Raw genomic sequence first — 144,179 nt, 5'->3', positions numbered from 1 at the left:
ACTATATTTAAGTGATTGTATTCTTAGACATTTGTTTTGTTTTTAATTTTACTATTTATACGTCTAAAAAGAGAGCATTGCATGCTATTTTCCAATGACTTATGTGGTAATGAATGATAAATGTCTATTTCCTAAATTCAAGTATTCTGAAACTCATGTACTAAAATATATTGGGTCATTTATTTCCAGATGCTGAGAACAGTGGTATCTGTAAATTGAATGTATAATTTCATAGTTCTTGACTTTCAAAAGTCTTCTTAGTAACCTTATAAACTCCATATAATCTTCATGCTTCACTTTTTCTGTTTTGTACCCACCTCACTTGCTTAGGACAGTTTCTGGAGACCGTAACACATATTTTGGTATAAAGGAGATTTACTGAGCATATGCCATTTGGTAAGCATCAAATAAATCATTAAGAACACTACTCTGTTTTCTTCATTTCTCCCTAAGCCTTTAAGTCATTAGTTCTCAAATTACTGACATCTTCTGCTATTCTATGCAAGAATGACATTTTCTTCCCTTCTGCACTCGCTTGATCAGTCCAAATGACAGTTACCATAAATATGCTTGTGCATATTGGGAAAAACAAGCATACTCTGAAGAGCTGTAGCTTTGTACATGTGTGTCAGACTACATTTTTTAAACTGAACCTTGGCACATGAAATATGTTTTATTGATTGACAGGCTAAAAGCTACTCTTAAAGCTCTAGGAAGAAATGCCCTCCTGCTCATGGCTTTGTTATTCTTGTTCTAAATATATGGAGTGAGACTACTTCACAGGTCCCATCTCAGATCAAAAACTGTAATTCAACATTTGGTTTAAAGTCTTTGCTTGTGATTTAGTGAAAAATAATATCCTTTAAAGCATTCCGTAAGCTAATCACTTAAAATCCCCTCATCTATTGGAGCTTATTTATAAATGATTAGGAAACTTTAGAAATTCAGTTAAAGAAGCTCATTGGATAAAACTTTTCTATTTGTTTTGTATAACTGCAACTTCATTCCTGAGGATATGAACCTCCAGCTGTCATATGCATGTGATTAACTGGGTCCTTTCCTGCTATTAAGGAAGCCCCACAGCGTTTCTATGTTTTCTGGTGAAAATAGAAGTTAGCTTAACATACATCTTGGCAAACAAGTTGCTGGCACAGAAAGGCAAAATATGCAAATTGGCAAGAAAAATACCTGTGTATAAAATTCCAAAAACAGCAGGTGCAAAGCCAAGTTTACCTTACCTAGTCCTGTTATAAGCATAAATTTATGTAAAAAAAAGAGAAATACTTGTCTAACAATATTATTCTGGATATTATTACTCTTGTTTTCATCTTCTGGAAGAGGAAATACTTATTTAGGATGCAATTTGAAAAAATCTTTCTGTCTCTGAATAAGAAGAATGATGGCTCTGCCTTCTGGTGAATGGAATATTGTTGTTTGTTCGTTTATTTTCTGGTAGTATATGCATATTTTTTTCATGAGTTGTAAGAATCTCATCCCATTTCCATGAAGTTGTGGCTTTTAACAACCAATTTCTCACTCTCAGTGTCCTCTGACTCCTAGGGTGTCCTTTATTCCAGCAAAAAGAATTACTGGGTTTGCTGTAGGTGCACACATGGGAGCCACTTTGGGCTATTATAATAATAACATGGGGTGTGTGGGTGTGTGCTATTTTCCATATAAATTATGATCATTTTATGGTTCATTAATATTCCCTTTAAGTGAAGTTTTTGTTATGTTCACATTTTATCTGCTTTCCTTATAGAACATGTTAAGGCATGAAGAATAATTCTATAGTTAGCTTCTTCCATACATTCTGATCTCAGTGAATATGCCGTTCATCCAGACATCAACCTCAGAATCTGACAGATGACTTTTCCTCTCTCACTAACCCTCATTCAATTGTTAAACAGGTTCCATTGATTTTCCCTTTTTAATATTGTTTATATCTTCTTCATGAGTATTAACCTCACTGAGACCTTAATAATCTCATGTAATACAAAACTTCACTTGTCTCTCAAGTACTTTTTTGGGGGGGGCCTCTACTTGCATATATTTTCAATTGATTTAACACCAATGCTAGACTATCTTTTCCCAAACAAAATCATGTGTGTACCTTATTTAAAACAGCTCTTCAACATCAACATAATTAAATTCAACCGAATATGAGATGAAAATCTCTATGACCTTACTACTGCCTACTCTTGAAGACTTACCTAATAAAATTTATACTTCCTCCTGACTCTTGTGCACATCAAAACAACTTTTAGATGGAAAAATGTGCCAAACTAGAATTCCTTGCTTAGAAAATAAGACATTTGAGACTTTTTAAAAATCGCCATTAATTTCTAGTGCATGTCTGGAAGCTTTTTGAGTCTTCTAAAGAGAAAACTCCATGGCCCTTCTACACCTTTGTGCACATGTAATTCCATCATAAAAAGTATACAGTCAAGTTATTTTAACTGTTCTTTTCACATGTAACACTCAATTTAGACTGTAAATTCCTTGACAGAATAACTTTATTTTTGTATCCCTAAAGAATATTTATACATGGGATGAATCCTGTCCTTTAATTAAGTTTACCAAGCATTTTGAATTATGAGGGTTAGTCCATCTTTTCTAACCATACCTGATCGACTCCTACCAAAAAGAAAAATAAAGTCCCTAACCCCAAAATCATTGCCAAACATCACTACACATTCTCTCACCAACATTATCCTCAAATGATTGAATTCCTGAACCACAAATCCATGAGGTATAAGAAAATAGTTATTGTGTTAGAGTACTAAGATTTAATTAGTTTGTTATATACTATTAGGTAACTAATATTCCTGTTAATCATATAAACTTCTATAGCTTCATTGGAAAATTACTTAGCACTATCTGCTGAAGTTGAATTTATGTATGCCCTACTACTTATCATTTCCACTCCTAGGTGTATACCTAAGGGAAATGTGTACATATTTATAACAGCATTAGTTTAAATATCCAAAAAATGAAAACAATTCAAATGTGCAACAACAGAGGAATGCATAAATGAAGTATGTTCTATTCACAAAACATAGTATCATATGGTAATAGAAATGGACATATCACAGCCAAACACATCAATGTGGATGAATCCTGCAGGAGGGAAAGAAGCCAGGCACACCATAATGCATACCATATAATTCCATCAAAACAAAAACAAACCAGGCAAAACTACTATATCAGACAGAATTCAGGAGAGCAACCAATTTTGTGGAAGAAGCAGAGCACAGTGATTGGGCATGGACAGAATACCACCTATAGTTTTCGATTTCTTTGGGTAGTGGTTATCTACGTGTGCTCATTAGGTGGCAATGTATTGGGCTGTGCACTTAAGATCTGTGCACTTTCTACTTGTATGTTATACTCCACAAAAAGCTTAAGAACAGGAGAGTATTTCTAATTTTATTCTCAAGAAGATTCTAGTGGATATTGTATCTGTTTCCAGAATTAAACAATCACTGTGAAGAAATACTTTGAGATGAGGAAAGTTGAAAAACATGGAAAACATGATGCCCAAATAAAATGAAATTAAAAATAAAAAAGAATACAAGGAGCAGGTAGAATATTAAAAAAAAATGCAATTGGTAAAGTAGAAGCAAGATTTTTAAAATTCACCCAGAACTAACATGTGAAGCTTAGAAGTAAATAAGAAAAAGGAGAGACATAGAGACAATGACATTAACTCCATTAATTTCATTATCAAACAGGATTCCTAGGAAAAAAGATCAGATCAGATGGAACAGAAGCAGTGAAGAGGTAGAGTGAGAGTGAACAGGGAGAGGGAAAAGGGAAGTGAAAGGAATTTATAATATTTAGAAAATTATCTAATTGGAAATTAAAAGAAGTTCTGATTATGGCAAAATTCAGTAAAAATAACATCTTCATTGAAAAGATTAAAAAAAAATAGAATAAAATCCCAAAGGAGGTAATGCTGGCTTCTTCTAAAGACTATTGCTTTGTATTTTGAACTAGCAAAAGAAAATTGAACCTGTGGGAAACAGACTGAACTCTGAATTTTATGCTCAATTTGCCACTCTTCTGCAAAGTAATCAGAAAGGTGTTATATACTTAGGGGGTCAGAAAGTTTAAACCCACAAAAGTCTTATTGAAAAAAACAATGTACTCTTAGACATTCTTTGACCAACCAAACTTTAAATCAATTTGAAGAAACAGTGACTGGAAAAACATTAAAATGGTTTGATAATGAACAATTAAGTGACTTAAATTACAATTGCCTAAATGATAATATACTTAAGAAATCATTCAAGTAAAAAATTATCATCAAAAGATCAAATAATAAATTTTATCAAACTATTTGTTCAATTATCAGTAGAAAGATAGGACAGAGAATATAAGAAGTTGAGGGTAAGAGGTAAGAAAAATAATGCTAAATTTCTCATATTAACATATATTAATATCATATTGATATATTATGTATAATAAATAAAACTTTAATAAAGAAAAGTAAGTTCAAATAAATTTTACAAAAGTTTATGACTATTCATAATAGAAAAAATAATTGTATATAACTTTAAAATCAATGGGCCAAAAATTCAAATAAGCAATATAGATATCGCACATGTTAAAATACATGGAATTAGACAAATAATATAGTAAATGTTAAAAATTAAGAATCAGAAATAAAATAGAAAACAAAACTTTCAGGGACAAAAAAGCAATAATGTAAGAGCTTTTAATTAGCACACATTATATTCTCATAACTTATCTCTCCACATATAACCCTTCATACAACTCAATTATGTAGGTGAAATTATACTCATTTTGCAAGTAAAGAGATACAGGCCCCAAGAAATTCAATATATAAAACTACTGAGTTAGAAGTACTGAGACATGATTGACACAAGGTCTACATAACCTCAAAGCCTGCACTCACAGCCACTGTACTTTGGTTCTTTATTCAATTTATTTACAATTAAAAGACAAAATGACAGTAACTGCTTAACCATAAAATATTGGGCAAATGTTGACAAGATGGACACCAAAAGCTACACACAAAGAAGGTTATAAAGTCTAAGCTACTATTAAATAAAGTTGGATTAAAATAGAAAATTTATGCAATGTTACTTTTATACTAATAAAATACAGTATTCATATTTGATATGTACAGTGATTAAACATTATTTTTCTGGAAATACTATTAATAATATAGAAAGCTAGAACTGTGGCTAAAGAGAAATTGACAAAAAGATATTTCTTGCAACCTGAAACACATTTTCAGTAAAACACTAAAGAAGCAGGCACAATAAACCGACAGAAATTTATAGTGATGAAAAATATTAAATGAAATACACACATACATATAATATTACATGTTTGTTATAGTACACCAGCATTTTTTAGGATGTTACCACTCCTCTTCTTTGCCTACAGAGTGACTATTCCTTTCAAAGATATAAATGTAAAAAATTAAATTATCACAGGATATTCCCCATTTTGTTTATATTTTGATCCTGGTGTGCCTCTCATTAGTGCCAGAAGGATCAGATTTCTTTGCAACTGTATGTTCCCTCTGTCACTTTTTTAGTTTATTTCCCGACCTGTGAAGTCCTGCTGGTAGGTAAGCACAGTATTCAAAATAATACAAATGTCGTCTTTGGGTACAGTGCTTTTTTCACTGCTTTTGGATTTTCCCTCCGTTTACTGTTAGAAAATGTGATAGGATGAGTAATAGACCATAAGTACTGTGCTTATTTATATTGTATCTCCATATCACACAATGCACTTGGAACTTCTTGAGGGTCTGACTTGTGTTCTATCACAATTTCCATACCTCAGCAGGAAGACCAATGTCTGGAATACATCAGAGCTTCAGTGATGTTTGTTGTTGAATGGATCTAAATGCAGGTGTATATACTATAAAGTGAACTTATTAAAATATAATATCAATTTGGAGATTTTCTTCTCAATTTAAACTGAAGTACAAAGAGTTTTCCACTGAGATATTGAAAGCATTAATCTTTTTAATCAACAGCATGAAAATCAAAGCAAACTGAATTTAGATAAATCCAAGCATACAATCAGCACAATTTTTGTGAAAAGAATATTCCCATATTTAATACTTTTTGTTAATGAGGATTGTTAGAAATGGATTGTAGTTAGGGCTCTTTCCGTAATAACGTTAACAGTTCAGGTTTAAAAAAAAGAAAAATCTACCATAAGCAAACAAAAACACACTTAATGGTGTCTAAAGAGGAACAAGCATAAGTTGTTGACTATAGCACTTGACCTCTGTTTCTTCTAATTCTGACATTCTGTGATTTTTAAATTCCTTTTTACTTATCATTTGTCTTTATATAATTTGAAGGCTTTTGCAGTCTCTGAAACTGTGGACTTTCTTGACCAAAACACATGTTGCTATTCACCCATTCTGCCATTTATGTGAACAGTTTGATTTTCCTTGAATGAAAGAATGACCTTATGCTAATCAGGTCACACAATTATATCCAGTTCATGTTTTGACCAGCCAAATATGCTCATGAAACAATTATGAGGCTGAACAGTACAGTATGAATCTATGGAACTCAGAGACCTCAACTGTCTTATACAGAAATACAATATTAAACTTAGCCACACTGATGTATACCCTAGTACATTTCAAATACATAAGCTGGAGGAATGATATAAAGAAATTTAAGGGAAAAAAGATGAACTTCATAAAATAATCAGTAGAATATTCAATTCATAGAATTTTAAACCCCCTTATATTATAATTTCTTCATATATTAGGATGTTCTATCTTTTTAGTGACATCTGCATAAAAGGAAATAATCCTCCTTTGCACAAGGGAACAGTAGAGAGCGACACCACACTTTGTAGTGAATGTAACATTTTTCTGGAGTCTATTCAATATGAAAGAAACTCTTCTATCTCCCTTTTGTAAAACAATGTTTAAATAGTAGTGTAAAATTTTTATCAATATTGGTAAAAATGTTGAAGATAAAAGTTCATTACTTACTCAGTATATAAGGATTTTTGTTTGTTTTGCTATTTTGCTTAATATAAAATAGTAACAATACTGAGTGCATACTCACATATTGGTTGAGTAAATCAAGTTAGATCATGTGACTAAGTATACTTTCAGCTCCACTCAACATTTGCAGGGCTCTTTAAGAACACTTCATATGCGTTTTATAATTTAACCTTCACAATCTTCTCTATATTCTTTAAATATAGGCAACAGGCAAAGATAAGTAAACTAGTCTATAAAGTGGCAAAGCTGTAATTCAAATCCAGTCAATCTAACACAGTAAGATCAGTGTGCTTGCCTTACATTTGCAATCCATTTCACAATTTACAGTTGGCTTTGACTTGCTTTGATTCTCACAGCAAGCTGGTAAAATAAGTGAAGCTGCCATCATTTTAACCTTCAAGACTTTGGCAAAATCAAGGTCACATAGCAAAATGATGGACTCAATATGAACAAAATCTTCTTATAACAAATTCAATTTTCCCTGTATCACCGAGATTATAAGCAATGCTCTCCATCTCATTCTTCCTTCATGGGTTACCTTTCCTTCCTTTCTTTGTCTTTATCCTTCTATCAATCTTTCTTTCCTTATCCCTCTGCCCCTCTGCCACCTATTTTCATGAGTTTCTGAGTGTCTAATATGCCATATTTTGCTTTTCTCTCATACAGGAAGAAAAAGGACTTTAAATTGAAAAAAAGAACAACCAACATTAAGTGAAAATAGATGAGCAGGTGTGAGAGAAAACAGTAAGAGTTAAACCTGTGCTTTCATGAAACTTGAGTAACTAGTTCCTGTTGAATTAAATGATAGAATTCTGAAAGCTGCAGTTAGATGCACAAGTGATTAAACTCAACTGTTGAATCTAACTCAAAATATTGAGTAAGAGACTTCCTTCAGTCTCGGGGAAATGCCGAACATTCTGGTCATCAATCTTTCTCTGATTTGGATAAAATTTTACAATGCTTGATAAGTATGTTTGTATTCCCTAAAGATAAAATCAATATTTTATCTACAGGTTATAGTAATACACTCACTACTGAAAGATAAATCACAGAAAAAAATAAAGTTTTACATCTAGGTAGCCAAAGATGGTATAAGAGTTCAGAATAGGGGAGGGCGGTTGGAAACTGCTTTTATTATTATACTGTACTCAAAATAGTTGCAGTTCTCACATGAATTTTCATTCATCAAATATTTATTGGCACATTTTATGTGCCAGACACTTTCCCAGGCACGGGAGATATCAAAGAAAATAGAAACAAAAATATTTGCATAATAAAATAACATTAGAATGTTAGAATACTTTTTGATTCAAGAAAGATTTGTATCAGATAATTTTCAGCTAAGAGTTTTTCAAAGGAAAGGTGCATTTTTAAAAATCAACAAATTATTTAGATAGTATGAAGAGTTAATTCTCAATGAATATAAATGCCTAGGTGAAATTAAGTACTAGTAGCTTCAGTATTAATAGAATTTTAAACAAGGCTATTTAGAGCTAAATGTTTTCTGGGAGAAATTTACTTGTTCTTTTAAACTTCATTTTTTTTGTCAATGTAGCTTTTAGTAATAAAAAATAGTATAGCTTAGTAATAAAGAAATCATGGTCTGGAATCTTCCAGATTTGGTTCAAATTCCAGCCCTGTCACACATCTTTTCAAGTGATATTGGTCTGATTAGTTAACCTCTTTAAATCTTAGTTTTTTACTTATAAAATGACCTAATTATAGGATTTATTTCATTATGTTTTTGTGAGGATTAAATGAGACATTTAAAATATGGGGACTATATTTAAAAATACCTCTTCAAAACTATCACGAGTATGGTGATCTCAGACTGAACACTGAGCTGAGCATGTCATCCAACCTAACATATAGAAGAATACAGCTTGCTATCTATAGGTGGTTAAAAGCATATTCTTACTAGATCATGTGAGAACTTTGTCTCAAGTGTATGCAGAAGAAGCTGTCAATGCAGTGACTTGGTCTAGGCAATGATATAGTTCAAAAGTTGATGGACATCCCTTAAAAAACTAAAAACAGAACTACCGTATGACCCAGCAATCCCACTACTGGGCATATACCCTCAGAAAACCATAATTCAAAAATGTACCAAAATGTTCATTGCAGCTCTATTTTTTTTTTTTTTTTTTTTTTTTTTTTATGCGTTACGCGGGCCTCTCACTGTTGTGGCCTCTCCCGTTGCGGAGGACAGGCTCCGGACGCGCAGGCTCAGCGGCCATGGCTCACGGGCCCAGCCGCTCCGCGGCATGTGGGATCTTCCCAGACCGGGGCACGAACCCGTGTCCCCTGCATCGGCAGGCGGACTCTCAACCACTGCGCCACCAGGGAAGCCCTGCAGCTCTATTTTTAATAGCCAGGACATGGAAGCAACCTAAGTATCCATCAACAGATGAAAGGATAAAGAAGATGTGGCACATATATACAATGGAATATTAGCCATAAAAAGAAATGAAATTGAGCTATTTGTAGTGAGGTGGATGGACCTAGAGACTGTCATACAGAGTGAAGTAAGTCAGAAAGAGAAAAATACCATATGCTAACACGTATATATGGAATCTAAAAAAAATGGTCATGAAGAACCTAGGGGCAAGACAGGAATAAAGACACAGACCTACTAGAGAATGGACCTGAGGATACGGGGAGAGGGAAGGGTAAGCTGGTACAAAGTGAGAGTGGCATGGACATATATACACTACCAAACGTAAAATAGATAGCTAGTGGGAAGCAGCCGCATAGCACAGGGAGATCAGCTTGGTGCTTTGTGACCACCTCGAGGGGTGAGATAGGGAGGGTGGGAGGGAGACGCAAGAGGGAAGAGATATGGGGACATATGTATATAGGGGGGAGGGAGACGCAAGAGGGAAGAGATATGGGCACATATGTAACTGATTCACTTTGTTATAAGCAGAAACTAACACACCATTGTAAAGCAGTTATACTCCAATAAACATGTTAAAAAAAAAAAAAGGTTGATGGAGTAAAACATGCAAAAACTGCAGTGTCTTTCCAGACATCATAAGATACTAATGCTCTGGAAGAGATATTCCTTAATCATATTGACTTCTCTGATACTATTTTAGATGTTTCAAATTTCAAACCTCAAGTGTGTTGCCCCAAATGCTTAGCATAATGTCAAGAACTCAAATGATAAAGGCCACAGTGCATCTTACCTGGGCTAAAGTTTATTCCTGGTAGTGGATAAGCCTGTGTAGATTATGAATGGATATAGGAGATCATTCCAGAGAGGTATGAAGAAGAGACCGATAGAACATACAGATTCATAATGTACAAAGAAGAATGTCTTGATGTCTGTAAACTTATTTCTGAAAATTATATTTTTTAATTGTGGAATAAGGGAGTTTAGCAGAAATGGAAAAGAAAAGAGGAAAAAGTACAATCAGCCATTTCTACAGAAATATAAATTAGAAAATAAAGTTTAATTTCAGGTATTTGCTGGTTAAATTACTCTTTATAAGATACCCGCAAACCAAATAATCTTTTAAGATATTGTTGCTATTGATAAAGAAATTTCAAGTTTACTAAATGTCTTAGAAATTGTGATACAGAGTCCTTTTGCAAGTTGGGGCTGCCTACATACTGCAGTGATTATAAAATAGCAATGAGTCCAGCTTGCTCACGTAGTAAAAAGCTGTCTTTTATGTTCTTTTAATTAGTGTAGATGTTTCTCCCTTGATACTTAAAATTATAGATTATACTGGTACTTGGAAAGCCATAATGAATTTCTGATGACAGTTAAGAATGTGGGACCTTGGGAGTAGTTGCCCTCAGCAAGAAAGCCAAAATTGTGTGTCAGTAAATAGATTAACATAAATTTATGTGTTCTTCATGGTATTATTACTAACTGGTAATAAAACCTTATTAGGGATTTACTGTGTATGAAAATTTTAAAAGATTTTATGATTCTATATGCACAGTCACATTTATGGTTTGTTTACCTTTTGTGCAAGTATTTGCCAAGTACTCTTCATTTATGTTTTCTAAGTATCGGTTAAATATTATTTTGCCCTCAAAGAAATGACTAGGAGTTAGGTAGTGCTGTAAAAAAGATGTTTTATCTTAATTCTCAGAAGAATATAATTTCTTCATTACTTGATTTTCTCCAGAATTAGACACCAGACTATAAATGTATGGAATTACTTTAGGTCAGAAGGAGAAAGCAGTCAACATGCAAATCATGTTGTAGAATATAATTTCATCCTCTCCTCAAGGAAGATAATCTCAAGACCTATTCGGTCATGCTATTTGTCCTAAAGATCAGCATCTCTAGGTGATGAGAGTGATGTGTAACTTGCTTTTCTCACTCAACACTTTTAGAGATCTGTTTACACTTTTAAATTTTGATATAATTTATTCATTTTACTTCCTACACTGTATTTTCCATACATATAAACAATGTCTTCATTCATTTTCCTACTAGAGACATTTATGTTGTGTCTAATTTTTTTCCTAATAGAGACCATACCTATGTGGGCATCCTTATATAAATTTCTGGTATAAACACGTAAAAGTTAATCTGGACAGAGAATATATTTAGAAACAGAAGTGCAGGGTCTTAGCTTATTCTTTAAGGTGTTGCAATATCTTGACACGTGACCTGCAGTTAATTTCCAACTTATTTATATTTTGACAAAACGTGATATTGTCAAACTTTCTGACTGTCCCCAATAAAATTCAGGTAATGATATTACATTGTTGGTTCAATTACCTTTTCCCTTACTACTAGTGACATAAGAGGACTTTTTTTTACATCCTTAATGGAAGTTTACTTTTCCTCTTGTGGAAATTGCATGCTTGAAATACTAATCCAATTACTACATTCTTTGTCATTTTCGTGGTGATTCGCTGGAATTCTGTATGCATTGTAAAGCAATTTTGTGCATAGAATACTTTTCTTCCCTGTGTATAGCATGTTCTTTAACTTCATTTACATCATCTTTTGATCTTATATCTTTGTCCTCCCATATGAGTCAGTATGTCTAGTTATAAAAGGGACTGTATCTCAAGGAATGTGATAGAGAAAAACAGTGAAGTGATCACCATCACTCACTTCCCATAAATCATAGAGATAATTTGGTATCATTCACAATGAAGGTTACAAGACTATTAAATTATGTTAAAATAAAAGGAAAGAGGCCAGATAGTAAACACTTTAGGCTTTCCATGCCACATACATCTCTACTGCTGGTAAATTAATGATTTTTAAAAAATAAAGGCATGAGAGCTGCATATATGTTAACTATGTAAAAAGCCACTTAAAAATTTTTTTCATAATTATACTGTGGAAAAATCTCTGAATAGGCAGCAAACTAAATTAAATTACAGTTGAAGTGCTTTCTATTTCCATGTAAACACATTTTCTGGTGGAATTCTTTTAACAATTTAACAATAAACAATTACTTAGAAACTACCAGAAAGTGTGAAGTCCCAAAGTTCATTAACCAAGAAATATTCATAAGTGAAATGTAACCAGCTTGTTTATACCTTGTATAGTCCGAGCACAGTTTACTGTTTTTTCTTTATTCTAATGTAACAAATACAATCATTATTAGACTGATGTCACACATGGAAACTCTTAAAGCTAGAGAGGGGAAACAATGCAGTGAAATAGGTTTTTGGAAAAGAAGGTGGTTTGCATCAGTCACGTGCAATTAAACCAGTCCTATAATCAAAGTACAACAAACCCCAGGAGTCCAGCCCTGATTATCTGTGAGTTACCGATGTATGAGATGGAATATTCAAGGTGGTAATGTGAAGTATAACCGTTTGATAAAAGCCAAGAGCACTCACAAGGAGCCTCTAGTGATTTAACGGAAAGTAAAATCTCACTATGGGATTCTAGTGCAGTGAGGGCCAATATTTAGTGATTTTACTATGTATTGTCAATGATATTGATAGTGGAGTTGTTTATTCATGGGTCAAATTTAGATATTACCCTTTGTGTACATAGTTTCAATCTACTTTTAAAGTAAAACCTGGAAACATTATGTTAGATATTATTTTGCTCAGAAACCCTGAGTATTGTCATACAGATGCTGTTCAAGGCAGCCCACCTGAGGAAGGGTATGAGTTCTAAAATTCAGCCTCTTTGCCAAGCCATGCACCTTGGCACAAGGCTGCATACACTAAAAAGAGGTGCCTTTTTTATAATTATCACAAAAATGCCATATGAGCTAAGTCTGACCTCATTTAGTTTTCTCCATTATCAACATAATCTCAAAGTCTCTTTGTTGCTAATCAGTATTGAGTCAGTAGTTTAGAGAAAGATGTTTGTGATAAGGCTAGGGAAGCAAAACTGTGTCATTGTAAGTTAATTAGCATACTCAGGAACAATACTGTCATCTGAAAAATGTCATTTCTCCCAAACTTCTAGGCCACATTTCAAAATACTTGCTTTATAGTTTCATCCCAATATTTCACCAATGCCTCAATTCAGTACAAATTTATTACCTATCCACTCCAAGCTGCTCCTCCTCTATTTCTCTATTTAAATAATCCCATTTTATATCAAATAGCTTAAAACTCCACCAGCATTACTTACCCTTTGCTCTCACAACCATTTGTCACTTTCCCAGAACACAATCTTTCTTAGTACCTCCTCACTCTAATTTATCATGTATTGATACTTACTGCTACTTACATGTATCAGAGATACAGCTCTAGTTTTATCATTTCCCAGGTCAAATATCTTTAATGGCTCTTCATTCCCTGAACAATTACTTTTAAACTACTTGCCCTGATATTCAAAGTCATCCATAAACTGCCCCATCCTGCCATTTTCCATTTTACTTTCCAGGATTTATACCAGAGAAGCTATTTTCCCATAGATGAGCCATGTAGAAGAAAAATGCCTTACTCAAAATGTTAATACCAACACATTCTTCTGAATTCCCAGTATCTTTCATGAACTTATTTTTAAATAATAGCTTATTGAGATAAAATTCACAATTAATTCACCCATTTAAAGTGTACAATTCATTGGTTTTTAGTATATGCACAGAGCTGTGAAACCATCGGCACAATCAATTTTCATCACACTAAAAGTTAACACTATATCCGTTAGTAGTCACTCCTCAATTCCTCCTAATTCCCCAGTCCTAGGCAACTACAATATATCCTCTGGACACTTCATATAAATAGAATAATTCAATATGCAGTATTTTGTGACTGACTTCTTACACTGAGTATAATATTTTTAAGGTTTATCCATGCTGTAGCATGTGTCAGTACTTCATTTATCTTTATTGCTAAAAAATATTGCATTATAAGGATATACCAAACTGACAGTTTTCCAAAGTGGCTGTACCATTTACATTCCCTTTAGCAGTGTATGAGAGTTCCAATTCTTCCATAATCTCATTGATACGTGTTATTATCTGACTTTTTGATTATAACCATCCTAGTGGGTGTGAAGTAGTATGTCACTGTGGTTTTGATTTTTATTTCCCTGGTAGCTAATGATGTTGAGGATCTTTTCATGTGCTTATTTTCAATCTACATATTTTTTCTGGAGAACTATCTATTGTGATCCTTTGCTAATTGTTTAATTGGGTTACTTTCTTTTACTGAGTTTTAAGAATTCTTATTCTACATTCAAGGCTGTTACAAGGTAAATTATTTTCTCCCATTTTTGTGGGTTGTTTTACCCTTTGTGATAATATTCGATTTATTATTTTTCTTTTGTTGCTTGGGCTTGGTGTCATATCCAAAAGGCTTTGCCTAATTCAAGGTTATAAAGAATTACGCATAATTTTCTTCTAAGAGCTTTACAGTTTAGTTCCTACATTTAGGTCTATGATTTCTTTTGAATTCATTTTGTGAATAATGTGAAGAAGAGATCCCATCTCATTCATTTGCTCATGAATATCCATTTGGCCCAGAACCATATGTTGAAAATATTTATCTTTCCTTAATACATTTTCTTGAAACCCTTGACAAAATAAATTCGTCATAAATGTGAGGGTTTAATTCTGGATTCTTAATTATATTCAATTTATCTATATGTTTAACCTTAGGTCTGCACTGCATGGTCTTGATCATTGCTTTGTAGTACAGTAAGTTTTGAAACTGGGATATGTGAGTCCTCCAACTTTGCTCTTCCTTTCAATATTGTTTTGGCTCTTCTTGGTTGCTTGCATTTACAGTTTGAGGTTCAGGCTTGATTTCTGCAATGAAGTCACATAAGCTTTTGATAGGAGGTGTGTTGAATCTGTAGATCAATTTGAGGAGTATTGTCATCTTAACAATATTAAGTCTTCTGATCCATGAACATGGAGTGTCTTTCGGTTTAGTTCTTCTTTAACTGCTTCCAACACAGTTTTATAGTTTTCAGAGTACAGGCATACCTTAGAGATACCGTGGGTTCAGTTCCAGACCAATGCAATAAAGCGAATATTGCAACAAAACAAATCACACAAATTTTTTAACTTTCAAGGCATATGAAAGCTATGTTTATACTATACTGTAGTCTATTAAGTGTGTACTCGCATTATGTCTAAAAAATGTACATACCTTAATTTAAAAAAAACTTTGCTAGAAACTGCTAATCATCATTTGAGCCTTCCGTGTGTCATAATCTTTTTCCAACAGTAACATCAAAGATCACCAATCACAGATCATTATAACAAATAAAAGTTTGAAATATTGCAAGAATTACTAAAATGTAATACAAAGTCACAAAGTGAGCAAATGCCATTGGAAAAATTGCATTGATAGACTTGCTTGATACAGCATTGCCACAAACCTTCAATTTTTAAAACACACAGTATCTGCTGCGAAGCACAGATACAAAACCTGTATAAGTTTTGTCTTTATTTTGTTAAAATTTATTCCTAGGTATTTTATTCTTTTTGATGATATTGAAACAGAATTGTTTCCTTACTTTTAAATTTGAATTTTTCATTGCTACTCTATAGAAATAAAACTGATTTTATTAGAACTCATTTATTTGTTCTAATACATTTTTTTAAAGTGGATTCTTTAAGAATTTCTATATACAAGATTAGGTCATCTATGGATACACATAGTTGAACTTTGTCCTCTCCAATCTGAATGCTTTTTGTTTTGCTTCTTAAATTTCTCGGCTAAAACCTCCAGTTGAAGAGAAGTGATGAGAGTGGCATTCTTTCTTGTTCCTGATTTAGGAGAAAACATTTCATTCTTTCAATATTAGATATTACATTAGCTGTGGGTTTTTCATACATGCCTGTTATCAGGTTGAGGAAGACCCCTTTTATTCATAGTTGGTTGAGTGTTTCATTATCAAGTGATATGGGATTTTTATCAATTCTTTCTGAATCTATTGAGATGATTATGTGGTTTTAAAAAAAATTGTTTAGTCCATTGTTATACTGATAATGGCATACTGCATCATTTGATTTTCAGATGTCAAACCAACCTTGTATTCCTGGATAAATTCTACTTAGTTACAATGTATAACTTTAAAATTATTTTGCTGGATTTGGCTTTCTATAATTTTGTTCAAGATTTTGCATTTATATTCATGAGATACTGGTCTGTAGTTTTCTTTTTTGTGCTCTGTCTGGTTTTGACAAAGAATGAATTGAGTTCACTCTCTTCTATTTTTTGAACTGTTTGTAAAGAAGTTATATTATCTTTCATACGTTTGGTAGAAATCACCAATGAAGCCTGAGCTTTTACTGTATGGGTAGTTTTTGATTACTAATTCCATATCTTGTTATAGGTTCATTCAGATTGTATATTCCTTCCAGTCAGTTTTAGTAGTTTGTATCTTTCTATGAATTTGTCCATTTCAACTAAATTGACTAACTTGTTAGAATACAATCATAGTATATTCCCTTATAATAATATTTAATATAGTATAATTTTTTTCTGTAAAGACAGTAGTAATATTACTTCTTTCATTTTTGATTCTGATAATTTGAATGTTCATTTTTTTTCTTGGCCAATATAGCTAATGGTTTGTCAAATTTATTGAAATTTTCAAAGAACCGGCTTTTGTTATTTTTATTTTCCCTATCATTTTTTATTGTCTTAATAATTAATTTCCATTCTACGTTTTTTTTTTGGCGTTACGCAGGCCTCTCAACGTTGTGGCCTCTCCCGTTGCGGAGCACAGGCTCTAGACGCGCAGGGTCAGCGGCCATGGCTCACAGGCCCAGCCGCTCCGCGGCATGTGGGATCTTCCCAGACTGGGGCACGAACCCGTGTCCCCTGCATCAGCAGGCGGACTCTCAACCACTGCGTGCCACCACTGTTTCTTTCTGCTTGCTTCAGATTTAGTTTGTTACTCGAATTTCATCACGTACTAGCCAGCAGGTAGGATGGGGGAGTAAGGAGGCATGGAGTACACACACATTTGTTTAGGGGTCACAATGGATAACTGGAGCTTATCATTTTTACTCACTTATATTGTCTAGCAATAATTATACAAGCTTTAAAGGGGACTGGGAAATGTAATCTCTACCTGAGGAGTCATGCACCCAGGTAAAACTTGATATTACATTATTACAAATTAGAATATAAAGATCAGTGGATAATATTAGGTAAGACCTAGAAAATATTAGAAATTATTAGGATGATTTGAGCAAATGAATGTTCGGAAGAATATTTTCTTTCTGATATGGAAGAAAAAGTATTAGAATACTTCGCAAAGGAGGAAATATAACTACATACAAAAATATAATAATATGAGGGAATATGCTAATTTTGTTGTGAGAATATTATATAAAAAAATAAGATGGATAAAATATTTAAAAATACAGTGTAGAGTCGGCGGGAAGATGGCGGAAGAGTAAGACGTGGAGATCGCCTTCCTCCTCACGGATACACCAGAAATACATCTACACGTGGAACAACTCCTACAGAACACCTACTGAAGGCTGGCAGAAGACCTCAGAGCTCCCAAAAGGCAAGAAACTCCCCACGTACCTGGGTAGGGCAAAAGAAAAAAGAAAAAACAGAGACAAAAGAATAAGGACGGCACCTGCACCAGTGGGAGGGAGCTGTGCAGGAGGAAAAGTTTCCACACACTAGGAAGCCCCTCCGCGGGCGGAGACTGCGGGAGGCGGAGGGGGGAGCTTCGGGACCGCGCGGAGTGGTGCACAGCGACGGGTGTGGAGGGCAAAGCGGGGAGATTCCTGCACAGACGATCGGTGCCGACCGGCACTCACCAACCCGAGAGGCTTATCTGCTCACCCGCCGGGGCGGGCGGGGCTGCGAGCTGAGGCTCGGGTTTCGGTTCTGGACAGAGCGCAGGGAGAGGACTGGGGTAGGCGGCTTGAGCATAGCCTGAAGGGGTTGGTGCGCCACGACTAGCCGGGAGGGAGTTCGGGGAAAAGCCGGCACCGGCCGAAGAGGCAAGAGACTTTTTCTTCCCTCTTTGTTTCCTGGTGCGCGAGGAGAGGGGTTTAAGAGCACTGCTTAAAGGAACTCCAGAGACGGGCGCGAGCCGCGGCTAAAAGCGCGAACCCCAGAGACGGGCGCGAGCCGCGGCTGAGGGCGCGAGCCCCCGAGTCGGGCGCGAGCCGCGGCGGGAAGCGCGAGCCCCAGAGACGGGCGCGAGCCGCGGCTGAAACCGCGGACCCCAGAGACGGGCGGGAGACGCTGGGGCTGCTGCTGCCGCCACCAGGGGGGCTGTGTGCGAGCACAGGTCACTCTCCGCGCCCCTCTTCCGCGGAGCCTGTGCAGGCCGCCACTGCCAGGTTCCCGGGATCCAGGGACAACTTCCCCGGGAGTACGCACGGCGGGTCTCAGGCTGGTGCGGCGTCACGCCGGCCTCTGCCGCAGCGTCACGCCGCCTCTGCCGCCGCAGGCCCGCCCCGCACGCAGTGCCCCTCCTTCCCCCATCCCCCAACCCCCGGCCTGAGTGAGCCGGAGCTCCCGAATCAGCGGCTCCTTTAACCCCGTCCTGTCTGAGAAAAAAAACAGACGCCCTCCAGCGATCTGCGCGCAGGGGCAGGGCCGGTTACAAAGCTGAGCTCCTGTGAGCTGTGAGAGCAGGGAGGAGAGGGGGAGGTCTCTCCCGGCAGCCGCGGAGGCGGCGGATTGAAGCTCCACGATCAACTTGATGTGCCCTGCATTGTGGAATACCTGAATAGACAGGGAGTGATCCCAAATTGAAGAGGGGGAATTTAGGAGCGAGATCTGTGATTTTTTTCCCTTTTCCTCTTTTTGTGAATGTGTGCGTGTATGCTACTGTGTGAGATCTTGTCTGTATACTCTTGCTTCCACCATTTGTCCTAGGGCTCTATCCGTCCATGGTTTTTTTTAAAAAAAAAAAAATTTTTTTTTTTAATAATTAATTTTAATTGTAATAACTTTATTGAACTTTACCTTCGTTCTTTCTTTCTTTCTTTCCTTCCCTCCTTCCCTCCTTTAGACAGCGAATCACCCCAGGTTGAGGGGGTGGTCTCTGGGAGCAGGATTTATGATTTTTCCCCCTTTGCCTCTCTTTGTGAACGTGTACGTGTATGCTTCTGTGTAAGATTTTCTCTGTATAGCTTTGCTCCCAACAGTTGTCCTAGGGCTCTATCCGTCCATGGTTTTTTTTAAAAAAAATTTTTTTTTTCTTAATAATTAATTTTAATTGTAATAACTTTATTGTACTTTACCTTCGTTCTTTCTTTCTTTCCTTCCTTCCTTCCCTCCTTTAGACAGCGAATCACCCCAGGTTGAGGAGGTGGTCTCTGGGAGGAGGATTTATGATTTTTCCCCCTTTGCCTCTCTTTGTGAACACGTATGTGTATGCTTCTGTGTAAGATTTTCTCTGTATAGCTTTGTTTCCAACATTTGTCCTAGGGTTCTATCTGTTCTTTTTTTTTTTTTCTTTCTTTCTAAATATTTTTTAGTACAATAACTATATTATACTTTATTTTATTTTTACTGTATCTTCTTTCTTTCTGTCTTTTTTCCTTCTTTCCCTCCTTCCTTCCTCCCTCCCTCCCTCCCTCCTTTCTTTCCTTCTTTGCTTCTTTCTTCCTTCCTTCCTTTCCTCCTTTCCTTCTTTCTTTCCTCAAACTTCTAATTCTCTCTACATTTTCTCCTTCTTTCCCTCCTTCCTTCCTTCCTTCTCCCCTCCCTCCCTTTCTTTCCTTCTTTGCTTCTTTCTTCCTTCCTTCCTTTCCTCCTTTCCTTCTTTCTTTCCTCATACTTCTACTAATTCTCTCTACATTTTCTCCTTCTTTCCCTCCTACCTTCCTTCCTTCCTCCCTCCCTCCCTCCTTTCTTTCCTTCTTTGCTTCTTTCTTCCTTCCTTCCTTTCCTCCTTTCCTTCTCTCTTTCCTCAAACTTCTACTAATTCTCTCTACATTTTCTCCTTCTTTCCCTCCTTCTTTCCTTCCTTCCTCCCTCCCTCCCTCCTTTCTTTCCTTCTTTGCTTCTTTCTTCCTTCCTTCCTTTCCTCCTTTCCCTCTTTCTTTCCTCATACTTCTACTAATTCTCTCTACATTTTCTCCTTCTTTCCCTCCTTCCTTCCTTCCTTCCTCCCTCCCTCCTTTCTTTCCTTCTTTGCTTCTTTCTTCCTTCCTTCCTTTCCTCCTTTCCTTCTTTCTTTCCTCATACTTATAATAATTCTCTCTACTTTTCCTCCCTTTTATTCTGAGCCGTGTGGATGAAAGGCTCTTGGTGCTCCAGCCCAGGAGGCAGGGCTCTGCCTCTGAGGTAGGAGAGCCAACTTAGGGACACTGATCAACAAGAGACCTCCCAGCTCCACATAATATTAAACGGTGGAAATCTCCCAGAGACCTCCATCTTAACACCAGCACCCAGCTTCACTCAACGACCAGCAAGCCACAGTGCTGGACAACCTATGCCAAACAACTAGCAAAACAGGAACACAACCCCACCCATTAGCAGAGAGGCTGCCTAAAATCATAACAAGGCCACAGACACCCCAAAACACACCACCAGACGTGAACCTGCCCACTAGAGAGACAAGATCCAGCCTCATCCAGCACAACACAGGCACTAGTCCCCTCCACCAGGAAGCCTACACAACCCGCTGAAACAACCTTAGCCACTGGAGACAGACATCAAAAACAACGGGAACTACGAACGTGCAGCCTGAAAAAGGAGACCCCAAACACAGTAAGATAAGCAAAATGAGAAGACAGAAAAACACACAGCAGATGAAGGAGCAAGATAAAAACCCACCAGACCTAACAAATGAAGAGGAAATAGGCAATCTACCTGAAAAAGAATTCAGAATAATGATAGTAAGGATGATCCGAAATCTTGGAAGTAGAATGGACAAAATGCAAGAAACAGTTAACAAGGACCTACAAGAACTAAAGATGAAACAAGCAACGATGAACAACGCAATAAATGAAATTAAAAGTACTCTAGATAGGATCAATAGCAGAATAACTGAGGCAGAAGAACGGATAAGTGACCTGGAAGATAAAGTAGTGGAAATAACTACTGCAGAGCAGAATAAAGAAAAAAGAATGAAAAGAACTGAGGACAGTCTCAGAGAGCTCTGGGACAACATTAAACGCACCAACATTCGAATTATAGGGGTTCCAGAAGAAGAAGAAAAAAAGAAAGGGACTGAGAAAATATTTGAAGAGATTATAGTTGAAAACTTCCCTAATATGGGAAAGGAAATAGTTAATCAAGTCCAGGAAGCACAGAGAGTCCCATACAGGATAAATACAAGGAGAAATACGCCAAGACACATATTAATCAAACTATCAAAAATTAAATACAAAGAAAGCATATTAAAAGCAGCAAGGGAAAAACAACAAATAACACACAAGGGAATCCCCATAAGGTTAACAGCTGATCTCTCAGCAGAAACCCTACAAGCCAGAAGGGAGTGGCAGGACATACTGAAAGTGATGAAGGAGAAAAACCTGCAACCAAGACTACTCTACCCAGCAAGGATCTCATTCAGATTTGATGGAGAAATTAAAATCTTTACAGACAAGCAAAAGCTGAGAGAGTTCAGCACCACCAAACCAGCTTTACAACAAATGCTAAAGGAACTTCTCTAGATAAGAAATGCAAAAGAAGGAAACGACCTATAATAACGAACCCAAAATAATATAGAAAATGGGAATAGGAACATACATATCGATAATTACCTTAAATGTAAATGGACTAAATGCTCCCACCAAAAGACACAGATTGGCTGAATGGATACAAAAACAAGACCCTTATATATGCTGTCTACAAGAGACCCACCTCAGACCTAGAGACACATACAGACTGAAAGTAAGGGGATGGAAAAAGATATTCCATGCAAATGGAAACCAAAAGAAAGCTGGAGTAGCAATTCTCATATCAGACAAAATAGACTTTAAAATAAGGACTATTAAAAGGGATAAAGAAGGACACTACATAATGATCAAGGGATCGATCCAAGAAGAAGATATAACAATTGTAAATATTTATGCACCCAACATAGGAGCACCTCAATACGTAAGGCAAATACTAACAGCCATAAAAGGGGAAATTGACAGTAACACATTCATAGTAGGGGACTTTAACACCCCACTTTCACCCATGGACAGATCATCCAAAATGAAAATAAATAAGGAAACACAAGCTTTAAATGATACATTAAACAAGATGGACTTAATTGATATTTATAGGACACTCCATCCAAAAACAACAGAATACACATTTTTCTCAAGTGCTCATGGAACATTCTCCAGGATAGATCATATCTTGGGTCACAAATCAAGCCTTGGTAAATTTAAGAAAATTGAAATTGTATCAAGTATCTTTTCTGACCACAACGCCATGAGACTAGATATCAATTACAGGAAAAGATCTGTAAAATATACAAACACATGGAGGCTAAACAATACACTACTTAATAATGAAGTGATCACTGAAGAAATCAAAGAGGAAATCAAAAAATACCTAGAAACAAATGACAATGGAGACACAACGACCCAAAACCTATGGGATGCAGCAAAAGCAGTTCTAAGGGGGAAGTTTATAGCAATACAAGCCCACCTTAAGAAGCAGGAAACATCTCGAATAAACAACCTAACCTTGCACCTCAAGCAATTAGAGAAAGAAGAACAAAAAAGCCCCAAAGCTAGCAGAAGGAAAGAAATCATAAAAATCAGATCAGAAATAAATGAAAAAGAAATGAAGGAAACGATAGCAAAGATCAATAAAACTAAAAGCTGGTTCTTTGAGAAGATAAACAAAATAGATAAACCACTAGCCAGACTCATCAAGAAAAAAAGGGAGAAGACTCAAATCAATAGAATTAGAAATGAGAAAGGAGAACTAACAACTGACACTGCAGAAATAAAAAAAATCATGAGAGATTACTACAAGCAACTCTATGCCAATAAAATGGACAATCTGGAAGAAATGGACAAATTCTTAGAAATGCACAACCTGCCAAGACTGAATCAGGAAGAAATAGAAAATATGAACAGACCAATCACAAGCACTGAAATTGAAACTGTGATTAAAAATCTTCCAACAAACAAAAGCCCAGGACCAGATGGCTTCACAGGTGAATTCTATCAAACGTTTAGAGAAGAGCTAACACCTATCCTTCTCGAACTCTTCCAAAATATAGCAGAGGGAGGAACACTCCCAAATTCCTTCTACGAGGCCACCATCACCTTGATACCAAAACCAGACAAGGATGTCACAAAGAAAGAAAACTACAGGCCAATATCACTGATGAACATAGATGCAAAAATCCTCAACAAAATACTAGCAAACAGAATCCAACAGCACATTAAAAGGATCATACACCATGATCAAGTGGGGTTTATTCCAGGAATGCAAGGATTCTTCAATATACGCAAATCTATCAATGTGATAAACCATATTAACAAATTGAAGGAGAAAAACCATATGATCATCTCAATAGATGCAGAGAAAGCTTTTGACAAAATTCAACACCCATTTATGATAAAAACCCTCCAGAAAGTAGGCATAGAGGGAACTTTCCTCAACATAATAAAGGCCATATATGACAAGCCCACAGCAAACATCATCCTCAATGGTGAAAAACTGAAAGCATTTCCACTAAGATCAGGAACAAGACAAGGTTGCCCACTCTCACCACTCTTATTCAACATAGTTTTGGAAGTTTTAGCCACAGCAATCAGAGAAGAAAAGGAAATAAAAGGAATCCACATCGGAAAAGAAGAAGTAAAGCTGTCACTGTTTGCAGATGACATGATACTATACATAGAGAATCCTAAAGATGCTACCAGAAAACTACTAGAGCTAATCAATGAATTTGGTAAAGTAGCAGGATACAAAATTAATGCACAGAAATCTCTGGCATTCCTATATACTAATGATGAAAAATCTGAAAGTGAAATCAAGAACACACTCCCGGGGGCTTCCCTGGTGGCGCAGTGGTTGAGAGTCCGCCTGCCGATGCAGGGGACACGGGTTCGTGCCCCGGTCTGGGAGGATCCCACATGCCGCGGAGCGGCTGGGCCCGTGAGCCATGGCCGCTGAGCCTGCGCGTCCGGAGCCTGTCCTCCGCAACGGGAGAGGCCACAACAGTGAGAGGCCCGCGTAACGCATAAAAAAAAAAAAAAAAAAAAAAAAAAAAAAAAAGAACACACTCCCATTTACCATTGCAACAAAAAGAATAAAATATCTAGGAATAAACCTACCTAAGGATACGAAAGACCTGTATGCAGAAAATTATAAGACACTGATGAAAGAAATTAAAGAAGATACAAATAGATGGAGAGATATACCATGTTCTTGGATGGGAAGAATCAACATTGTGAAAATGACTCTACTACCCAAAGCAATCTACAGATTCAATGCAATCCCTATCAAACTACCACTGGCATTTTTCACAGAACTAGAACAAAAAATTTCGCAATTTGTATGGAAACACAAAAGACCCCGAATAGCCAAAGCAATCTTGAGAACGAAAAAAGGAGCTGGAGGAATCAGGCTCCCTGACTTCAGACTATACTACAAAGCAACAGTAATCAAGACAGTATGGTACTGGCACAAAAACAGAAAGATAGATCAGTGGAACAGGATAGAAAGCCCAGAGATAAATCCACGCACATATGGACACCTTATCTTTGATAAAGGAGGCAGGAATGTACAGTGGAGAAAGGACAGCCTCTTCAATAAATGGTGCTGGGAAAACTGGACAGGTACATGTAAAAGTATGAGATTAGATCACTCCCTAACACCATACACAAAAATAAGCTCAAAATGGATTAAAGACCTAAATGTAAGGCCAGAAACTATCAAACTCTTAGATGAAAACATAGGAAGAACACTCTATGACATAAATCACAGCAAGATCCTTTCTGACCCACCTCCTAGAGTAATGGAAATAAAAACAAAAATAAACAAATGGGACCTAATGAAACTTCAAAGCTTTTGCACAGCAAAGGAAACCATAATCAAGACCAAAAGACAACCCTCAGAATGGGAGAAAACATTTGCAAATGAAGCAACTGACAAAGGATTAATCTCCAAAATTTACAAGCAGCTCATGCAGCTCAATAACAAAAAAACAAACAACCCCATCCAAAAATGGGCAGAAGACCTAAACAGACATTTCTCCAAAGAAGATATACAGAATGCCAACAAACACATGAAAGAATGCTCAACATCATTAATCATTAGAGAAATGCAAATCAAAACTACAATGAGATATCATCTCACACCAGTCAGAATGGCCATCATCAAAAAATCTAGAAACAATAAATGCTGGAGAGGGTGTGGAGAAAAGGGGACACTCTTGCACTGCTGGTGGGAATGTGAATTGGTTCAGCCACTATGGAGAACAGTATGGAGGTTCCTTAAAAAACTACAAATAGAATTACCATATGACCCAGCAATCCCACTACTGGGCATATACCCTGAGAAAACCAAAATTCAAAAAGAGTCATGTACCAAAATGTTCATTGCAGCTCTATTTACAATAGCCCGGAGATGGAAAGAACCTAAGCGCCCATCATCGGACGAATGGATAAAGAAGATGTGGCACATATACACAATGGAATATTACTCAGCCTTAAAAAGAAATGAAATTGAGATATTTGTAATGAGATGGATAGACCTAGAGTCTGTCATACAGAGTGAAGTAAGTCAGAAAGACAAAGACAAATACCGTATGCTAACACATATATATGGAATTTAAGGGGAAAAAATGTCATGAAGAACCTAGGGATAAGACAGGAATAGAGGCACAGACCTACTGGAGAACGGACTTGAGGATATGGGGAGGGGGAAGGGTGAGTTTTGACAGGGCGAGAGGGAGTCATGGACATATACACACTAACAAACGTAGTAGGGTAGATAGCTAGGGGGAAGCAGCCGCAAGGCACAGGGATATAAGCTCGGGGCTTTGGGACAGCCTGGAGGGGTGGGAGGGGGAGAGTGGGAGGGAGGGAGACGCAAGAGGGAAGACACATGGGAGCACATGTATATGTATAGCTGATTCACTTTGTTATAAATCAGAAACTAACACACCATTGTAAAGCAATTATACCCCAATAGAGATGTTAAAAAAATTAAAAAAAAAAAAAAATACAGTGTATTGGACTTGTGACTATTACTGTAATTTACCAATTAGATAAATTATATTAAATGAACTAGAGTGAGCAAATCTACAGCTATACAACTAAGGATAATGTACATAGTTGAAAGAACCATTATATGACTAAAATTTTTTGAAATATTGATTGAAATATTAAATAGTATGGATTCAATCTTAATAAATATTTGTTACTCTAAGTGTGCTTTTGCCAAGTAAAACTGCCAATACCCTGCAATTCTCACATGAAAAGAAATGATTATTAGGGAGTTTCTCTCATTTCAAATCAGAAATCATCTCTGTAGAAATGATTGCATTCTCTCTATTTACAAAAGCAGCAACCCATTTATTTGTATTCCCCAAATGAATTCTAGGTACTGCATTTTGTTATACTATAGCTCTTTTTAAAAGACCTATGAGTCAAAATATAATAATAAATACAATTGTCTCTACTTATATTTATTATTTTCTTTCACTTTAAGATGCTCTTCTTAGTCAACTGCAGCTCTTTTTTTGTTAAGTATCTTTAAAGTCCTTCTTTTCACGTGGTTTTCCACTGGCATTGTAATTGATTTTAAGGTTTTTATATATTAATTACCATCACTATATATATATTTAGCAAAACACAACACAGGATCTTAGAATAAAAGAATGGGCTAGTGTGCATTACTGCATTATTTACAACATAAATAAAATTCAAAAAGTCTAGTTTAGAGAAAAGGGAACCCTTGAACGTTGTTGGTGGGAATGTAAATTGGTACAGCCACTATGGAAAACAGTATGGAGATTTCTCAAAAACTAAAAATAGAACTACCATATGACCCAGCAATTCCACTCCTGGGTATATATCCAAAGAAACCCTCAAAACACTAAACAAAAAGATATATCCACCCAATGTGCATAGCAGCATTATTTACAATTGCCAAGACATGGAAACAACCTAAGTGTCCATCAGTGAATGAATGGATAAAGAAAATGTGGTATTTATATATTTACACACACACACACACACACACACACACACACACACACTGGAATACTACTTAGCCATAAAAAATGAAATTTTGCCATTTGCAGCAACCTCAATGGTCTTGGAGGGCATTATGCTAGGTGAAATAAGTCAGACAGAGAAAGATAAATACTGTATAATATCACTTATATATGTGATCTAAAAAATACAACAAACTAGTTAATTCAACATAAAAGAAGCAGACTCACAGATATAGAGAACAAATTAGTGGTTACCAGTTGGGGGTGGGGCAATATAGGGGTGGGAAAGTGGGAAGTCCAAACTATTGGGTGTAAGATAGGCTCAAGGATGTATTGTACAACACAGGGAATATATCCAATATTTTGTAATAAATGTAAATGAAAAAATTGTATGAAAATATTTTTTTTTAAAAAAGGGAAGGGAGAGGGGATTGTTATAGAATAAGAGACTTAAGGGACATAACAACCAAATGTAACATGTAGATCTTGTTAGGATCTTGATTTAAAAAAGGAGCAACTCTAAGGCATTTTTACAGATAACCAGAGAAATTTAATTATAGACTACATATAATAAAATATCACGGAATTATTGTTATAATGTGATAAAGGCAAGACATTATTATAAATATTTATCTGTTAGAGATGCATATGGAAGTGTTCACAGATTTTAAAAATACCATATCTAGTTATGCTTTAAAATATCCCAAGAATAGCATGGGTGAAGAATACATGGAATGAAATTGGCAAAACAGTGATATGTATTCAAGCTACATAGTAAGACATGAGGATCATTATAGGTTTCTCTCTCCTTATATGTTTGAAATTGTTCATAATAAAAAGTCTTAAGGGATGAAAACAATTGTAAGTAAAAGAGTACCTAGTCCATTTGATCACCCCTTATCATTGAGCTTTGAAAGGTTGGTATATTTGTGCTAGAAATTTTTTTTAGTTTTCTACACATATTTTTCATTAGCAATCCGATTTCTATTACTGTAAGATAGAATGCCTTCCATACCTCATATGGAAAGGAAGTTTACAATTGACCACATTCTCAATCTATATAACCAAGGTTAAAATAAATTATCATAAATAAAATATTACTTCTAATGCTCAATAAAAAAAGCTGTTTATATATGTAATAAACATCTAGTTTAGAAATGTACTGATTTTTAAAGTGATAAACCATACAATGGACAAAGTGTACGGCCAGGCAATTCACAAACGAGGTGTTTAAAATAACCAATAAAAGCATGGAAAGAAAGTCAGTGTCAACAGTAAACATAAAATTGCACATTTAAACAAAAAAACGTATTTCCAAACTTCAAATGGAAGAAAATGAAAAGAAAAAAATTCTTACTTCAGTGAGAAAGAGAAAATGTAACTCTCTTACCTTGACGGTGGACGCTAATCTCAACAGTCCTGTTAGACAGCGATATGACAGCATCTAGTAAAACTGATAATGCAGAAAAATACTCATTTCCACTTCAAGGTACATGCAACTGAACATTTTGTTTTAATTTCAAAACCAGTTATGTAAAAGAATGTTTACTGCAGTATTGTTATAAATGATGAAACTCTGAAGTAAACTAAATGCGTATCAGTACAGGAAATAATACTATGTAATAGTTAAAAATGAATGAATAGGGCTTCCCTGGTGGCACAGTGGTTGAGAGTCCGCCTGCCGATGCAGGGGACACGGGTTCGTGCCCCAGTCTGGGAAGATCCCACATGCCCGGAGCCTATGCTCCACAACGGGAGAGGCCACAACAGTGAGGCCCGCGTACCGCAAAAAAAAAAAAAAGAATGAATAAATTACACTTCCTTGTATATATAAAACATGGATATATAGTTAAAAATAATTTTAAGAGGAAAATGCAAGCTTTATCAATGGCATATTGTCTCAACTACAACATAAGCACAAAATAACTATGTTTTAAGCATGCATATATATACATCTAATAAAATTGACTGTAGAGATACACATCAAGCTCATGACATTGTGAATTGTGGATTTTTGCAGGAATAAAAGAGGTAGGGAAGAATAATAGGGTGTGGTGAGTTTCTAAAATAAAAGGCAATGGCTACTACATGACATAAGAAATTCACTAAATGAATACAAAATATCTTCATCTAAATTTACACATGAGCATATTAATGGTATCATTATTTTAAAATGTGAAATAGTGGAAACAACATAATATAAAATGAATGGAAATTAGGAAAATAAATTATGGTATATCTATATTATGAAATAATATACAGCCATGAAGATTTTGTTACATGAACATTTAGTGTTTTAGGAATTGCTCACAGTATTGTGCTACATTAAAGAGCATGTGATAAATTTTAATGTCATTATCCTAGATATGAAAAAATTAGCATCAAAATATAATACATTTACAAACACAGTGCACAATCCCACAAGGAAATCAATCACATAATGTTGGAAAGGACAGAAGATGTTTCTGAGAGCCTTTTTTTCAAACAAGAATTATTTCTCAAAGCCTAGAGGAGTAAGTTTCTAGGTCCTGATTGTGATCTTAGTGAAACATATTAGAAGCTCACATTATGGAATGTGATATGATGGGCTTGGCATCAGAAGGATAGTTTTAGACTCAATGCCAATATTACTACTGTATTTTAAACTTTTTATCTTGAGGCAATTTCAGCATGTTGAAAAAGGATTTTTTTTTCCCTAAGAACTGAAATTTAGGAATGCTTATATCTGAACAACTCTTCACTGTACTGCACTACACTAGCCATACTCTTTGCCTAAGCTAAACTTAGTGCACTAAATAAAAGTGTGAATGAAAGTATAAAATGTTTCCTAAAGCCTTTTCAGACAACCACTGCTATGTAATTCAAGCCTGACAAATGTAATAATCCTTTACATTTTAAAGCACAGTTAATTGAGGAGAAGCCAGAGGTCTGGGAAATAGAGCATATTATTAAAAATAAAAACATTCAGTAAATATATGAATCAATGTTTCAATGATTAGTAACGGGATGTACTAAAATTTTCTATATACTTTTGAAATGAGTGTGTATACCCCTTAATTGAAAATGTTGTATATAATATCTTGTAAATTACAAAATAATATATAATCCACTAAAAGCTTAAATAGTATTATAAGAGGTCATCATATCACTTTTATGTCACGAAAGCTTTGGACTAAATAGTTTTTAAATCTCTTATAATCTTACATGTATCTTGAATGCAAACTGTCTCCTCAAAGAATACTGAGTAAAATGGGGAAAGACTTGACATAAAGATTCAAGATTCTAAACGTTCTATAGTAGAAATATTTAGGCATCTTCTCAGCCCTCAAAACATTACTTTTATTTAAATTAAACTGATTGAATGCCTAATTGATTGAAAGAGCATCTCCCTATCCATTCCAGAGCATTGGATCCTCACAGCCAATGTTGTGCCCATGTACAACTTCACATGACTAATTAGACTAGTAATAAACACCTTAAACAAGCCATGGGTTATTTCCCATAGGATGATGGAATTGGACACAGGAGACAGTCAGGTCCTCCTGGTGGTCAAATTTGTATCCTATGAATTCAAGGTCCTCAGTGAAATATATTCTGCCACGAAAGCAAGGAACAGAAAAGCTTGGCTTCGACATGGAAGAATGCAGTGCAGAAGGTAAACGATAGGAGAGACTGAGTCAATTATGAAGTTCTACTAATTTCTGGCCCCTGTCAATTTCTGAGGAAACCATCACTACATTTCAGCTATAAGGGTTCATGAAACAACCATGTGTCCTTATCGCAAATTCTGCTTTTGAACAAAAGGTTGCTCAAGCTAGTTTTAGTTAGTTCTAACTGTAGTCTAATGGATTCAACTTCTGTATATAAGCAATTGTCAAATCAATAATTTTATGGAAACTGTTCCCTAAATGCTCCTTAAATGCCATCCTCAAAAGACACAGTGAGGGCTTCCCTGGTGGCGCAGTGGTTAGGAGTCTGCCTGCCGATGCAGGGCACACGGGTTCGTGCCCTGGTCTGGGAGGATCCCACATGCCGCGGAGCGGCTGGGTCCGTGAGCCATGGCCGCTGAGTCTGCGCGTCCGGAGCCTGTGCTCTGTGGTGGGAAAGGCCACAACAGTGAGAGGCCCGCATACCCCAAAAAAAAAAAAAAAAAAAAAAGACACAGTGAAACAAGATAACAAGGTATGCAGTCTTCTCTCAAACAAATCAAAGAAAACACCACTGGTTAGGATTCTAACACAAACTTGTTAAAGCACAGAATATTCCATTTCCTTTATTTCATCTCTCTGCTAAGCCATTCCTGGATCTTCAGTTTTTAATAGGATTATTATAATTAGACTAAGATAAGAACCTTCCCTTTCAGAGTCCTACTCTTTTTTCTTTCTTGCTTTCTTTATATCTTTCCTTGATTCTCAGTGATTAATAAGTGTTACTAAGTCCTGCAGATGCAGACCGGCAACCTTAACCAGAGGATTCCTGTGAAACAGTCTGAACCAGCATGTGTAATAAATCATGCCAATTGCTTAGGCCAGAGTAAAAATTCTCTGCTTACAACAGAGAGGTTCTTTTGTAGAGAGAAAGTGAAACTCAAAGGAAGTTTGAATTACACCGTTAGAAGTGATTGAGATTTTTGTCTTGTTATTAATGGATACATCCCCTTTTAAATACAACTTTCTCAATTATTGTCAGATAAGTAAATTGTTGTTAGTTTTAAGCAAGATACTTAAAAGTACAGAATTATAGACTATTATAACTGGAAATAATTTAGGTATAATTTAATCCATCACTTCTTTTAACAAATTTATACACAGAAAATTACTCCCCCAAGGTCACACAGAAAATTAATCATATAGCTGAGCTTAAATCTGGTTCTGATAATTCTTTGTATAGCTGTTTCATTTAAAAAATATCTTATATAACCTTTCAATTATAAATAATACCCAATTGCTAAATGAATAATTTATTAACTTAATATTCTTCTTAGTTCACCATTTTTAAAGGCCACTATGATACAGATTCAATGATTTTTTTCTGAAGTTACTATAAAGAATAAATATGGTCACAGTCCTCAAGAACACACGGATGGATAGAGAGATTAGAGCTACAAATGCAAATATCTATTATATAGAGCAATATGTAGTGTAATAGAAAGATCAATAATGTAATTGATAAATATAAAGTATGTCCTGGAAATACAGAAAAAAAAACTTTATCGAAGAGATAACACTTGACTGAATTGTGAAGTATATGTTTGGGTTTGCAAAGTAGAGAAAGAAAAAATTCTTATTAATTGGTAACAGTATGGTAGCATCCCTTGTGAACCTGAAATTATTTCAAGTATTTTATGCACTATCTATCTATGGATCTATCTATCATCTATCTATCTACCTACCTACCCATCTCTTAACAATAAAATCATATGTGGAAGTTATTTGAGCATTAAAAAAATGAAATGGAGGGGGAAAGACCCAGGAAATTAACATTTGTAGCAATTGTACAGTTAGTAAATGGAAGAACCATGATTCAAATCTATGGCTGCCTGACTCAAACTCACTCTTTTGGAAACACTGCACATGTAAACACACATATGTGCACACATACAATTACACAATTTAAGAAAACACAAAAAAGCAAAGAACATAAAAGAATAATTTTGCAAATTGATTCTTTTTTGCTGAGTTGATAGCCAAATTATGAAAAATTATTGTTTTATTAAAGTTTTCCCCAAATGTTCTTGTTTTCTCAGATTCATGCTCCATATAACAAGTCAAACAATACAAAAGTATATAGACTTTTTTAAAAAGTTAACAGTGAAAGGTAATTGTCTAGCTGCTTTACTTGCATACAGATGGTACTGTGTGTGAGATGGAATGATAATAGATCCAGGAATGAGTGTGAGGGGTAACAATCTATTTGTATCTAAGGATCTAGCCATAATATTTGGCACTGATATCTGCAAAAGCTTGTATGTGTTTTTGGCCCCTGAAAAGCATATTGCTCTCAGATGATGTCAGTATTTAGTATAAAAAGTTTATGTATTCAACTACTTTTCAGATTTCTCTTATAAAAAAAGGTTTTACTTTACATTTAATATTTTAACAATACAAAAATTGATAAGTTCAGTTTCTCTTCTAATAAAACAGATCTTCTCCCTCACCACTCTCAAATTCCTATCTCAGTATCCATTTTTAATATTTGATGCACAGATTTAATCTAGACACTTAAACAGTCCAGTTACAAACATGTAAATGTTTCATTATGATTGGCTTCCTTATAAAAGATAAATTGCTTCTAATGCTTAAAACAAATTTAATTATGGTGTGGGATTTTGGGGTGAAAAATAAGAAAAGTGAAATGGATGTTGTGCTACATATTTTTTACACATTTAATTGTGAACATTCATTAGAATTAAAAACTATACTTTAATTTTATGACCCTAAATTTCTAGGAGTTAAAGCTTTCAGCATCCTCTGGACTGGCTGGATAGAAGAACACTAACAGAACACAAAAACAACTGTTAAGAGACTTGGACAGAGGTATTAACTGACATCAGCTATCCATTCAGGCAAGAGATACTAAGTGAATAATCCATTTATTAGCTTAACCAAATATTGATACAAAGCCCCATAGATACCTAAGGAAATATGTGTAGTTCAGTATAGGTACAAATAAAGAACAACAGAAAGGTGACAGCACTAGTCATTTTTATAGATTATACAATCTTTGAGGTAATACAGTATCATTTATATTACAAGTGAGATATCTTGGATTATCCTTAAGAGCACCTTAATTCTCATTGCACATTATTTTTGTCTTCTGAGAGGGCATTATGTGCCCTATTAAGACTAGTTAATTCCCCTTATTTTGGAGAGAAAGGTTATATGATTTGTTTGATTTTTTTTTTTTTGTCTTTTTTCCCCATAAGAAGAAACTATCTGGGATTAGGACAAACATCATTTTATTACATTTCAATCTTTTTATCCTTATATTCAATAAATATGATCTCCTATTTTTCTTTACATTGTATTAGTATAAGCCTTATATTTTTGAATAACTTTTTAAAATATACTTTATCTTAGTCAATGGATAGCATATTAATTTTTTTTGCACCAAACTTACTTTCCAACCTGTAACACTTCATTGAAATTTCAAGTAACCCAGAACTTTTCCCTAGGAGTCACTTTAATTTTCATTGATTTTTATCTAATGGACTTATTGTAAGGATTAAAGAAAAAAATAAAGGGGAGGGGAAATTTATTGATAGTTATTAAATGACATAATATGTTCATATACTGTAAGAGCTAATCTGTGCACTAAACTAATAAAATTAAAAGTATTAATCTCATTAAAAATGAGAAAATTCTGGGCTTCCCTGGTGGCGCGGTGGTTGAGAGTCCGCCTGCCGATGCAGGGGACACGGGTTCGTGCCCCGGTCCGGGAGGATCCCACATGCCGCGGAGCGGCTGGGCCCGTGAGCCATGGCCGCTGGGCCTGCGCGTCCGGAGCCTGTGCTCCGCAGCCGGAGAGGCCACAACAGTGAGAGGCCCGCGTACCCAAAAAAAAAAAAAAAAAAAAGAGAAAATTCTGACTCATTTATATGCTGCCATACTAATGTATTAATTAATCATTCAAATTATCATTTTATCATACTGGGAATTCAAATTCTATGGGATTAAATGAAACAGTAATATACACTTTTTTATTCAACTTCCTCATATTTCCTGCTGATCATTCTCGCTCCCTTTCTCTATCATTCTGTATATACACGTAAATCTATCACCTAAAGAAACTGTCTACTTGATTGAAATGGACAGGAGACAGCACAACTCAGTTATATCGCCTTGGATTCAGAAATAGCTATTGCTCTTGCACGCTGCAGGGTAAGCCTTATATGTTGTCATTTTTTTCCCCCTTGATGACTGTCTACCTTCCATATTATTGGTTTCTTTTATCTGCTGACAGAAGTTTTTATTAACCTGCCAGAATCATACAACTATGAAGTACCTCATTCCTTGCTCTGTCACATGTATTTAAAGAGTCGCTTGATGATGGGCATTTAAGCTGTTTATAGTTTATCAATTTTACAAATAATAGAGCAATATTCACCATTGCACATCTACTAAGTGGTAGTATCTGTGAAGGATACATTCTAAAATTTAAATTGTTGTGACTAAAGATATAGTCTTTATATTAATTTATTTAGATGTCAACAATCTTTGCACTAAAAAAAATGAGCTTTAATTCATACCAATAACATGTATTAAGGCAGATGTGTCTTTTCCAACTGTAGGTTTTCTTTCTTTTTTGTAATAACAGCTTGCTGTTAATTTGCAGGGAGAAAAAGTCCAGGGGCATTTACAGTGTACATTTCTTATAACAGTCCATACCAACACAGAAGGGTTTGGCAAACTGAATATGCGATTTGGGGTACACTTTCTCCTTAGCTAAACATGTATGAATACTTGCCCTAATTTAAAATAAAACGACCATTCTTTCAGTTTTTCTTGCTTTGCATGGAAATTTAGTTTAACCCTACTTTTGCTGACAACGGAGGAAGTTTATCAGCTGGTATACTCTGCTGAGGAAGAAAAAATCACATATTTCATCTCAAATGTATTTGGATGCAAAGGATGTTAGAATACTGATTGTGGAAGCACATCACCTGATTTTGAATCCTAGTTCCACCATATACTGTGTGGCCCTTGGAAGGTTAGTTATCCTCTCTGTGTCACATTTCCTCATCTTTAAAGGGAATAATGATAGCACCTATATCATAGGGCTTTTTGTAAGGATTAAAGGAGTACATAGAGTTCTTGGAACACTGTCTGGTATGAGTATTATTAATTTTATTCTTATATAGTGCATCAAAATAATTCTAAATGTTTTGCATTATTTCATAACTATATTAACCAATAGACAATATTTACTGCCACAATAAGCCTAACATTTTGTAACAAAACACGAGTCACAGGAAATAAGGCAATATATATTTAAAATTACAAATATAATTTCCTGCTTTTGAGGACCTTATGGTCCATCAGAGACAAGTCAAGTATACACGAATACGTGTCTAACAACAATATGCAGCACGTTAGTATCAGATCTGAGACCCAGAAAACTCAGTGGTAGTGGAAACAGCATATCCTCATGAGATGTGAAACTGGACTGTGCTATGAGGTTTGTGAATAAACTTTTGAAAGAAAATTCATAGCTGTAGATCTAAATCCTATTATCTGTTAAATGAAAATACAGGACTACAAATTATCCAAGAGGCCTTCCAACCCTAAAATTCCATTTGTTTTAAATCTATGAACAAGTGCTGCAGGTTCAGAATAGTGAGAATTAGAATGAACAGCAGTAATGAGAATGGTTGGTACACTGGAGAAGGGAGTTAAATTGAGTATTCATAGATTCAAGTGGGAATTATTTTCTAGAAAATTGTGCTACGTAACTATTTATTTTTACTGTGCTTGTTATTATTTTCATGTATTTGTCACTAAGGATGTGGTAGGTTTTACATTAAATGGTTTAATGTTATCTAATAGCTTTCTTGAACCATGCAATCACAATTTTTAATAGCTAATTTTAATACAGTATGCCATCAGTATAACCTCTTATGAACCATCAAGTGGCTTCTTTGCTTGCTTGTTTTCAAAGAAATTCAATATAGTTTAACAGTCTATAAATGGGTAAACTGAAATATTATAAGGACTAACATATGCAAGAAGGATGGATTTTTGTGGCAAGGAGAACTAGGACAATCTTACTTCTAATAAATAGGAGCCAGAATGTGACCTTAACTATACCAAGCAGATGAAATCCCCCAAATCTGTGGTAGACAGAAAGCAACCCAAGGAAGGAGGACAAGACACAAACTCCATATCCTGGTAAAGGTTCTGGAGTAGAGCAAACATTTGGCTTTAGAGATATGAATGGAAGAGTTACTAGTGGTGGGGTCACAAGCACCTCATCTGTATTGCCAGCTGTGGTATAATGACAAGAAGCAGTGCCGTCCATGCTGCAAAGAGGCTGCTATGAAATGGAGTTTCCTCCTGGCTGCAAACACTCGAACTTGATTTCGGTTTTCCTAGATATATTTCCATTTAATATCTTAAAATTAAGTCATTTTTAAAGAAATAATTTACAAGCCCAGATCATGTGATTATGTAAAATTTGTTGTAATGAATACTTCAAAAAAATGTTTAGAGGTGTGACTGCCTCCAGCAGAGGTGTATACATCAACACTCAGAAATCAGTGGGACTAACCAAAGATATATATAAAATTACACAAACAAAAAACATGTAGTATTTATTGGAAAGTAGAGAAACGTGCCATCCATATTTCATTATTTCAAGATATTCATGTTATATGGTGTGCAATTGGGAAAGACATTGCTGTCCAAGTCATAAACCCAATAATACATTGATATTATAGTTGATAATTAGTATAACCATCTTGGAGGCTGGAAAACAGAAGGAATCAGAATATTTTAAGTAAATGTTATACTGGGAATTTTACGTTTCAATTTTATAATTTAACATAAAAAAGACCTTATTTAACCCATAAATGGTTGGAAATAGCAATGATGTTTATTTATGTGTAAGAATTTACTATTTTTTAAAAAAATTAAGGTGTTCAAATAGCCCCTTGGAAACCTCTTGTCTATGGTTTATAGAGAGAAATCAGCTTAAGCCTTGATGAAGGCTAAACTTCTGTCTGATTATATGATTCACGGCTTTTCACTGTGAGCACAAAGCAAATCTGCGACACAAGTTCCTCAGCACCAATTTCAAAAATTAATCCTTTAAATATAGGAACATAAGAGGAAGCTATTTCTAAGAGAAATATTCCCATTTTCATTTAAAATGTTATTAAATAAATGGTAAATTTTAGTTCTAGTGTAGTTTCAAATTCACTAGTCTTCTTTAAAAAAACAAAAAGCATGACACACCACTCATAAATCAGGATCAGAGACTGAAGATACTCTGAAAATACGTGAAACCAAAATGCTACAAATCACAGATAAAAATCCATACATTTTCCTGTTGTAAATTCCAAGTATAAAGATCTTCACCAGGAGTAGATTCTATGTAAAAAAAAAAAAAAATCACTTTCCCTGCTCATCCACAAGAAGCAACTCCTCAGCCTTTAAAGTTTTATCATGAGATTGCAGCAATTCTATCACATCTTCAGGCTCCGCTTCTAATTTCTAGTCTCTTCTATTTCCCACACATATGCAGTTACTTCCTCTACCGAAGTCTTAAACCCCTCAAAGTCATCCATGAGGATTGGAATCAACTTCTTTCAAACTTCTGTAAATGTCAATATCTTGACCTCTTGTTATGAATTATGAATGGTCTTAACTGCTTCTAGAATGGTGAATCCTTTCCATAAGTTTTCAATTTACCTTACCCAGATCCATCAGAGGAATCATTATCTAAGGTGGCTATAGCCTTACAAAATGTATTTCTTAGATAATAATACTTGAAAGTCAAAATTACTCCTTGATCCATAGGCTGCAGAATGTACCTCGTGCTAGCAGGCATGAAAACAATACTAATCTCATTGTACATCTCCATCAGAACTCTTGGGTAATTAGGTACATTGTCAGTAAGCAGTAATATTTTGAAAGGAGTCTTTTTCTGAGCAGTATATCTCAATAGTGAGCTTCAAATATTCAGTAAATCATGGTGAAAACAGATAACCTGTCATCCAGGCTTTGTTGTTCCATTTCTAGAGCACTTGCCAAGTAGATTTAGCATAATTTTTAAAGGCCCTAGGATTTTGAGAATAATAAATGAGCACTGGCTTGAACTTAAAGTCACCAGCTGCCATTAACCCCTAATTAGAGAGTCAGCCTGTACTCTGAAGCTTTGAAGCGAGGCATTGACTTCTCCTGTCTAGCTGTGAAAGTCCTAGGCGGCATCGTATTCCAATAGAAGTCTGTTTCATCTACATTGCAAATCTGTTGTTTACCGTAGCCACTTTCATTAATTATCTTAACTAGACCTTTGGATAACTTGCTGAAGCGTCTTCATCAGCACTTGTTGCTTCACCTTGCACTGTTTTGTAATGAAGATGGTTTCTTTGCTTAAACCTTGTGAACCAGCCTCTGCTAGTTTCAGACTTCTTATTCTGCTGCCTCCTTTACTCTCTTAGCCTTCAGAGAACTAAAGAGAGTTAGGGCCTTGCTCTAGAGTAGGTTTTGTCTTAAGGGAATGATGTGGTTGATTTGGTCTTCTATCCAGACCACTAAAATTTCCTCCATATCAGCAAAAAGGCTGTTTCACTTTCTTATCACTCATATGTTCTCTGGAGTAGCACTTTTCATTTCCTTTAAGAAATTTTCCATTGCATTCACACCTTGGCTAACTAGAGCAAGAGGCTGAGATTTTGGCCTATGCCAGCTTTTGACATTCCTTCTTCACTAAGCTTTTGATATGAAATGAAAGATGTGTGACTCTTCCTTCTACTTGAACACTAAGGGCCCACTGCAGGTTTATTAATTGGCCTAGTTTCAATACTGTTGGGTCTCAGGGAATAGTGATACCCAAGGAGAGGGAGAGAGACAGGGAAATGGCTGATTGGTGGAGCAGTTAGAATACAGACAACATTTATCCATTAAGTTCGCTGTCTTATATCTGTGTAGTTTGTGATGCCCTAGAACAATTACAATAGTAACATCAAAGATCACTAATCACAGGTCAGTATAACAAACATGATAACAATGAAAAAGTTTGAAATACTGTGAAAATTTCCAACGTGACAGAGAGGCACAAAGTGAGCCAAATGCTGTTGGAAAAATGTTGCCAATAGACTTGCTGTACCTGAAGTTGCCACAAACCTACAGTTGTAAAAGAAATGCAATGCCTGTGAAGCTCGATAAAGTGAAGCATAATAAAACAAGGTATGCCTGTATATAAATGATGTGTGGATAGATGACATATACTCATTTACTTCATTGGTTAGTTTATTTCTTTATTTCCTTTTTCTCCTAAATGAATACTGATTATTTATTTAAAAAATAGAAACGAAAGAAAAAAAGGATGAAGAGAAAGAAGGGAGAAAGGGAGGAAGATTAAAGGTCTGGCACATATTTCATGATTCTCTCTTAAAATTAACAAAATGACTAAGAGAATGTAAATATCTGGGGAAATGCAATAGCATTAGAAGAAATGTAGTCAAGAAATCCACTTTCCTGAAGGCATTTTTATTCTGTAAATAGTCTTCAGAAGTTGGTTTATTTGGTTTTAGCAATTTATTGTTCATATCAGGTAATTATTTTTTTAGGTTCTGCTCGTAAAACACACAAAATCATTCTAGTCTCTTTCATCAAGTGGTTTACATGAATTTAGATAAATAGATGGATAGGTAGACAGATAACAGATAAACAAACTTGAGTGTAACTGAACTTTGTTTTCATAGGATATTATAATTATCCCTTAAAGACATGGCCTCTTGATAGACTAACACTGACATGTTAATCAGTATTTTGCATTTATATTCGCTAATTCTGCCATTCCATTTGTCATCATGCTATTTCCTTCACTCTTTAGAATACAGAGTCACAGATTCTATTCTCAGGGTCTGGTGGAAATTGATTCAAACACTGACATTTAAGCCCTTTCAATCAAAGTGCAACAGTCATGAAAATGTAAAAGATTAAAGAACAGATTGTGCAAACATATACTCCTCAAAAGCAAGTGCATTAATATTTTAAATAAATTCCTACCAGTACTGTTAATTATGAGAGAAACATGTGTTCAATATCTTTGAAAAATAATTTTAATTTAGGTAAACCCATAAAAATATTATAATCAACAAAGTTGTCATCAAATTGGAAGAGCATTTTAAATTATATATCTTTCTTACTCAGAATTATAGACAATTTGTATTTCAAAAATGTTTCTCTAATCCATCCCACTTTTCTCTTCTTGTAACAACTTCCTTAATTTATGTTTTATCATTTCTCACTTGGGTTAATAATTATTCCACCTGGTTACATTGCCCTTATTATCTTCCTTTAAATCTACCTTTCATAGTTTTACTAGAATTATCTTACTAAAGATATATGAATGTTGCAATCTCCTGGTTAAAATAATTTTTCATGGCCATCAACTTAAAAAGTAATTATTTTGTATGACTCTTCTATGGTAAGTCTGTTTTATGTACTTATGTGTAGGGTAGTCTTACATCAGCTAGGTATAAACAGCCACAGCCTTATAGCCCAACACAGTGATGGCTTTGAATTAAAGTGAAAAAGTAAATTCCTATCAAAAGGTAGAACTCCAAGTAGTATAATCAATCTCATGATTCATTTTATCTGTAAGGAAAGATAAATGCTGAGAAACACTCCAGTTTTCGTGCAGTGATTAAGGGAATGGCAGTATGGTCAGGGAAATGAATAGGAAGTTAGAGGACTGATTTTAAGTATGTTTGGTGAAGCTTCATATTAGATATTTCAGACTAAACCTAGAGGGACAGAGAACTTGTCTCCTTGCAAATTCATATCAAAAGTCTCTACTGTGTCAGCAGCTCTAAATAGCCAGGTAGACAAGATGATCTACTTAGGAATGACATTCATCCTTCTTTTCTTGACTCTTTGTTCTAATTTAATTAGATAATGATCAAATTGGCCATGGTAGTAGGAATAGAGATTATACATGAGCTTATCCACATGGAATTAGCATCACTTATACTGATCTTTCTACTACCACTGCTTGGTATTCAAAGACCTGTAGTTGTGACTAAGAAAAATGGCTCACATAACCCTGGAGGACCAGTTAGCTACTTACTGCAGATTAATTATATTCACATTCTATACTTTATGATCATGAAATGATCTGTCTTTATTGAAACAGAAAAAAATGCTGTTAGTAGTAAACTTCACAATTTATAAGTTGCAGAATATCAGTACTGAGTTATAAGAGAACTTCATGAGTAGATGGACATCTTTCAAACTATAATAAGATATTAGAGTGATGATTTTTGGCAATGGACACTCATATTCTCAGTCATAACAGAAAGAGTTACTCTATATTAGATGAACACATTTTAGAAGTATATACTATGTACAGATGCTTAATGTTTTTGAACAGAGAAAAGGACTAAACCAGACATATATGATTATTTTCACTCTGTTTGGACTATGTTCCACTAAAAGCCCTCCCTAGGAAGTTGGTTCCTTTAGTGTGCAATTATTACTTGCTATTCAGTTTAAGCCTTGTGTACTTTGGGACTAAGGAAGCAGTGTAGTCTCCTGGTTGTGCCTCCCTTTCAGCTAATTCCCCGGACTATTGCCCCAGGGATCACCTGTTACTTTGGATTTCACTTACTCTGAGATTGTAGTTTGCTAATTCTAGGTATTATTGCCATAAGCCTCTTTGTCATAGACATCTTTGTTGCAAGCATTTCACTACAAACATTTTGGTAACAAAACTGATTGTCCATAAGGCAATTTTGCCATAAAAGATTAAATAACAAAAAATAAAAGAAATAAAATTTTTAATAAAATTAAAAACATAAATGAGAAATGAATGATAAAATTTAAAAAGGTTTCTCGTGAAATACAAAATATTTTAATACATTTAAAATGTGTGTAGATAGATTGCAATACTGTGCTAATAACTGATTTTATGTTGTGGGTTGTATCCAGGCAATTGTCTTTGAAGTTTTTCTTTCATAGTATACTTTTTTGGGGGCTTGTTGGTTTGTCTTCTTGTTCAGCATTGCACTTTTTCTTTTTCACTAAAATTTCTTCCTCTATTAAGAGAGGTATCAGATTCTAAATAGTAGGATAAGTATTGTAATCCTTGCAGGACATTTGGTCCCATACAAAATGTTCATTGAGACATTTGGTTCATGCCAAAAGGCCCTTGAAATTTGATCCTGTCCAAAATGTTCATAGAGACATTTGGCCAATGATATACTAAATATCAAAAATAACTTTGCTGAAAGATCCCTGAATTTTGGTCCTGTGCAAAACGTGTGTTGAGATATTTGGTCCATGATGTGTTAAATAATATAAACATTTGATTTTGTTAAAATTTTATTTATGTTATTCTTATGTAATTTGTGCTGACCTTGGGATTTCACACTGATTCTTGTTCTTTTCATGAAGCTTGGTAGGGTTACTCTTAAGTCAAAGAGTAATTGTTCTCAAGTATATATAGACCTTAGCTTTATATTTATAAGTATTTATAATTTAATATATTTATATTTATAAATATATTTATATTGGCTTTATATTTGTTATATCTGTTAACAGTTTCAGTTATACTAATTTGATTTTATCAGTATCATCTGGAAGTTGGTGGCCCTATTTGAGAGTGAACACCAGGAACCTGGGTCATAACTTGTTCATTGCTTTGCCATTTGTCTTTTAACACTTCAGTAAGCCTCCAAATTGAAGGATAATGCACTACTATCAGCTTTTGAAATTTGCCTACGCCGGCCTTCCACTGCATTGTTCATCCTGTGATTGACATTCAGTACTGATGTATAAATATTCCAATTTTCTGGTGGAAATCTTGGATCTTTTGGTCTTTGTCTGCCTCTGCCATGCCTTCAACAAACATACCCGTTCTCAACATGATCCATTAGGTCATCTACCTTTTCTTCTGAATTATACACAATGTATTCATTTATATCTTCCAAAGGAACAAATGGAAGTCCAAACAACATGGATGTACACTTATAGGTGTTACTTTCCATTGTCACACACTCAAGTATTAGAGCTAAAGAATTTACTTTTTACCACAGTGATTGTGAAAAGTGAAACAAGCATTCTTTTTCTTGTGCCTTTAGTAGGAGTAATCAAATCACATTCATATTTGCAATCTTGAAATCTGTCATGCATAATCAAGGGTTAACGTTGAGATCTCTTTCCCATGCAAACACAAATACTCGGGCAATATTTAGTTGTAGGGCATTAATTAGATGCCTGGTATCTCCCTCATGATCACTATTACACCCAACCTCTATGTGGTAGGAGAGCCATATCCATTCTCACTCCTTCCAAGTAAACAAGATTCTGTATAAAGTGTTTATGTCAATGCACTCACCTCTCATTTTACATAGCAGCTTGACCAAGCCCCTCCTTTCAAACTCTGTCCTTACTGAATGACCCAGCCACATGCAACCAAATGCTCAGTGATATATTAACACACCATCCACTTCTAGATGCCACTCTCAATTAGTCCTCCTCTGTGCATTTCTCTAACTGTAGAACTCTTCCTCAGTACCCTTAGTTTATATAAATGCTGTTCTTGTGCAAGATTCAAACCCTGACCCATCTGCCTAACCCCATGTGCCATTACCAGCTAGGCTACCAAGCCAAGAAGGGTTATTACCAACAATATAGCCATGAAAAATTATTGGATCAATAAAACATGATTTTATGTATTTTTTATGTATTAATCCTGTAAACCAAAAGTATAAATTCAAGGACTATTTTGCATGAACCAATTATGCTCATGAACCAAATATGTTTTTGACAGGACCAAATTTCAAGGGCCTCTTGGTGTGGACCAAATATCTCAATGGATGTTTTGGACAGGATCAAATGTCCACTAATCTTTGTAACTGAGTTTCGTATCATGTTGTGAAAGTCTTCCACACTAACGTTTGTGTTCCTGTCATATTGTCACGTTTGTTGATAACTATTCCAAAGGTCTATGGAAATGTGGGTTCAACACTCACCTCAGAGACCCTCAGCTTCTTTCTCCTCCAGTGGAGTGTGTTTCATACTAAGAAACCAACTCTTGGGGTAAATCATTGTCATCTGTTAGCTCAATAAATCTAACACATTTCAACCAGATGAAACCAAACTCTCAAACCCAAAACGGGCAAACAGTTATTTTTATCTTTAACAGCAAATGGCCTTAGGGCAAATTAGTTATGTGCAAAAATATTTGAGGCAAAAATGCTTGTAGCAAAGATGTCTAAAGCAAAGAGGCTTCCAGCAAAAATACCAGACACAAGTTTTGTCATCTCTGCCATTGTAATTTATCCAAGCACAAGCTGAACTTTGCTTTTCCACTATGTTTGCTAATCTGATCCCCTTTGCTTTCAAACTTTTAGACTAGATTCTAATTTCTAGTCTGCTGATACTATATTTTCTCACTGTTGAGCTATTACGAATTTGTTTTTAAATACATTTCCAGTTACTTTTGAGTGATTTGGGGTATGAGAAGAGGCAGGCATGTGTGTTCAGTCTGACTTTAGTTCTAAATATATTAAACCATGTTCACAGATAATATCCTCTAAAATATAATTTTTTGCACACACTTTTACAGTCTATCTCTTTTTGGACTAAATATTTTCTGCTTGTTTTAGACTTCAGTTTATCTGTGCTTATTCTAGAAAGACTTAGGAGTCCCTGATTCTGGGTTAGGGGCTCAATCCTTGTTCTTACAGAATTTCCTATATCTAGTCTTATTATAACATCTACCATAAGCTATTCTTATTGCCTTTTTACCATTTTTCCCTCTACCATCATATTTTAAGCTTGAGAGAAAGGAATAGTATTCATCACAGTGTCTTGAAGGCTTGACATTTGATATGTACTGAATGAACTGGAGAAATAAATTATCACATTGATCAATTGACAAATTTTAAACTTTTTGTTCAAAAAGTTTTAAATTCTTATGGAAACACAAAAGATCCCAAATAGCCAAAGCATCTTTAGAAAGAAAAACAGAACTGGAAGAATCAGGCTCCCTAACTTCAGACAATACTACAAATATACAGCAATCAAAACAGTATGGTACTGGCACAAAAACAGAAATATAGCTCAATGCAACAGGATAGAATGCCCAGAGATAAATCCATGCACACAGGGTCACTTAATCTACAACAAAGAATGCAGGAATATATAATGGTGAAAACACAGTATCTTCAATAAATGGTGCTGGGAAAACTCGACAGCTACATGTAAAAGAATGAAATTAGAACATTCTCTAACACCATACACAAAAATAAACTCAAAATGGAGTAAAGACCTAAATGTAAAACTGGATACTATAAAACATCTAGAGGAAAACATAGGCAACACTGTTTGACATAAATTGCAGTAATGTCTTTTTAGATCCGTCTCCTAGAGTAATGGAAATAAAAATAAAAATAAACAAATGGGACCTAATTAAACTTATAAGCTTTTTCACAGCAAAGGAAACCATAAACAAAACGAAAAGACAACCTACAGAATGGAAGAAACTATTTGCAAAGGAAGATACACACAAGAGATTAATCTCCAAAATATACAAACAGATCATATGGCTCAATAAAAAAAATCAAACAACCCAATCAAAAAAACAGGCAGAAGATCTAAATAGACATTTCTCCAAAGAAAACATACAGGTGGCCAAAAAGCACATAAAAATTTACACACCATCATTAATTATTAGAGAAATGCAAATCAAAACTGTCAATAAAACGAGGTATCACCTCACACCGGTCAGAATGGCCATCATCAAAAAGTTTACAAATAATACATGCTGGACAGTGTGTGGAGGAAAAAGAACCCTCCTACACTGTTGGTGGGAATGTAAATTGGTATAGCCACTATGGAGAACAGTTTGGAGGTTCCTTAAAAAAAAAAAAAAGTAAGAAAAGAACTAGCATACAGTTCTGCAATCTCACTCCTGGGCATATATGTGGAGAAAGCCCATAATTTGAAAAGATACACGCACCCCAATGTTCACAACAGCACTATTTACAATAGCCAAGACATGGAAGAAACCTAAGTGTCCATCAGCAGACGAATGGATAAAGAACATGTGGTATATATACAGAATGGAATATTAACTCAGCCATTAAAAAAAAAAGAATGAAATAATGCCATTTGCGGCAACATGGATGGACCTAGAGATCATCATACTAAGTGAAGTAAGCCTGATAGAGAAAGACAAATATCATATGATATCACTTCTATATGGAATCTTAAAAAATGATACAAATGAACTTATTTACAAAACAGAAATAGACTCACAGACATAAAAAAAACAAACTTATGGTTACCAAAGGGGAAAGGCAGGAGAGAGGGATAAATTAGGAGTTTGGGATTAAAATATACACACTGCTGTATATAAAACAGATAATCAACAAGGACCTACTGTACAGCACAGGGAACTATACTCAACATGTTGTAATAACCTATAATGGAAAAGAATCTACAAAAACTGAATCACTTTTCTGTACACCTGAAACTAACACAACATTGTAAATCAACTATATTTCAATAAAAATATATATATTAAAAATTTAAAAATACTACCCACATAAAAAAAGAAAATATATTTCAAACAAGAAAAAATAAAGTTTTTGTTCAAATAAAATTATCCAGCTGTGGCAGTGATGGAAATGCAGCACTTGTATCTCCCTGCAAGAGAGAAGTTACTGATTAAATGAGAGGAGTATAATTGGCTGACCAAGCTCACTTTCAGCATCTTTGGGATAAGTTTCATTTTATGGGACTAAAACAACTCTTCATGGGCAGCCATAAGCCAATGACTGAACATGGTGTGCACATTATGGCAATACAAGATTCCATTAATGGACCATATTTGATTCAGAACTTCCCATTGGGTTATCTGAGACACTTTCAGACTTGTATCATAGTCTGAAGCCCTGCCCAGTCCTTCTCCATGTCTCTTTCCTTTCACAGGTGTCAAAGTAGGTGGAAGGTATATTCTGCCCAGTTCAGCTCCCTCCTCCTTTTATCTTTCACTGGAGTTATTCCTCAATAAATTTTTATACTACTAACTCCTATTCAGCATCTGCTTCCTGAAGGACCAACTGAAACATTACTGATGTAAAACAAAATTTTAAAATATGAAATCACATAAGAATATGAAATATTTTGAAGTTCAAAATGAATTCAGATATCTGCTCAGTTTTGAATTGATAACCATATTCCACTTGGTACTCCTTAGTCAGCCTTTTGCTTAAACCTCCGTATGTTTAGAGTTTGATCTTATTTTCTTCAGTATACTTTGTTGTTATGGCTCTAAATTAATCTTACAGTTTTTTCTCTGAAATATGTGTAGTGTCACATTAATGCTTATATACTAATTTCTCAGCAACATTAAGCGATTGCTTTATTATTATAGCTTTAATTCTTATGTTCATGTTCCACAGAGGATTTCACTACACAGGTCAAAACTTAGTCTCAAATGGCAGTCTCTATAATTGAATCCATTATTATTGCAAATTGAAAAAATGAGAGTTTTAAAGCAGAATTCACTTAACCCTGTAAGAAACAGTGATTCTGGAAATGAAACCAAAGCAAGTCAAATATGGTATTACCAAGATATTGTTCACTGTACTGTTGTCGTTCGTAATTTTAAGACATCTGTTTCTCTCCTCTTTCCCTTCTTTCTCCCTTCTCCTTATTTTCCTTCTCTACTTGAAATGTTTAGTCCAATAACTGTTAAGTTAGGCTTGGACATGGTGGAGAGTCAGGGGAGCCATGGTGACAGGGAATGGAAAGTCAGAGCCTAAGCAAGATGAAGAAGATATCCATGTGGTAGGAATTGGAAGGTGATGCTAACCTGATGCAGGATGTCAAAACCTGATCCTGGAGAGAGGGCATCCATGTGAGAGGAAGCCCAGAAAGAGGACAAAGAACAAAGAAGCCAGCTTAAAGCAGATCACACTGGCCAACTTAAGTATCAAAATAAATAATGATAATAAAATTTTATATTCTTTGAATAAAATAGGCGTCCATGAGTCCATACTGATTTAAAAGAATACATGAATCATTTGAAAGTTTGATGAAGAATGGAATATTTATGTACTTTAAAAGTACTTTTCTACAAAATAATCATTAATTACTAAATAAAACCAAAGTACCTTTACAATAGAGAATCCTGTGAGATACTACTCAAGAGGGCTATGTAATGGACAAATCAAAATCACACAATATCAGATAGGAGGTGATGAGAAGAATACACATTACATCTCTGATACTCCTGCCTAAGAGGCAAAACTCAAATTAAATAACATTTTACAAACCATATTGCCTGAATTCTCAAAAGCTTCATAGTTATGAAAGTCAAATAGAGACGGACAAATTCTTCCAGATCAAAGGAGTCTGAAAGGATCTTAAGGTTATACTAAGGAGGATCTTAGGGTTATACTAAGTATAACCCTAGATTCTGGAGTGTCTATATTGTTATAAGGACATTATGGGGACTATTGGTGATACCTTATGAAGAGATAGTAATACATTATTGTTAATTTCCTGATTTGGTGGTTACAGTGATTATATAGGAGAATGTCTTTGTTTGTAGGAACCACACACACAAATATGAGACTGTAATGGGGCATGATATCAGCAACCATGTCCCAAATGAAATTTAATTTCCTAAAAATTAAAGGTTAGGATACAGTAATTGAAACTTTTCTGTAAATTAAAATTGTAAAAAAGAGAAAAGGAAAAGAATTCTGTTTCAAGACACATGAACACAGCTTCTCATAAAAGTATAGAGAAGTGACAGAAGACAGTGACAGAAACAAATGAAGGTAGTTATCCTGTGATTGATTTAAAATTATTTTAATATTAAATTAAAATACATAATTCCTGATTCCTAGGAAATTTAACAGAAATAATAACATTATTAAAAGCTAAAATTCTGATATTTATTTCCAAACCATATAAACACTCATGTCAATAGACACTTTCAGTAATCCATTGGGGAAGAATTTTATGAGAAGTAATTTTCCTAGGAGACTGCATGGTTATACGGAGCTAGAAAGATAGTTGTACAAGTCAGAGCTAGAGAAGAAGAACTAGTCTGCTCCAACAATGGTCTTATTATAAAGAAGTTTTCTTTTTACATTTAAGAATGAACTAGTGGAGAAATAAGAAGTACAGAAAATTGCACAGAGAGAAGGCAGATGGAGTCTGGCCAATATGCATGACCATCAATCTGAGTTAAAATATGTAAATAGTTTACAGGACTTTACACTTTAATTAAGAAAATGAATCAAGTTATAATACTGATAAACCCAGGTAAACTGTTTCCATGTGTAAGAGAAACTACTATCTGCAATAGGACTGCTAATAAAAAAGAAATGTCGGGCTTCCCTGGTGGCGCAGTGGTTGGGAGTCTGCCTGCCGATGCAGGGGACACGGGTTCGTGCCCCGGTCTGGGAAGATCCCACATGCCGCGGAGCGGCTGGGCCCGTGAGCCATGGCCGCTGAGCCTGCGCGTCCGGAGCCTGTCCTCCGCAACGGGAGAGGCCACAACAGTGAGAGGCCCGCGTAACGCATAAAAAAAAAAAAAAAAAGAAATGTCAAGAAGAAATGCACAAAAAAGGAGAGACAGTTGACTTATAAAACTGGGAAACTATGCTCAGACTTACTACATTTATCTGTGGGTTTTTTAGTTTAAAGCAACTGAAATGTAATATGGAGTTAATTTAAACAAAAACAGTACTTACTAAAAGAATATTATATAGCTCCTAGAAATTATGGAATGAGGCAAGGAACTAAACAGCAATGAACCATGACAAAAAGGAACCGCAGAACTGATTGCATGAAAACACTGCTGCTTCATCTGCTGAATATAAATACCACGTTTGCAACACTGACATCAGTGACACTTGACAGTAGAGATGCTGCTGCTCCATCAGAAATGATTTGGTGAGGTTGTTGTTTATTTGTGTCTCCAGATATCTGGGGAGTGTGTATCTAAATGGTAGTCATTGCATGTTTCCTGCATTCAAGGGAAGTTGGTTGTAAGATAATAGCCAATCCATGTAGACTGCACACAATGTGGAAGGGGGTTATTAAAAGGAAATATGGAGCTGTTTCAAGAATGCTACACAGCCAGAAAAGGCAGATGTCCACTAGAAGTGATTTCATTATTTTTGATTCTTTAGCTCTAGAGGTTTATAAATACACATGCATACATAAACACATGCACGTAATTGAGAAACAATATAAATTGTTATTAGTATATGTATATATATGCATATGTGTGTGTGTTCTGTGTGTGTATGTTAAAAGAACAGTCAATCACAATGGTAATTGAATTAAATAAAACGACAACACTGAACATGGGGTCCCTCTTCCTACACACCCCTCCATCCTGCTCCCCAAAAAACACTTCCACACTCTGTCTCTATCAGTGTAAAGAAAAAATGAATTATACTCCTCAGTCATTTTCTACTTAAGAAAAAATATAGGCAGAAGTTTGAACTTGCACAATAATTTTGATAGAACATTTATCTATATATATCAAAATTCTTGAACAATTAAAAATTCTAGGAATTTATTTTCAGTAAATAATTGTGTGTAAAATTATTTAGATAAAAACATGTTCATCTACACCAGAATTGGCTTTGATAGGAGATGATTAAAATAGGAAAATAAATAAATATTTTAGGTATATTGATATAAGAATAACTGTTAATACAATGTTACATATGTTCACAGACTTGTCCAAAATGTTCACAGTAGCTTCATTCATATTAGCCAAAAATTGGAAACAACTGAAGTGATTTCCAAATTGTGATATATAGTGAAATACCACTCTAGTAAAAACTGAACTACCAATACATGCAGCAACATGAATGAAAGTCTTAAACATTATGCTGAGTGAAAAAAGCTGGATACCAAATAATAGACAATTTATGATTTAATTTTCATGAACTTCTAGAATAGACAAAGGTAATCTCTAGTGATAGAAATTAGATCAGTGGTTGCCAGACACAAGGGGAGCAGATGGGACGGTTGGCAGTAGTGATTGCTAAGAGGCAGAAGGCAACTCTCTCTGTTGAGACAAAATGATTTTTTATCTTTATTGGGGTGTTAGTTACATGAGTATATATGCCAATATTGGGGAGTGTCAAAGGGATTGGCAAATATATATTCATACATATATATGTTAAAAGTCATTGAGAATTATACTGTCTGTAAATTATACCTCAATAAAAAATATTAATGGTTTAGAGGTGAATTCATGACATGGGAAATACCCAAGAAATATTATTAAGTCAATAAAGAAGGTTTCAAAAATCTATACAATGTATATCTAAAGTGTGTGTGTGTGTGTGTGTGTGTGTGTGTGTGTGGTGGGTGGGTGTGTGTGTGTATGTAAAGAAAAAAATGCTAGAAGCACACAGACTACAATGTTTGTATTTATTTACATTAAAATTTTCAAATGTTATGCATTCACTTGTTTTCCACAGCTAATAGTATTAAAATAAAAGCATAAGTATTATACAAGAAATTATTTGGAAACAGAAATCAGAACACATGGAATTTTAAACAATGTATTTTGGAAGAAAAATTAAATATATTCGAAGTAGTCCCAAAAACTTCCACAGAAGATTCAATCAATTTCTTTCTCCACTTTACTCAACTGAAAACCCGTGCATTCCTCCTTTTACTTTTGGGGGCAAGGCTCTGTAATAGCAATTCATCATTCCTGTTTCAAACATTTGTCAATAATCACTTATCCGTATTTCTTTGTTCTCAGGTTCCAAACATAACCCAATTACTGCTATTGCAAAATCAAACCTCTTTTCCTAAACTCAAAGAAATGGCTCAATTAACTGCTTAATAAAATTTATCTCTTGCTAGAACTGACAAATGAACGTTAAAAAAGAAAAACTCTCTCAATGCTAGTTAGTGTTAAAGGAATGGACAGATGGAAATGTTGATTATAATTGATTTTTATTTACACTTGCTTCATCTGATCTTTTCACAGATGTGTGATGAAATTTGTCTCCTATAGAAAATATTTTCTTTTGGAAGAGGGCTAAATATTTAGTTCTAATCAGCCTTATAATCAAGTGTGTATTTAGGGAAAAATAAGGAGTCCAGCTGACTTGTTTTCAATTCCAAGGCAGCGGCCGTCTCTAAATTCGGACAATACAGCTAGAATAAAAGCTTCAATAAGGAAGAGGTTTTGGCTATCCTGGGTATTACTTAAATATCAATATGCAGCACACTTTATCTAGGGACTTGTAAGCTATCAGTTAATATTATTGGATGGTCGATGGGTGGATAAATGGCTACATTAGAAGCAATGGATGTAGGTGCTGTGTACTTAGATGTAGAAAATTTCCACTGCAACCACTGACATAGTTTTCCAAAATTCTAATCTCTGTATTTGTCTTTAACCCCACCCCAACCTGATATTTTATCATTTATTCCATCACATTTTCATTTCCTAAACATTTATTATTATTACACTTTCTGATTTTTCTTTCTGTTATTATAAATTATTCCTGCATGTAAGGGAAGAACAAAAATTTTGTTCATTTTTATATCCTGGTGACTAGCAGAAAGTAAGAATTAAATTGCTAATTAAACAGATGAATAGATTCCCTAGGTGCAGAAAATACATTATGTCTGTGATGGCCATATCTAGAAATAAATTTTTCTTGTAGGCCTGGTCACAATGGAACAAAGATGGCTAGGACAAAAATAAGTGTCTTTAGAGATTATTTTGACCCCCCTGATCTTTATCAAAATTCTGATTTGACAACAGGTCAAAGAATTTGTAAATTATATTTCTTTTATAGCACTTTTCAATCATTAGTTTAGCACAGGTCATTTTATATCTAAACTTTCTCAGTTTTCATCACCACTCCTATTTGCTGCCATTCTATAAGAACTATGCTATGTGTTTCATATAGGTTGTTACATATATGGGCAGTCTTAACATATAGTGTAGCTGTGATACAAATGATTTAATTTATATAAAGAGTATTATACAAATATTATTCCCTTTTTATTACCCAGAATTATGTGTGCATTCTTACAGGCCTTGGGAGACTTTCTCTAGGATATATACCTTGAAGTAGAATTGCTGAACCACAGAGCAAACACATACACTTAATTTCAATAAATAATGCCAAACTGTTTTCCAAGATGACTGTATTTATCCTCCTGAGAGTAGCATCTGAGGTTTCTCTTTCCTCACATCCTTTACAACCCTTGGTGTTATACTCCAATGTAGTATTTTATTATTCTAATATATCTCGTGCTACTCTCTTGCAACAGGGGTGAAAAATACACCTTTGTTATTTTAAGTCATTGAGTTTTGGATTTTTGTTGCCAAAGCATAACCTGTTATGACTGATTCAACGACTGTTCAAGTTTTCACTCTGCTGAATGTTTAGAGCCATATCAGTTGGGTGTCCCTGAGGTTGTTAAGCGCAAGGCTGTACTTTGGCAATTTGGATATTGAAGGTACATTCGCTTGTTACCACGTTACCAACTATTTATGGTGGAAAGTGAAAAGAATTCTGGAGGCAACACCAGCCAACCAACTGTGAGCATATAAAATGCCCATTATTCAATGTAACCTGTACAATTATTTATAACAGATGATTATTTTGCAGTTGCTCAACTGCAAAGCCTGCTAATACATGGCATGCTTCTAATTCTCTATTGAAGTGGTTATATACAAATACAGCCAAAGTGTTTTGCAGAAAATGTTCAGTTCTTGAGTAGGTAATACCTGATTCAGGTAGATGAAAAGCTTGATTAAAGCAATAGCAATCAAAGTACTGGTCAAGGCAGTAAAATTAAACACTATCCTTATGTAGTTCCGGAAATAGTTGCAATTTAGTGTACTCTACAATTAGAATTAAATCAGAGTAGTGATAAGCTGTCACAATTTCAATTAATCATGACCTTTAATTAAACATAGCAATGGAAGAACTACTCTCTTAAAATAATTAGGGTTTACACTAGTAAGTGGGTTAGAAACAGCAGAAAGTAAGCATTTTGCTGGCCTGAAAGCAGAGAAACAAGACAGATCTGAAAATATCTTTTTCTGAACTTCTGCTTTTTTTGCTCTATATTTTCTTCTTTACCACAAGCATATGACTCAAAGTAAAATTTCATAGTTTTTTACTCTTTGACTGACAGTGAGGTAGTCATTGACATTTCTTCTTTCTTGACTTTACCAATTGGATAATGGGAATAATGAATGGTAGGTAATTGTAAAAGGATAAATTAGTTGTATAAAGATAAGGTCCAGGGCTTTCGTTTGATTGTAGGACAAAGAAAACTAATCTGAACCAGTTTAGGCAATACAAAGAAAAATAGTATTTGAAGATGAGCTTCAGTGATGGCTAAAATCAGGGGACAATGCAATCAAGACTAAATTTGTTTCCCATTTTTCCTATTTCTCTATGCCAATTTAATTCTCTTATCAGAGATGTCTTCATGAGGCTGTAACCATGGTCGTTATATATTTCTAGTTTTGCCACAGGGAATTAAAAATGTAGTTTCCCTTAGTTTCAATTCTAAAATTCCTTGACCAGGACTCTAAATAGCCTGCTATAGATTACATAATCATTACTATGGCAAAGGGCTGGGCAGGATACTTGATTCACAACTCTGATTAAAATACATAATTGTGGTTAAGGAAAAAGCAATACCTGCAAATAAGTGTGAAGGGGAGGTAGAGACAGAGTAGACTAATACGTGTGATTTTTCTAAATTTAAAAGTTGAATGTTGATAACTGATTAAAACTTTCCTATAGATATGTGCAAGTCAACAACAATAGTAAACAAAAACAATGAAATAACCATTGAGCCCTTATATGCACCCCACCCCAGGAAAGGATAACAACAACAAAAAAGGTTAAATACAAAATATCCATTTAAGTTACCCACAGTTGTTGAAAGACTCTCAAGATATCTGCCAATTCCACAAATAATACAGAAAAATTTGGGAAAGGACATAGACAATACTACTTCTTAGGTGGAGGAAAATTTTGCAAATTTTACCGTATAAAGAGCAGCTAAAAACTGTATATGGGTTCTACCTCTTATATTGATGGAACAGCTTTTACTAAACAAACACAGCTGCCAATAAAAATCATGACTATTGGATAAGCTAAGTATTTTTTAAATGCTTACACATGTGGTAAGCAGCCTAATATATGAACAAATAAATGGCTTCTGATCCTTGAAATGAAGACGGCAAACTAGGAGAGCTCCACGTTCTAATGATTTTCTCCCTCAGGATATTTCCCAGTTTACTGAGGCCCAAGAGGGAATGAATTTCAAGCAGTAAGCCGAGAAGTCTTACTAGGATAAAACAACTGTGCTTGTAGTTCGAGACTGTAAGAGTGACCAGACACTGAGGGGACATTTTCCTAGAAAAAAGGAAACCACAGTGGGGGAGTTCCAAATTAATATACAAGTATACATCACATGCTTGGTTCACTCTGAAACTCATCATTTGCTACTCTAAGGAAACCCGTGAAAAAAAACAGTAAGTGGGAGGCTAAAAATTAGAGCGTCTACAAGAATAAAGCAATGTGGAAGTAATTTAACTGTCTTGCAAAATTAAAAAGAATGAGTGAATAGATTTTAATAGAGGATTAAAGACTCTATGAAAAAAGTAAATGGAAGTTATTTACAATTCAAATATAAAACATGTAAAATGAAAACAAAAACATACTAGATGTGCTGGACACAGCAAAATATAGAACCTCTGAACTCAAAATCAGATTTAACAGACATTTTTCAAAGTGAACTATATCAAGAAAAAAAGTGATAAAAGTGAAAGAACATGCCCAAGTATTTGCGAACTGTGGTATTATGTCAACAGGCATTAACCTCATATAACTACAGTTTCAGAAAAAAGAGATAGAAAATTAGGCATAAGTTTAAGGAGATAATGGCTACTTTTTTCCTCCATATAGTTAAAAGATATCTAACAATGAAGCCAAAAAATTCAGCAAATCTTAATAAATACAAAGAAGACCACACCTGGGTACAATACAGACAAGCTGCTGAAAAATAAGGGGAAAAATCTTAGAAGCAACATCAGAAAAAAAAATACAGAGTAACAAAAATTAAAATGATAGCAAACTTCTCGTCAGAAACTAAGCAAACTAGGAGACAATAAAGTGACATCTTTAAAATACTGGGAGGGATTGAGGAGTGGCAAGACATGGAGTAGGAAGACCCTGAGCTCACTTCCTCCCACAGGCACATCAAAATTACAACTATTTACAGAGCAACTATCAATGAATGACCCGAAGACTAGCATAAAATATGTTCTACAACTAAAGATATAAAGAAAGAACCCCAGTGAGATGGGTTGGAGGGGGCAAGATGTGCTATTGTCAAGACCCACACGTCTGGGTAGGTGACTCCAAAACAGGAGAATAATCACAGCTGCACAGGTGCTCCTCAAGGAGCAAGAAGTCCAAGCCTCACATCAGGCTGCTCAGTCTGGGGATCCTACACCAGGAGACAAGCCCCCAGAGCATCTGGCTTTGAAAGCCAACAGGGCTTGCATTTGACAGAGCCAGAAGGCCATAGGAAACATAGACTCAGTTGCAAAGGGGGCATACAAAATCTCATTTGATGACCCAGGAAGTAGCAGTAATTTGAAACAAGCCAAGATCATACCCTTTTACTGAACTTGGAGAGCCTCCCAGAGATGAAGGAGGCAACTGGGACTCACTCTGGGGACATAGATGCTGGCAGCAGCCATTTTTGAGAGCTCATTCTACCACAGAGACATTGGTGCTGGTAAGCACCATTTTGGAGCCCTCCCCCTTTGGTGTAGCCCTGCAGACCATCTGGTTGGCCCCTGTCCTAGGAAAATCCCAGGCCAAGCAGCCAGCATCATGGGGACATAGTCCTTCCATCAACAGGCTCACAGCAGCTGTAGACCCCCCTGAGCACTGCAATTGCTCTAGGCCCTGGCCCTACCCTCTGGTACTGACAGCCTCAGCATTAGGCAGGGCCTGGCAACCACCTGGGCCAGAGGCCAGCCACACTTACCAGTGCACCCATGGTAGTCAGCCCTGCCACAACAGAAGGGCCCACATAGCCTACATAGGGGGCACCCCGAAAGCATACAGCTCTGGGGAACAGAGAGGATCAGGCAAAATGAGGTGACAGAGGAATATTTTCAAAACAAACAAAATGAAACACCAGAAGAGCTAAATAAGATGGAGGTAAGCAAACCACCAAAATAATGACCATAAAGACACTCAATGAACTCAGCAGAAGAATGGAAAACATGGTGAGAAGATTAACAAGAAGTCAGAAAACATAAAGAAGAATGAAACAGTTGAAGAATATAATAACTGAAATTTTTAAAAACACTAGAAAAAATCAACAGTACCATAGATGATACTGAGAAACAGATCAGTGAACTGGAAGACAGAGTAGCTGAAATCACTGAAGTTGAACAGAAAAAATAATTTTTAAAAATAAGAACAGTTTAAGAGGCTTCTGGAACATAAGGAGTATGAACATTCACATGGGGGTTCCAGAAGAAGAAGAGAAAGAAAGGAGCAGAGAACATATTGGAAGATATAATAACTGAAAACTTTCCTAACCTGGGAAAGAGACATTGAGGTCTAGAAAGCACGCAAAGTCCTAAACAAAAATCAACCCAAAGAGGTCCATACCAAGACACATCATAATTAAAATGTCAAAAATTAAAGATAAAGAGAGAATATTAAAGCACCAAGGGAAAAACAGGAAGTTCCATATAATAGAAACCCATAAAACTCAGCTGACATTTCAGCAGAACCTCTGCAGGCCAGAAGACAGTGGCTGAATACATTTAAAGTGATGAAAGGAAAAACCCACAACCAAGAAAATTCTACCTGGCAAGACTATTTAGATTTAAAGGAGAGATAAAGAGTTTTACACACAAGCAAAGACTAAAAGAGTTTAGCACCATTAAACTGGCTTTACAAGAAATGTTAAATGAACTTCTTTAAGCAGAAAGGAAAATGTCACAACTATAAATGTGAAAATTACAAAAGGAAAAATCTCATTGGTAAAAGCAAATATACAGTAAAGATAGTAGACCAGCCACTTGTAAAGCTCGTAGGAATGTTAAAAAACAAAAGTATTAAAATCATCTATTTCCACAATAAGTAGTTAAGGGGTATGCAAAACAGACAGAAGTAAAATATGATGTCAAAAACATTAAACATGGGGTGGGGGGGTTAAAAACGCAGGGTTGTTAAGATGTGTTTGTACTTAAGAGATTATCAGTTTAATATCATGGTAACCACAAGACAAAAGTCTATAATAAATACACATACAAAAGAGAGAAAAGAGTCCAAACATAACGCAAAAGATAGTCAGCAAGTCACAGGGGAAGAAAGCAAAAGAAGAAAGGAAAAAAGCACCACCAAAAAAAACAAATTAACAAAATGGCAATAAGCACATACTTATCATTTATTACTTTAAATGTAAGTGGAGTAAATGCTCCAATCAAAAAACACAGTGGCTGAATGGATATAAAAACAAGATGCGTATGTATGCTGCCTACAAGAGACTCACTTCAGACCTAAAGACACACAGAGAATGAAAGTGAGGGGGTGGAAAAAAGTATTCCATGCAAATGGAAACAAAAAGAAAAGTAGAGTAGCAATACTTATATCTGACAATAGAGATTTTAAAACACAAGGTTTGTAACAAGAGACAAAGTTAGAATTACAGAATGATCTAGGGATCAATCAAACAAGAAGATATAAAAACTGTAAATATATATGCACCCAACATAGTAGCACCTAAATACATAAAGCAAATGTTAACAGACATAAAGGGAGAATCTGACTGTAACACAAAAAGAGTAGGAGACTTTAACACCCCACTTAAAACAATGGACAGATCAATGAAACAAAAAATCAGTTAAGATACACTGTCCTTAAATGACACATTAGACCAGATAGAATTTATATTTTTATATACATATATATAATATATACACATGTGTATATATAATATATATGTATATAAAAAACATTCCATCAAAAATAAACACAATACAGATTCTTTTCAAATACACATGGAAGATTCTCTAAGACAGATCATATGCTAGGCCACAAAACAAGTCGGTAAATTTAAGATCAAAATCATATCAAGCATCTTTTCTGACCACAATGCTATGAGACTAGAAATCAATTACAAGGAAAAAAATGCAAAAAACACAAAACATGGAGGCTAAACAATATACTACTAAACAACCAATGGGCTACTGAATGGATCAAAGAGTAAATCAAAAAATACTTGGAGACAAATGAAATGAAAACACAGTGACTTAAAATCTATGGGATGCAGCAAAAGCAGTTCTAAGAAGGAAATTTATACTGAAACAACCCTACTTAAGGAAAAAAATCTCTAATAAGCAACATAACCATACACTAAAGTAACTAGATAAAGAACAACAACAACAAAACCCCAAAGTTAGTAAAAGAAAAGAAATCCTAAAGATCAGAGCAGAAATAAGTGAAATAGAGACTAAAGAACAATGCAAAAGATCAATGAAACTAAGAGCTGGTTCTCTGAAAGGATAAACAAAATTGATAAACCTTTAGCCAAACATGTCACACAAAAAAGAAAGAACGCTCAAGTAAATAAAATCAGAATTGAAAAAGGAGAAGTTACAACCAACACCATATAAATACAAAAGATCATAAGAGATTATTACAAACAAGTATATGCCAATAAAATGAGCAATCTAGAAGAAATGAACAAATTCCTAGTAATATACAATCTTCCAAGTATGAATCAGGAAGAAACAGAAAATAACAGACCAATTATCAGTAATAAAATTGAATCAGTAATGAAAAAACACCCCCAGCAAACCAAAGTCCAGGAGCAGACAGCTTCACAGGTGAACTTTACCAAACATTTAAAGAACAGTTAATACCTATCCGTCTCAAAATATTCCAGAAAATTACAGAGGAAGGAAAGCTTCTGAATTCATTCTATGAGGCCAAAGACACCAAAAAAAGAAAATTTCAGGCCAACATCACTGATGAACATAGATGCAAGATCCTCAACAAAATATTAGCAACTGGATTCAATCACTCATTAAAAGGATAATATATCATTGTGATGTGGGATTTCTCCCAGGAACGCAAGGATGGTTCAATATCTGCAAATCAATCAATGCGATATACCACATTAACAAACTGAAGAATAAAAATCATATAATCATCTCAAAAGATGCAGAACAAAGTTTTTGACAAAATTAAACATCCATCTATGATATAATCTCTCAAAAAAGTGGGTATAGAGGGAACACACCTCAACATAATAAAGGCCATATATGACAATGCCACAGGTAACATCATACTCAATGGTGAAAAGCTGAAAGCATTTTCTCTTAGTATCAGAAACAAAACAAGGATGCCCCCATCATCATTTTTATTCAATGCAATATTGGAAGTCCTAGCCACAACAATCAGAGAAGAAAAAGAATTAAAAGGAATTCAAGTTGGAAAGGAAGAATTAAAAGTCACTGATCTCAGGCTATAGGACTCTGGATGCTCAGAGCCTGAGGCTGATGCCATCAGGTCCACGAGGGGGTGGTGGGGAGGGGCTCTGCTCCTGTCTTTCAATAAAGCTGTTGGTATAATTAAAAAGAAAAACAGTCACTGTTTGCAGATGACATAATTCTATATAGAGAAAGTCCTAAATACACCAAAAATCTACTAGAACTCATCAATGAATTCAGTGAAGTTGCAGGACAGAAAATTAATATACAGAAATCTGTTACATTTCTATACACTAACAATAAACTATAAGAAAGAGAAATTAGGAAACAACCCATTTACAATTGCATCAAAAAGAACAAAATACCTAGGAATAACTCTAACTAAGGGGGTAATAGACCTGTACCCAGAAAAATATAAGACACTGATGAAAGAAACTGAGATATTTTGTATATCAAAGATATACTTTGATCATGGATTGGAAGAATTAATATGTTAAAATGGCCATACTAGCCAAGGCAATCTACAGATTCAGTGCAATCCCTATGACAATACCAATGTTATTTTTCACAAAAATAGAATAAATAATTCTAAAATTTGTATGGTAACACAGAAGATCCCAAATAACCAAAACAATCTTTAAAAAGAAGAACAAAGCTTGAGATATCACACTCCCTGATTTCAAACTATACTACAAAGCTACAGTAATCAAAACAATATGGTCCTGGCTCAAAAACAGACACATAGATCAATGGAACAGAACAGATGGCTCAGAAATGAATCCATACTTATATGGTCAATTAATCTACAACAAACGATACAAGAATATACAGTGGGGAATAGACAGCCTCTTCAATATATGCTGCTGGGAAAACTGGATAGCTACATGCAAAAGAACAAAGTTGGACTACTTGCTAACACCATATACAGCAATAAACTCAAAAGAGTTAAAGAATTAAATATAAGACCTGAAACTATAAAAGTCCTGGAAGAAAACATGGACAGTATGCTTTTTGACACTGGTCTTAGCAATTTTTTCTGGATCTGTCTCCTCCCGCAAGGGAAACAAAAGCAAAAGTAAAGAAATGGACTACAACAAACTAAAAAGCTTTGCACGTTGAAGGAAACTATCTACAAAATGAAAAGGCAGCATACTAAATGGGAGAAGATCTTTTCAAATATATATCTGTTAAGGGAGTAATATCAAGATATACAAAGAAATCATATAACATCATATAACTCAACAGGAAAAAGCAAATAACCTAATTAACGATAGGGCAGAGGACCAGGAATGGACATTTTTTCAAAGAAGACATACTGATGGTCAGCAGGCACATGAAAAGATGCTCAGCATCTCTAATCATCACAGAGATTCAAGTCAATCCAAAATGGGATATCACCTCACACCTGTCAGAATGGCTATTATCAAAAAGAAAACAAATAACAAGTGTTGGCGAGGATGTGGACAAAAGGGAGCCCTCCTGCACTGCTGGTGGGAATGTAAATTGGGACAGTTACTATGCAAAGCAATATGCAGATTCCACAAACAAAAATATAACTACCATTTGATCCAGCAATTCCACTCCTAGGTATTTATCCAAAGAAAAGAAAAACACAATTTCCAAAAGGATATATATACCTGTATTTTCATTGTAGCATTATTTACAATAGCCAAGATATAAAAAAGTAACCTAAGTGCCCATCAATAGATGAATGGATAAAGTAGATACGGTATATATATATGTGTGTGTGTGTGTGTGTATGTGTGTGTGTGTGTGTATGTGTGTGTGTGTGTGTGTATATATATATATAATGGAATATTACTCAGCCAAAAAAACAAAACTAAACCTTTCCAATTGTGACAACATGGATGGACCTAGAGAGTATTAACTCTAAGCGAAAGAAGTGAGACAGAGAAAGACAAATACCATATGATCTCACTTAAATGTGGAATATAAAACACAGAACAAACAAATAAACATAAAACAGAAACACAGTCATAGATAAAGAGAACATGAGAACAAACAGGTGGTTGCTAGAGGGGAGTGGTCGGCCAGAAAAGAGACATAGGTGAGGGAGATTAAGAAATACAAATTTCCAGTTAGAAAATACATGAGTCAAGGGTATGAAATATACAGTATGGGGAATATAGTCAATAACAATGTAATATCTTTGTATGGTGCCAGATGGTAACTAGATTTATGGTAGTGATCATTTTGTAATGTATAGAAACATTGAATCACTATGTTGTGTACCAGGAAACCAACATAGTGTTGTAGGCCAATTATACTTCAAAAACAAACAAACTCATAGAAAAAGAGATCATATTTGTGGTTACTAGAGGTGGGGGAAGGGGGAGAAGAATTGGATGAAGGTGGTCAAAATGTAGTTCCAGTTATAAAATAAAGAAGCACTAGAGATGTAATGCACAACATGATTAATATAATTAACACTGCTGTATGTTACACATAAGAATTGTTAAGGGAGCAAATCCTAAGAAGTCTGATCATCAGGAAAAGAGATTTTTTTCTTTTATTTTGTATCTATATGAGACAATGTATATTAACTAAACTTATTGTGGCATTCATTTCATGATGTATGTAAGTCAAATCATTATGCTGTATACCTTAAACTGATTCAGTGCTGTATTCCAATTAGATCTCAATAAAACTGGAGGAAAAATAACAAAATAAACTATGCAAAGGGGAGAAAAAATCTATAAACCTAGAACTCCATACCCAATTAAAAATAACTTTTATAAATAAAGGCAAATAAAGACTTTTCAAACACAAGAAGCTAGAATTTATTGCCATAAGACTTCTCTACAAGAAATATATTTTTAAAGTTCTTCAGACAGAAGAAAACTAATAATTGATTAAAATTTGCATGTACACAAAGGAATAAAGATTATCAGAAATGATAATAGTTTTTAGTTACTATTAGGTATGATTTTTCTTATTACTTTTTAAAAAGATGATGACAATATGTTGTGGAGTTTATAATATATATAAAGATAAAATATTGCGGCATATATAGGTCAATGGAACAGAATAGCCTAGAAATTAACTCACATATACAACATATACAGTCAATCGATTTCTCACAAGTGTTTCAACACAATTCAATGAGGAATAGAAACTCTTCAACAAAAGGTGGTAGAATAAAATAACTTTGACCCCTACTCTATATCATAAATGAAAACTGAATCATAGATATAAATATAAATGCTCAAACTATAAAGCTTCTGGAGTATTTTCATGATCATGAGATAGGTGAAGATTTCCTACATAGAATTTAAAAATTCCTAATTGTTAAAGAAAAAATAATAAATTAGACTTCCTGGAAAGTATAACTTCTGGTCAGTGAAAAACACTGCATAAGAAAATGAAAATGCAAGTTTTACAGATGTTAAAATAATTACTATTTATAGAAAGCTTTATCTAGAATATCTAGTAATCTTCCATAAGTGAGTAATAAAAAGTTAACCCAATTAAATATGGGCTAAGACTTAGACCTTTCATGAAAGAGAGGAAACTATCCTTTATTTAATGATAAGTCCTATGGTAAAGCCATGGAAAATGTCTTTGGAGTTAAACATTGGCTTGTTATTTTTATTTCTCTACCTTTATTTTTAGTATGACATTTTATTTTTCAAGTAATAGTCTATGACCACTAAACACCACCCACCTCCACACACACACAGAAACATGAACAACTGGAAGCCTAGAGTTCAAATAAGCTATTTTGAACATCTTGCCTTGTATTGTATATGTGTGTGTGTACATTTGTGTACTTTTTAATTTCACTCCCTCCTGATCAGAGGTTTTAAAGTAATTGTCAGTCATATATTTATTTAACAATTATTTATTAAGCAAACTTTATATGTAAAGGTATAGGGAGATTCATAACTTCTCATTATTATAGGAGTGAACACATTAACTGAAGAAGATAGACATATTGACTGTAAAAAATGCATGTTACTAAGTTTTTTTATTGGGCAAAAAAGTAGGATATATATCAACTTTCTATTAGCTATTTGACTGTGAAACTCCAGTTTTTCTTCCCTCCTTTCTCCTTCTCCTCCTCCTATTTGTTTTTCTTATTCAAAATAGAAGCAAAAATATCACTACTATTTAGGGTTTATAAACAAGTATATGGTAGCACATTTTTTCTTCATTGATCAAGAAAACTATATAATGGTCAGTGAAACTCAGATATATGAATTTTTTGATTTATCAAACTAATTTCCCCAAATATAGTAGAGAAATTAAACCAGTTCAGAGAAACTAGACTTTCCTCTCTGGATCTTCGGAGAAACTTTATCAAACAAATATGATGTTCTAATGCTAGATAAGAAGAAAGAGGATAAAAGAGGATGAGAAGGAGGGGGAAAAGGAGAAGAAAATACTTCGGGAAAACAACAAGTAATGGACATGAGCTGGAAGTATAAACTTTGTGAGACCTAGTCACAGACTGGAGCTGTGGGAGTTGGCACTGAATCATGTCAGTAAGACATCCCAAGACTCAAACTTTCTCTTAGTTCTCTTTCAGAGTAGGGAAAGACAGATTACATGTTTTACTATTAGATAAGAAATACTGTTTCCATCCTCTTTCCTTCCCTGTCTCCCTCCATTCCCCCTTCTCCCTCTCTCTCTGTCTCTTGTGATAATGAATGATTCATTCTATTAGGTAAATGAGAACAGGCTGACTACTGAAAAAATGCCTCCTGCCCAGAGGGCATTATGCAACAGTAATACATAACACAATCCAAAAAGAAAGTAGGACACTACGAAATCACAGACACAAAAATAACTGGGTGAAATAGGACTTGAGATATTTTCCATATTCCATAGTCCAAAGTAGTTAATAAAATTCTAGACAGAGGGGCTTCCCTGGTGGCGCAGTGACTGAGCGTCCGCCTGCCGATGCAGGGGACACGGGTTCGTGCCCCGGTCCAGGAAGATCCCACATGCTTGTGTACCGCAAAAAAAAAAAAAAAAAAAAAAAAATTCTAGACAGAAAGAATGATGTATATGGCTATCTAGGGATGTAAAAGCACATAAATGAGTATACAGTATGACACAATTCTTAATATGTTACATTTAAATGTATACACTTGTATATTTATATATTCATACATGCATCTAAATGTCATTTCAACTGACAATCTGAAGTTATTGAAATTTTGTGTATTTAGCATTTAATATTCATGTGTTTATTAAATTGTAATAATTTATTAAGATTAATGTACGTATTTACTGTTGGACTGATACAAATTATTAAAGTGAAAATTTTGTGAATTTTTAAATACTGAGATACATGCATAGAGATTTTTATGTCCCAACCTAATGTAACTTGACAGATTTCAAGTGATATTATTTGATACTAGTGATTTTTTGACAGGGTGTTGTTACCAACATGGAGGTATTTATAACTTTCTCCCAAGATTTACTGTCAACTTAGCAGTTTACAAGATATATTCGAAATTACCATATACTAGGTGATTTTTCTTTTTAGTTATTCCATGAAGTAATTGACTTCTGTTCCATGTTTTACCACTTACAACACTTTAGTCTTAAAGTGTTTAGTCTAAGAGTCTTTGGTCTTAAAACTACTTATGTCTATATTTTTTGAATCAAAAATAATAACTGTGTTTTCAATGACAAGGGAAGAGCTTATGTGGGAAAATGTACTTAAGTCCCATGACACGGTGCTCTCAATTTAAATTAAAAATAGTCACATTCTCTAATTAAATAATATCATTTCATTATAAGAAGATTCTGGCTTCTGAAGTAAGAAGTTTATGTTATATTTTCCTTAGTTAATGAATTGTTTCTATGATAGTTTAATTCTGCATTACTTGTTATTAAAATCTTTAGTTCACATTTTTATGAGGTTCCCTCAGGGACCTGATTGTTTTGTGTACCTTTGAAGGAAAACAAGTTACTTCCTAATGAGGACATGCAGTGTGGAGACAAAAACACGTTTAATGTTATAGTTCTTAAGAGCATGAGCTTTGAGGCTAGGCATACCTGTACAAATTCCCTTCTTCACTTTCACTGGTTATTTCTATTGCACAAGTCCTTTTTCCCCACGGGCACACATAAATCATAAAAACCTCTCTTTCCTAAATAGTCATTGCTTATTTGAAGCTCATGTCATCCAACAACACAGTGAATCTTCTCTCAGGCTGACTACTGTTATCTACCAACACTATACCACAGCTCTTTCCTCTTGGAAGATCTCAGTTTCTGGCTTATTAACTTCCTCCCTACCCCAACTCTAGTCGAGAAATTTAAATATTCACATGTATAAAATATGCTAATCCAGATATCTCATTTATTTTATCTCTTTATTGGCAATATTTTCAATTCCACCTCAATCAATTCTTACCATAGTCATAATCTGAATTAGCCATCACTTCCTCTCAAATATTCCAGTCTGTGAGACACTAAATTTTTCCAGATAACTTGTCCAAGCACCTCAATGCCAAAAGTCTTTGAACCCATCAAGAGCTACCTTCCGGGCTTCCCTGGTGGCGAAGTGGTTGAGAGTCCGCCTGCCGATGTAGGGGACACGGGTTCGTGCCCCGGTCTGGGAAGATCCCACGTGCCGCGGAGAGGCTAGGCCCGCGAGCCATGGCCGCTGAGCCTGCGCGTCTGGAGCCTGTGCTCCGCAACGGGAGAGGCCACAACAGTGAAAGGCCCGCATACCGCAAAAAAAAAAAAAAAAAAGAGCTACCTTCCATGACCATTCCCACCCTTGTCACCAGCTACTAGCCCTAATGGGCTTTCTCCTTTCCTAGATGTGTTTCTATGACTTATCTTTATGATCACTTCTCTTTAAATGCACTCAATTAATTGTCTCAGTTTCCTTTTAGTTTATACTCTTGAAGAACGACCAATTATATATGCTATCTTCTATACGCCTATTTTATTTTTCTACTGGAGAATATGAAAACTGTTGTAGAAGAAATTGCACAACTAATTTCACTGATTTAAATGACTGATTTCTACCTTTAAATTTACACCAAGACTGCGCAGCTATTCCACTATTATATTTCTCTAATAGACTTATTTCCCGTCTTTAACAACAGGGTTCAGCAAACAACAGCAAGCAGGCCCAATTATACCATTGCCAGTTTTCGTAAATAGAGTTTTTTAGAACACAGATACACCAATTCATTTTATTGTCTATGATCACTTTTGCCCTAAAATGACAAAGTTGAGAAGTTGTAACAAAGATTGCATGGTCCACAAAGCTAAAACTATTTACCATCTGGTTTTTAACAGAAAAAGTTTGACCATCACTGCTAATCGCAATTTCATACCTTTTCTTTGCTCCTGAAGCCTCCCAGGTACCCTCCAGCACATTCTCTACTTTCACTGGGAAAATCTAACACATTAGTTTCTTCATCTCACCATCACAAACTTAATTCCATTTTCCTCTATTTTCCTTTGCTTCATTCTAGATTAAAAGCAGGAAGTACACTTCTTTCAACAAAAGGCTTACCATACTTTTTTTTTTTTTTTTTTGCGGTACGCGAGCCTCTCACTGTTGTGGCCTCTCCTGAATAAAGTTAAAAGGATAAAGAGAAGATTTTTGTTTGTTTCCTAGGCAGAGGACTAATCTTAGGAAAAAATTACCAGGTTCTATACCTGTGCTTTTCCTTATAAGCTTCCGAGTTCCCACTGATTTTACTGTATCATAAACCTAAAGCAGATGGATTGATACATGACACTAGAGTAATCCATGATCTAGTTATTCTTCTACTTTAATAGTTCAGTTTCTCAGTGAAATTGATCTCAGGTAGACTCAAAAGAAAGAAGGCTGATTGAATTAGTTCTTATGACTATGGAAGGCCAACAATCTTCCAATTCAGAACATTTTATTTGAAAAGGAATGCTTGTTATTCAAAGGAACTTCTAGCCGTGGAATTTTTGGACTAGAACAAGAGAAATAACATTTTAGGCAATCTAAAATCAGATTTTTTTTTTTTTTTTACTTTTTTTTGTTACAGGAGGGGTATCACAGAGGGCTTTACAAAAACATCTGATTATAAACACTATTTCACAACAAAGTGTGTTTTTTTAAACTATTACAACAACAACAAAAGGAGTAGCATCAATGACTAACATTTACTGTTTGTTGGGCACTGTGTGAGTGCTTTATCAATAGCCCAGGAGATAGGCATTCTCAATAAGCCCATTTTACCCATAAAGAAAACAAGGGTCAGAAAGGCGACTCATCCAAGATCACTCAGTAGCTAGTAGTACAAATCAAGGCAGGCTGGCACTTGGTTCCCTATATTTATCTCTGCACTATATTGACTCCTACATTTCTTGTGAACCCACCCAAACCTCAAAACAACAATGCCACCTAGAAGGTGATTTCAGGACATCATCAGTACCCAACTACAGACAGAGGAGCCAAAGGACTGTGGAGGAAATACACTAGAGTTATAATAGTAATAGCTAACACTAACTGATCCCTTTACATAAATGTATTCATCTAACATTCACAACAAACTCTATGAGGTACTTGGCTGTATCACTTTCTCAAGAGCCACATTTTACTGGTTGACTCATACTCTTAGAAACTTAAGGTAATGAATATTGAAACTGAAATCTACTGATTCTATCAATCAATCAATCTATCTATCTATTTATTTATCTATCTACCTACATACCTACCTACCTACCTATCTATCTTTGACCTTCAATGGACTATACTGCATCTATTTTGCAACACTCTTTTCTCTACAGCCACATAAAATAGGCCACCCAAGGCAGGGAATAACAAGTAATGTGACGGGAAAGGGGCATCTGAGAAAATGTGCTGATCTGAGTGACCTGAGGGCTGTTACAGAGAATTACAAGATGCCACTCTGGAGGGCTCTGAAGAGTAGAAGGCATGGTTAAATTCGTTACCTTCTTTATTCCACGTGACAACTCCCAGGAATGTACTATTATTGTCATTTGGGGAGATTAAATGACTCATTAAACTAACAGTCCATAGTGGTAAAAAATTTAACACACTCTATCTAACTCCAAATCCTGATAGTTTAATATCTGAAGTGATTTCAAAAAAGGAGAAAGTGGGTAAAAACATCTTACTATGTACCAGACACGAGGAGATTTTTATTTCAAGAGGGACAAAACAGACACACCTGGTCTCACAATGATAATCTGTTTTGTTGGTAAAAGTAGGTTTGAAGTTGAATGTCTGTGTCCTTTTATACTCATACATTAAATGATAGTGGTTACATCTTACGGAAAAATCCGAACGAAATTTTTGGCCAACTCAATATATGGAGAGAAATCACTGGGGCAAGGTTTGGCTTGGCTGAGCACTCCCTCACTTCCCCTGGATATTCTCCCAAGAAGTGGAGTGACAGTAGAATCTTTACTGAGAAGAGGCTGATTACGGTCTTGGTAATGATCTTTTTGAGTCTGAAAGGAAAAGGAGGACAGCCAGCCGGGCCGTTCCCCTGCTAGCAATACTTACTTCCGGCAGTCTGTATTTGGAAGCCTTTTATATGCTCTCTCTCTCACACATGAACTCACCTATTATGTGTCTGTTTAGTTAGTTTACAGGTCAGTTATTTTTGTGTGTGTGATTGGACTTTGAGATTTGTCCAGCATTCATTGAACATACATGTACTGCATATTTACTTCTTGACAGGCATTATATTAGACTCTGGGAAGCAAAACAGATAATGTATGTGCTCCCCAGGGGCTTCGAGTCTGGTGAGGGTGAGAGAAAATTTTTTAAATAAAATGAATATGTAATATGTGAGGTAGCTATATGATCATTAAGACAAAGGAAGATAAGGGGATAGAGTATTATGGGACAGAGTTTGGTCATATAGACCGATCAGGGGAACCTCTCATTTAAAGGACAGGTATAAAATTATGGAAAGTTTGGGCTGAGGCTGGCTTTTAATAATATGCACAAAATTATGTACAATAATATTCTTAAAGTAAATAAACTATAGGAGTAAAAAGAATGAAACCAACACTCAGAGAAATGCAAGAGATAAGAAACAAAGCTTCACTGAGAAGAATAATATAATAAACTGAGTTCTTCACATGCAAATTCCTGGTTTCAATCCCTCATGGGGCTTAGTTGTGTTTCCTGACCATGCATTATTCCACTGTTAAACCCTTTGTGATTAAGCTGGCTGTTGACTACTTGCAGCCAAATGTTACATGAATATACAACTGCATTCACAGAGTGAAATAGAGTTTTCAATTTCACTTCATGGAAAGCTCACACTTTCAGGCTACTTCATGGAGACATACGGGTAAAGGAACGAGTGAAAGACCTTTTCCGTAATTCTGATCTTCTCCTCTCTTCTAGTCCTTCTTCAGTAAACTTGGACTGTACCTAAGACTTGGATTCTTCCTTCCCTGAGGATGTTCTCTCCACCAACCACCCCCCCACAACACACACACATGCACACACGGAAGGTTTTCTGGGCTCTCATTCAAGTGGACATCTTGTGGGACTGAAGCACCCGTCTCTCAGACATTTTTAGGAACTTCTCAATCACAAGATGACCATGATTTTTTTTAAATGAAATGAAGACATTTTTAATAAAAGGTTAAACTTAAAATTCCTACTTTTATTATATCCTGAGAGAACTTGGGTGCAATTAAATAGAGTTAGGAAAGAGCTCCAGTGCAATGAAATGAAATAGTGTGTCTCCGCCTGAAGACCAAAAAAAAAGAGAAGAAACAAGGATTGCGTTGCCATCTTTCTCTAGACTTGGTTTCTTGAGTTTTGGTCCCTCAACTAAACATCAGCAGGAAAATAAATTTGGGAAACTAATTAAACACCATCATTTAACATATGAGTCTAAAACAACACAGGCATTCAACTTCAAACCTACTTTTACCAGCAAAACAGAGTATAATTGTGAGACCAAGTATGTGTTTTTTCCCTCTTGAAATACAACATTTCCTCGTGTCTGGTACATAGTAAGACTTCTGTCATCGTTATCATTCCTATCATCGTCATCTTCATCAACCTCATCATCATCTTCAGTATGTATTAGCTGAGGATAAGACTTTAAGACCGAGTAATAAATGACCAGAGAAAAAAATTTTCAGGAAGTATATGAGTTAAGTAAACGGATGGAATTCCAACAGAATGCAATTTTCCAATGAATCTCTGAAAGTGAAATACCAGAAATTTACTGTGCTTATTAACACCATGGAAGAGGCACAAGAAGCTGCAGTAATTTAAGCTTTATGTAACTCCAGTTTAAGTTGTATTTTCATTTTACTCACTTGATAATGGTTTTATAATATGCTTTTGGTGGGGATGAGGTAGATAGTCCATGACAACCTTTCCTGAATAAGTAAATATTTTAAGATAAATAATAGATTTAGAAGATTCAAGTACTGGTTCAGAAACATATTAGTTTTTTATTTTGTATCCTCTTAAAGCTCTTGAGCCTCATCAGCAATAGTGGAATGATTATGATAAAATCTGCATTTGGGGCCGCTGTGAATCTTAAATGAGATGAGGTGTGTGGAATAGAGGGTGCCTAGTATGTAGTGATTGTTCAATAGACATAAGATGCTTTCCCTTCAGCCTTAGTCAGATTTCAGTCATCATAACTAGGCTCCAGGTAAAACTTGAGGATAAATTTAATGAGATCAGATTCTTATAAATGATAAGTAAAATTGTAAAGTCCTATGAAGTGTAAAGCAGTATTCTTATCCTGATCATAGCAAACCTTGTTAAATTCAATAAGGTGTTAATCATAGTGTGAATATGCAGTGTGTTTCTGATGCTTTACTTTCAGAGACTGTTCAATAGGGAATCACAATCATTTGGAATACTTTCCTTTTAATTAACTCATATGTCGCTTGAAAACATTTCTCTTTAGACATTACTGTTAATTCCTGACACTGCTGTCTAAGCTAATACCATTTTTTACAAGTTCTCAGAGCAATCCCTCTTCTCTCTCCTTCTTTTCCTGGTTATCCTTTTATGCTTTTATCTCTATTTTAGATTATGACAGGAATGTTCCCAGAACAGTACTAGGCATTTATAAGTTCTTATAAATTTACATGAGGTTCAAAAATCTTCTGACAGGTATACTGAGAAATACACTAGTTAGAAGCACAGAATACTGGATCTAGAATAAAATTTAGATATACATTAAGTCTACTTTACCTATTTACCATTAATTAAAATGATTCTTAATAGCTTTATGTTGGAAACAGTCTGGCATAATGGACGTATCTGCATATCAAACTCCAGCTCTACTATCTCTGCTGTGTAAACCTGGGCCGGTTACTTAACCACTTTTAAGCTTCATTGTCCTCAGTATCAAAATACTAATAAAAATATAATCACCATAGTGTTGGTGTAAGGATTAAATGAGGTCATATATAAAGGTAGCTGACATATCAAACGAAGCAAAATTCATTTATGACAGTATATATTATTTAGCTAGTATTACAAAGCACTTTCACATATATCATCCCACATATGATAATCTCGCTATCTGATAGAAAGGATAGCATAAATCTCATTTTATAGGTAAAATCTCATTAGTAAGTAATGAGGCCAGGGCAGGAACTAGAATCTACGTTGCCTACCTTCTAATTCTTTTTGTACTTTAAGTATTCAGTCAAATGTCTTTTGACTCATTTGCCTGACACAGCAGCATATTCTGCAGATATTGAGGCAGCTCATCTAGCACAAGTTTTTCCCTTATTTTTTAAGCCAAATGCTCGTGACTATTCCTTTATTTGGCCTTTCAATGCCTCCAAAAGAGTTTCTCTTAACCCAGAGGCTGGCACAAAGGCAAGAGTTAAGGTTGACTAAGTAAGTCCTTTCATATGTCCCTATTACTTATTTAAACCAAGATATTGGAGTAGCTTTCAAAATATTTTGAAAAAAATATCATTTGAAGCTAATTATTAATAAAACAAGATGGAATTAATCTAGCAACAAACATTTAATAAGGATATATATGAATATTTTTCTAAACAGTACATGCATTAGGAAAACACGTTTAATTTGTTGAAGGCATCATAAAATCAATATAACAATTTCTCTGACCAAACCTTTATGGATGGTATAATCTTAGACTCTATTTATTATAAATACTCTTGTAAAAAACTTCCAGCCAAATTTCCAATTACATTTCAAAACAGGACTCTATCCATAGTTAATGCAATTTTGGCTATGCCATGTTTTCAGGTAACTCTAAAACAGGAAAGCACAAGACATTTTTCAGCAGAGTTTGTTTTCATGAGACTGCATAACATCTTTGCTGACCAAACAGGTTCCAATAATTTGTGCCTGCAAGGTTTTTTTAACGTCTTCCCCGTACTGTATCACTATGTAGCTGAGAAAATGCTTTTCTGTATGCAAAGTGGTACAAATCCTACTCTCAGTTATATATACACTGAATACCCAGTACATAAGCACATACTACATTCCATGTTTAAGTTAATAAGAAATCAAATATTGATAATCTCCAGGGAAACTCAAGACACTATTCATACCGGACACTCAACTGTAGTTACAGTAGATAGTCATCCATTTGTAAACATCAAAGAGTTCACATCTAAAAGCAGCATACATTTATTGTTACATAAAGAGTAAGTTAAGACTTGATACATGGTGGGTAAACTAAAAGGCAGTGCCAAAATTCATATTGTTAAAAAGAAACTTGAGGGGAATTCCCTGGCAGTCCAGTGGTTAGGGCTCTGTACTTTCGCTACCAAGGGCCTGGGTTCAATCCCTGGTCTTGGTCTCCTGGTTGGGGAACTAAGATCCCACAAGCCACGCGGCACAGCCAAAAAAAAGAAAAGAGAGAAAAGAAACTAACTATGAATAGAAAGATACTTGAGCATAGCTAATTTCCCTAATCTCCCTTAAATATAATTGATATTCCAATACTATTATTAAAAGTATTTATGCATATCATAAAATTTGTGTTATCACTAGAAATATGCAAAAGTGGTCTCTCAAAATTAACGTCACTGTGATTGACATAGGTAAGATTGTAGCGGAGGCCAAGATAATGCTGTGTGTGTGTGTGTGTGTGTGTGTGTGTGTGTGTGTAGTTTAATATAAATTGTTTCATATATTGTTATACAAAAATAAATATGTATTTATTATAAATGCATGTATTTTGTTTATCAATGATATATGCTTATCTATTAATTTATGTACGAATATACATCAAATAATGTGAAGATGCAACATGAATGATACATGTTATGTGAGTGATGCATGAATAACATGCTCAATTGAAAAGTATAAACTACCCATGTATACACAAAGTTGTATAATAAAATAACGAATGGTAAACACTGGAGGTGATTCAAATAGAACTGTCCAATCTAACTTGAAAGACAAACTATATAACAGGAAAATAAACAAATGATAGAGAGATAGAGAGAGAGAGAGAGGGAGGAAGAAAGAAAGATAGGTAAAGCTCCTAGAAGGATACCAACCAAACTTGAAGAGAAAGATATTTGGGAAAAACTAAAACGGAATAAGGGCCAGATGTGAATTAAATTACAATAATTACAGAATTTTGCTAAGGAATACTAAGCAAAAAGATGCCATATCCTGTAGCTTGAAGGATTAATTCCACTGAACGTGTAAGAAAGAAAATTTAATATAAAACCTTCAAGCTTATAGAGGATAATGTAAAATTTTCCAAGAATGTTTTATGAAGCCAGAATTAACCTGACAAACATTTTAGAGTTAAAAAACAAAAGTGACCTTCTAATTTTATTTGTGAATTCATATTTTTTAAAGCCAACATATAATTATTAGCAAAATATGCCTACTACATAGCACTATCTGTATGGCAAACTGTGATTTGAATTATGAAAAAGATAATAGTAGGAAATAGAGGTCACAGAAATGAAAGTAAACAGTCTAAGGAGACATATAATCATCAAAAAATTGACTATGGCAGATCGTTTCAGAAAATAAAGAAAATTCTGATTGTGAATTTGAAATCTTTTAGAGAGTGTAATGCACAACAACTTTTGTTGGCAATGTTTTGAGTAAATGAAAATAAAATCTGTATTTCTTGCTCGAACTCTCATAGGAAGAAGAGAAAAGAGCAGCCACAGAAGTTAAGAATACTGCTTAGGAGCCAGAAAACAATGAAATATGCTAGAGTATGGACCAACTTCTGAGTGGAAATAAACACGGACTTTTTTTACTCAAATACTCATGATAAAGGTGGTAAATCTTGAAAAAGTGAGGGAGGCTATAATGTCTATTACGTGAAGAGGAGCCATATAAAAAAAGATATCAAAGGATGGTTCAGCAATATGAAGAATTCTCTTAATGTAACATTCCATGTTAATGAGGTAAATTCAAAAATACACGATCTGAAAAGTCTTAATTTATTTCAGAGTAATTATTTAAAATCAAAACCTCTCAGTGAAACACAGCATTCCATTTAAATATGTTCACTATCATCACTGCAATTCATAACTATGGATTTTATATACAATATAATAAATCATGAAGAGGAAATAAGACCTATAATTTAAAAAAAAAATGGCAAAAACATTTATGATTTGAAGATGACATGACTATCTACTTGAAACCTGGGGAGAATCCACTGAAAACAATTATGCTATCTAACATGAAAGTAAAATGGGTAGTTATAAAACAAATATATGAAAAGTATAGTTTCCCTAGATATCTAAATTATCCTGAAAAAAATGCAATACAAAGTAAGACCTAATTCATAAAAACAATTGTAATGAACAATATCATAAAAACAAACAAGTAGTTAGAATCACCAATATAAAGGAAGCTACACAAATTTTTTTAGAGACACAAAATAGGACCTGACTGACTCCCTAACAGGAAACCCAAAATTAGTAAGATGTTAATTCTATGCAAATTAATATAATATATAAATAAATACAATTCTAATATAAGTACTTATTTAATGAAACTTTAAAATAGTTTTATATTCAGCAGGAAGAATAAAACTTTGAATAGAATAATTTTTTACAAAAAAGTGAAATCAAAAGAAACTTGTTCCCCCACGTACTAAAATATGACAAAGATATAGTAATTACAATGTTATAGTTCTGGCATAGAGACTAGTAGGGCAAGCAATGGAAAAGAATTGTGAGCCAGAATGTTATAGACATATATATGAAATTTTTCTTGATATTTAGATTTCAAATCAGCAGGGAGAGAAAAGGATTTTTTAGTAAATCATATTGTGATAACATAATCATTTGGGAAAATAAAATGAACAGCACACTTTCTGTTCTAGAATGGCTTCAGACTATGTTCATTTCATTGAAATACCAGCTTTTAACATTTATAATCTAGATTAGACTGATTAGGATCATATGACCCCTACAGAGGTCAAAATTCTGACAGTTGTCAAATGTGCAATACATTAGTCTCTACTAGGTTACTTATGCTATTTTACAACTGAAAATATTAAGGGGAAGAAATCTGATACTTTCTTTTTTAACTTTTTGAGGAAAAGTGACACTTTCCATTGAATATATCTCATTATCAGTTTACAAAGGGTTTAGTTCCATTCATTCATTTCTTTAATTAAATATTTTGCTGAATGCCTAACATGTATGAGTCACTATTTTCATTTCTATGATTTTATTTTGACTTGTTTTGTTCTCTTGACACATACATTATTACTTGAGAAATTAGAAAATATATCAGCAAACAAGGACCTCTGGTATGTGAAGAAAGTGGTGAACTTCAAGCGAACCTGGGCTATCAAACTTCAGAGACCCCTCTGCAATATATCCTCTCATAAACAATATCACAATCAAGACATATTACAGCAGGATCACGCACTGCAAACACTGCAAAATTCTTACTCCTTAAAGAAACAAACATCCATTCTGGATGTTCACAAAGAAATAGAAATGTTTGAGTGCAGTTGAGACACTGGATTTCAGGTACCTACGTCAATGCGAATCCCCAAAGCAGATGGCAAATAGTTAATTATAAGAGAATAAGAAGCACAGAAGAGAGAATGGGGAAAAAAAATGGACATTTGGGAGTACTTACTGAGTAGAAGATAACAGAAACATTAGGAATAGCTACTTCCTTGTTTATTTCTACTTCTGCCACACATTCTTTTAAATCAGTGGGTCAGCACTTTCAAAATTTCTTTTCCTTCTTTATTCAACTTACTGATATCATATTGCAAAAATTCTAAATATCAACGCTAATTCTTAGGAATTCTTTTTTCTTTAATTCATAATACAAGTATTAAATCAAGTATCAATATTTATATATACATATTTCAATATTTGTATTTTTTTAACTTTTTTTTTTTAGTGGTTTGAGAGATGGCAATTTAAAAAAAATATTTATTTATTTTTGGCTGCATTGGATCATTGCTGTATGCAGGCTTTCTCTAGTTGCAGCGAGCAGGTGCTACTCTTTGTTGCGGGGCACAGGCTCCTCATTGCGGTGGTTTATCTTGTTGCGGAGCACGGGCTGTAGGCACGCGGGCTCAGTAGTTGTGGCTCATGGGCTCTAGAGTGCAGGCTCAGTAGTTATGGTGCATGGGCTTAGTTGCTCCACGGCATGTGGGATCTTCCTGGACCAGGGATTGAACCTGTGTTCCCTGCATTGGCAGGAAGATTCTTAACCACTGCACCACCAGGGAAGTCCATCGATATTTATATTTTAATCCCAATTTATTTCATTTTTGTCCTAAACATTTCAAAGTAATACAATCACGTATGTTAACCTATTTAATTCTCATTTATAACGAATACATATGTAGTATTAGGAAATTCCTTCAAGGAATATTTATATAACTAAAAAAAATTCCAAAAAAGTGTTTGTCTACATATAATGAGACAGCAATTTAAAAACAACGACAATAAAAGAGTATTTTTTATGGCTCCTATTACCTAAAGACCATATACCTAAGCTGTCTTAATGCTCTTGACAAGGCATCTGTATATCCCCAAGAGCTATGGAAATCTCTCAAGGCCCCAGTCTTTGGTTCTTTATCTTATTATGCTTTCCTATTTCTGTGTTTCCCCTCTTGGTTTGGATACTGCAATAATCTAATCCCATTTTATGAGAATCTATGCTAAAATTTCTATCTAGCTTTTGAGATCAAGAGAAGTAATATCCATTGTAGTTCAGCAACTCTGAGGATAGTTCCACTATACCCTCAAAGCAATCCCTGATCTCTAGGGACCCAGTGTGACCCTATGCTTTTGTTGTATTTCACAATGATATTGCAATACTTAGGCTCCCAGTGCCTGAGCCCTGTTCACTAGCTGTGCCTTATTTGATTACAGGCTGTATAGATGGCAGGATATTCCCAGAAATGCAAACCCCTGGATTCTTCTGCACCACCTTCCAGATTCCTGTTCTCCTGAATTCCTTCCGTTCAACCAGCAGTAAAGATGAATTTAGAGTACTCTTGTACTAAACCTCCAGAAGCCTTTCCAACTTCTGCTTGCCATTTTTTGATGTTTAAATGAAGTATTTAACTGAGAAATTAAAGACACCCTCAGCTGAGAACATACACATTACTCTGCTCAGAACACTCCTTTTCACACAAATATGAGCCCCTCCCCCTACACATACTCACAAGGATTCCTGCACATACTGACTATGCAATAAAATCTAGGAGTTCTTTAAATCTTCCCCTCCCCCTTCAAACAAACAAACAGACAAAAAAAGATCAACAAAATGTAACTAAGCAGGACCCTGTGGGCCTTTCCTCCCCCCATGTCCTCTGCCTGCCTTTTGTTTGTGGAAACCTGTAGTCTCCCAGGCCTCCCCTGAGTCACACAGCCTGGCTCAAGAATTAATGATTGAAAGCATGTGAACACCGTAGTGACAAAAGTAGCAGTCGGCCCAGGAGAACTGGTAACAACCTAAACAGTAAATCAGCCATATAGTGGTCACAGAATCTTTAGTTCCTCTCTGCAGTACTTAGATAACAGTACCTGATACACATTTCCTGAGTTGTTTTACAGATGCTAAAACCCCCACCAAATGGAAGAAGTTAACGACTTGAGGACCATGAGCACATAGCCCCCAGGCCTACTGGAGCTTGAGGATTGATAATGTTAACCCTAGCTATGACACTCACCATCAAACAATCAGAGAATTGTGCACCAGCTGATTACATACCCTGCAACTCCCCTCACTCACGTTGCCTTTAAAAATGCTTTCCTGAAAACCACTGGGAAGTTTGTGTTTTTTGAGCATTAGCTGCCCTGACCTTACCTGGCCCCTTACAGTAAACACTGCTCTTTCCTTCATCACAACCTGGTGTCAGCAGACTGGCTTTACTGCCAGTGGACAAGCAGACCTAAGTTTGGTTCAGTAACAAAACACTCTATGAAAGAAATTCATAAAATATGCTAGAAATCCCTGTATGCCGGGGGAGTGTTCCTGCCTTATTTGCTTCAACTTTCATAATATTGCCATCTTTATATGAGGTCCAGTGAGATTCATTCCTAGTGAACCCCCCCTAGTTAATCAGTACAGAAATATTATATGGAAAAGTGTTGGCCTCAGTGAGAAGATACATTTTCTAAAACCCTGTGATTACACAGCATTATCTTAGTGTCTCCTGCCATGTATCCTGGGAAATATATTGCTGTACAATTAACAGGAGCATAGTCTTAGTACGTTGATCAAGCTACAATTGCTTCTTTAACAGCTCCCTTCCCACACAGAGCTTAATTTAAATTCCCCAATAAAAATTACATATGACTACTCAGTAAAGACTTGGGGAGTTGCTTCAAGCTCTACTATTTTCAAATCCTGAACCCCTTTGCTCTGGTGGTTGCCCTATGTTCAGCCTCTTCCCTAATGTTGTTCCATTTAAATGAAGTCCAAACATTTTGATTTTGTGATTGCCTTTAGCTCTATACTTTGCAATTTGGGAATTATCTGTGTCCTACTTCCTGGCTTTAAACCCAGGCCTTTGGAACTTTTTCCATAGACTTTCACTTGTCTTTATAAAAACAGATCTCTAACCTGATTTTTACAGCTACATATTGATTTGGAAGTCAACTAGAAGGTAATCTCCATAAGAGCAGGAATATTTATACTAATGTATCCCAACATCTGGAGTAATGCATAAGCCTTTAGTTTATATTTGTTGAATAAATAAATGGATGAGGAATCTGTGTCACAAACAGATAATTTTTTGAAAGTTTCACAGTTCATTACTAATGGAAGAAGAAGAAGCGGAACCCAGGTTGCCACCCAGGCACTTTCTAATAGATTTCATTGCCTATAGTTTTCTTTTTTCTTCTGGTGACAAACCAAATATATTCATTAAATATTTTTAGTAAACAGTAATTAGGAGGGATTTACTGTACTTTGAGTTTGAGTTTAAAGTGTGAAATTGTAATAACCAGCCTCCAAGATGGCTCCCAATGATACCATGTCCTGGTGTGCACGACCTTGACTGTGGGCTGAAATTACTGACTCCCTCTTGAACAAGGTAAAGGCTACCTCCTGAGAGATCCTGAGACAGAATCATCTGACTTGACTCAGTTATACCATATCAGGCTTCTGACCCCCCAGAAACTATGTGGGATAATATGTTTTTGCTTTTAAGTTCTAAGTTGTGGGGTAATTTGTTAAGCAACAACAAATAACTAATAAAATCATTTTTAAAATAAATGTACCACCATTTACAACCAAAATTATAAAGTAAAAAATATTTTATATATATATATATATATATATATACACCACATACACATATCTGTGTGTAATATTTATACATTATATATTTTGTTGAAGCTGTCTCTATATGTATTACATATGTTATGTATCTGTGGAGTCCCTTAGGTTAATAAGAGCATTCAACACAGAGGGGTATTTCTGAAAATTGCTGAAATAAATTCTGAAGTCATCTAGAATGAAGGCTGCGATCCCCTGTGCTTTGGGGTTTGCCTCACTGTGCTCCTAGATGCCACACAATAGCTGCAGTATTGGCTGGGGTTTTTACAGCAGACATGATACATAGCCCACAGTGACCAGAGTAGTACTGAAACTGAGCAGGACCCTGTGGGGCTCCTGGGCATGGAAGCCTTTCTGTATTCCCCATTTCTTGGGACTAGGCTTCAGAGACAAGGGAGGAGCAGTCAAGAAACAACAGCGCAGCCTTGGGGCAGGATCCTGGTTCTGACTCGAGTACACATAAAAATATCTTTGAGCTCTTCTGCAGAACTCAAACTCCCAACAACTGGGAGATGTTACTACTTGATGAAGCATTCTTCATTCCGGAGAGAAGGTCACAGTTTGATAACCTTGAGAACCATAGAAGCTCATCAGGGGACCACCTGTGGCCAGATTAAAGCAATGCAGGCTCTACACATACCCTGATCCTTATCAGCAACCCCGCCCTTGAACCATTGCTATAAACCTCCTCACCAAATCCCCCCTGGTTGGGACACAGTTTCTAGGGCATGAGCCAACTGTGTCCCCCTTTGCCCGGCAAAGCAATAAAACTATTCTTTTCCATTTCACACAAAAATCTGTCTCTGAGATTCAATTTGGCACTGGTGCACAGAAGCTGAGTTTTCAGCATCAGTACCAAGAAGTATCTGTAGGTCACAAATGCTGTCATATTACACATTGAACTTGGCCATTTCTGGATGTTTCCATGCAGATCCTGGAAAAGAGCACTCCTATGAAGATCATGGAATATTCAAGGCTGTTAATCAGATATCAGATGGTATATGAGGCCTGCAGCAAAACAACTGACTTCCACTTCTTTGCTGTGAAGCAAACTGCTGATATGCTTCACTACATCTTCAGTCACTAGCTTGGAAGAGAGTTCTCTGACTTCAGCTATGTTGTTCTCCAAGCCTTGAATGAAGAGTGCCAGTCCTCAGTTTTCAATAAATTGCTTGCAGGCAGCTAGAGATTCATCTTCAAGATTCCAAAGTGCTTTCAAAGTAAACAAGAGAGCAACATCATGTGAATTCTCAGTATTCTTTTGTTTTCCTACTGCTAGAAGATCCTTGATTGCCATGAAGATCTTTCCTTTAGGTTGTGAAGTTTGCTGAGACAAGCGTTGCACGGCTAGAAAAGAGTTGGAAGCTCACTGCCACTATTTGCATGCCTTCAGAGCCATCTCATAACAAAACTTGGCAGCATCATACCAGTCTAATGGAACACTGACATGGATCCTTGTCAAGGCATCACACCAAGGAATTAATTAGTTACTCCCTGAGGGAAACTCCATAGCTTCGAAAGACTTTGTATTCCACCACATCTTTCAGAACACAATTTCTCCAAGGTAACAATCAGATTTTTCAGGCAGACATTAGCCAAAGTAAAGAGATGCCTCCTCTTGCACCATGTAGCAGCCCAGGGCATCCTTTTGAAAGTAGAGAGGGACAATGGTCTTGTTCCAGAAGCTGTGGTGCAAGAAGTGAACCAGTAAACCATGATGCCCAAGAAGGGAGAAGGTGTCAAGCTGGGCCTGGATTCCTGTGAGATGTAATATGGGCCTACTCTATGAATAGGGCACACTGCACTCCTATTGGGAATGTTTTAATATCTACCAAATTGAAATGACAGGATACAATTTTCTTGATCTAAAGTAAATGTCAAAACTTCCTATGGAAATAATTAATGAATTAAAAAAATAAGAAACTACAACAAAGACATATTCCAATGAAATTTTAGATATTAAAGTATATCAGATAAATCCTAAAATTATCACCACTGGGGAAGGGGGCAGGATATTTAAAATATGGTAAGGCAATGGATTAACAACCACAGAGTTTAAAGAGAAGAGATTTTGATCAAATAATTAATGGCTCCAAGGCAATGCTTCAAATCAAGAAGATAATCAAAATAAAAGGAATATCATAAAACAAGTAGAGATGATAAAGAATAATATAATTTTCTCAATAATAATCCTTAACATGGCTATAAAAGCATTCAGATGTTACTTCAAAAAACTGAAAGAAAACACATTAATATGTAAGAATAATAATTTGGATGAAAAAAATCTCTGATTATATCAGCAAAAATTCTAGGTAGTATATTTATGTTCAGAGGGGTAGTATTTTTCTTTTTCACTGGGATGATTTTTATTTTTGGTACAAATTAATGCACAGTATCAAAGACAGTGCATCTGTGTTTTTATATATAGGTAACATGTTACCCCCCCAAAAATTATCCCATTACTTAGTACCTTAAAAAAATTCATTTATTATGTCACACAATTTTTTGAGGGATCAGAATTGAAATGAGAATATGTAATTTCAAAATCATTGGAGAAGAATAAAAATGGCAAAAAATACTTTTCAAAAATGTTTATAAAACAAGAACTAGAGAAGGAAATATCAAGGAAGCATATAATACAGAAATGTATAATAACTTTATTACAGCAAGATGGAGATAATAAGCTTTGATTGGATCCAAAAGCAAAATCTAACATTATGCTGTTATAAAGGAAAATGTGAGAAATAAATGTTATAATTAAGTGGAATTAAGGAATTGTCTGTTCTCATTCTTAGCCCTCAGAGCCACTCACCAGCAGCAAAAATAGATCACTTAATTGAACTAATTAACTGAAGTCTTTCAGAGTCCCTAAGAAGGCAGATGTTAAAAATTGTTGTAATACTTTCCATTCCACTAAATGAATAGAAGAGAAACTAAATGTGCCCTAAGGCACAATACGAGGGACCTATTGATTAGAAGTATGGGAGAGGGTTTTTATCTAAAAGGAAGAAAAATATATCACTTTAGAAAATTATATCATTTCATGTAGGATCAATCAAACCAAAAACCATCTACCAGTAAGAATAGTATTTTAAAGACCACAATTGAGATCTTAGGTTATTGCTTTGAATTGGGTTAGAGTATTTCATTCCTCACTTAATTATGCTTACAAGCCTGGGAAATGGCAAACATTGATGATCATCCAGCAGAAACCTAGGGCATTCCTAAAGCTAGTAGACTAACTATTGAGGGCATTTTCTGTTGAAAGGATCAAGGGATCAAGCTCTCTTCTCGTGAGCAGGGACATAGTTTTCTGAGAAGTGAAGGGTATCATCTGGTGTGAAGAGATAGCAGTCATTCAACAAATAGTTATTGTTTTACCTTATGTTTCACACAAAATACGAGGATAGAGTAGTGAACAAGGACTACAATGTTCCTCTTCTTCGTGGTATTAAGTTCTAGTAAGGTAACTTAGAAAGTGAACATAAAAGGAATCAATTAATTGGGGATTATACATTCAGAGAGTGAATGGGAAATTCACCTAAAAAGAGTGGTCAGGGAAGCCCTCTCTGAGGATGGACTGTTTTATCAAACCATAATGAGATACAGCTAGGTACATAACATTCCGGGGTTGTGTGGGGAAGAATTCCAGACACAGGGAAAAAATGTGTAAAAGCCCAATGGCAGAAATAAGCCATGCTTTGTACAGAACAAAAAGCCAGACAGAGTGGCTGTAGCACAGTATTAAGGAGGACAGTGAAGAATAAAGTTTTAAGATATAGATATTAGCTATATTATATAGACCACAACAACATGTTTGGATATTATTCAAGGAACAATGAAAAGCAACTGGATACATTTAAGCATATAGAATGAGGATGGTAACTGGCAGAGGGTGGAAAATGTAGGGCTGCTAATTTTTTTTTTAAGGCTACTCTGTTTGCTATGCTGAGAATTAATGGGAGGGGAACCAATTAGAAAGCTACAGTTTTAAACATAGTGAATATTAGTATAGTTTTAACCAGGGAGGAAACAGGAGATATGGAGAGAAATAGACTCAGTATATATTTATATTTGAGATAGAATCAATAAGACTTCTTAATGAATTAAATGAATTAATGAATTAATAAGGTACTAGGTGATGTGGCCTGACAAACTAGGTGAAAAGTCTTAGCATTCATGTATACAAGAAAAACTGGAGAAAGAAGTAGTCTTGAAGAAATGGAGAGTGTGATTTATAATTTTGTTTTGTACACTTGTAAATCTGATATTAGATGCACAAGCGATGATGACCTTTAGATGTACAAATGAAGAAAGTTGAATATAACATGATATATATGTACATACATATACTTTATGAGCACATATATATGGATTATGCATTAAATTATATGTACTAAAATTACCTTAACACAGGATGATTTCTGTTTTGCCAGCTTCATTGAGGCATAACTGACAAATAAAATTTATATACATATATTTAAAATATACAGCTTGATGTTTTGATACATGTAAATATTGTGAAATAATTACCACAATTAAGCTAATAAATATATCTATTATCTTGCATAGTTACCACTTTCGTTTCTTTTTTTGTCATGAGAATGCTTAAGATCTATCATCTTAGCAAATTTTGAATTTCAAGTGTATAGTACAGTACTGTTAATTATAGTCACCATACATACTGCATATGTGTATATATATATGCATTATGCATATATATTACATTATATTATACTATATACTATATATACTATATATACTATATAAATACAATGTACCATATATACTATGTAATATGTATATAATGTACTATGCATATATGTTGATGGGGTTCAGGGCAGGGTGTCTCAGAATGTGTCATTTTGGCATGTGAATTATGGATTATTTCAAATTGAAGACAACCAAGGCTCAACAGACTCAAGAAGAGCTTTTTAGCTACCCCTTAACTGCCTAAAAGAATTTAGATAAGGCACCTGTACCAGGAAGAGAGATATTACCAAAGATAACATTATTTTTGCATCAGAAAGACTTAACCACATAGCACAGCAAACAGACACGTTTACCAAACATATGCTCTTCCCATCTTCCTGTGAATTGTCTTAATCCCCTTTGAAGTTCCAGACCCCTTTCCCATTCTCCTTGGCTCAGGATGGCATATAAATCTTAACACTCTGACGGTCAGAGAGCTTGATATCTTTGGGATTCCCATGTGTTTGAAATTAAATTAAATGCTTTTCTCCTGTTACTCTCTCTTTTGTTACAGGGGTGTCTTAGCCAAGAACCTAGAAGGATAGATGGGAAATTATTTTTCCTCCCCTACAGCATACTACATTAGATCTCCAGAACTTACTCATCTTGTATAACTAAAACTTTGTATCCTTAGACCAACATTCCCCCATTTCCCCATGGCCCTAGCCCTTGGCAACACCCATGCTACTCTCTGTGTCTATGACTTTGACTACTGTAGATCCCACATGTAAAATGTTTCTATATACAATGCATACAGAGTGTAGGTTAAGTTTCAACGTACTGTCTCCACAAGTATTTAAAATTAGGTTAATTATTTTCTGATGAAATTTGTTAAATCTAGAACTTAAGAACAAATGGGATAGATCTCTCCCTGCCCAGGTTAAAATTCTAGGAAACTGTGAAACAATCTCAATCATTATCAAGGAAGAAAAGATAGTAAAAGTTGAACTCTCAAGTATTCAGAAATAAATGGCAATGAGAATGCATAATATTAAAACTTATGGAATTCAGGAAATATTTCACCAATGGAAGATATACTTCCTTTAATTTATTATGGGAGTAAATAAAAATAAAGTCCTACTCAAGATGCTTGAAAATAAAACAAATAAACCCACAGGAAATATGAGACTAATTTACAACAAAGTCATTAATGAATTAGAAAACAATGGACTTGCAGAATGGCCATCATTAAAAAGTCTACAAATAACCAATGCTGGAGAGGGTGTGGAGAAAGGGGAACCCTCCTACACTGCTGGTGGGAATAGAAATTGGTGCAGCCACTGTGGAAAACAGTACGGAGGGTCCTCAGAAAACTAAAAATAGAGCTACCATATGATCCAGCAATCCCACTCTTGGGCATACACCCAGACAAAACAATAATTCAAAAAGATACATGCACCCCTGTGTTTATGGCAGCACTATTCACAATAGCCAAGACATGGAAACAACCTAAATGTTCATCAACAGATGAAGGGACAAAGAAGATGTGGTACATATATACAATGGAATACTACTCAGTCATAAAAAGGAATGAAATAATGCCATTTGCAGCAACGTGGAAGCAAATAGGGATTATCATACTAAGTCAGTCAGAAAGAGAAAGTCAAATATCATATGCTATCACTTAAATGTAGAATCTAAAATATGACACAAATGAACCTATCTATGAAATAGAAATAGAATCAGGGACAGAGCGAAGAGACTGGTGGTTGCTAAGAGGGAGGAGTTGGGGGAAGCATGGGGACTGGGAGTGTGGGATTAGCAGATTCAAATTGGTATATATAGAATGGATAAACAGCAAGGTCCTACTGTATACAACAGGGAACTCTACTCAATATCCTGTGACAAACCATAATGGAAAAGAATGTGAAAAAGAATGTATATATGTGTATAACTGAGTCACTTTGCTGTACAACAGTAATTAACACAACATTGTAATTCAACTATAGTTAAGAATAAATTAAAAAAAGAAAACAATGGACTTGGTAAATATATGCAAGCTCATTTCCTTAAAATAGTGAGTACATAAGGTATAAAACAAAATGTAAACACTTTATGAAGGCTAATTAAGAAACACATAACTTAAATAGACACTTCTCCAAAGAAGATATACAGATTGCCAACAAACACATGAAAGAACGTTCAACATCATTAATCATCAGAGAAATGCAAATCAAAACTACAATGAGATATCAGCTCACACCAGTCAGAATGGCCATCATCAAAAAATCTAGAAATAATAAATGCTGGAGAGGGTGTGGAGAAAAGGGAACACTCTTGCACTGTTGGTAGGAATGTAAATGGATACAGCCACTATGAAGAACAGTATGGACGTTCCTTAAAAAACTAAAAATAGAACTACCATATGACCCAGCATTCCCACTACTGGGCATATACCCTGAGAAAACCATAATTCAAAGAGTCATGTACCAAAATGTTCATTGCAGCTCTATTTACAATAGCCAGGACATGGAAGCAACCTAAATGTCCATCAACAGATGAATGGATAAAGAAGATGTGGCACATATATACAATGGAATATTACTCAGCCATAAAAAGAAACGAAATTGAGTTATTTGTAGTGAGGTGGATGGACCTAGAGTCTGTCATACAGAGTGAAGTAAGTCAGAAAGAGAAAAACAAATACCATATGCTAACACATATATATGGAATCTAAGAGAAAAAAAAAGGTCATGAAGAATTTAGGGGCAAGATGGGAATAAAGACACAGACCTACTACAGAATGGACTTGAGGATATGGGGAGGGGGGAGGGTAAACTGTGACAAAGTGAGAGAGTGGCATGGACATATATACACTACCAAACATAAAATAGATAGCTAGTGGGAAGTAGCCACATAGCACAGGGAGATAAGCTCGGTGCTTTGTGACCACCTAGAGGGGTGGGATAGGGAGGGTTGGAGGGAGGGAGACGCAAGAGGGAAGAGATATGGGAACATATGTATATGTATAACTGATTCACTTTGTTATACAGCAGAAACTAACACAACATTGTATAGCAATTATACTCCGATAAAGATGTTAAAAAAAAACACATAACACTTAATATATTCATTTTAAGAATGAAATTGTGTGCTATAACTATACATACAGTATGTGTGTATACAAACACACACACATGCATACATACATATCCATATTTTCACTATTTAGAAAACAGAAACTAAACACTTGATTAATCATTCTAGAAAATTATAAGAAGAGTCTCTATACATCTGTAATCTGGGAAGTTTGGAAAGTGTTAGGTTTTGGATTCTTAATGAGAGAATATTATATAGTAAATTTAATCTTAGAACTATTAGTAAAACTGAATAAACTAGAATGAAAATAAGAGTGTTTCAGCAATTCACTTTCAAATGTGATATTGGTCTAAAATGATTTTTAGGACAAGAGCTTTTACATTTATATTTAATACATTTAACCTTATTTTAGCTCATAGAATAAAATTCAGATTTATTGACAATAATCCATTGTGAATACAAAAGAAGCTCTCAATGCAGGCAGAGAACCAACCATATGTAATTATGAAAACTGTTTACACGATCACTGTTTATTCACATTCTCATCTTCAACAGTGTATTGTTTTAGAGAGAGTTAAAATATCACAAATTTGAAGCTTTTCCCCTCTGGTATTATAAGTTTTTTCCAACTCTTATTCTTATACATTATTATAAACGTAAATAATTATTTTTCATATTGGTAAAAAGATAACATCTCAATTTCAAAGAGAATGAGATGGCCAGGACAGAGACTGTATATGTGATTCCAACACAGATTGAATCCACAAGTGAGAAAGTCAAGGCCTTTTAAAAAAGAGAGAGGTCATTGGAATGATTAGGAGAGAAAAACAGGCAGAAAAATAGAAGCAAGCTTGGCTTGAAAAAGAAAGCAAGTTCAAACGTATAATTGTGTATCTCCCATATCTAGGGCCAGCTTTCTCACTCATAAATTCATGCTCTGCTTTCTGTCTCTGTCTCTCTCTCTCTCTCTCTGGAAACTTTGAAGATTAATTATAAATATTTGTGCACACCATAAGTATATTTAGTAAAGATAAATAGATTTGCCACCCGAAGAGGAATAATGTATAATAAGATTTAAATAAAATTTTTAAAAAGTTTTCATATGGTGTGGAGAGGAATGAGAGCATTCAAGAAATTTTCATTGATTTGTATAATAATTATAAAACGGGTCTCAATCTATGTGGAAATGGGAAAAAAACATTTTGGTTTGTCCAGAGCTTCATAGCCTTCTGAGAAATATGAAGGTTTATGAGTGCATTACTTTTATGTCTCCTTACCCAAAGAAAAATAAGAACCCAGCAATCCCACTATTGGGCGTATACACTGAGAAAACCATAATTCAAAAAGAGTCATGTACCACAATGTTCATTGCAGCTCTATTTACAACAGGCAGGACATGGAAGCAACCTAACTGTCCACCGACAGATGAATGGATAAAGAAGATGTGGCACATATATACAATGGAATATTACTCAGCCATAAAAAGAAACGAAATTGAGTTATTTGTAGTGAGGTGGATGGACCTAGAGTCTGTCATACAGAGTGAAGTCAGAAAGAGAAAAACAAATACTGTATGCTAACACATATATATGGAATCTAAAAAAAAAAAGGTTATTAAGAACCTGGGGCAGGATGGGAATAAAGACGCAGACTTACTAGAGAATGGACTTGAGGATATGGAGAGGGGGAAGGGTAAGCTGTGACAAAGTGAGAGAGTGGCATGGACATATATACACTACCAAATGTAAAACAGATAGCTAGTGGGAAGCAGCCGCATAGCCAGGGAGATGAGCTCGGTGCTTTGTGACCACCTAGAGGGGTGGGATAGGGAGGGTGGGAGGGAGATGCAAGAGGGAAGAGATATGGGGACATATGTATACGTATAGCTGATTCACTTTGTTATACAGCAGCAACTAACACACCATTGTAAAGCAATTATACTCCAATAAAGATGTTAAAAGAAAGAAAAAGGAAAAGAAGGATGTCCCGGGAAACAAAAAGTAAGTCAAGAAGTAAGGATGAGTCCAAATGCTGACAAACTATTGAAAAACATAAAGCCACTCCCCAAATTAATCCACAATATGACTGGTCTAGCACTGTAAAAGGATAGTATATGATGAGATAGAAATCAATCTATAAATTATTCTAGAGTTCCTTAGTTTGTTAAGATTACAGATACTATGGTATAGCCCAGCTGAGGTACATGGAATGGTTCTTTGTTCCTGACCTCAGTAAATGGACTAATAACAATAAAAAGAAAATATTTCTGAAGTTACAATGGAGTTATAAGCTTAGGGAAACCGTGAGGCCTCTGTACAGGCAATACCTTCTAAGCCATAACAATATATGTGTTAAAAAAGAAGACAGCAGGCCCAAAAAGGAGTCACTTGTACTAAACCCCAGGTCAGAAGACCAAGAGTTAATACTTAACCTAATTGCAATTTCAACACCCACCCCCACAAGGAATATGACCTTTAACCATCCAACCCGGAATTTCCTGGTCAGCATGGAGGAAATCTGCTGATAGACCCTTTTCATTCCCCTTAGGAAGGTGACCTTGCCTAAAACAATGCATTCCTTGCTAATAATTTCCTTTTTTTCCCTCTCCTTCTCTGCCTTTGAAAACTTTCCTTTTCTGTAGCTTGACAGAGCTGAGTTCCTTTCTATTGTTACATGGGATTTTGCCCAATTCATAAATTGTTTAATAAAGCCAATTTTATCTCTAAAATTTGCTCAGTTGAATTTTTGTTATTTAAATGTATGGCTCTAGTTATGTTAATCAAAGTAAGATTTCTGTGAATTAACACCTCTTGTTACATCTATGCAAATGAAATTGGTCAAATAAAGCATAAAATCAATGATACTGGCTTATAAAATCACAAAACAAACTTATGGAATGGACATGTTCTAGGGATAACCACTTGATAAGTATGAACTATGGGAACAAAACTAACACATTTCCCTGCCAACATTAGCCAAGTGTGAATAGCAAGTCCTTTGGTGGGAAGTGAGCGGTGAGCACTGTGCACCCTGAGATAAACCAAAAATAACAGGGTTTTTGCTTTTGTCCCCAGACTAATTCCTTAGATTTTCCTACAAATTATTGATTCTCTAAGGAAAACGATTTTATCATTGACTTTTTCAAAGCTGATACCTTTATAAATATGATAATCATGAGAAAAAAATTTTTTTCAAATCTGAATAGACTAACTGGTAATATTGTGTTTTTCCCTTTAAATGTCTTTTGCATTTTCTATTTAATTATTCAGTCCTTCTAAGTCTGACACCCTTGCATTTCTGGTAAACAGAGTTCTCTTTCCTAAATTCTTTTGTCTCTGAGTCATTCCTTCACACCAAGGTAGTTCAAATCAAAGTTCTTCTCTGGGATATTTTGCTGGAATGATGAGAAGAGAGATTCTCATGGGATTCAGGACAGGCCGCCCCAAAATGTGCCACTTTGGCATATGGCTTATATAGAACTGACAATCAAGGCCCAACAGACTCAAGAAGAGCTTTTTGCCTCCCCCTCAACTGCCTAAAAGATTTTAGATAGGGAGCCTGTATCAGGAGGAGAGTTATTACAAAAGATGACTTATTTTTTTTTTTACATCAGAAAGACTTATCTGCAGAGCACGACAAACATTTCCTTTCTTTTTTAAAAAATAAATTTATTTATTTATTTTGGGGTGTGTTGGGTCTTCGTTTCTGTGTGAGGGCTTTCTCTAGTTGCGGCGAGCGAGGGCTACTCTTCATCGCGGTGCGCGGGCCTCTTACTGTCGCGGCCTCTCTTGTTGCGGAGCACAGGCTCCAGACGCGCAGGCTCAGTAGTTGTGGCTCACGGGCCTAGTTGCTCTGTGGCATGTGGGATCTTCCCAGACCAGGGCTCGAACCCGTGTCCCCTGCACTGGCAGGCAGATTCTCAACCACTGCGCCACCAGGAAAGCCCACGGCAAACATTTGTTTAGCAAACATTTGCTCTTCCCATATTCCTGTGAATTATTTTCTTCCCCTTTGAAGTCGCAGACCCCTACTCCCTTCTCCTTAGCTCAGGATGACATACAAGCTTCAATTTCCTGACTGCCAGAGAGCCTCACAACTTTGACATTCCCATATGTACACAATGAAAGTTTTTATTTTCTGTTGTTAGTCTGTATTGTGTCAATTTAATAATTAGGCCAGGCAAAGAATCTAGAAGAGAAGGAGAAGTTTTCCTCCCTTACAGCTCTTTCACACTGGAGATGAGGTTGAGAATGTGGGAGCGCAGAAATACACACTGGAACCCCAAATTTCTAGCCTCACAGTTGAAAAAAACAAAACAGATGCAAGAAGGAAGTGGACTTGTAGAAAGAAGCCAACACTACAGGAAACAGACCAGTCCCAACAGGATTAAAACAATTATATCCAATTATCCCAGACTCCTTACTTCAACCCTGACCATCCTTCAATATGCTCTTATTTCCTTTTTGGCCTAAGCTAGTTCAAGCTTGTTTTTAATCCCTTATAATGAAGGGAACCCTAACTAATCAAACAATATGGTATACTCAGAAGTATATGAAATGTTCAGGATGAGAGAAGCAGCTGTTGGGGTGGTGAAGTCTAAAGAAGTTAGTTGGAACTTGTGTCGCCAGATGGAACAAAAAGCCTGCTTAAATCAGTTTTGCCAAGGGTGAAGACTGTCACTAAAGATTCACATGTGAATATTATCCAAATAGTGGTTTTATACCTGACATGATCAACTTTCATTTCCATTTACAAGTTCAGTTTGGCAACTGACAATCAGTCATATTATGAGGCCTAATGGGAGAAAACTTAAGTTTGAAGGCAAATGACTGATTTTTTTTTTTTATGGAAGAATTTTATTTTATGGTAATTCTGGTTGAAGTTTTCAACCAAAATTCAAGTTTTTGCCTGTGGAGGTTATGTGTCAACTGATGGTAGGCCAGAATTATTTTGAAAGTTGAGGTTTATCTCAGTTTCCATGCATTCAGATCCAGTTTTCAATCTTCTCTTGACAACTTTTTCACATAGAACTTAGAAATCTCCACTGATGTCCCCAGCATGTGTGCTAATTTCAACACTGTCTTTCCAAGTTTTACTCAATTCTATGCTGACTTACTTTAAGGTTCATTAAACTCCTCTGCACACTGACTTGGTCCTAAATTAGCTATTGGAAGCCTGGTGATTGACTGAACTTTTGTCACTATGGATTTGCCTTTCTTATTTTTACTAGCTTGATATTCACTACTCTTTAATTTGGCTAAGTGTTTTCCTTTCCATTAAATTGATTCTCCTAGTTGATGACTATAGTGAAGCATGTGGGGAACATTATTCTAATATACCTTCTTTATCTTAAGCCCATTTCAGTCAGATTTTACCTGGGAAGGATTGCAAGCCATTGTGCACTGCTTTTAAAAATAGAGCTATTCAGCAGGTCCTTGTCGGTTATCTATTTTATATATAGTAGAGTGTATATTTTAATCCCAAAGGGAACTATACTCAATATCTTGAAATAACCTATAATGGAAAAGAATGTAAAAAAAGAATATATACATATACATATGTATAACTGAATCACTTTTAAATCAACTATATTTCAATAAAAATTTTAGAAAACAGAGCTATTTTTCTAATAGTTAAGGTGAACAGTGATTTGGGAAAATATCAATGATTGACATGAGTGAAAAGAGAATTCATAATACTTTTAAATTAATATAGTCTTGATTATTGTCTTCATATTAGTGAAAATAAAATAACTTCAGAGTAGAAGTACCAGTGCATTTTCTTTTGTCATTTACATCCTTATAGAGTATTTCTCAACTTCCCAAATTTAGTTATACTTTAAATGTTTATTGTTGAATTTTCCTGCTAACATTTTACCCTTAGCAATAAGATAGAAGAATAATAAGCCAGTTAATTGGATAAGGTGTTAGCTTTTGGGTGTCTATGACACCCCAGTGTTTTGTAATTTTTTTCCCCTTAAAGAAAGGACAATAGTTGACACAAAATTGCAGAACAAAGGAAAAGTGTTAAAACTGGGAAGTCTCTGATTGTGGGAATGAATTGTTAAGTGAGTTTTCCCAAGTTTACAATTAAGCTAGAATTCATAACTATGTGCTCTTTGATCCAAATACCCCAAAGGTGTGGAATCATTACACATATCATTACACATAAAAGCACAACAGGAAGTTTGATGCTTCTTTGACATAAGAATCCAGTTACACTGCAAAAGATTTTCTACTGGAAAGGCTGGATAAATGCTTAATGGTTTCTATTTTACTTATTTTATCAAATTAAGGAGTTCTTTTAATAAGCACCTTAAATAGTGACATAACATTTTTCTTGTTTTTTTTAAGTATCGTATAGAGTCACTAATTTTAACTGAATATTCTATGTGTGTTGATCCATTAGAACTATTTCTATTTTTAATCTCTCATTTTTCCAAATGTTCTTCAACGATGGTGAGGGCTTCATTGAGGGACTGCTGTATCCATTTGAACCAACTCGTTAGTTTTTGAAAATTTGTTTCCTCATCTGAGAATATATCCCAGACTTGACCATTTCTGTTCCCAGACCTAGAATCAACTAGTGCCTCAAGGAACCTGAGTTTCTTTCAGTGATGAATGGTTTTAGAGTATATCTTCTGTAGTTTTTATGTCTTGTAGTTTCTGCCTTGTCAATTCACTGCTGGTATTTGCTTTATATTTGTTAATAATTATAACTTCATGATTAATTAGGGACCTCATTAATATAAAATGTCCTTTTTGAACTTTTAAAAATGCTTATTGTGGGTCCAATTCTACCTTCCATAATATCAATATAATACCCTCTCTTTCAATTCACATTCGCCTCATATACCCTTTCTCATACTTTATTGCATATTATTTTGTTTCAGATGTGTCCCATATTCAGCATACAGTTAAATTTTACTTTGTAAGTTAATGCAAAAATTATTTTGTTTTGTTTGATGTGTTAAACGAACTTATATCACATGACATGACTTATAAGTTTTTCTAAATTCTGCCATGTATTTTTCTATTTTCTATACATACATGTGTATAAAAAGCAAACTTAAAATAATATATGTAAATTAAACAGCTGAATTTTGTGGTCTCTTCTTTACTCTGTACTTCTAAATTTAGTACCACTTATATCTTTGCTCTCATGGTTACTTATATAAACATATTAAATATATTTTTAGATCTCCACATATTAATTTTTGACAGTATGCCTAGGCTTCCTATTATGATTATTAATAAAGTTGCCTTTTTACATCTGCTCCTCTCTCCCTCCTTCTTGTTTCTTTTGTTCATCATTAAATTTAGCAAATAGTTTGTTGCTTGCTAGTCTTTTAAATTTGCTTAAGCATTTACTGGTTAATCTGTTAGCTTAAAATGTTATATTTATTCCTTGATTTTACATAACAGTTAATGAACTTACTTTATTTTTCTTATTTTCCTCTCCATTCTCTTTCCTATTTTTGAATCCCCTATATTCCTCCCCTGCTTTGCCTTATGAAATGTGCACTTATTTTAATCGTTTAACTGTAGATTATTTTAGATTCCTATGCAAACAATCATGTTTTGTGACAATAGTGACATGTATATTTCTTTATAATCCTTATGCTTTTTATTTCTTCTGCCTAAAGAACTCATTATAATTTTGAAAGAAAAAGGTGGGAGGAAATTGCAGATATCATCTAATTCCTGATCTCAAGGGGAAAACTTTTAATAAATTTCTTGTAAATCTAAATTTGGTCATTCAACTTTTCAGTTCTAGAAATTTTACTTGATCCTCTTTTTTTTAATAACAGCTTTTTTTGAGCTATAAGTAACATACCATAAATGTACTCTTTTAAAATGTACAATTCATTGTATATAATCTCTAAAGGTTAATTCATGTTGTAACATATACCAGCAATTCATGTCTATATTGAATAATACTTTACTGTTTAGATATACCATATTATGTTTATTCATTTATCAGTTGATGGACATTTGGTATATTTCCATTTTTGGCTATTATAAACAATGCTGTTATAAATATTCATGTACAAGTTTTTTAATAGGCATATATTTTCAATATTCCTGGCTGTATAGCTAGGAGTGTGATTACTAGGTAGTATGGTAACTCTATTTTTAACATTTTGAAGAACTGCCAAACTTTTCCAAAGTGGTTGCACCATTTTATAATCCCATCAGCAATGTATAATTGTTTAAAATCCACATATCCTCTCCAAACTTGCTATTGTCTATATTTTTAGATGCCTGACCTTGGGAATATTAGCAGAAGGAATTAGTGTCACAAATCTAAGTGCCCATATAAGCAAGAAGGCAGGTGAGGGTATGGGCTCTGGATTGATTATTTTGCATAAATAAATGAAGGAGGTTCCCAAGACACTCCCTTGCTAACCCTAGGAATCCATTAACCCTGGGAAGAGCAGGTCCCCTCTGGTCAAGGCAGTCCCCTGATGTCAAAATATCAGATAGAGAAACTAAAAAACATGGCTAATACATATGTACCTACCATTATAATATCATATAGAAGAGTTTCACTGCCCTAAAATCCCCTGTGCTCCACCTATTCCCAGACAACCCATAGCAACCACTGCTCTTAATGAGCTCTATAATTTGCCTTTTATGGAGTGCAGTATACCTAGAATACAGTGTGTGGCCTTTTCAGACTGGCTTCTTTCACATAGCAATATGCACTTAAGCTTCCTCCATGTATTTTCATGGCTTGATATCTTATTTCTTTTATCTTTCAATAATATTCCATTGTATGGATGTACCACAATTCGTTTATCCATTCACCTACCAAAGGATGTCTTGGTTGCTTCTAATTTCTGAGTATTAAACTGCTATAAACCTTTGGGTGCAGGTGTTTGTGTGTATGTTTTCAATTCATTTGGGTAAACAGTGAGCACAGTTGGTGTATGGTAAGAGTGAGTTTAGTTTTGTAAGAAACTGCTAAACTGCCTTCCAGAATGACTGTACCATTTTTCCTTCCCACCAGCAATGAATTAGAATTCTTGTTGCTTTAATCTTCCCCAGCATTTGATGCTATCAGTGCTATGGGTTTCAGACACTCTAATGGGTGTGTAGTTATCTCCTTGTTTTTTAAATTTGCAATTCCCTAATGACGTGTGGATGCTTTGCATCTTTTAATGTTTGTGTTTTCAAATCTTTTGTCCATTTTTAATTGGGTTAAGTGTCACACTTTTCCTGAGCATACACACAGTCCAGCAAATGTGTGCTTCGTTCTACATTCTCAGGAATATATGGGAGCTTTACAAAGCTTGCTATGGGCATTTTATGCCACAGCTTTTCCTTTTAAGTGTTTTAGTAAGCCTCTACTGTTATTGCTGACTCAGGCAGATTCAACATTAAACAATAATCATTGATTGTTTTCTGCAAACAACAGGTTGTTTGCATAGAGCGGAGTCAGATCGAATAAAGACAATCCCTGTGAATGGAGCTTTCCAGAGACCTGCCCCACAGGTCAAGAGTAACCATTATGCGGGTGTGTGGGGGGGACTGTTGTGAACATATACTGCCTGCCCCTCCAGTGGGTAGGCTGTTCTTTTTCACAATAACTATGGTTGTGAAGTAATTTTTAATGCTACAGCAGGACTGGGGTGGTAATAGGACAAGTTAAAACACCACAAAGCTGACTGTTCTTACCCGGATTCAGCAATTTTTAAAAAATAAATGCTACCATTGTTGCAAACCTTAATTTCAAGAGATCTGAAAATGTCAATTCTCATTTTTCTTTTTTTTTTTACCAGTATTCTCGTTGCCTTTATGGAGGAGACAATTTTAAGAGATCCTTACTCTGCTATTCCTTAAGTGCTTCTCCTTGATCTCTTTCTACAGAATCAAGTTTTGTTAAAACTTTCCATATTATTATCTATGTCCTCCATTATTGCATATTTTGAATATATGCATCATGGTTGTTTAAGAATCTTGTCTACTAACTCAAATATATAGATCACCTATAAGTTTGTCTTTTCTTTTTAATTTTCTTCCACTTTTCATTCATATGGTATTGTTTCTTTGTAATACCTAGCATTTATTTGAATTAAGTATCATTGTATACATAATGTTATGGAGTATCTGGATGTTATACTCTTTTCCCAGAAATGATTCATTATTTCCTGTTCCAGATTGATAAAGTGGCACTGAACCACCTTAATTAGACCAAAGTTAGCTTAAGTCTGGGTTTCAATTTTGGAAAGGTTCTATTCACCTCAGGGTCACCTCTGTTCCAGAGACATAGCCCTTGGCAATCTTTGAAGACTCTGTTCACTATGAACCTTCCCTACTTCCTTGAACTGTAAATATTTGTCAGGAAGAGCTTAACTTTTCATTCCAGACATCATTTTGTTTGCCTCTGTCCAAAATTGAAAAATGTCCCCACAAGTAAAGCAGCTGCACAATTTCAGCTCAGTTCTTTGATGTTCTCACTTCTCCAAAACCTTTGCCGATTTCTCATTTAAGCAGCTTTCTAATGTTTTAAATAGACCTTTTTTGTTTTATATTTTATAAATCAAAAATTCTTGTTTTTAGCAGGATTGTTTTCGCCATCTTATGTGAAAGACCAAGTATGAATACAGCAGGCTTTCCATTCATGCCGACATGGACAATTATATTCCCTTATTTCCTGAGATATAATCTATTTCATTTATATTCTATATTGATTGTGAGACATACAATAGATAATTCACTTTTATAAATAACTAACAAGCAAAGTAAGGAATATTCAAGTCTCAGTTATATCAAACCTGTAAATTACAACAACTTGGCTGACTTTGTATGTGATATCATAGGTTTAGGTTTCCTTAATTTGTTTCTTTTTTGGCCCCAAACTGACAAATTTAATATTCATCACTTTTCTCTGATTCAAATATTTTTTCCTTCAAAGGCTAATGGAATGTTAGTGAATTACAGCAGTGAATTTTTATAGTTAGGACAAAATTATCCTACAAAATATATGATAGACAATTCTACCTGCAATATTCATCTTCATTAAACTTTTCTTTTGGAATCATGATGACATATTCCATAGAATTTTAGATTATGTTGCTCAATTTTATCTGATTCTCATTTTTGTTTTCTTTTGTTTCTTTTTCTTATGAAAACCATTAATTGAAGCAAAGTATAAAATAATGCTAGCAGCATCTTCAATAAATTGATTAGAAATGAACTCCAGTAAACTAATATGTGCTTAAAATATTTAGAAACCTAAGTTATCATTTACTATCATTATCATTTACTAATTCTGTTTGGAATTACACAAACAGGTAGAAATCAAATAAAATGTGCAAGAAAGTTACAAAATAAATTAAGCTTTTCAGATAGTCATATCACTATTTTTCTCTACAGTTATATTGATTTCAAATTAAATTTTAAAATAATGTTACTAGTTTTGGGATCAAAAGATAATGTGTTCTGACATATAGCATACTAATTTCTGGCAGTATGCTCTCTTCTCCAGCAAGTTACTTAAATATTTGATCCTTGTTTAATTGTAAAATAACAATGTAAAACATTTCCTATTTCTATACATGTGCTTAGAGAGATTGCTGTATCAATTTGCATAGAACTCTAGAAAGTAAGACACTGATATCTTCATTATACAGATAAGAATCAGGTACCAAGAATAAATCAGTATGTGTGAGTGCATGTATGTGTGTGTATGATCATTTATGTGATATAATTTTAGACTTAGAGGAAAGTTGGAAAAACAGTACACAAGTTCATATATCCTTTGCTCAGACTCATCAATTAAAATGTTCTGCATTTGTTTTATCATGATCATTTTCTCCCTCTAACTCTATGTCTCTCTCTCTGTTTTTCTCTCCCCTTTTCTGTCTCTTTCTTTGTCTCCCTCCCAATACATGATTGTGAATTTTATATATATATTTTTTCTTTTTTTCCTAAACAATTTGAGTATGTCAGGTACATGGTGCTCTCTTTTTCCTTAGTACTTCAGTATGTATTTCCTAAGAATGAGAACTCTATTACACCACCACAATATCATTATCAAAATCAAGATATTTAACATTGATACGATGCCATCATCTAACTGCTTTTCTAACAAAGTCTGTACACAAATGTCTTCAATTGTCTCAACATTGTTCTTTAAAGTTATTTTGTTTTTCTTATCTAGGAGGTAATCCAGAGTCACTAAGTGCATTTGTCTGTTTTCTTAGTCATCCACTACATGAAAAACTTTCTCAAACTTTTTTTCTTTCTTTTTAAAACTTAACATAGTAGAAAAAAAATAAACAATGACCTCTGACCTTGGAAAAGCTAAAAATTTTAATGGAACTCACTTTCCTATTGGTAAGATGGGTTGTTGTAATAATTAAAGGAGGTACAACATATATTAAGCATTCAGCAAAACAGTGGAACAAAGATACTATATACAGGACACAAAAACTGTCTTGATAATTTTGATTAATGCCCTGATCAACTTAATTTTTATCTTACATTATATTAAGTAATATCTAATCATGGTAAAATAATAACAATAGGCAAAATTTACTTAGTACCTACCATCTGTCAAGTACTATGGTAAGTTCAATACACATATTATCTTACTTATGCTTAAACAATTTTCATTTTAATATGGGGAGTTTTATTATCATAATTTTATAAAACAGGAATATGAATTGCATATATAGATTATATTACCTGCCAAAGTAAATTGCTAATTAATCATAAAGGAGTTAAAGCCAGATAAACTGATTCTATAAACCATCCTTTTCTTTCCATGGTAGATCTTCTAAAATTTGTCCTATCAATTGGTGTTCTGAACAAAACTATTTAATCATCAAAAACTCTTTTACATCATAATGTAAGAATATTTTTCAGCAGTCAACACAAATCAAATAGAATTAAATATAAGGAAATTAATTATCACACATAACTAGGAAGTCCAAAGAAAAGACAAGTTTCAGGATTGAATTAATTCTAAATAATTTATTTTGGTTCACTTCACTATGGTTCACTTCTCTCCCCCTAACCTCCTCTAATTCTCAGCTTCATTCTCAGGCCAGTAGTCAAAGAAATGTCTCACATATCTGAACAACAATGTTCAAAAATGAACACAATATAGTGTCTCTTCCTAGAGATCTGTCAGAATGAAAAAAAAAATCACAAAAGACATCAGAAAACTTACTGTTATATTTTGGTGAATCACAGGCCCATTGGTAAATGTAGTCCTATCCGAAGGAAATGCCATACACTCCTTAACTTAGTTCTTTGATCCTGAAACAAGAAAGAGAAGATGGTCATGATCAACTTAGACCAGCCAGAGCACACTGCACCCTGAATCTAATTTATAACATAAAGGGATAAGATAGAATTTTGTGGAGACAAGAAATATATTCTCTAAAACTCTTTTTGATATTTATCACACACACATTAATACAATAAATATTCTGAGAACTCCTAAACTAAACAAACCCATTTAACTTCAAATATCCCAATATTTTCTCAAAACATATGACAGTGGCTCGGTGTTTCATAGGATAGCTATTAGCATATCAAGACACCTTATGTCCACTGCAAAATTTGAGGTATATTCTATCTTAATAATTTTCCAAATAAATGATAGGAAATAGTAATTGCCTCCTACAAGACAGAGAGACAGACACACACACACACACACACCACTACTCCACAAATATTGGCAGAACTCTGTAAGATCTGTAGTTAAAAGGTCTAGAAAAAGTTATTTACCATTTGGTTATGATGCATCATCATATCTGTATAGTGACAAATATATCTGAACAATGTTATAATAGATGAAATTACAAAGATTTAATAATGGCCAATTAGGAACTTGAAAACTAATGCTATAAAACTAGTTTTTAAACTCTCTATTATTAAATCTCTTCAGTTGCACCACCTCAAATATTTTCTTTCATATATGTGTTTGCCATTGTATTGGAAACTGTTAATCAGAAATTATAGGAAAAAAATTCCACCCACTATGCCTTCTATTCCTCATCTAAAATCTGTCAAGAAAATCTGGGAATGACCTTGTGATGAATGCATACAATGTATCAGATTCACACAGTGCTTTAAATACATTATCTGGTTTGATACTAACAGTAACCCTATAAAATAGATATTATTGTCATCATTTTACAGTTAAGGGATATTAAGCCATTTTACCTCCATGTTCAAAATTTATATTTACAATATAAATTGTTATGAAAATGAAGCTAATGAAATCCTATAAAAAAGCAAGAGATCTGTCAGACAGTAAGCTCTAGATCTTGGTCTGATTTGATTCTCTGAACATTAAAATAACTTTTTTTTTTTTTTTTTTTTTGGGGTATGTGGGCCTCTCACTGCTGTGGTCTCTCCCGTTGCGGAGCACAGGCTCCAGACGTGCAGGCTCAGCAGCCATGGATCTCGGGCCCAGCCACTCCGCGACATGTGGGATCTTCCCAGACCAGGGCACGAACCCGTGTCCCCTGCATTGGCAGGCGGACTCTCAACCACTGCGCCACCAGGGAAGCCCGTAAACTGACATTTTTAATACATGACCACAATTGACCAACAATCTGTACAATTAGTATAAACTTCTTCTGAACCTCAGCACATTAGCATACCTTTCACATGGTATGCTGAAAGGAACATTCCTATATAACAATAATAATGATTGAAATAAAACATACCATGACAGTGACTAACTACAGATCACTACAGATCATATGATATGCTAGATGCTTTATGCACATTATACATTCTTCTCAATCACTTTGAGAGCTGGTATCATTATAAATCCAATGATAACTGAGGCACAGAGAATTTAGTAATTTAACTAAGTCCTTAGGGTTAAAAGTGAAGATGTAGAAAAATTTACACTTGCAGGAAAAATCCTTGCTCTAGAATAGTAGCCTATCTATACATTATCAAATAATCTTTTAAATTAAATTTTTTTTTTTGCGGTACGCGGGCCTCTCACTGCTGTGTCCTCTCCCGTTGCGGAGCACAAGCTCCGGACGCGCAGGCCCAGCGGCCATGGCTCATGGGCCGATCCGCTCCGCGGCACGTGGGATCTTCCCAGACCGGGGCACGAACCCATGTCCCCTGCATCGGCAGGCGGACTCTCAACCACTGCGCCACCAGGGAAGCCCTAAATTAAATTTTGATTAACTTATCACTTAATACCCATTTTAAAAGAATTAATTGGAACCTTTTTTTCTGAGGTAGTTTGGACATAGATACGGAAACTAGGGTTTCTTAACCTCAGCACTACTAACATTTTGTACCAGGTAATTTACCTTTTTGGAAGGAAAGGGGCTATCCTGTGCATTTCAGTATGTTTAACAGCATCCTGAACCACTACTAACTAGAACCAGCAGCAAATCCCCTCCCCAAGTTGTGACAAACAATAATATTTCAAGATATTGCCAGATGTCACCTGTGTGCTGAAATAATCTCTTTGGTAAACACTGGGTAATACCTAGTGTAGAAAGGAGAAGAGAATTACTCAGTGTATGTTAACAAAAAGGTGAGAGGGAAGGGGAATGGGAGATAAAAATTACAAAAGAAAAGACATGCTATTTCAAGGAAAATTGAGATATATCAAAAGTAAGGAGAAATAAAATTCAAATGAAACCTGATAGATTAGTTGTCATGAATGTAAGTGGAGTCCGCTGACCCTCTGTGCCAATAAAAGTCAAAGGTTTGGATGAAAGGCTCTGAGGTTTTGGTTTGCATTCTTATCACAGGAATACTTGACATAGAGTCAAATTCCAAAAAGTCGCTGCCAGAATTTCTAATTAAATCTACCTTTCTGACAACACCAGTAGCCCCTCAGATGATTCAAGGGATAGAAAGAAACGTTATAAAAGGGGTCCACTTGAGTATTTGAGTTTTAGATATCAGGATTCTCTCCAGTTGGTGGTATGTTGTAAACAGAAACAATTGCTGAGAGATCCAGTTACAAACTTAGACTATTAGCTACGGGTGGGTGGGTGGGGGGCAACTTAGGCATACTGGGTAAAAACCTCATTTAACAGTGGAAAGAACGAAAGTGAATCATAAAGTGGGTGCTGTGACTTTTCTTTACTGATAAGAGACCACCTGAAGGAAAGTTAAAATATTCTTCATAACTTTCCCCCCAAACATAGCCTGACTCACAGATGCAGATTATTCTCACTGAAATTGTATATAGTCATCCTTCTCTTGAGATTCTACAGCTTTTCTTAAGTGGGCAGTAAGTAAATACAAAGACATAATGGTCTATTTGCAATTACAACTTCAGAATTTCATTGTATGAGGAATTAGGAAAGGTGTGTGATCGGACAAGAGGGCTAGGGAACTTGACCGGAATCCACTTTTTTTCTTTTTTATGGGGAGAATATTGTTTTTATTTCTACTGTTAATTTATTGGAATTGTTTGAAAGAGTGATGAAGATTGTTGGGAAGATAAAGACCCTCTCTAAGGTACTGATACTCCGTATCAGTTTGATTCCTCCAAAAAGCAGACACAATGATGGAAATAGATGTGCAAGTGATTTATTGCGGAAATATCTGTGAATGGCAAATGGGAGGTAAAAGGATAGCAAGAAGAGCCTTTAGACTGATGCAGGTCTAGAAGCTGTGACAAGAAAGGGGAAGGAAGGATGATTGGGCAGGAAGATTCTCAGACTGAAATGGAGTTACAAAAATGTTTCATCTAAGCCTGTGGAGTATCCTCAAATCCAAGTTTCAGTTAGAGCAGTCATGCATCCTACAAGAATGGTCCAATCATTTTCTGGGAATAGCCCAAGGAGAGCATAGCCTCAGTGCACCAATGTGGTGGTGAATCCAGAGCGCTAGAAGCAGGGACTATTAGTATGCACCTTGTAGTAGGCTCTCTTGAAGGAGATCAGAGAAGCACTTTTCCATGGTGGCCACATACCCACTCCTGCAGGTACACTTTCTCTTACTGGCAAGAAACACTGTGGCATTCTAGTAACTTTTAATCAATGGTAAGTGAGGTTATTTTTAATTTTGCTTGACATTTTAAATTATGTGTACTTTTGATATTCTTTAAATGAGCAACTATTAATTTTATGAAAAATAATTATATTTTCTAAAATGGTATTTTTGCACTCAAAATTATTTATAGCTCTCCAGGTATTCTACAAGTTTAAATTATTCCTTTCCTTCCTAAAGTTTTATGTAGGAAACCATTTGCTTAATATTCCAGGGAAAAGTATATATGTAAATATGTAATGTATGCCTGATATAAAATAGGCATTGCTTTCCATTTTCAGTATGGCTGTTTATAGAGCAATAACAATAATTTTAAAAGCTGATATACATGCAGAGTCATATACTGCTTTTGTATTTTATGTATACTTTTAGGTTATCTACTCGATAAAATGTTTCTTGGGATTATGAATTCTTCTATTATACACTAATTATGGTTTACTGTGCAAACTAATTATACAACCATAAGTATATATTTTACATTTAGAATATATTTTGGAGATTGTTATTTTTAGAATATATAATGAAAATAATACCATATCTGAGTTGAAGAAGTTATACTTTTTTAGAGCACTTTTTCATATTGATATATAATATTTTTGAAGCTTTCGTTTATAAATATGTCCTAATAGTCCATAAACACAGAATTGATATTTTATTTGCTGTAAATTTACCTAGCAAAAAAATGCTAATGAACACTTATTATTTTGTTTTTCTACTCAGCAAGCAAAACTTTGTATTACTGTTAGATAATTTCCCATTGTATATTTTCTTACAAACTTCAGTGGAGGCAGACATGTCTATTTTCAGTATAGCAGCTAAAAGAGGGCAGGATTTCTAGACCTGTTACTACTCATTCAGAGTTCAAAAATGTGAACCACCATGGTCAATCAAATGCTCTTAACTGTATCCTTGAATGTGGAATAAGTGAAGGGGTAACTAGAATTTACTCATGATGTAGCAACAATGATGTCCACAGGTGCTGACAGGGTCCTGCAGCTTCTGAAGCATCATAACTAGACTCACTGATAAAACATAATCATTGCATCTTTATTTTCTGTTTACTCATTGACTAAGACTGATATTCTATATCTAAGTATTCAATAGCCTTTCAAATACATTTCTCCTTTTTTTCTTAATGATTCCATCATCACTTTTCTGTTGCATACCAAGGATTCAGATCAAAACCAAAGATGCATAAAGACACCAAATCATCCAGAAAGAACGACAATCCATATTTAGTTGTCAAACTCAGTGGAGAAATAAGGATGTAAATGTTGCATTCAAAGTCTTTGATGGAAATCTGGCAGTTCACGTAAAATAATGCTGAAATGGCTAATTAAATGAGTATCTATGATAACCTAGTATCAAATGTCCATAGAAGTCAAAGCTTTAGGAAAATATATTTATGTTGTAATCATTTAGGATAAAGAATATGAATAATTCAAGGATCATAGGGAAGTATGGGTATCTCTGAATTGAAAATAAAATTACTAACCAGATCGAATATCTAGGGTGAAATTAAAGGGTTTTCTATAAACATACTTAAATTCCCTGATCTCTTTTACCTGCAAAGCTAAAATAGCTAAGAACAAACCTTTAAATTTGATCAGAGGAATTGCCAAATTGTAATTTCAGAAGAATGTAAAACCTTACCTGTTGCTATAAGGAAAAGTCAGCTAAAGTTATGTAAGGAGAATTGAAATGAGGACGTCTGATGACATCAGGACAACCTGAGTTCCCTAATGCCCTATCCAACACTGAGCCTTGCTTGTCCACTGAAGTCTCTTCTCTTTTGTGCATTGAGACTTTCATCCCTGCTTTACAATTTTGCTATTTTCTTGCCTCAGGTCATTTTGTTGCAGAAACAATACAGTTCCACTTGTGCTTCCCTACACTGTCTTCAGAACCATAAATAGTCAGGTCCAAGTGTGTCCTAAGGAGTAAAAAGATAACAAAACAGGTTCTCTAGGAGCATGTGAGATATGAGAGTTCTCTATTAATGCTGGAGAAATATAACTGTAGTCGCACTCATCAAGTTTTCAAAGTTCTATGGATAATGGATTGTTTCATTCTAATAGTTTGTACATAAACAGAGGGTTGTCTCAAAGGTGACCCACACTAAAAACTGTGAGATCCTCAAATGTCCTTGCAATAGTGTAGAAAGAAAAATCAAAATATTTGGGGAGTTAAAAATACTGAGTGAATATAGCTTGTGTTCAGCTTATGCAACCTCTATTTAAAATACACAAGGGGAAAGAAATCAATCACTCAGGGCTTGAGTGGACAACCAGCAACTTTGAAAATTACTTTAGTTATAATGTGAAATCCTATAGTTTAAATGATTGAGTGCTTTAATTTCAATGGGATGGTAATAGATACAGGGTGGAAAAAAACAATCACTGAAATTTTGTTGTCAGAGGCTGTGTGACTCTAGTTACCACACGGGAATAGGGATGATGTAAAAATCATGACCTGACTTAGAGGGAATTTGGATGGTGGATACTTAATCATATATTTCTGTGTTATATTCAATCATGTACCTCATTCCCATATCTGCACATTTTATTCTTTTCTTGATTTGCACTCTTTCTGTAGTCATGAAACCATGTTTGCCTCTTCTACTGCTGTAGTTACAGATTGAAACATTTATGACAAACAATCCTGGTCTCTCATATTACGTGCAGGTACAAGCTTAACAATCCTGGCTTCTTAGCTGGCTGTTCTGAGCCCCCCAACTCCTTCCCCAGGGCTTTTTCTCCTTTGATACAGGACACCACATAGCCCTGTTTGAAATCAGCCTGGTACAACCAAAAATGGGGAGTAGATAAAACTTCATGGGGAAATATTTGATCAATTAGAGACTGAAGTCAGTGGATAAATTCTTTCCCCCGCCTACTCTAATGGCCTACCCTGTGATGGAGTTTATATGGTTTCTTGAAAGACATGATGGAATTAGTCAGCTGGACATCTCAGCAGTCAACTGTAATGTAACCTTGCATAGGCTTTCCTGCCTTTCTCATTTTTCTTTTTTGTCCCTTACACCTACTCATTGAATTATACTCCCTAATAAACTAATAATATACAAACCTCCTGATTCATACTTTGTTTTTTGAGATTATATTAAGAGAGCTGCACAAAAATCAAGATGGGATTCTGGAGCTCCAAATTGGTCTGATGGCACTAAGGATCCCACTGCTGGTAGAAAGTATGAGGCAATAACAATCAACAGCAGTTGTGACAATGGCAGTGATATCAAATTACTAAAGTCGTCCTTTTTGGTTTATTAGAATGAAGTAGATGGAACATAAGAAACAGAAGTATGATGGCTATAACATTAAATGGTACTTGGCAAATTACAGTAATTTTTAGATTGGGGTCATCTTATTTCTTTTAAATCCACTGATAACCTTGAAAACTATAATGATATGGTCAGGGAAGCCAACAACGAATGCAATGCACAGAGACACTGGCAGACACAGGGAAGCCTAGATTCAAAATTATGACTAAGTTCTCATTTTAATGATGCCATATCTGCAAATAAGAGCAATGTTAGAAAACTGTAGGGTCCTGAGAAACAGATGGGGACATCTGGATAGACGAACCTAAGAATACTGTGCCTCCAGACTGCCCTGTGAAAAGAAACCTCCAGGATAACCGTGCAATGAACACACCTGAAGAAAACACCTCATCATAGAAAGTTGATTCTCCTTAAGATCTGCTCTCATTACACTCATGGCCTCTAGGCTGATTATCAAGAACAGGTCTCTTCTCAGCCTATGTGCCAAAGGAATTGTAAAAACCAGGGGTAACACGTATGAAAGTGGATCTTGAGAGTTTTGGTCTGTGAGGACAGAATATAAGATTGGATATGGGCACTCAACTCTCTCAACAAAGGGGAGTCTATTATAATAGTTTGTAGCAATAGATCTTTCTAAAGATTACAATATATAAATATAAAATATTTCCCTGGTTCTTTTCCAAAGGGGCCTGAGGTCATTTTCTATATATATCGTAGGGAAAGGGAGATACTCAGACTTTCTGAGGACCGTTTTATGATATCTGACACTTGAGTCAATTAATGTGAAATATCTTCATCATAATGATAACTACATTTATTGTAAGTCATTTACTTGCTAGACGGAAATAAATAGTACCTTTAATTTTTCAACAAAACTTGTATTTAGGCATCATTGTCTCTACCCTGAGGATCAAGAAATTGAGTCTCAGAGAAACTAAATAACTTTACTAAAAAAATGATACCACTCTAAGCCTCGGAGCCAGATTCAGTGTCCTTAAATCCAAATTGTGTACTCTTTCACTATCATTATGTAATCATATCATGTTAAAATATTATTTTAATATTTTTCGTTATTAAAGAAATACATTCTCCTGATTGAAAATACAAAGAATAAAGAATAGCAAAAGAACACAAAAATCCACTCTTGACTGCATAACTTAACAAGTTATCTATAAGACCACTAGCACTGGGACTTTCCTGGTGGCACAATGGTTAGGAGTCTGCCTGCCAATGCAGGGGTCATGGGTTTGAGCCCTGGTCTGGGAGCATACCACATGCCACGGAGCGACTGGGCCCATGTGCCACCACTACTGAGCCTGCACTCTAGAGACCGTGAGCCGCAACTACTGAGCCCAGTGCCACAACCACATGCCTGGAGCCTGTGCTCCGCAACAAGAGAAGCCACCGCAATGAGAAGCCTGTGCACCACAACAACGAGCAGTCCCAGCTCGCCCCAACTAGAGAAAGCCTGCACACAGCAACGAAGACCCAAAGCAGCCAAAAATAAATTAAAATATTAAAAAAAAAGACCACTAGCATTATGAAATCAAAAAATCTCACAAAAAGCAGCAACAATATCAACAATAACAGTAACAAACGCATCAAGAAGTCTGAGTGTACAATCATAGATACACAAAAAGATGTCTTAATTTCTCATGGGTCGTAAGATGTTTCATTGCCCAAAGCTCACTACTCAATATGCTCTCAAATGTCAGGGAAAATATTATCAATAGGAAGGCAAGTGCCAAAGATTTGGTACCATTTTTTTTATTATCTCAATGTCATAATAAAAGCTGATCACAGTTGTTTCTCATCAAGTTGCATACTATCATACTATCAACTGCAATGAAGAGACTCCCATCTGCAGGATGACCTCCAACCTTCTGGAAAAATTGTTGAATTATATCTACCTGACAAAAATCAAGCCTTAGTTTCCCAATCAAAGATAATTAGATACAGTATCACAATGTGAGAATTTGGGTGGTTGGTAATAGATCTGCTCTGTTTATCCATTTATGTCAAACCAATTGCTTAGTGAATAAGTCAGCATATTGTTGACATCTTCCATACTTTCTAATCATAAAGTATCTTCCTATGTATTTGAGATTATTCTGGCTTAATTTAAATATTAATTTACGTATTTATTTAGAAATTCTGCACAAAGTAACTAAATTCCATTTTGGTGGCCAACATAAAAAAAATGAAAACGAGAAATAAAATGAATATAAATTATTCTAAACTGAAGCTATCATGAATAAACTTAGAAAACTCAGGTTTTTTCTATGCTAAAAATAAAATTCCATGATAGATCATAAGGAAAAAAAGTGATATACAAGGGCTGAAAATGATATATTAAAGCTTATAAAAGCTACTTCTAATGCATTTGTGAGATTGAAACGTCAAATATAAAACTCTTAGAAAAAGAAAAAAAACAGGTGAATCAAGTAACATCCTTCTGGGCTATTTAACAACAATTATTCTACAGCACTATCAGTTATCATCATTATTTTAGCTGAACTGCTTCCTATATTATTTTCCTTCCTTCCTTCCTTCCTTCCTTCCTCCCTCCCTCCCTCCGTCCCTCCCTTCCTACCTTTCTCTCTCTCCCTTTCTTTCTCTCTGCTTCTCTTTCTCTCTCCCCCTCTCCCTTCCTTCCTCCATTTCTCCCTTCCTTCCTGGGACTGTGGAGAAACTTTCTGGACTTTTTAAATTATTATTATTATTTTAACATCTTTATTAGAGTATAATTACTTTACAATGGCATCTTGGTTTTTGCTTTATAACAAAGTGAATCAGCTATACATATACATATATCCCTATATCCCCTCCCTCTTGCATCTCCCTCCGATCCTCCCTATCTCACCCCTCTAGGTGGTCACAAAGCACCAAGCTGATCTCCCTGTGCTATGCGGTTGCTTTCCACTAGCTATCTATTTTACATGTGGTAGTGTACATATGTCCATGCCACTCTCTCACTTCGTCCCAGCTTAACCTTCCCCCTCCCCATGTCCTCAAGTCCATTCTCTACATCTGAGACTTTATTCTTGTCCTGCCCCTGGGTTCTTCAGAATTTTGTTTTTTTTTTTAGATTCCATATATATGTGTTAGCATACGGTATTTGTCTTTCTCTTTCTGACTTACTTCACTCTGTATGACAGACTCTAGGTCCATCCACCTCACTACAAATAACTCAATTTCATTTCTTTTTATGGCTGAGTAATATTCCATTGTATATATGTGCCACATCTTCTTTATCCATTCATCTGTTCATGGACACTTAGGTTGCTTCCATGTCGTGGTTACTGTAAATAGAGCTGCAATGAACATTGTGGTACATGACTCTTTTTGAATTATGGTTTTCTCAGGGTATATGCCCAATAGTGGGATTCCTGGGTCATATGGTAGTTCTATTTTTAGTTTTTTAAGGAACCTCCATACTGTTCTCCATAGTGGCTGTATCAATTTACATTCCCAGCAACAGTGCAAGAGGGTTCTCTTTTCTCCACACTCTCTCCAGCATTTATTGTTTGTAGATTTTTTGGTGATGGCCATTCTGACTAGTGTGAGGTGATACCTCATTGTAGTTTTGATTTGCATTTCTCTAATGATTAGTGATGTTGAACATCCTTTCATGTGTTTGTTGGCAATCTGTATATCTTCTTTGGAGAAATGTCTATTTAGATCTTCTGCCCATTTTTGGATTGGGTTGTTTGTTTTTTTGATATTGAGCTGCATGAGCTACTTATAAATTTTGGAGATTAATCCCTTGTCAGTTGCTTCACTTGCAAATATTTTCTCCCATTCTGAGGGTTGTCTTTTCATCTTGTTTATGGTTTCCTGTGCTGTGTAAAAGCTTTTAAGTTTCATTAGGTCCCATTTGTTTATTTTTGTTTTGATTTCCATTTCTCTAGGAGGTGGGTCAAAAAGGATCCTGCTGTGATTTATGTCACAGAGTGTTCTGCCTATGTTTTCCTCTAAGAGTTTTACAGTGTCTGGCCTTACATTTAGGTCTTTAATCCACTTTGAGTTTATTTTTGTGTATGGTGTTAGGGAGTGTTCTAGTTTCATTCTTTTACATGTAGCTTTCTGGCCTTTTAAATTCAGTTGCTAACTAATCAATCTTTATGAAACATTTCAACACATTAGCTTAAGTTTCCCCCCCCCCTTTTTTTTTCAAGTTAGTATAGTTGCTTTGTCCTATGTTGGGTGTCCCTGTTTACTCTTTGAAAATTTACAGACAATGAAGAAATATTTTTGAAAAGATTTAAACACTGCACCTAAGTATAGAGAGAAAAATAAAAGAGCATCTATTTCCAAGCTTTTCACACCCTGATTTGTTTCCCCAGAATTTAGTAGGCTTTTAAAAATAATTTTTTCTTGTCTTTTAAATTAATATTATTGGAAAGTATAGAAGATATATGCTCCCTGGAGCCAGATTGTATGGACTCGTGTACCAGACTCTTTACTGAATTGTTGTGTCATACTGAGCAAATTTCCTTCATTTTTGTGTCTCCTTCATATATAAAATGTTGATAATAATAGTACCTATATGTTAGGATTGCTGTGAGGATTAAATAACTGAATACATTTAAAACATTCAGGACAGTGACAGGCAATTAGTAAAGGTTCAGTATCATTACCGTTATCATTATATACCTAAGCATATATACTTTTTTTGGTTTTTAATGTCTAAATGAAGGAATAATATTAAACATTTAGCTTTGTTTTTTTATTTTTCAAATATATAATTGCTTGAGGATCTTTCCATGACAGTATGTACATGGGTTTACTGCCTTCTCTTAAATGGTTCCTTGATATTCATAGTATTCATGTATTCCGATTGATTTAATTCAGGGTTTCTCATTGTTGGCACTACTGGCATACTGGGCTGGATAATATTTTGCTGTGGGGGCTGTGCTCTGCATTATAGGATGCCCAGTAGCATCACTGACCTCTCCCCATGAAATGCCAGTAGCTGTCCCCAATGCACATGTGACAATCAAAAATGTTTCCAAAAATTGCCAAATGTTTTTTGAGACACAAAATTATCACTGGATGGAAACCACTGATTTAGCCAATCATCAATTAAGGGAAATTTAGATGGTTTCTAAGTTTTTGCTATTTTCAACAATATTTTGAGCTTCCTTGTAAAGATGTACATTTTTTTTACACATTACTTGGTTTCCTTCTTCCCTTTGTTCCTGGGATTCTGAGAGTTTTAGTGACAGCTCCTCTCGAACACTCTGAATCTCCAGTCAAAAGAAATTTCTATTTGTTTCTAGAAATACTTCTTTTATTTTTCTCTTTTTAAAATTATAACTGTTTTCTCTTCCCTTTTCAACTTTTAAAAATCCAATCAATTTTTCATTCCAGAACTCCAAGAAATATTCTTTGGGCTTGTCCCATTAAATGGAACAAGAATGAGTCCTGAATAATCTTGCTATGTTGGTGAGATGGAAAACCTGGCGAGTATCAGAAAGTTAACGTAGCATAAAAGACCAAGGTTGTTGGATGAGACAGAAGATTATGATCACAGAGCTTTCAAGATGCAAAAAAAAAAAGCATCCCAGGGGTTTCAAATTGTCAGGCAGTGATATCTGGTCTCTGTTTCTTATGTCCATTATGCCAAAGTCCTATCAAGTGTTTTGAGAAGGTCTTCCTTAACAGGGCATCAGTTTTTAAAAAACTGACGGTGAAATAAAGAAATATTTAGCAGTCACAGAGGAAAAAATCAGACGAATATAGGTACATAATCTGGATTTTACTTTTATTAGAGGTATGACCATTACTTTTTTAAATCCTATGAGCCTCAATTCCCTTATGTAATAAAAGAAAATAATACAATCTCAAAGTCCTTGTACAAATTAAATAATACAGTTAAAGTACTTAGCAGAGGATCTGGAGCATACTAAGTATGCAATAAATGTCTCTGTTTCCAGATTCAAAGGCAATCTTTCTAGATGTTCCTGTGACAGGATTTGTCTCTAAAAATCTCTCTAAAATTTACTCAGCAGTGATGTCCAGAGATGCTGACAAGGTCCTGCAGCTTCTGTAGCATCCTAGCTAGACTCTTACTGGTAAAGCATAATTAAACTTTTAAAAAATTTTTCACTCAGCTTATTTACTGATTGATATTCTAACCTAAACTAAGTATTCAACATTTTTTCAAATAAATCTCTTCTTTTTTTATTAATGTTTTCAGCATCACTTTCTGTTGAATACAACCAAAGACCCAAACCAATACTGGTGATGCAACTGATGATGCAATTAACTGCAGTGTGTACACTGCAATTCCTGGTATGTATCATTTTTTTATTCATAAGTGAACATTGGTGCTGAATAAAATCTATGTCCCATGTGAATCTGTTTGGCAACCACATATACAATGTATGTGTGAAATATTCCCCAGTTATCAGATACAACATCTTAAAAACTATGATATGAAATATGTATGTAAATCAAATCCTGAATATGTCAGTCATGTACGAAATAGCTACAGAAAAATATGTGCTCGAGTGAACTAGCAAAACATTAATTACATATATGTATATATGTAAATACATATTAAACTCATTGGGTGTGTAACTAGAAAGATGAATAAAGCTGAAAAGAAAGTAAATGACATGAGAGATAGAAATAAAGATATTATACAAAATTGTTAACAAAATACAAAATGATTAGGAATATAAAATATTATAAGATACTTGGAGGATAGGATGAGAATATTTTACATATTATCTTATGAGACTCTAGGTAGAAAGGAACAGAGCAAATGGAAGACAGAAGATATTCAATATTATTGAATTGAAATAATATTGAAAGAGTGGACTTCTAAAGAGTACTTTTTGGAAGAATTAAAACAATCTCAGACCAAACATCTGTGCTACAAGGTGGAAGGGTACACAGTGAAACTGGTGAAACTGACAGGAAGAGTTGAAACATGGTCTGTGTGAAATCATAAATTATATAATAAGAATTTGTGTGATTAAAAATAGCGAAACTACAGAACAAAAATGACATGTCACATGAGGAGAGAAGTAATAGGAGACCATGTATTTTAAAGCCCTTGTATTTTTCAGGAGACAAGGTACCAATTTACTTTAGACTTCATTAAGAATTGGAAAATAACATTAAGAGTAACTATTGTAAAAAAAAAAAAAACTGGATTAGAATATTTATTATAACTCACACCTATATAAAGAAACAAGTAGAGTGAGAAAACAAATAAAAATGGAATTTAAAAAAGATAAAAAGGATCTAGCACCATAAACAAAAATAATCCAATACCATACACAAAAACTCAAAATGGATCAAAGACCTAAATGTAAGGCTGGACACTACAAAACTCTTAAAGGAAAATATAGGAGTAGAACACCTCTGACATAAATCTCAGTGATATCTTTTTGGATCCACCTTCTAGAGTAATGAAAATAAAAACAAAAATAAATAAATGAGACCTAAGTAAATTTAAAAGCTTCTGCACAGCAAAGGAAACCATAAACAAAAGGAAAAGATTATCCACAGAATGGGAGAAGATATTTGCAAATGAAGCAACCAACAAGGGATTAATCTCCAAAATATAAAAACAGCTCATGCAACTCTATGTCAAAAAAACAAACAATGCAATCAAAAAATCGGCAGAAGATCTAAATAGACATTTCTCCAAACAAGACATACAGATGGCCAAAAAGCACATGAATAGATGCTCAACATCAGTAATTATCAGAGAAATGCAACTCAAAACTACAAGGAGGTATCACCTCACACCAGTCAGAATGGCCATCATCAAAAAGTCTACAAACAATAAATGCTGGAGAAGGTGTGGAGAAAAGGGAACCCTCCTACATTGTTGGTGGAAATGTAATTGGTACAACCACTATGGAGCACAGTATGGAGGTTACTTAAAAAAAATTAAAAATAGTTACCATATGATCCAGTAACCACATTCCTGGGCATATATCCAGCAAAAACCATAATCCAAAAGGATATATGCACCCCAATTTTCATTGCATTACTATTTACAGCAGTCAAGAGAGGAAGCAACCTAAATGTTCATTGACAGAGGAATGGATATATATATACATTGGAATATTACTCAGCCATAAAAAAGAATGAAATAATGCTGTTTGCAGCAATATGGATGGACCTAGAGAATATCACACTAAGTGAAGTCAGATAAAGACAAATATCATATGATATCACTCATATGTGAAAACTAATTTTTTTAAAAAAGAAAACAAATGGACTTACAAAACAGAAATAAACTTACAGATATCAAAAACAAACACGTTATCAAAGGGGAAATGTGGCAGGGAGGGATAAATCAGAAGCTTGGGATGAACACACACACACACACACTACTATATATAAGATAAATAACCAACAAGGACCTACTGTATAGCACAGGAAATCTACTCAGTGTTCTGTGATAACCTATATGAGAAAAGAATCTAAAAAAGAATGAATGTATGTACATGTATAACTGATTCATTCTGTTGTACACCTGAAACTAACACAACATTGTAAATCAACTATACTCCAATAAAAAAAAGGAGATAAAAAATATATTGGACAATTGAAAAAGTAACTCTAAATATATCATAGTATTTCAAACTGAATGATAATAAAAATACTAAACTTTAAACTCACAGGAGACATCTAAAGCAACACTTAAAGTATACCATTAAATGCTTAGATCACAAGGTAGGGAATACTGAAAAGCATACACATTTAGCTTAAAAGTTGTTAAAATTATACTTATCCAATCAATATAAAAGGAAAATATTAAGAAAAACTAGACTATTCACTAAGATACAAATATAGTATAAGGTTAATACCTGGAGACAAAAAGTAGTCCTATAAAACAGACAAATAAATAATTCTCTGATGAGAATAAGAAGGAAATCTACAAACTAATTACATTAGAAATTAAACTTATAAAACAGAACTGTAAAAATTTTACCAAGTCGTGAAAATTTAGGTGAAATGAAAACATTCCTAGAAAATACAACTTACCAAAACTGTCTCAAAAAAAATAGAAAGTATGAATAATACTATAATTATAAATTGATTTTTTAGATACAAATCTTCTATCAAAAGAAAACCTACACTCTGTTTTACAAGCTCCACCAAACTTTCATGAAGTAGATAACACCAAACATACACACTTTTTCAACAAATACACAAAAGAAGAAATGTTCCAAAAACGATTTGAGGCTAATAAAACATGAGTGTACCTGTGTGCATACACACCTGTGTGTGTAAAATGCCAACAATCTAGGAGAGACATAAATTACAGCTCAATTTCACATATTAACTGAAATATCAGTGTCCCAAGTGAAATAATAAACTAATGAAATAATAAACTATTATAGATTATTTACAAAATGGAAAATAAATGTGAATAATAATGATGAAAATGGCTAATCATGAGCTTAAATAATGCTCTGCTCAAACGCTATTCTTAATTATTTGCATATATTAACTAACAATTCTTACAATGACATTATAATGTAGGTCCTTTAATTACCATAATTTCACTTATTTTCAGGAAATCAGATCAGGTTTAAACATACATTCATATTCAAACCCAAAGAAAAAAAAAAGTTTAAAAATATGTGCTAAAACTATATATGAATTCATCCTTTGTATATATAATAAAAATTCTAAATAAATATTTTGATTGAAGGGGTTGATCTGAGAGGAATTCACAGATGTTTTAAAAATATTAGCATGACCATGAGATTTTGCTTTATTTTACCACACAGCCATGTCATACATACATGCACGCATACACACATATGTAGTATATATGCATGCATCCATACACATATGTGCATATACGTGTGTAGATATATACATGTTGTGCATGTGTGTGTCTGTGTCTGTGTGTTTATATATATATATATATGAGGGGTATGCTTATGCACATTTATAACTGTACCAATATCCATCTATGTATCTATCTATCCATCTACCCAGCTATTTATGTAATATTAGGAAAAAAGTTAAAAATTTGACCCTCTATTTTTAAGTTATTTGACAAGTGAGAAGGTGTTTTTAGAGCTTTGACATCTTGAATTAGAGGTATACAGTGTGACTTCCACAAAACCACACACACAAAAAAGCTATGAAAACAGAAAACAAGACACTTTAAAAATTACATCCCACTAGCATATATTAGCACGTTTTGTAGCCAAGGAGTGAAGTCTCTTTAATGATATGGAATGATAATGAATAATAATTTAAAGGTGAAAAAGCAGATGCAAAGTAATTTATAACAGAAGATGTGATAATAAATAATTGCAAACAGTTAAAATCATCACATTTTAAATTTAAATTCATGTTTGGCAATTGTGAAGAAAGGATTAACATACTTGATGTGTTTTCTCAGAAATCAAAGGAACAGTAAATTTTATAATTATGATAGATACAAGGGAAAGAAAATGAGTATCTGTTTAGTTTGACTCACACTGTTGCAACTGACAGATAATCTGTCTCAAACAAATTAATGCAAACAGGTATATCTATTTTTTCACATAACTGAAAAGTATAAGATCATCCAACAGACCTCTACATTATACATTATATTACTGAAGAAACATTAAAAGCAATCCTATTAAAATCAAGTACAAACTATGGATTTTGACATTGATTTTTACATTTCTACTTTGCCCCTAGCAAATGAAATAGAACAAGATATTTTTAAAAGATTAAAATATTGAGAAGAAAAATAGTCATTTTTTACAGATAAAATTATTTCTTAAAATACCCAATGGAAGCAATTAAGAAGTTTATGATAGTAAGAAATTTAGGTAGGAAAACAGACAAAAGAAAAAGTAGTTTGTAAAAACCACTACTTTGTCTACAGGCCGGCATTAAATGATGTATGTTTAAGTACAACTTTGGTGAATCAGCACTGTTGTGGTTATATTTCAAATTAAACTTTTTCTCTTTTCAAAAGATTGAGTGTGATGGTTGATCAATACCATCAATATCAGTGTCAATACCATCTTATCTCTCCAGCTTGGAAAATATATCCATAAATTATTTGGCAAAACTTTCAGTCTTTCAGATACAAAATGACCTGCAAATGTTTTTAAAGTAAGCTATATGTAAGCATACATGTATATATGAATGTTTGTGACATTATTAGAAATCATGTTGTTGTTTAACTTGTCTTTTTTGTTATTGTTATCAAAATGAGTATTTTTTATGTATAAATTCTGTTTGTGTTCTTTCAGATTATTCAAATATCAAAAGAAACATTCGTCCACTAAATTGCCTGTGTAATATGAGAATGTATTAGTACAAAGTAATAAAATATATACTGCATTAAAAAAAAATATATATATATATAAAATAGATATACCTCTAATAACAATCATATTAGATACAAAGATATCTGCTCATTTATAGACACCACACATGCACAGTCACAGGTGCAGATATACATATTTGCATTTGTGTACATATATACACACATGGGTACATATATATGCATTCAGATATGCACATATATGTTCGCATGTCTCTATGTGTGTATATAATATACATATGCACACTTTTATTGTATATATAATTATACATACACAAAGATATCAGGAGACACATTCATCTACATATACATGCATACATGTGTACATATACAAATATGTATAGAAACAAGTATATGTATACTTGTCTGTGTATGTATGCATATGAATGTACATATATACACTGAGATATACACACAATTCATGCATATGTATATATTTCCATATATATGCACATACACATACTATGCATATACATACCATGAAATGAAATTACACATATAGTTTCATAACAGCTATCTTGTTGGAAAATACATATATGACTATGTATATTTTGAACTCTTTCCAGGGCCATGAATATGTCTCCTTGATATCATTTAAATGGCTACTTGTATTATATACTTGTCTAATAATTTATATAATTAAATTTCTATTTTTTAGAATCTATGTTTCTTCTAGTTTTCTACTACAGTATGTGATTTCTTTAAAAGGCTGGGCCCTGCAGTCACATTACATGGAACATCAGTGTTAGTGTTAGTGGTTGTTGTTCTTATAATAACAATGCCCTCAGGATTTAATGAGTAGAATAAGCAAAACCCACAGTGGCTTGTATTTAGTAAACACACAGTAATTTTATGTATTATAACTACTTTTGTTATACAAGAATATGTATATATATTACTATGTATAAATATATAGCATATTAATATAAATATATACATTTGCCCTTGTTATTTATCATTACCCTACAATATATTTTTTTAAAATATATTCTTTTTAAATTAATTAATTTTTGTTTATTTATTTATTTTTGGCTGCATTGGGTCTTCATTGCTGCGCGTGGGCTTTCTCTCTAGTTGTGGTGAGCAGAAGCTACCCTTTGTTGCAGTGCACGGGCTTCTCATTGCGGTGGCTTCTTTGTTGCAGAGCATGGGCTCTAGGCACGCGGGCTTCTGTAGTTGTAGCACACAGGCTTAATAGTTGTGGCTCGCAGGCTCTAGAGCACAGGCTCAGTAGTTGTGGCACACGGGCATACTTGTCCCGTGGCATGCGGGATCTTCCTGGACCAGGGCTCGAACCCATGTCCCCTGCTTTGGCAGGCAGATTCTTAATCACTGCCACCAGGGAAGTCCCTACAATATATTTCTAAAAGTAAAGTTTGAAGAGCTAAGATAATTTAACACTTTGATAGATATCGCCAAATTTTCTTCCAGAAAAATTGTACTAATTTATAATTCTATTCAAGAATAACTGCCCATTCATTTATGTGCATCCTTATTTTTCTTTATTTTTTCCTTAATTCTTTTTCTTTAGCATAAATTGAAAGACATATCATCTTTCTCTTTAGAAAGACTTAAGAGTAGAAAAACTTTAACTTTACCCAAATGCAAAATGATTCCAAGCAAAATGCCAGGAAGCCAATAGGCAAGATTAAATCTTAAATGGTAACTGTGTAAGACCTTGTACTCTGTATGTGGTATTCTTTGTTTACTTGGCTTACTTTTCCTCTGTATCATTTCCTTAAAGTAATGGGACTAAATATCATATTTCTGAACTTCTATGAACCCACCAGAATACTGTTTTTTTTTTTCCTAATTCATCCTAATTTCAGCATCCTCAATTTAAAATCCCAATGCAAGAAGCACCAATCTGCTAAACATGGTTGTTTTCCTGCTGATTCTGTTCTGTTTCCTTTACCTCCTAAGAAGAATGACAATGAGGTTTCCTTATGCTGCATTAGGGTATCCGTATATAAGAAATTAAGTCTCTATGAGAAATCTGTACATTATCACCATGGCATGCTATAGAAGAGAAAGAAGACAAGAAGCTGTCCATCCTCAGCTAAGTAAACAGTAAGAATACAGTTAAAGGGGAATAATCATGAGTGTTTTCACAAAATTAAGTAGAAGTATTTGAATTACATAGTAGCAGTGGATTTTAATAACTCTTCTGTGCTAGCAATGTGATTAAGTTTCAGAGAATGAAAAACAAAGAACACTGAAAAAGAACAGCCAGACTTTGGTTAAGATTTCAGGAAGGACAGGAGTTGATAAACCCAGGACCCTGGGAAATGTTTGTCTTCTGTCATGAAAAATCAAATGGTGATTTATTACCTCAAAACAAAGGATCTTATATATTGATTACAGGTAAAAACTGAGCAAAGCATGTATGAATGCAGCTTCCTGGAGTCAAAATTAAGATGTATAAATGAAAATAATTTTATAGAAAATGGTGATTTATTTTAATTTACTAATTATTTTAATAAGATCAAGTTTCTCATCTAAGAGACTTAGAATAGCTAACCTTGAGAGATTAAAATGGTTAAATGAAATAAACTATGTAAAGGGTCTAGCACAGAACAAATGATGTTTTCTTTTTAAATGTTTTCTCTTACTCAATTTTCCAAATAAACAAGTAAAATCTTGACAGTGTATAATTACTTTACTGTGGGCAAATGAAGAATTGAAAATTTTGATGGATACATCATGGGCCTATTCAGTGAATCATTTTTGAAAAAATGTTTTCTAACAAATGGCATCAATTCATATAACTCAAGTATTGCCTTTAGGCTTAAACTGATTAGGACTGAGGCAATGCTATGAATAATGACTTAGTAACTTTCAGTATGTAAAATATAAAGAATTCTACTGCTTTCCTAATCCTCACATTTTTCTTCCACACAACTAGAATTTGTTTTACAAAAAGCCCAGCTCTCCAATAGATATTTACCTGTATTGTTTCATATAATTTTACATCAGTTCTATGATATATACACACTATTTCTTATGATCCTCGTTTGACGAATAGGACAACTGAGTCAGAGAAAATTTATATAATACTGTATACACAGAGTTACATAGAGCAATTAAGAAGAGTAATTAAAGTTAGGTCTGTCTGACTCCAGAGACCAAGTCCCTATATGATAACATACTCCTCATATATGAACACTCAAGAGCTGCATGATCTTTAGAACCTGTCAAATTCAACCTTCATCTCATATAACTCAGAACAGTTTCTTTAGTACACCATCATCTGTTTTTCATTGAATTCCTCTTAAAATATTTTTAAACAAGTCATCTCTTAGATTATAAACTTCCTCGTCTATAATCTGCTTGTAACCTGGAGATTTAATTTTTTTCATTTTTTAAAGTAGTATTTAGTTTTCCTCATTGATACTGCAGGGAGAGGTAACAATAATGGAGATGCAGCTTGATCTAGTTGATAGCCTCTTTAGAAAACAGAAAGCGCTCCTTTCATATTCAAATGCAACACTTTATGTACAGCTTGCACAGTAATAAAAGCATTTCATTGAACATTTTAAATTGCAGACTGTGCCTCAATGAAAATGCTACGATGAGCTAAGGTTCCCTGATAATCTTACTTATATCTTGGGTTGATATAACCAGTTTATCAATAGAACTGTACAGACATAAAACGTTTCTTGTACTTTAAAATTAAAGAAATTTAAAACATTCTCTCCACATTTTCAGGAAATGATGACTCTCTTTTACCATACATATAATTTTAAATTAAAAAAAACGATTTTTATCATTTCCTTTGGGTAAACATATGATGAAACAGTATGTCTAGAATTAGAATTATTTTTCCTGGAAGTTTTTGTGGTATAAATTTCATAGGCTTTTGAGTCAAACAGAATTGGGTTTAGCTATTAGCTCTGTCTTTAGCTACTTTTGCAAATTAGAGCAATTTTTTGGTATTCAATTTATTTAAACTAAAAAAAACAAACAAACACAAAAAACAACACCAAGAACAGTTCACCCATTTCTCACAGACCCCACCTTTTGTCTCTCCCAACCAAAAACCTGTTCTCTGTATCTATGAGCTTAGTTTATGTATATAACTATATATAACATATATAGCTGTATATATGTACATACAATTTCTTTATCCATTCACCCATTCATGGACACTTAGGTTTTTTTCCATGTCTTGGCTATTGTAAATAGTGCTACAGTGAACACAGGGGTGCATATATCTTTTTGAATTAGTGTTTTTGTTTTCTTTGGATAGACACCCAGAAGTGGAATTGCTGGAGCATATGGCAGTTATATTTTTAATTTTTTGAAGAACCTCCATACCATTTTCTATAGTGGCTACACTAATTTACAGCCTCACCAACGGCGCACGAGGGTTCCCTTTTCTCCACATCCTCACTAACACTTGCTACTTCTAGTTTTCTTGATAATAGTCATTCTAAAAGGTGTGAGGGGTTATCTCATTGTGGTTTTGATTTTCACTTCCCTGAGGATTAATAATGTAGATTATCTTGTCATGTATTTGTTGGCCATCTGTATTATCTTCTTTGGAAAAATGTCTATTCAGATATTCTGTTCAGTTTTTAATTGATTGTTTTTTCTGTTATTGAGCTGTATGAGTTCTTTATATATTTTGGATATTAACCCCTCATCAGATATATAATTTGCAAATATTTTCTCCCATTCAGTAGGTTGCCTTTTCACTTTCTTGATGGTTTTCTTTGCTGTACAGAAGCTTTCTGGGGTCTCTTTTATAAGGGCACTAAATTCATTCATGAGGGATATGCCCTCATGACCTAATCATCTCCCAAAGACCCACCTACAAGTATCACCACACTGGGGATTAGCTTTCAACATATGAATCTGGGGAAGGGGGGAAGACACATTCAGACTATAGCATTCTGTCTCTGCCCCTCCAGATTCATGTCCTCCTTGCATGCAGTAAGACAAGTGTTGACCAATATTCTAGAACTGTTTAGAGGATGGGGAAACTGTGGACAAATTACTCTGGGAACCTATGTAAATATCTGGAGAGATTGGATTTGTACATGAGATCACATTGTTAGTGGAGAATAATTCCTTACTATTGGGATTTGATGAGTATAAGAACTAAATATGGACACACACATCCCTGTATGTAATATAAAAATGATAGATTCTGTTATGTTAATCTGAAGAGGCAAATTGCAAACTCTATCTCCTTTGTGGAGAGCGGCAGCTCAAATTTTTGTTCAGTTTTTGATAATTTGGATTTTGCCCCACGCATTCATGGCTCAGGTTTCAGCGGATATTTTTTTTTTTTTTTTTTTTTTTAAATTAATCAATTAATTTATTTATGGTTGCGTTGGGTCTTTATTGCTGTGCGCAGGCTTTCTCTAGTTGCGGCAAGTAAGGGCTATTCTTTGATGCGGTGCTCAGGCTTCTCATTGTGGTGGCTTGTCGACACGGAGCACGGGCTCGAGGCATGTGGGCTTCAGTAGTTGTGGCTCGAGGGTCTAGAGCGCAGGCTCAGTAGTTGTGGCGCACAGGCTCAGTTCCTCCGCGGCATGTGGGATCTTCTCGGACGAGGGCTCAAACCCGTGTCTCCTGCATCGGCAGGCGGACTCCCAACCACTGCGCCACCAGGGAAGCCCTCAGCGGATATTTAAACAGAGTTTATTCATAGGAATCTGGGTTCCCTCACTCTTGTGCTCTCTCTTTTTTCTAGAATTTCCTGCCCCAATATTCAACAGCTTTAGTTTCCCTGAATTCTACCCTCTGTGTCTTCAAGCCACTAAAACTGCAGGTTTTCTTTGGAATTTTAGCTGTCTCACATGGCACAAATAGGGACTTATTCTTAGGCTAAAATCCTGAAGCCTACCCAAGGCTGTTTTCTTTTTCCTTTCAATTGTCAACTCTCTTCCAGTTTCTGCCTGCTCTTGTACATTTTCCAGTGCCTTCAAGTATGTTTTATGTTTTGGTTTTTAGAATTTATGGTTATTACCTTGAGAGGACTGATCTGATAGGATTCTCTCAGCCATAATGGAAGTGGAACCTTAGATTACTGTTTTAATATTAAAATATATTTACTATTCTACATGATGATAATTGTACTTTGTCACGCATCATTTGAGAAAGTGCATAAAGTTAATGGTTGTGTGAGTTGTACAATTAACAAATGTTTGGATGTATATAATCACAATATATGTATACACTTTAAAAATAGTATGCCTGGGATTTATTTTTTGTTTTACCCAAACGAATCTGGTACCTCACAGGTGTCTTTAGATAACATACTGGAAAATACTCACTCAACTGATATCCTGATTCTCTTTCCATAGTAAAACCTAACAGTACTTTGAATTGTTGCTTGCTGTCCTTCACCCTCTTTGTGATTCTTATCATTTTAAAGGAGGAGAAGAGAAAAAAGGCAGGAAACTGTCTATTTTGTCAGGATTTACTCTTAGTACAATAAAACTGGCATATTTGGTGCTATAACAATCAACACTGGGGAATCTTTCTTCTTGATATATCTATTGTTTCTTTTTGTCATCAAACTGCATTTAAATTAGAGACCAATTTTACCTTTAATTATATTAATATATTACTACATTTACATTTTGAGTGGCATTTGGCATTCAGTGTTTCTATTGTTTATTTTAGCCTTTATTGCTATTTTATATACTGAACAGCTAAAGTTTTAGTCATTTTAATAACAAATTTATTATATACAGTCAGTTTAAATACATATAAACTTTATGTCTGACTGGATAATTGTGGCAACTTTTTTTTTTTTTTTTTACAGTCTCAGCCATAAAACATGTGGAAATAACATACTATTTTATAAAATCTTGTCACCACAACTAGAGCACTTGGTAGAAAATCTGGCCTGTTTTCCAGTATTACCATAATTCTATAAAATCCCTCTAAGGAATAAAAATTACAAGCTTTTGAGCCTGAAAGATTTGAGTTTGAAATACGGTTTTGCCATTAACAAGATTTTTTACTTTCTGGACATTATTAATCTTCTGAAGTTGAGGGAAATGTATCCAATATTTATTGAGGTGTTACAGTGTGCTAGCGTTTTTATACTATTCTGTTTGATTGTCAAAACAAATACAAAGGGCTTCCCCGGTAGCGCAGTGGTTGAGAATCTGCCTGCCAATGCAGGGGACACGGGTTTGAGCCCTGGTAGGGGAAGATCCCACATGCCGCGGAGCAACTGGGCCCGTGAGTCACAACTACTGAGCCTGTGCGCCTGGAGCCTGTGCTCCGCAACAAGAGAGGCTGCAATAGTGAGAGGCCCATGCACCGTGATGAAGAGTGGCCCCTGCTTGCCGCAACTAGAGAAAGCCCTTGCACAGAAACGAAGATCCAACACAGCCAAAAATAAATAAATAATTTTAAAAAACAAGAAACAAATACAAATGTATACTTAACTGAACTTAAGAATCATTAAATTATCTGTTCTAACTTACAAATATCATATATGCAGAAGCTGAACAATGAATTCAATTAGTTCTCTCCAAAATAAATACCATTTTGATATACACCATATCATTTTGAGAACCTCAGTTGCCATATGTGTAAGATGGATAAAGTAATTACTACTAAGAGAATACTATAAGAATTAAAATAATTTTATTGTAAAAATGTATGGGAGATTGTCCAGTGATTTCAGATGCTTATTGTCTTGTTGTTGTTCCAGTTGCCCCTATGTCAGTAAATAAAGAATTATCGATAATCAGATAAAACTTTTGTAGGTCAGGTAAAGAAAAAGAGAAAAAAAGAAAAATACTATACCAGATTTCCACAGAACCAGTAATTCTCTCTTTTTGTTAAGTTTTAAGTCAAATTACCAGAAATTTGGGAGGAAAATGCACATTCTACTTTAAAAATACTTAGTAAAATTGTAAATATAATATGTATGATGTATTTGTATTCTGTTATTGCTAGTGACAAGGCAATAAAACCTGGAAATTGAGATGTGGTATCCTAAGGATTACTCTTGGTTGACTGAGGAAGAAAGTTTAAAGATGCAAGCATGAGAAGTAGTTGGAAAATTACTGTAAGCACATAACTATTACTGCTGTTATATTATCATGTTTTGGTTCATTGAGGAAAAAAATTGCCTAATGATTATCCCAAGGAGCAAAAGAGATAGTGAAACAATGTTGGGCTGATTTGTTCCCCATTCTGCTACACAAATCCCTGGATCCAAGTCTGGAGTAGAATTTCAGGTAGAGTTGTAGACAGAAGCACTTGAAGTCCTGAGTGGCTACAACTCGTAAGAGTATGATTTGCTTTGTAACAATAGAGCACAGAGTCTAAGATGATGTGCAATAGCACACATGACAGGAAAGAGGCAGGCTCATTACAAAGAGGTTGTCAGTGCTATCTCCGGGATTTACTGGGTTTGTTTTTTTTCCCTAAATTGGTTTATTTCTTAAATCCCAGATGTGTTATCCTCCTGGTTTTTCAGCTTTATTGAGATACAACTGACAAATAAAATTGTAAGATATTTAAAGTGTACAACATGATAATTAGATACATATATACACTGTGAAAGCATTCCTCCCACTGAGTCAACAACATATCCATCACCTCTGGGATTTACTTTTTTTTTTTTTTTTTTTTTTTTTTGCGGTACGCGGGCCTCTCACTGTTGTGGCCTCTCCCGTTGCGGAGCAACAGGCTCCGGACGCGCAGGCTCAGTGGCCATGGCTCACGGGCCCAGCCGCTCCGCGGCATGTGGGATCCTCCCACACCGGGGCACGAACCCGTGTCCCCTGCATCGGCAGGCGGACTCTCAACCACTGCGCCACCAGGGAAGCCCTGGGATTTACTTTTGATATGGAAACTGAGAGACAGCAGAGAATGAAGTGAATTAAGTCTTTATTGGTCAACTCAAACCACACGTAAGTTTGAGAATTCTGTATGGAAGATTTTCAACTTGAATCTGGCTTTTCTTTAATCCAATCCCATATCTTGTGTGTAGTTCTGGCTAGTGACAGAAACAGCATGGAGGCACATGTGCATTCCCCAAACATCTCTTTTGATTTAAAGGAAATCATCTGAAAATTGACCATTCAGCCATTTTAAGACAGTCATAAAACCTGTGTTTTTAAAATCTAGTCAGTCTAACTTTAACTCCAAAGGCTAAATCTCTCTCTCTTTTTAGTATACTTTTCTGAAGTAATATTAAAAAGTTACAAACATAAAAATACAAAAAAGGTACAACCCATAAGCTTTCAGCTCATCAAAGTTTTACATAGTAAATACATCCATGTAACCCCTATCCAAATGAAAAACCAGAATATTATGAGCTCCACATAAGCCCCTTTCATGCCCCAATCCACACACTACCCCTACCTCAAAGTAACCACTATCTTTACTTCAACACTGAAGAATAAACTGGGTGATTTTATAATTCATGTAAATAGTATCATAGTATTGCCTCTATTGTGTTAGGCTTATTTAACTTAACTTTATGTTTAAGATTCATGCCATTGTGTGAAGTAGTATTTTTGTTTCTAAAAATTTTTCCATTGAGTGAATATACCATGATTTCTTTATCCATCCACTATTGCTGAACATCTGGTTTGTTATAAGTTTTTGTTGATTAGAAAGGTACTGTTAATAACCTTTAAAAGTCTGGATTTGGATATACATATGTGCACATTTTTGTTAGGTCTCTCAGTAGAAGTGGATTTTTTGACTTACAGGATACCTAAATCTATAAATTTATACTAGCAAGTTACCTACCTACCTATCAATCACCAGCAAATAGTTTCTAAACTTGTTAGAACTTAACTCCCACCAGCATAGAATGAGAGTTCCCAATACTCTAGAGCATCACCGACTTATGTTACGCAGATATTCCTGCATATTCTCAGTGGTTTATGATAACTAACTCCTACTTTTCTTGCTCACAGGATCAGCTGTAAGGCTCTGCTTCAGGCTGAAGGTCTGACTGAGGTTTGCTTCATATGTTTTCATTGTCCTTGGACCAAGACATGTTCTTTTCGTAACAGTTAAAAGGACCACAAAAGGAACAAGAAGGAACCTTGCACCCTCTTAAGCCTCTTGCCCAGAATTGGCAGTGTTACTTCTGCCCACATTCTGTCAGCAAAATCAAGTCACGTGGGCAAGTCAAACATCAATTGACTGAAGTGGCCAAAATGGTGGAGTAGAAAGACCCTGAGCTCACCTCCTCTCACGAGGACTCCAAAATCGCAACTGTCTGCAGAATAACCATCAATGAAAAAGACTGAAACCTATCAGAAAAGACCTTCTACAATAAAAGACATAAGGAACCACAACAAGATGGGTAGGAGGGGCAGACTGGCAATATAATCAAATCCCATTACCCCTGGGGGTGGGCAACCCACAAACTAGAGAAAAATTATATCACAGAGGTTCTTCCCAAAAAGTGAGAGTTTGGAGCCCCACAACATATTCCCCAGCCTGAGGGTCCAGCACAGGGAAGTAGAGCCCCCAGAACATTTGGCTTTGAAGGCCAGTGGGGCTTAATCTCAGCAGTCCCACAGGACTGGGGGATATAGACTCCACTCTTAAAGGGCATGTACAAAATCTCATGTGCACCAGGACACAGGGAAAAAGCAGTCATTTGATAGGAGCATGGGCCAGACATAATTGCTGGTCTTACAGAGTCTCCTGGAGAGGCAGAGGGTGGCAGCAGCTAACCCTGGTGACATGGATACTGCTTTCAGACATATTCGGGAACATTCAGCTGCATGAACACTGCTGCTGCTGGCAGCTGACATCTTGGCTCATTACCACCAAGACCTGGCCCCACCAAACAGCCTCTAGGCACCCATGTTGGGACACCTTAGGCCAAACAAATAACTGAGAGGGAACACAGTCCCACCCATCAGCAGACAGGTTGCCTAAAGTCTTCCTGGGCCCATGGCAACAACTAGACCCACCCTGGACATGGTCCTGCCCACCAGAGGGCCAAGACTCAGCTCCTCCTACCAGTGGGCAGGCACTGTCTCCTCTTTCCAGGAAGTGTGCACAAGCCTCCAGACCAACCTCACCCACCAGAGGCCAGACACCAGAAGCAAGATAACTATGATCCCATAGCCTGTGGAACAAGTCCACCAACATAGGTCAGACCCTACCCTGGGACCAGCTGGGCCCTTGCCCTGCCCACTAGCAGGCCAACACAACCTTCAGAACACCCTGGACTCAATGCCCAATTGTGTCAGGAACCAGGTCCCCAATGCCAACAATCTGAAATGAGCTCTGGGATCCCTGGGCCCTGAAGCCAAACTCCAGGAAACAGCTCCACATGCCTGTAGTCAGGCATTAACCCCAGGACTTGACTTCACCTGCCAATGTCTGGGAATAGCCCTAGTGTCTTCGATATTCTGACTCTGCCCACCTGTGAGCCAGCACTTGCCCTGGGACCACCTAGGGTTCCACAAACATCCACCTCCTGACCAGGCCCCACTAAAAAGCAGCAAACAGCATGTGTACAAAGCAAGCCCTGGCAAACAACCAGACTAGGAGTCAACCAAGCCTACCAGACCGCCCATGTAGTCCGCCTACCACAAAAGAAGGACCTGCACAGCCCTCTTAGGGGGAACCACTAGAGCATAGAGCTTGAGTGACAAGAAGGAGCTACATTGCTGGGATGCATAGGACGCCTCCTTCAGAGGGCCACTTTGCCAAGGTCAAGAAACATAACTAACCTACCACATACATAAAAATACAAACAGAAACTTAGACAAAATGAGGTAGCAGAGAAACATGTTCCAGATGAAGAAACAGGTAAAAGCTGAGAAGAAGAACTCAGTGAAGACAGGCAATCTACCTGAGAAAGATTCAGAGTAATGATCTGAAAGAGGATCAAAGAACTTGGGAGGAGAATGGATGCACAGAGTGAGAAGTTAGAAGTTTTTAACAAAGACTTAGAAAATAAAAAGAACAACCAAACAGAGATGGAGCATATAATAACTGAAATGAAAAATACACTAGAAGGAATCAATAGTAAACTAAATGATTCAGAAGGACAGATGAGTGATCTGGAACACAGTAGTGGAAATCACTGCTGCTGAACAGAAAAAAGAGCGATAATAAATGAGGACAGTTTAAGAGACCTCTAGGACAATATCAAACACACTAATATTCACATTATAGTGATTCCAGAGGGAGGAGAGAGAAAGAAAGGGCCTGAGAAAATATTTGAAGAGATAACAGCTGAAAACTTCCCTAACCTGGGAAAGGAAACAGTCAGCTAAGTCCAAGAAAGGCAGAGACTCGCATACTGGATTAACACAAAACACACCAGGACACACTGCAATCAAAATGAAAAAGATAAAAAGAGAATATTAAAAGCAACAAATAGCATACAAGGGAATTCCCTTAAGGCTATTAGCTGATTTTTTTTTAGCAGAAACTCTACCAGCTGGAAGGGAGGGGCACAATATATTTAAAGTGATGAAAGGGAAAAACCTACAACCAAGAACACTATACCCAGCAATGCACTCATTCAGATTTGACAGAGAAATCTAAAGCATTACATACAAGCAAAAGCTGAAAGCATTCAGCACCACCAAGCCAGCTTTACAACAAATGTTAAAGGAACTTCTCTAGGCATAAAAGAAAAGGCCACAACTTGAAATAAGAAAATTACAGAATGAAAAATTCACTGGTAAATGCAAACATAGGAAATCATCTACACATAAAGCTAGTAGAGAGGATAAAAGACAAAATTAGTAAAATCATCTGTATCCACCATAATCAGTTAAGGAATACACAAAACAGGCAGATGTAAAATATGGCATCAAATACAGTAATTATGAGGGGAGGAGAGTATAAGTGCATAGTTTTTAAGATGCATTTGAAATTAAGAGATAAGAAACTTAAAACAATCATGCATATATACAGACTACTGTACAAAAACCTCATGGTAACCACAATACAAAAATCTATTGTAGATATACACACAAAAAAGAATCCAAACATAACACTAAAGATAGTCATAAAATCATAAGAGAACAAAAGAAGAAAGGGGGAAAAAAGAACTACAAAGACAAACCCAAAACAATTAACAAAATGGCAGTAAGAACATACATATCAATAATTAACTTAAATGTAAGTTAAGTTAGGTCTTAACTTAAGTCCTGTATATAAGCTGCCTACAAGAGACTCTTTTCAGATCTAGAGATACATACAGACTGAAAATGAGAGGATGGAAAAAAGTATTCCACACAAATGGAAATCAAGAGGAAGCCACAGTAGCAATATTTGTATCAGACAAAATAGACTTTAAAATAAAGACTGTTACAAGAGACAAAGATGTACATAATGATCCAGGTATAAATCCGAGAAGGTATAACAATTGTAAATATATATGCAGCCAACACAGGAGGACCTCCATATATAGGGCAAATATTAACAGACATAAAAGAAGAAATTGACAACACAATAGTAGTAGGGGACTTTGACACCACACTTATATCAATGGAGAGATCATCCAGACAGAAACTAAATAAGGAAAAAGAGGTCAGAAAATAACACATTAGATCTCATGGACTTAACTGAAATTTATAGAGCATACTATCCGAAAGCAGCAGAATACACCTTCTTTTCAAATGTATATGGAATATTCCCCAGGATATATCACATGCTAGACCACAAAACAAGCTTTGGTAAATTTAAGAAAACTGAAATCATATCAAGCATCTTTTCCAATCACAATGTTATGAGACTAGAAATCAACTACAAGAAAAAAACCTGCAAAAAACACAAACATGTGACTAAACAATATGCAACTAACGACCAATGGATCACTGAAGAAATAAAAAAGTACCTAGAAATGAACAAAAACACAAAGCTCCAAAACCTATGGGAAACAGCAAAAGAAGTTCTAAGAGTGAAGTTTATAGCGATACAAGCTTACCTCATGAAACAAGAAAAATCTCAAATAAACAACCTAACCTTATACCCTAAAGCAACCAGAGAAAAAATAACAAACCCAATCCAAAGTTAGTAGAAGGAAAGAAATCATAAAGGTCAGAGCAGAAAAAAATAAAAGAGATGGAAAAAAACAACAGAAAAATCAATGAAACTAAAAGCTGATTTTTTGAAAAAATAAAGTTGATAAACCTTTAGCCAGACTCATCAAGAAAAAGGGGAGAGGGCCCAATCAATAAAATCAGAAATGAAAAAGGAGAAATTACAACTGACACAACAGATATACGAAGGGCCATAAAAGACTACTGTGAGCAACGATATGCCAATAATATGCACAACCTAGAAGAAATGGGAAAGAATAAGAAAATATGAACAAATTACCAGTATTGAAATTGAATCAGTAATTTAAAATCTCCCAACTAACAAAAGCTCAGGACTAGATAGCTTCACAGGTGAATTCTACCAAACATCTAAAGAGAGTTAATGCCTATCCTTCTGAAAGTATTCCAAAAAATTGCAGAGGAAGGAACCCTTCCAATCTCATCCTATGAGGCCACCATCATCCTTATACCAAAATCAGACAAAGATATCACAAAGAAAGAAAATTACAGGCCAATATCACTGATGAATGTAGATGTAAAAATCCTCAACAAAATACTAGCAAACCAAATTCAACAATATATTAAGAGGATCATATGCCATGATCAAGTGGAATTTATCCCAAGGATACAAGGATTTTTCATTACCTATAAATCTCTCTCTCTCTCTCTCTCTCTCTATATATATATATATATATATATATATGATATACCATATTAACAAATTAAAGTATAAAAAACATATGATCATCTCAATAGATGCAGAAATGACTTTTCATAAAATTCAACATCCATTTATGATAAAACTCTCCAGAAAGTGGGCACAGAGGAAACATACTTCAATACAATAAGGGCCATATATGACAAACTTACAGCTAACATCATACACATTGGTAAAAAGCTGAAAGTATTCCCTTTAATATCAGGAACAAGACAAAGATTCCCACTCTTACCACTTGTATTCAGCATAGTTTTGGAAGTCCTAGCCACAGCAATCAGAGAAGAGAAAGAAATAAAAGGAATCCAGATTGGAAAGGAAGAAGTAAAACTGTCACTGTTTGCAGATGACATGATACTATAAAATCCTAAAGACATTACCAGAAAACTATTAGAGATCATCAATGAATTCAGTAAAGCTGCAGAACACAAAATTAATATACAGAAATCTGTTGCATTTCTATACACTAACAATGAAATATCAGAAAGAGAAATTTAGGAAACCATCCTATTTATCATCACACCAAATACTTAGGAATAAACAATTCTAAGGAGGCAAAAGACCTGTTCTCCAAAAACTATAAGATGCTGATGAAAGACACTGAAGACCACAGAAACAAATGGAAAGATATACCATGTTCTTGCATTTGAAGAATCAATATTGTTAAAATGACCATACTACCCAAGGCAATCTACAGATTGAATGCAATCGCTACCAAATTACCACTGGCATTTTTCATAGAACTAGAACAAATAATTTTAAAACTTGCACAGAAACACAAAAGGCCCCGAATAGGCAAAACAATCTTGAGAAAGAACAATGGAGCTGGAGGAATCAGGCTCCCTGACCTCAAACTATACTACAAAGTTACAGTAATCAAAACAGTATGGTAGTGGCACAAAAACAGACACACAGATCAATAGAACAGAACAAGAAGCCCAAAAATAAACCCACACACTCATGGTCAATTAATCTATGACGAAGGTGGCAAGAATACACAATGGAGAAAAGAAAGTCTCTTCAATAAATGGTGCTGGGAAAACTGGACAGCTAGATGTAAAAGAACGAAATTAGACCATTCTCTAACACCACACACAAAAATAAACTCAAATCAAATAAAGACCTAAATGTAACACTGGATACTAGAAAACCCCTAGAGGAAAACATAGGCAGAACACTCTGTGACATAAATGGCACGAAAATTTTTTTAGAGCCATCTCCTAGAGTAATGGGAACAAAAGCAAAAATAAAGAAATGGTGTGCTTCCCTGGTGGCATAGTGGTTGAAAGTCTGCCTGCCAGTGCAGGGTACACGGGTTTGAGCCCTAGTCTGGGAAGATCCCACATGCCACAGAGCAACTAGGCCCGTGAGCCACAACTACTGAGCCTTAGCATCTGGAGCCTGTGCTCTGCAACAAGAGAGGCTGCGACAGTGAGAGGCCTGTGCACCGTGATGAAAAGCGGCCCCCACTCGCCGCAACTAGAGAAAGCCCGTGCACAGAAACGAAGACCCAACACAGCCAAAAATAATTAATTAAAAGAATCAGATTTATATTAAAAAAAAAGAAAGAAAGAAATGGGACCCAGTTAAACTTAAAAGCTTTTGCAAAGCAAAAGAAATGATAAACAAAACAAAAAGACAACTACAAAATCAGAGAAAATATTTGCAAATGATGTGACTGGCAAGGGGCCAATTTTCAAAATATACAAATAGCTCATACAGCTCAATATCAAAAAACAAACAACCCTATCAAAAAGTGGGCATAAGACCTAAATAGACATTTCTCTGAAGAAGACATACAGATTGCCAACAGGCACATGAAAAGATGCTCAATATTAAGTCTCACCACACACAGGTCAGAATAGCCATCATTAAAAAGTCTATAAAAAAATAAATGCTAGGGCTTCCCTGGTGGCGCAGTGGTTGGGAGTCCGCCTGCCGATGCAGGGGACGCGGGTTCGTGCCCCGGTCTGGGAGGATCCCACATGCCGCGGAGCGGCTGGGCCCGTGAGCCATGGCCGCTGAGCCTGCGCGTCCGGAGCCTGTCCTCCGCAACGGGAGGGGCCACAACAGTGAGAGGCCCGCATAACGCATAAAAAAAAAAAAAAAAAAAAAAAAAAAAATAAATGCTAGACAGGTTATGGAGAAAAGGGAACCCTCCTACACTATTGGTGGGAATGTAAATTGGTGTAGCCACTATGGAGAACAGTATGGAGGTTCCTTAAAAACCTAAAAGCAGAGTTACCATATGATCCAGCAATCCCACTCCTGGGCATACATCGTGAAAAGATGAAAACTCTAATTTAAAAAGATACGTGCACCCCATTGTTCATAGTAGCACTATTTACTATGTCCAAGACAAGGAAGCAACCTAAATGTCCATTGACAGATGAATGGATAAAGAATATGTGCTGTATATACAATGGAATATCACTTGGCCATAATAAAAGAATAAAATAATGCCATTTGCAGCAACATGGATGGACCTAGAGATTATCATACTAAGTGAAGTAAATCAGAGAAAGAAAAATATTAAATAATATCTCTTATATATGGAATCTAAAAAAAATGATACAAATGAAATAATTTATAAAACAGAAATAGACTCACAGATATTGAAAACAAATTTACGGTTACCAAAGGAGAAAGGTGGGGAGGGATAAATTAGGAGTTTGGGATTAACAGATACACACTTCAATGTATAAAACAGATCAACAACAAGGACCTACTGTATAACAGAAGGAACTATGTAACTACTTTGTTGTACATCTCAAACTAACAAAACACCGTAAGTTAACTATACTTCAATTTAAAAAAGACTAAATAAAAAAATATCAATTGCCCAGAGTTAGGCAATACTTTTCCTACTTTAATGTGAAGTCTGGCAAAAATCACATGGCAAGAGTCATGGATATATAATAGTAATAAGGGAGGACATAAAATCAGAAAATATTTTCATTTTATTCATTATGACAGGAATGTACTGATATCTCATTTTATGGTACATTTTATTTATAATTATTAATGTTGATCATCATTTCAGCTGTTTGACATCTGTATATCTTCTTTTGGGAAGTGACTATAAAGTCTTTTTCCCTTTTTCCAATTATATTGTCTCTCGTTTACTCACTGACTTAAGAACATGATACATTCCTGATATGAGTCTTTGTCAATTATGTATTTCAAACATTTTCTCCTACTATGTAGTTTGGATATTTGCTCTCTTAATGATATGTTTTGATTTTCTTAACTTTAACATGGTCCAAATTATTCATATTTTCTTCTTTTTGAAATATTTTTTATCTTGAAGAGATTTTTTCCTACTCTTAGTCAAAAATGTGTTTTTGCTATAGTTTTCACATGTAAATATGCAATCCACTTGGAAATGATTTTTGTATATGATGTTAGATGTTCAGATGCATTATTTTCCAGTATGAATTCCAAAGTGAACTAGCACTACTTCAGGACAAGTTGTTTTATTTCCCATTGAATTTCATTGGCAACTGTGTCAAAAATTAAGGATCAATATAATAGTAGGTATATTTCTGGATTCTTTAGTTTATACCATTTCTCCATTTGTCTACACTTGCACAAAAATCACACTGTCCTAACGTTGGTTGCTCGATAATGTCTTGATATCTGTTGGTATAAATCCTACAGCTCTTTTTTCCTTATGGTTACCTTGGCTCTTCATGGCATTTTGCATTTTAATAGAAAGTTTAGAATCAGTTGGCCAATATCAACAAAACCTGTGACATATGATTGGAATTATACTGAAAGTATAAATCAACTTGGAGGAAACAGATATCTTTACAATATTAAATTTTCCAATCATAACTAGAACTATCTAAGAAATCTATAACTAAATTATGAAAATTCATAATTTATCAGTGGTATTGAATACAAAATCTTAAATAAAATCAACTATATTTGCCTATATCAGAAAAATTAAATATGTATTTTATAGCAATTATTATGATTTGAAGTTTTTTATTTTGATGTTTCATATCACCAAGCATCTTAAAACTTTCTCAATTACTTAGTTTGCAAGCATTTATTTTCATTTAACTTTGTATGATATTCCTAAAATTTACATATGATAAAAATCAAGTAAATTATGGAGCAATGGATAATCAGTAAGAATAAAGAGCATTTTCCCCAAACTTTTGGAAAGATCACAATGCTGAATATTTTTAAATTTTTCTGATTTTCTAATCTCTAAATTTTTTTTCAGTAAATCACTAAATATAAAATCCCTTGAATATAGTACATTATTCCATGGCTTTCGATATACATGTCTAATGACATATTCTACCACAATTTTCTTTTTGACACCAAATAATTCAAGTCTGAATTGTTTTGCAAGTCACATATACATGCACACAGGCAAACATACACAATTGAATATTTAACATATCTTAATGAATTGACATCATATTGACATACATCAATGAAATTGGTATTTCTCTCTGTGTACACACACACACACACACACACACACACACATCAATAAAAAGGTTCAAAACATCTCTGTTATCTACCATGTCTGGCCTTGAAGGATTTAACATTCTGTTGTTTTTAATCTCAGTGCCGGTTACACAGGTGTATTTGCTAGGGTTTCTGTAACCACAGATTAGGTGAATTTAACAATGCACAATTTTTTTCTCACATTCTGGAGGCTAGAAGTTCAAGATCAAGGTGTCAGCAGTGTTGGTTTTGTGTGAGGCCTCTCTCTTTGGCTCGCAGATGACCATCTTTCCCTCCCTGTGGCTTTATATGGTTTTCACTCTGTACTTGTCTGTGTCCTCCTTTTATGAGAATACCCGTGATACATGATTAGCATCCACCCTAATTACCTCATTTTAACTTAATTACTTCTTTAAAGATCATATCTCCAAAAATAGTCTCATTCTGAGGTACTGGCATTAGGACTTCATCACATGAATTTGTGAGGGACACAACTCGGCCCTCAACAACAGATATTTTCAACTTGTGAAGTTAATTGGTCTGTATATATACCATGTGGATAAATACATGCATGCACAGTAAACAAGTTTCAAATAAGAGTTCTCTCATCTGCTCTCTACTGACCCCGCTCCTTAAACTCTATTTGAACCTTTTCTTTACCCTGGGCCAGGCCTGCTCAATTTGAATGCTAATCTCAGCAGTTTCACCCTTTGGATTCATCTCCATATTCTGGAAGAAACATCTTCTTTTAAAGATTATTTTTATTTTATTCCTGACATTCTGACAGCTTAGGCTGGGCTGCCCAATAACTCTCAAATTTAGGGGTTCCCACTAGTCACTTTGATCTCATAAACAAATTGCAGTCTTTGTAGCCCTCTCCTAGTCTCACAGGCTTCCTCTGTCTCCTAGTGGTGGCTTCCACTCTCCTTCCAGGCAAATACTTATTATTATTTCTGTCTTTTTTCCTCCTTTCACTACTTCAGCACAGCCAGTGTGTGCTCACAGGTGTTGCAGATTCTGTAGGTAGTGAATGTTCTTGATACTTTGTTCTCTAGTTTACTAGAAGTCATTGTTTGTGTTTATTCTGTTCTTTTTGCTATACCAGCTGCTATTCCTATTTTTAGAGAGGATTGCGAATGCTTCTAAATACTAAATCATGGACAAGATCTTATCCCAGCAGCAAAGCCTTACTTTCATACGTTTCAATGTTTTAATTTTTAAAAATGGGATATTAATGTGAGGAACAGAGAAATAAATGAAGGTGAACACTGAATGCTTAAAATATATACATATATAAAACAATCTAACAAGATTATATTCATAACTCTGTGGCTGTGCATGGTTACAGTGCCTCCAACTGCGTACTTGTTGGGTTTCTGGACATATGGACTGATAATATCAATATAAAATTTTAAGAGCTACCAGTTATTACTAGAGAGTTTTTAGTAGCATGCATTTACAGAGTTCAGTGGACTTTAGAGATGCAATACATTTAATCTGCATCAAATATTAGACCATATTTAACCTAAAGTTATAATTTGAAAAGGGCAAACAAAAATTAAGCTTATGCATAGATTCCAAAAAATATACAAGAAATATGTTATTATATATATTTTATACTACATAAGACATACATATTGTATATATCATTATACAATACCTGTATTTTTAAAATATAGGTATTTACTTTCAATATATATGCTCATATCTCCCTAACCAAATAAAGGAGATTTAAATGAAATGTATGTCTCATTTGAACCCCATTTTCTTTTCTGTTATATAATCATTAATATTTATTATGTATATCCTCCCGTTTTTAAGTGACATGAATATCAATTTATTACATACGTAGGAATAGTCTGTTCATTCTTGTGAACATGGCCTCTCTTCTTTAATAATATCTTAAGTACTTTTTTATATTAGCACATAGCTCATTCTTCCATCATGTGTGTAATAGTCCACTAAATTGGGTCCTCATAACTTATTTATGCCAGCCCTACTGAAAGCCTTATCCACTGTTTAAAGTAATTTGCTATTACAAACAATGCTGCAACAAACCTTCATTATGCAAAAAGCATAGTTTGATAGCTTAAAAAAATTCTTATACAATTCAAATGCTTAGACAGTTTTATATTCTCAAAAGAAAAAAAAAATCGTAAACTCTGTGAAACAGGTATCAAGAGCTAAGAAAACAACACAGATAAACCAGGAAGAAAAAATAATAAAAGAAAGTAAAGAAAAACTCCATTTAAGAATTCAAGACTGGAAGTGTACCTGTTAAATATCCCTGGGGGAACTTAAAAGACTAACACTGTAGAACCACTGCATCAGACACAGCAACCGATTTCCATATTAAATAGTTAAGATATTTAAGTTGTAAGTAAAAACCTAAACAAAAAAATAGTCTATAAAAATAAGCCTTAACTAAATAACTCGGAAGATTTTACTGTAAAAATTTTGAAATATATAATTAAAATCAATTCAGTATTTCAAATATTAATAGGTAGCAGTACAATTCAAGAAAAACCAATACACAATGGAAATAAGGCCATTTTGATAAAATATCTAAGGCATACTGAACATCAATTGAACATAAATCTTTAAACAGTAAGAACACAAAATATACGTAGTGAATATTTAGGGACCAAAGGAAAAACTGACAGGAATACAATGGTGCCATTCTTTAACAATATGACTTCCATCAGAACAAATGAAAGGAGTAAATAAAAATAATATCTAGAACAGATGTGATAAATCCCCATGAACTCTGGGACCAAACAGGTAAAGTAGATGTGTGAAATGATCTTGCATAAAGAAATAGAAACTACAAGGGCTGTGATGAAGACGGAATGATGCCTTCAAATGGTATGCAAATTTTTTAAAAATTAGAAGGAAACGTTGTACTGCAAAGACAAAATGCTTCTGTGCGGGTGGTTATTTAAGTCACATAAGCTTATAACGTTTCTCGGCTCCCTCTGAAGTAAAATTCACTAAACCCATAAAGGTATATAGATAACTGCTCACATCTATGGTCATAATGATAAAGCTGGCAATTCATATT

General features: G+C 34.9%; 1 pseudogene; it reads right to left on the bottom strand.

Moving 5' to 3' along the window:
• Positions 1-72,616: 72,616 nt before the first annotated feature.
• LOC116754975 lies at positions 72,617-132,678 on the bottom strand (annotated as a pseudogene).
• Between the last annotated feature and the right edge of the window lie 11,501 nt (positions 132,679-144,179).

This window comes from Phocoena sinus, chromosome 6, assembly GCF_008692025.1.
Source record: "Phocoena sinus isolate mPhoSin1 chromosome 6, mPhoSin1.pri, whole genome shotgun sequence".
NCBI lineage: Eukaryota > Metazoa > Chordata > Mammalia > Artiodactyla > Phocoenidae > Phocoena > Phocoena sinus.
This window is presented reverse-complemented; position numbering and strand designations above follow the sequence as displayed.